Consider the following 134,168-nt stretch of genomic DNA (forward strand, 5'->3'; position numbering starts at 1 on the left):
CAATAATCTGAGTCTTCACAGACTCATAATCTTTTTGCTGTTAGAGGGTCTTGTCTTGATGTTGACGACTGCTGACTGATCAGGGTGGTGGTTGCTGAATGTTACAGTGGCTGTGCCAATTTCCTCAAATAACAGTGAAGTTTGCTGCATTGATCGACTTTTCCTTTCATAAATGATTTCTCTGCAGCATGCAATGCTGTTTAATAGTACTTCACCCACAGTACAACTTCTTTCAAAATTAGAACCAATTCTCTCAAATCCTGCTGCTCCTTTATCAACAAAGTTTATGTTATACTCTAAATTGTTTGTTGTTATTTCAACAATGTTCATAGCATCTCCACCAGCAGTAGTTTTCATTTCAAGAAACCACTCTCTTTGCTCAGCCATAAGAAGCAACTTCTGATCTGCTCAAGTTTGATCACGAGATAGCAGCAATTCAGCTCCATCTTCAGGCTCCACTTCTAATTCTAGTTCTCTTGCTATTTCCGTCCATCTGCAGTGACATGTTCCATTCAAGTCTTTGAACCTCTTGGTCATCCATGAGGGTTGGAATCAAATTCTTCCAAACTCCTGTTCATGTTGATATTTTGACCTCCCATGAATTATGAATGTTCTTAACAGCATCTAGAATGGTAAATTCTTTCCAGAAGCTTTTCAATGTACTTTGCCCAGATCCATCTGAGGAATCACTGTCTATGGCAACTATAGCCTTAAGAAATGTGTTTCTTTAATAAAACTTGGGAGTCAAAATGACTCCTTGATCCATGGGCTGGATCAAGAATGGATGTTGTATTAGCAGGTGTGAAAGCAACATTAATTTTCTTGTATGTGTCCATCAGAGCTCTTGGGTGACCAGGTGCATTGTCAATGAGCAGTAATATTTTCAAAGGAAACTTTTTTTCTGAGTCTCAACAGTGGCCTTACAATATTCAGTCAATCACACTGTAAACAGATGTGCTGTCAACCAGGCTTTGTTGTTCCATTTATAGAACACAGGCAAAGTAGATTTAGCACAATTCTTAAGGGCCCTAGGATTTTCAGAATGGTAAATAAGCATTGGTTTCAACCTAAAGTCACCAGCAGCATTAGCCCCTAATGAGAGAGTCGGCCTGTCCTTCGAAGCTTGGAAGCCAGGTACTGACTTCTCTCTAACTAGGAAAGTCGCAGATGGCATCTTCTTTCACTACAAGGCTGTTTCATCTACATTGAATATCTGTTGTTTAGTGTAGCCACCTTCATCAATGATCTTAGCTAGATCTTCTGGATAACTTGCTGCAGCTTCTACATCAGCACTAGCTGCTTTGCCTTATGCTTTAAGGTTATGGAGATGGCATCTTTCCTTAAACCTCATGAACCCACCTCTGCTAGCTTTCAGCTTTTCTTATTTTATTTTATTTTTTTGAGATGGAGTCTCGCTCTGTCGCCCAGGCTGGAGTGCAGTGGCACGATCTCAGCTCACTGCAAGCTCCACCTCCTGGGTTCACACCATTCTCCTGGCTCAGCCTCCCACGTAGCTGGGACTATAGGCGCCTGCCTCCACGCCTGGCTAATTTTTTGTATTTTTAGTGGAGATGGGGTTTCACCATGTTAGCCAGGATGTTCTCGATCTCCTGACTTCGTGATCTACCCACCTTGGCCTCCCAAAGTGCTGGGATTACAGGCATGAGCCTCCGCGCCTGGCCTTACTTCCAACTTTTCTTTGGCAGCTTTCTCACCTCGCTCAGCCTTCACAGAATTGAAGAGAATTAGGACTTTGCTCTGACTAGGCTTTGGCTTATGCAAATGTTGTGACTGGTTTGATCTTCTATCCAGACCACTCAAACTTTCTCCGTATCAGCAATAAGGCTGTTTTGCTTTCTTATCATTTACGTGTTCACTGGAGTAGCATTTACTTCCTTCAAGAACTTTTCCTTTGCATTCACAACTTGGTTAACAGACACAAGAGGTCTGGCTTGTGGCCTAGCTCAGCTTTTGACGTGTCTTCCTCTCAAAGCTCAATCATTTCTAGCTTTTGATTTAAAGTGAGAGACGTACTACTCTTTCTTTCACTTGAACAGTTAGAGGCCAATGTAGGGTTATTAATTGTCCTAATTTCAATATTGCTGAGTCTCAGGGACTAGGGAGGCCCAAGGAGAGGGAGAGAGATGTGGGAACAGCCAGTTGGTAGAGCTATCAGAACACACAGAACATGTAGCGATTGAATTTGCTGCCTTCTGTGGGTGCAGTTCTTGGTGCTCCAAAGCAATTATAATAGCAACATCGAAGATCCCTGAACACAGATCACCATAACTACATCATAATGTTGAAATTTTGAATTGTTGCCAGAATTACCAAAATGTGACACAGAAACAGGCAGTGAGAGCACATGTTCTCGCAGGGTTGCTACCAACTTTCAATTTGTAAAAACTGCAGTATCTGCGATGCACAGTGAAGTGAGATGCAGTAAAAGGAGGTATTTCTGTGCTATAATCAGTCATGAATTAGACGGGGTTCTCTGGATTCACTTGGGAATCTAGCGTTGGGTGATATGTGTATAAGGAAATATAGTCTCAGTTTTAAACAACCACTTTACAAATGCGTATGTGGAGCACAACCCGTTTATCATTTGAGGATTATGCAGGTGAGACCGTCCTTACCAAAGTCATCTTTTGACTCCTCTGGGAATGATTCTTTCAGGTACATGTCCTTCAGGACCCTAAGTCTACTTGCTGCTTGTCTATTGACCATGTTTTCTTATTGAATGCCTACAAAAGTTAAGTGATGAATAAAAAGAGAAGGATGCATTTAAACCAGTTCTGCTATTTGGAAATTCTGAGTAAATCCTTAGTTTGGTGAAGAGTGATATATCTCAAAAAGGCAGTTTTGGTTTAAACGGTGCATTTTCTTTCTCCATTTTTCCCTCTGATCCCCAATGCCATGACTAGTTAAGTTATGAAAAGCCCTTCAGTTGCTTGAAGAGAAGGGTGCTTATGGGATCTGCACAGATTTTTGAAATAAATGGCGAGGCAAATTGCATCAACTTTCCTTCTTTCCTTGGTTCATTTTTTGCAGGTTTCTGAGCTTCCTTTGGGGGCTTCATGAATGCTGCATGTCTAACGAATGTAGCACAAAATAGTAGGGTCTAATAAAGCCAATGTTGTAAAAGCCAGTGTGTGTGCTTATTTCTATTTTCTGGGCACATACTGCACGTGTAACCAGGGCAGTACCTTCCTCACGGATTCCAGCACTACAGTTTTGTGCCATCTGCATCTCTTCAGACTTTTACAGGTAAGTTCTATGATCAAATCATGGTAATGAAATGATTCTTCTCAACCTTGGTTGCTCATCGGAATCACCTGGGAAGCTTTAAAAACTACTGATGCCTGTGTCACAACCCCAGGGCTATTGATTCAGTTGATTTGAGAAATGGCCTGGGTGCTGAGATTTTTAAAAAATCTCCCCAGGAGATTTTAATGTGCAGGAAAGGTTAATAATCATTGCTTAGACTGAATACACTTTATATAGAAATAAACTTACTTATATATGATTTAAAATTCCATTTAGGTCGATAAATATTTATTGAGTGACTACTCTATATAAGGCATGAAGACAAACACCTGATACAGTCCGTACCAACAAGTAGCCAAAAGCTAATGCAAACTAGAGTGGGCTAGTGCAAGAGGGAGGGCAGGCAGGTACACAGAGGCTGTGTTCTGTACAAAACACTGTAGAGGCCAGGTGCAGTGGCTCATACCTGTAGTCCCAGCACTTTGGGAGACTAAGGCTGGTGGATTGCTTGAGGTCAGGAGTTCGAGAGCAGCTTGGCTAACATGGTGAAACCCCATCTTTACTAAAATTACAAAAATTAGCCAGGCATGGTGGGGGGTGCCTGCAATCCCAGCTATCTCGGGAGGCTGAGGCATGAGAATTGCTTGAACCCTAGGAGGCAGATGTTGCAATGAGTGAGATCACACCCCTGCACCTCAGCCTGGGCGACAGAGTGAGACTCTGTCTCAAAAACAAACAAAAAAACACTGTAGAAAGTAATCTTTTCTTCCTCCAGACTCAAGGAGTTTTGTATAAGTCTTCAAAGAAAGTAGAATTCTATTTGGTTGGAGATGTATTTGGTTCTATTTTAGGAGATCCTAAAATATATCAGAGGTAATGGCATTTGAGATGGACTTGAAGGAACTGATAAGGCTTCCATAGGTGGAGACTGAGGAGAACCTTCCAGGCAGAAGCAGAAGAAAGGCATGTGGCTGGAAAGCGGGGTCTTGTGTGTGGTTTGCTGCTGTGTTGGGTACGTTTTCTGAGTAATGGATGAAAAGCTTTGGGATCATATTAGGGTAGCACAGGGCAGGTCAGCTGCTACCTGAGTTGGCTCCAGGTAGCCATTAGGGGTTTGAACACTTGAAATAATATTAATATAACTGGAGCAGTTATTGAGTAGGGAGAAACAGCAGGACTAGAGGCAGGAAGACCAGAAGGAGTACGTTATGGCTGAAGTCAGAAGTATTGAGGTCAAGTGGCCGGACCTGGTGGCTCATGCCTGTAATCCCAGCACTTTGGGAGGCCAAGGCAGGCATATCACTTGAGGTCAGGAGTTCAAGACCAGCTTGGCCAATATGGTGAAACCCCGTCTCTACTAAAAATACAAAAATTAGTTGTGTGTGATGGCTCACGTCTGTATTCCCAGCTTCTTGGGAGGTTGAGGCAGGAGAATTGCTTGAACCCAGGAGGCAGAGGTTGCAGTGAGCCAAGACTGTACCACTGCACTCCAGGTTGGGTGACAGAGCAAGACTCCATCTCAAAAACAAACAAACAAACAAACAAACAAACAAAAAACATGACTATTATTGAGTGCAAGTGAAGGAAGTAATGGAAGTCTGAACTGGAGCACTGCAGGGGAAAGGAAGAAACTCCTGACTATAAGAAGAATGATAGAAGTAGAATTAGCAGGACTTGTCCATTGATAGGGTAGAGGAAGCAAAAACTGACTTGGATGTTTCTTATTAGAATTATGAAGAATGTTGATGGTGCCATTAACAGAAATCATTAAACTGATTAAGGAATGATTTATAAAGGGAAGATGAATCTGATTTTGGATATGTTGAAAACAAACATCCAATGGAACTAAAATTTTTATTCAAATATTCCTCATTGTAATTGAATTCTAGTTGGATTCTTTTTTTAAAGTTAATATTTTGTAGAGATAGAGTCTTGCTATTTGCTTAGGCTGGCCTCGAACTCTTGGGCTCAAGCGATCCTCCTGCCTGGGCCTCCCAAAGTGTCGGAATTACAGGCATGAGTCATCGTGCTGGGTTGAATTCTAGTGGAATTCTTAAAGCAGGGCCCTGATTTGTTTGACACCGTGGTTCTCAACAAAGGGGTATTCTGCCTTTCAGGGAACATATGGCCATGTCTGGAGACATTTTGGGCTGCCACAACTTGGGGAAGAACAACTAGTGGGTAGAGGCCAGGGATGCTGCTAAACATTCTACAATGCACAGGACAGTCCGCCATAACAAAGAATTATCCTGTCCAAAGTGTCAGTACCCTTGAGGTTGGGAAACCCTGCTTTAATATAATCTAATAGCTCAAATTTCAGGAATTGTTAGGCCTGTTAATATTTGGGAGTGAGACAGTGCCACCTAGTGGTCAAATGTAATATTTATCCTAGTTCTCGAACACTAAAGGCGAGAGAAAAAATTCAGAAAGCTAAGACACAGAGATGAAGAACATCCTTTCATGGGAGAACTATCTAGGGTTTACAGAAGTAGGTGTGATGGGGAGGTCTAGTGTACAATCTAGAAGCAGTCCTGGAGTTAGAAAGTGCTCTTTAAGCTGGACACGGTGGCTTACGCCTGTAATCCCAGCACTTTGGGAGGCTGAGGTGGGTGGATCACTTGAGGTCAGGAGTTTGAGACCAGCCTGGCCAACACAGCGAAACCCCATCTCTACAAAAAATACAAAAATTAGCCGGGCGTGGTGTTGCGTGCCTGTAATCCCAGCTACTTGGGAGGCTGAGGCAGGAGAATCGCTGGAACCTGGGAGGCGGAGATTGCAGTAGGCCAAGATCGTGGCATTGCACTGAAGCCTGGGTGACAGCAAGACTCCATTAAAAAAAAAAGAAAGAAAGAAAGAAAGAAAGTGCTCTTTGTTTATAAGAGATCTCATAATAGAAGTCAATATGGAAACAATATTTTACTGGATTCCATATGAAATGCATTCTATTCCATTAAGGGTGCCTGTATTGCATTACTGTTACTGAATACATTAAAAAACAGAATCTAATAATCCTGCTGAATAATTGAAATAGTTATTGCTTGGGGATGTAACCTATGGCATTTTGTTTTATTAAGAAATAAAGATTGAAAAGATTTTTAAAGTTATGAAAAAATAGAACGAAGAGCACTAGAAACTTCTACTTTGCTTCAAGAGACAGCATTCTGCATGCCTCAAATATTACCTTCTCTAGTAGGTTGTGAGCTCTCTGAGGGCAGGGACTGTGACTTATTCATATCTTTATATCTGCCTCAGTATCTAGCACAGCATCTCATACAGAGTAGACATACAAATGATTTCTCAAGTGAATGAATTTATTTTTATGCTGGAAATCCTTGCCTTGAAGTGAAGAAAGTTTCAAGCCTTTCTAAGCAGTTACTATCTGTTCACACAAATACAATGCCAGCCGGGGGTGCTTGGCACAGACAGCATCAGAGATTCGAGCACAGGGAATTGATAACAGACACCTGCCATTCATTTCCCTGGACAGCCTAGAGCAAACTGTTCTATCCTGAGCGTACCCAGGGCAGTGTTTGGACTGGTGTGTGGGTGGTAGACTCCTGCAGAATATAAGATTAGGCTCTCTTATAATAGGCATAATAATAGAAGATTCATTCATCCAGCAAATATTTATTGAATGTCTACTTTGTGCTAGGTACTCTTCTAGGCACTAGGGATATCACAGTGAACCTAAGTCTAAAAATTCCTTAAGAGGCAGGGTTTGAATTGGTGATTAGAATAAAGACGCATATTCCCCTTTCCCCCAACTTTTCCACTTAGCAGAATATTTTCTACATAGAAAATGCAATTTGACTAAAGATCTCAAAGCATTTCAAAGCGATTAAAGACCTCTCCTTCCAAAACCACTGCTCTGCTGGGGCAAGTGACAAAAACAACACTCTCCCATCATTTCCTCTCCTTGTTTGTATCTCTTCCTTCCTCCTGCACTTTCAGACTTTTGGGGAGAGGGGTAGGAGCGCGTGAGGTGTATTTTATGGGTAAATGATGACTCTTGCACATTTTGTAAGTGGCAGTTGAAGCTAGTAGTTTTTAAAGTGACCCCGCAGAGGATTTCTTTCTGATTGGCTTATTAACAATCCTTTAGTTCTAGTGTCTAGGGATATGCAAAGTCAGAAAAAACCAGTCACCACCCAAAAGAAAATGGTGCAGACAAGCTGGTAAGGCCATGTTTTGGCCACACAATAAATGCATTGTGCAATATCAAGTGTTTCAGTGAGTTTTGGACTCTCAAGCGCATTTTGACACCTTATTATGTGGCTCAGTACACCCAGGATATGCAAATCAAAAGTGTCTGTCTGCATACGTGAGCTGTATGGCATGACCTCCTAATGCTAAGTGGAAGCTGATTTAGTGAATTCACCAAAACTACTGCTATACATGTAATCGATGAAAGGCGATAGTGACCTCCCCACCTTTCTCCTTGGCATTGTTTGGTGAGTTAGTTACATCCTAAGGTCACTACTGCCTAACTCCTCTCAGCCCAGGCATATTGCTCCTAATTGCTCCTAGTACAACCTAAACATCCCTAACACAACAGGGGGCAGGGGAACATGCTAGTTTTTTCCCAAAGCAGTGGATGGCAACTGTGTGACATCTTTGGTTCATCTGTACTATCTTCTCACATCTCTGTTGGAATCTTTAGAAGGCACGGCCCTACCTTTCTCCCCCAGCTGAGACTGCAAGAATCTCTAGCTGACTTGTTCAAAGCACTCCTTGCCACAGGTCCAGCAGCGTGGGAACTTACTCAACTTCCATTGTTTGGAAACCACCAAGTCTGGCTTGTTCTCATTCCCCCTCCACAGTCCGCTCTGTTACACAGCAGGCACCCAGACATTCTTAAAGTTCATCACTCTCCACCACGCTCCGAGAAGAGCATGAATACACAATTGTGCTTTCCACGGAGGAAAAGGCAGAAAATATGTCAAGTCCTTTACTGGTGAGAGATCCGTAGCGACTGCCGCTGGGCCGGACAGACATGGGCGGTGGGATCTGATGGTGCCACTGAGCTGGAAAATGGACCAAATAATGTGTTATGATCAAAGGAATGCAGTCCAGCAGGTACACTGCAGAGGCGCATTTGGTCCTCACCCTGATGCTCCCTGCAGATTCTTGGTAAAGCATGTAACTATATCTGGGTCTGAATTGCCTCATCTGTAGAAAAGAACAATAAAGTCTTCCCTGCCAGGAATAAGGAAACTGTGCTGGCGATGTCTTAAGCCCCTAATTCCAAAATCTGTGATTCTAATTCAGTAAGATAATAGAATCCTACAAGTGAGAGATTAGAATTCCTCTAAGATGGGGCCAGGCACAGTGGCTCATGCCTGTAATCCCAGCACTTTGGGAGGCTGAGGCGGGCACATCACTTGAGCTCAGGAGTTCAAGACCAGGCTGGTCAACATGGTGAAACCCAGTTTCTACTAAATACAAATATGAGCTGGACATGGTGGCGTACACCTCTAATCCCAGCTACTCAGGAAGTTGAGGCATGAGAATCACTTGAACCCAGGAGGTGGCGGTTGCAGTGAGCCAAGATCACGCCAAGGCATGCCACTTCACCTAAGTGACAGAGCGAAACTCCATCTCAAAAAAAAAAAAAAAAAAAAAAAAAGAATTCTATAAGATGGAAGAGTGAGTGACTAGGGCGATTTCTCAAGCTTATCCCCTTCCACCAGCCTACCATGAAGGCCTGTTAGGGGCAGTGTACAGAGGGTTGTAGGCTCTCAAAGAGGGTACCTCAAAAGATAGAGATAAGAAAGCTGCAGAAATGAAAGCCAAACAATGGGTTTGACCTGAGCAGTGCCTACCTCACACCCTAATCACCCTCATCAGCCATTACTTATCTACCCATCTCCCCAATCAGGTTCTATTGTTACAGCAAGAAGACTGAAAAGTAATTTAGGTACAATCAACCATGGTTCAGGGACAAAAGACAATTTATTAGAGTTTCTATGTTCACCAAGTGCTGCTGTTTTTAGCAGACATGACTTTAAGGTTTGAACGTGGCCTGAGTGAGATACCCATCCAAACTTCACAGTCTCTGCCGTGGTTCCTGATTCAGAAATTACCAGGCAATCTTCTGATTAGGTTTCTGGGTACTTTGATGTGGAGAAGCGCGTTCCCTACGTGGGGAACTCTCATGCTGTGGGTCCTGGAAAGCTGTGCCCCTTTCTAGCATTCCGATTTAGAAATTGGTCCTTTGTTGATTTCATCGTCTTGATTCAGTTTTTCAGTCTACATACCTCTGAGTGAATTCGAAAAAATAAAAATCTGGGGGACCAAACCTAGAGCAGTTTCACCAAAGAGCAGACACTCACTAAGGCCCGCTCTTGCACAGTCTCTCGTCCCAGGCCCTCCATCTCTTAGCCCTTCCCTGCTCTCTCTGACATCGTAACTGGACTACTGCAGTTCCTAGGATTAGGAAGTGAGAGAAGAGAGAGGGGATCCCTATGTGTCCCCATTCCTCAGAAAGGCAGGAAGTGTGGTGGCGGGGAAGGGAACTGATTCCAGCCCAAGTCCTCCACGCCTTTTCCATCCTAGGTCCCAGCTGAGGAAACAGCACTGCCTATCGTTGGTGCTATGGAAGCAGGACAGGAACGAAAGGGAGAGGAGAGCCAGGACAAAGTGACCTGGAAACTCAGCCACTGGAGGGCAGGATTGGCACAAGAGTCATCTGTTTCAGGGCTTATTGGTAGGGAGTTTCTCAGTTGGAGACCTACTGCCTTCTGACTTGGTGAAGACTGGGAAATGGCTAAGGACTTAGCCTTGATTAAGGAACCTATCACTATTGGCCTCTTTCTCCCCCGATTTTTCCAGGGAAAAGCACATTAGTGTCTGCTTCCTTCACAGTTTAATTTCTTCTCAAGTCCTAGGAGAAGGGAAAATAACCAGAAAATTACATATTTTCTCCAAAAACTAGACCTAGGGAAAATGGCAGGCTGAAGCCCCTCCTGCATGGTACTAAACAAAGGGAATACCTGCTGTGTACCCATAAATAGCAGAGATGTCTATCAGGCAATAGACAGAGCTACTCTTATTTATTATGTTGGTTAATCAGGTTAAGCCAGTTTTGAATGTAAGACTTTCTAATCAATTATGTTTTTTAAAAAAAGGATTAAAAAAAAAGAAACAATCTTTTGGGTTAAGAAATATGTCTTCAAAAATACCAGTTAATGTCAAAAAGTGTAGGATTGACTACACAAATACATAAATAAAAATTAATTTCTTGGATCCTTTTGAAAATTGGAAATGTGGTTCAAAGAAACAATGCAAAGGCCTAGATTTGCTTCCTAGCTGTAGTCACTAACCTCTCTGAGCCTTCCACTAAATATCTAACACAGCCAATTCAAGTGTGGGGGAGCTTCCCAGAAGACATGCTCCAGCTCAGTCTAAAAGGTTGAGTGGAAACTCACAGGGAGGGTGGGGCGGGCTGTTCCAGGTGGTGGGACAGCCTGTACAATGTTGTTACTCTCATGTAATCTTCAGCCTTAGATGAAGGTAACTACAATTATAATAATCTCATGGGTCTGGGAGATTTAAGGGTATCACTTTGGATCCCGCCTTTGGAAGAGAGAGGGGATCCTATGTGTCATTCTACAAATGTCACTTAATATTATTATTATTAGGATAGCTATTATTAGAGAAGTCTGGTTGGGGGATTGGAGCAATACACATTTGTTAAATGAATAAATGAAAGGAGTATCAAAAATTCTGCCAGGGGATCACAGGTAGTGGGAAGTTCCAGTGGGTAGCCCGCAGCAGCAAGGAGATGGCAAGAAATCATTGGATGTTCAGAAGCACAAGCACTTGGAAACTCTGGAATAGCTGTAATTCCTGGTATTAGAGGCCCTTTTTTGGAAGAAGGTTAAGCTCATAGTAAAATGTAAAAGTAATGCCCTGAGGTAACCAGGATGAGATGACTTTTAAAATCTATCTCTTAAGCCCTAAAATATAGTATAGCCTACCCAATTCATTTATGGAAGCGTACTCCATCTATCTTTAATTAATTAATTAATTAATTAATTTAGAGGCAGAGTCTTGCTCTGTTACCCAGGCTGGAGTGCAGTGGTGCAATCTCGGGTCACTGCAACCTCTGCCTCCTGGGTTCAAGCGATTCTCCTGCCTCAGCCACCTGAGTAGCTGGGATTACAGGCATGTGCCACCATGCCTGGCTAATTTTTGTATTTTTAGTGAAGGTGGGGTTTCACCATGTTGACCAGGCTGGTCTTGAACTCCTGACCTCAGGTGATCTGCCTGCCTTGGCCTCCCGAAGTGCTGGGATTACAGGCGTGAGCCATCTTGCCCGGCCCACTTATCTTTAAAGAAAGATTTGTAAGCTATCAGTTGCATACAGATGTTCAACTGACAGCATTACACTTACCGTATATATCCAGCCTGGCAGTGCACGACACGATGCCAGCTTCGTTCTTGGCTGACAACGTGTACCATCCAGCATCTGATTTCTTGGCTGGCTGAATGAGAAGGCAGGCATACCCTGTCGTGTCCTGGTGCATACTGGAGAAAAAGAGAGAATATACCTATATTTTATCTGGGGGCGGAAGTGCCTTTGTCAAATTTAAGGTTACAGGAAGAAGGGGGAACTCAGCTTAAGGCAAACATCAAGACAAATTTGAAGGTGGAAGACGTCACAGAAGAGCAGCAGTGAGCTTAATCATACTAGGAGGAGGGGGAAGCTGGGGCTGAGACCTGCTCTTGCCCTCCCCACTGTTGCAAGTCCACTGAAGTTGCGCTCCCCACCAGCAGAACCCCCACTTTTCACAACCAAAGTACAGAAAGATCTCTTTTCCAAACAAGGTTGGACATTGCATCGATGACTTTGTTAGGACGCTCTGGGAAAGCAGGACGAAACAGAGCCAGGGGGTGGATGGACTGGCAGCATAGACGGCATTTCCTAATGTAAGCAGCCGGGTCATGCAGCATCCAGCTTCATGAGGTTTAGGAGGAAACCAGCCTGCTGTTTCCTTCTGTTTTTCTCCACATCAATAGTTTTTCACCTTGACTGCATGTTGGAATCCCAGGCCACATGCTAGGTAATTCTATCAGAGTCAAAGGCTGGGATCCAAGCATTAGGATTTTTGGAAACACCCCAGAGATTCCAATATGCAGCCATGGATCAAAAAACATTGGGCCACATGTTCCCTACACCCCTTGTTGGCCTGGCCCTCTTATCACTCATAGTTCCAAGCTCTCGTATGGGGCTGCCACAGCTCATTTGCATGGTAGGGGCAATAGCAACAGCTTCCTGAGCTCAAAGGATGAATAAGTGTTTGCCTTTCATTGAAAGTTATTATATCTAAGAATTTATAAAGTAATAAGAATAAACAAGAATAAATCAATTAATAACAAGTACAACAAGAATAAAGTAATGAAATATCCACCACAATTTCACTAGATTAACACACTGGCTACCTTCACCTTCTGATTAGTTAATTAGTTAATCCATTCATTCTTCCATATATTTCTTTAGTAAACACTTACTGGATACTATGTTGGGGAAAATGCTGGGTGCTATCGCCTTGGGTGCTAAGGGTGTAAAGATGAACAGGACAAAAATTCCTTCTCTTTTTTTTGAGACAGAGTCTTGCTCTGTTGCCCAGGCTGGAATGCAGTGGCATAATCTTGGCTCACTGCACCCTCCACCTCCCGGGTTCAAGAGACTCTTGTTCCTCAACTTTCCAAGTAGCTGGGATTACAGATGCCCACCACCATGCCTGCCTAATTTTTTGTTGTTTTTAGTAGAAATGGAGTTTCACCGTGTTAGCCAGGCTGGTCTCGAACTCCTGACCTCAGGTGGTCCACCCGCCTTGGCCTCCCAAAGTGCTGGGATTATGGGTGTGAGCCACCACACCTAGCCAAAGAAATTCCTTCTCTAGAAGGATCCCTAAGTTTAATGGAAAATAAATAAATAAAAGATAAATAAGTATAAATAAAGATAAATAGAATGCAAATGCTAGAGTAATGCTGTGGGAAAGATGCCTGGGGAAGACAGAGGGGAAAAGGTTATTCTGGGAAGCCGCAGTCATCAAGGAGGAAGCATGAAGATACTGGATGTTCAGAAGCACAAGCATATGTGAAGTTAGGCTCACAGAAAAATGTAACACTGTATAAAGACCTGAGATGACTAAAATGAGATTACTTTAACAATCTATTTCTCAAGCACTGAAATATAATGCAGCCAATTCAAGGGCGAGAAAACTTCCCAGAAGATGTGCTCCGGCTCAGTCTCAAAAGTCGAGTGGAAACTCACAGGGAGGGTGGGATGTGGCTGTTCCAGGTGGTGGAACAGCCTGCACAAAGACATGGTGGTGTGGGAGGGAGCGTGGCATGTTCCTTACAGCTGGGGTTGGAGGGCACACCGGGTACTGGCAAGTGGGGGGACTGGGAAGAAGGCAGGGGAGAGGGTCACGTGCACCATGGTAAAAGGTTGGGACCCTTCCTCTCAGATTATGGGAAACTAATGATGTATTTTAAGCAGGAGCTGATATGATCCGTTTGTATTTTTTATTTTTTATTTTTTTCTGAGATGGAGTCTCACTCTGTAGCCCAGGCTGGAGTGCAGTGGTGTGATCTCAGCTCAGTGCAACCTCTGCCTCACAGGTTCAAGTAATTCTCCTGCCTCAGCCTCCCAAGTAGCTGGGATTACAGGCACGTGTCACCATGCCTTGCTAATTTTTGTATTTTTAGCAGAGACAGGGTTTTGCCATGTTAGCCAGGCTGCTCTCCAACTCCTGACCTCAGGTGATCTACCTGCCTTGGCCTCCCAAAGTGCTGGGATTACAGGCGTAAGCCACTGCACCCCGTCAGTTTGCATTCTTAAAAGATCATCTTCACAGTGGTGAGGAGGTGTATTGAATAGGGCTTGAGCCTGGCCGCAGAGAGACACATTAGGATGCTATTGCTGTAGTTTGATGAGGTGAGGCAATAGCAGTGGAAATTCATGCATTTGTTCATAATTCCTTCATCTTACATAATATACTACTAGGTGAAAGGCATTGGGTGTTGTGATGAGTCAGGACATATGAAAACAAAGGAGACGCGGTCTCTTCCCTCAAGATGCTCACAGTCTAGTTGTGGGAGAGAGAATGAAAGCATCAATACTAACAATTGTGACTATGTGCAAGAGTTGCTGGTAGAAGAACATCAACTCAGTCCTGGACTAAGTAGGGGAGGAAGCAAGGGCACTGCTTTTCCTTAGACAGATGATGTTTGAGGTGAGTGTTAAGGGATAACAGACATTAGAGAGGTGGGCTGCAGCATGTGGGTAGGGGAGAAGGCGAAGAGAGTTCCCAAAGAAGGAATGTCCTGAGCAGAGGCATATAGGTGAGAGAAGTCAGGGACATGAAAACCGTAAATACTTACAGCACAGTTATAATCATGGTGATATACAGGCAGTTCCTGACTTAGGATGCTTGCATCCCGTATGCTCCTCAATTTATGATGGGGTTACATCCAGATAAGTCCATAGTAAGTTGAGGAGCAACTCTCTCTCTCTCTCTCTCTTTCTCTCTCTCCCTCTTTCTCTCTCTCTCTGTGTGTGTGTGTGTGTATGCGTGCATTTATTTAGGACCATTCAGATGTTCCTAGGTGTGTAGGTGTGTGGTTTTCAGAAGCTAATCACTACGACTTTAAAGTACCAAAATATCCTATTCTTTTTTTCTTTTGAGACTGAGTTTTGCTTATCCCCAGGTTGGAGTACAATGGCATGATCATGGCTCACTGCAGCCTTCAAATCCTGAGCTCAAGCAATCCTCCCTTCTCAGCCTCCTGAGTAGCTGGGGCTACAGGTGTGTGTCACCATGCCTAGCCAATTAATTGTTTTTTAGAGATGGGGTCTTGCTATGTTGCCCAGGCTGGTCTTGAACTCCTGGTCTCAAGCAATCCTCCTGCCTTGGCCTCCCAAATTGTTGAGATTACAGGCATGAGCCACTGTGCCCAGCCAGAATGTCGTATGCTTACATTAAAATGACAGGCATCTTTTCACTAAAGGCAGGGGGAAGATGAATGGGCAGTGAATGGGCAGCAGTCTCTGAGTCTTAGGCTTTCCCCACCGCAGCATTTCAGTCACTCCTCCTCCCTCCCCTGCCACTGCCTTCCCCAGGAAGTGGTGACCAAACCGAGCTGGTCCTCAGAGTCCAGGGCTGAGCAATTACCCAGCCCCAGCAGTCAGCCTCGACTAGGAATGAGCTTTCCAGACATTGATTTTGTTTTTGCCCAATAAAACCATATTTAAAATTGTAGACCCTCAGTTTACTTAGTGTATATAGTTTAATCTAGTTTAACATGTTGCATTGTTAGATTGGAGCGTTAACCCAAGACTATTCTCTGTTCTTGCTTAAGTTTTACTGGAGAAAAATACACACCCCCACACCGCCAACACACACAATACACACACATATTTTAGATGACAAAATTCTTTAAACCCAACAGCTACAACATCCTCTGGGGCAATTTCAGTTTACTGTGGAGAAATAATTTTCAGTAGAAAGTTTTGTACGGAAGCTACCTTTACTTACTTGTCCCCTTGTAGGATAAAACCAAAATGGCAAATAAATTGCCATTTCCCTAAGTTGGTTAGGGAAGATTTTTTTTGAGACAAGAGTCTCGCTGTGTCGCCCAGTCTGGAGTGCAGTGGCGTGATCTCGGCTCACTGCGAGCTCCGCCTCCCGGGTTCACGCCATTCTCCCGCCTCAGCTTCCCGAGTAGCTGGGACTACAGGCGCCCACCACCGCACCTGGCTAATTTTTTGTATTTTTAGTAGAGACGGGGTTTCACTGTGTTAGCCAGGATGGTCTTGATCTGACCTCGTGATCCACCCGCCTCCGCCTCCCAAAGTGCTGGGATTACAGGCGTGAGCCACCGCGCCCGGCCTGGTTAGGGAAGATTAAGCAAGGTACCCAGTTTAAGAAACTGGATCCTTAAGTTTACCTTAAAAACAATCATTTAGTGATGGATGGAAAATGAGTGTAACTGCCTTGATGCTTTATTTTGTTTTAGTTTTTTTACTTCAAAGAGCTTTTCTGGGTCCTAATATAAATGAAGACATGGGACAAAAAATGTGCAAAGTCTGTACCTGATCCTCTCTCTGGTGAAAGGGATAGTCTCATTGTCTTTCTTCCAGTAGAACACAGGTGGGGGCATGCCTATCACGCGGCACTCCAGTCTCACAGGGTGGCCTTCGGGAACACCACAGTTCTGTAGTTTCTCCAGGATCACTGGTGCTTTCTTCACCTCTTTGGCTGAGCAAGAGAAGGGTCATTCTTTTTCTCTTTGGTTTTTTTTTTTTTTTTTTTGGAGACTTGCTCTGTCACCCAGGCTGGAGTGCAGTGGTGCAACCTCAGCTCACTGCAACCTCTGCCCGAATCCCTTCCCCACCGGGTTCGGGTGATTCTCCAACCTCAGCCTCCCGAGTAGCTGGGACTACAGGTGTGCACCACCAGGCCTGGCTATTTTTTGTCATTTTAAGAGAGATGGGGTTTCACCATGTTAGCCAGGCTGATCTCGATCTCCTGACCTCAGGTGATCCACCTGCCTTGGCCTCGCAAAGTGCTGGGATTACAGGCGTGAGTCACTGCGCCTGGTGGAGAAGGGTCATTCTTATTTGAATAGTAAGTACTTTGAGGTTCATGCCTCACACTCACCACAGTTCTAGAATTTAGCCCAGCGGGCATGCACCCACCTTACCTCCTGGTCAGAACACTCCTCATGACTCTTAGTGAGGATCACTGCCTTGATAAAAGCTTCATAAATGGTTTAAAAAACCAAAAGAAATGGGGCAACCATCTCTGCACATCCCACGAGAGGCAATACTTGAGGATCTGGGTCATACGCACAGGATGCAAATGCCAGGAATGGTGGAATTAAAGGAATTTATTTTATACCTCAACAGTAGATTTTGAGAAACCATATATTCTATTTACTGAAACAGATTTTGGGGGGAGGAGTTTTATTTTGTAGAAGTCATAATAGTTTTTCCACAAAAATCTGATACCTACAGAATAATACTATCTCAAACACACACACAAGACTGTGCTTCCCAAGGGGGCTTTTAGAGATTTGGCCAGGACAAATTTAGGTAAAGGTCCCTCATGTCTTAGGGTTCCAAAGCCAATATTTTTTAGCAAAATAGTGGAATAAAGGTAAAAGCCTGAAATCAATGTATTCTTGCAGAATGAGTTTTTCCTATTTTATTGGTGAGAAGAAATTAAAAGTGAGGAAAGGAAAAAGATATACAGGGGAAACTGCCACTAGCCTAGAGTGAGGATTATCATGCTGAAGGCACCCTGATTTTCTTCTTCTTTTTTTTTTTTCTTCTTCTTCTTTTTTTTTTTTTTTTTTTTTTTTTTTTTTGAGATGGAGTCTTGCTCTGTCACCCAGGCTGGAGTGCAGTGGTGCAGTCTTGGCTGACTGCAACCTCCCCCTCCCGGGTTCAAGTGATTTCTCCCACCTCAGCCTCCCTATTAGCTGGGATTACATGTGTGCGCCACCACACTCAGCTAATTTTTGTATTTGTAGTAGAGATGGGGTTTCGCCATGTTGGCCAGGCTGGTCTTGAACTCCTAACCTCAGGTGATCTGCCTGCCTCGGCCTCCCAAAATGCTGGGATTACAGGCGTGAGCCACCGTGCCCCACACCCTGATTTTCTTAAAAGGTCACACCAAGAGCAGGAGGAAGCCCAGCACCAGAATTCCTGCATTCTGAAATTTACTTCTGGTTGGACTACTGCTCTGCAAGGCTGGCACCTCCCAGATGACAATGTCTTGTTATCCTTATGGATAGGCATTACAGTGTTTTGTTCACATCATCTAAGAATATAAAATTTCATTTGTTTAGATATTGATTCAATATTTCTTGGGCACCTTCCACGTTCCAGGCACTGAGATACGCAGAAGAGAGACAGAGGCACTGGAGATGCGCAAGACGAGCCACAGTCTCTGACCTCAGGAGCTCAGCATCTCTTCAGGGAGGCAAAGAATTAACAGTTACACAGAAGGCCCTACGTACTCTGTGAATCTCTCCTTTTCTGAGTGCTATAGAAACACTTTATTGTTGTTAGGCTGGGAAGGGGTAGTTGTGCCTGGTGGATTCACTGTACCTGGCGGTGACATTTCAGTTAGACCTTACAGAATGAGTAGGAGGTTGCCAGGCAGAAAAGGATATTCTGGTAGAGGGATCATTGGTGCAAAGGCATGAAAACTTAGACGGGGGACAAAGAGGCTGGTATGTTCCAGGAATGATGGACTGCAGGGCACATAACTGGAATTTAGTGACGGCTAATGGATGGATGGATTGATGATTACAATGGCTCTCATTTATTTAATGGGTATTATGCACATGGTATCAGGTTATGATTTTAGATTACTGGCAGGGTTTTGAAAGTGATGTGAGAAATACTGTCCCACCACAGTGAAGGGGAAATTGAGATTGGAGTTAGCCAGGCAAAGGATGAAGGAATTCTGGCAGAGGCTCTGCCTATTTGGGCAATGACTTTGGAGGAAGTTTTGTTTAGGGGTCCCAGCAGCAAACCTTACCTACTACAGAGAGCTCCAGGCTAAAAGAATTCTGCCCGGTTTTGTTGGTAGCGATGCACGTATAGGTCCCTGCGTCGCGCTGAGTGAGCGGGTCAATGAGCAGAGAGTGGACTCCGGTCTCCCTGACCAGCATCTTGTGGGAGGCATCTGGTAGCACAGGTTGGCCATTGAGTAGCCACGTCAGCTCCGGGGGCGGTAAACCACTCACCTAATAAACAACAGGACAGCTGAGGCAAATGACTGACAACAGGCACAGTTATTTGATGGCTGAATTCTTTATCCTTGCTTGGCACCAAACAAACAGTGAGAGAAAACATGGAGTGATGAAAAAGCTCTCTGTAGGGGCATCGAGAGAAAAGAAGGGTCTGAATAAACGGCTGCATGAATTTGAACTGTATGGTACTTTGATCACAGTTGAGGTCATGGTTAACCTATGTGATTATACTCTAGATTAGAATAAATAAGAATTAAAAAGCGAAATAGATAGATACAATAGGCCTGCAGCATCAATTTCAGAGACGATATACTGTTTACATACCTAATAGCCAAGAGAAAAGCCAGATTTTTTTTTTTCTAAAACCAAAAAACAAAAACAAAAACACAGGATACATGTGCAGAACGTGCAGGTTTGTTACATAGGTATGCATGTGCCACGGTGGTTTGCTGCACCTATTGAACTGTCCTCTAAGTTCCCTCCCCTCACCCCTCCCACCCCCCCAACAGGGCACGGTATGCCTCCTCCCTGTGTCCATGTGTTCTCAGTGTTCAACTCCCACTTATGAGTGAGAACATGTGGTGTTTGGTTTGCTGTTCCTGTGTTAGTTTGCTGAGGATAATGAAAAGCCAGATAGTAAACCAGAGTTCTTGAACCTTGCTGTATATTAATTACAATCATGTGGGAGGTGTTTAAAAATCCTGGTGCCCATTTACCATAAATCAGAATCTCTGGGGATGGGACCCGGGCATGGGAATCTTTCAGAGTTTAGGGAGGGGGATGTAACAATCAATCTGAATATTATTTAGGCAGCCACAAAGAGAAGAAGAACCATAGATAGCATAGATAGAAGTGGACCCTTTACGGATGCTTAACCTCAAGCTTTGACTAATTTGCATCTAAGTCTTCCATAGCATTCTGCACCTATGGGGCAGAAGGGTGATGTAAGCTTCTCTTCACACTGAGAGATATCCACGCTGCTCAACTAAAGCCTGGTCAAAAAATGAGAACGTAGAATAGCTAAAGGTAAAGGAGGTTGATTAGTATGAGAAACCAGCTTTTGTTCTCATACACTACCTTGGGGCCATATTTTCACGTCTGTACATTTTCAAAGGCCACAAGTCCAACAATTCACTTCAAGGATGTGAAAATCACACCATATAGCTTTATAGTTTTTATTACTTTCCAGACACCAAATGAAAAGACTTGTATCTAAATCTTCCGTGGCATTCTAGAATTCTTAAAAGGCTTAGATGCAAATGTCTGAATTATAGTAGTCCTCCTTTTATCTAAAGTTTCAGTTACCTGAGGTCAACCACAGTCTGACAATATTAAATGAAAAATTTCAGAAATAAAGTTTCTAAGTTTTCAGTTGTGTTTCGTTCTGAGTGGCATGATGAAATCTCATGCTGTCTTACTCCATCCTATCCAGGGTATGAATCACCCGTTTGTCCACCGTGTTCACACTGTCTATGCTACCTGCCCCTTAGATGGTAGCTGTCTTGGTTATCAAATTTAAAAAATACTATATATAGGGCTCAGTACTACCTAAAGTTTCAGGCATTCACTGCGGGGCTTGAAACGCGTGCCCCTCAGATAAGGGACAACTACTGTGTATCACCTCTTTGGTTGTCTTCTAAAAATGCAATTAACTTGATATAACACCAATGTAATTTTTATTAATATCTAAAGATTCAAAAATTTCATAAAATAATTTTGTCTGACATTAAATACTCCAAACAAGCTTTATGATAAAAAAAAGTGATCTCTCTCCCTTCCCCATCTCATCTTTCCTGAAAAAAGAAACCCACAAAACAAATACAAACAAAAATGAATGCAAACAAATACAAAACATGAACAGATCTGGAACCAAGGATGGGTGCCGGAGTGTACCTTACAGTCGAGCCGACAGAGGCGCCCCTCGTGAGCTACCATATCCCCAGGAGCCTGCAGGAAATGTGGTCGGAAAAAGCGTTCCTGTAGGGGCTCTTTGTCTCTTTCTTGCACTCGGGATCTTCCCCTATAAGAACAAGCGTGTTCAGATATTAAACAGAGAAATAAATTTACAAATTTATGATGATAGGCATTTAGGCATGGCTACAGGACCTAGAGAACAGATTTTTTTTTTTTTTGAAGGGAGAAAGGGGAGGCTGGAGCATAAACAATAAATAATGGTGTGGAGCTGACGTAAAACACAAAGTGGTAAGTATCTCACACACTGTGGGACTGTCTTGTGAGATCTGGAATCAAATAAACAGGCTTAGCTTCTTTCTGTCATTCTGGGTTAAGTGGGCTCAGCTCACCTTGCTATGAGTTCAACCAGTTGTTCAAAAGTCATCAAAATAAACAAATAGATCAGTATTCAATCCGAACCTCAAACAAGAGCCAAAAGAGAAGTCCTGTTTATTACCCAGAGCAAGGCAGCTGCAATCCCTGTGTCTTTGAGTAATAAAATTTAACCTGGCTATAAATCATGGCAGACCATTAAAGATGAGTATGAACTTAAACTGGATAAGACTGAACAAAAGTAACAGCTGTTCTTAAAAAAGAAAGGAGGAGGAGGAAAAGAATGAGGAGGAGAAGGCAAAGGGAGAGGGGGCCAGGTTTGGTGGCTCAAGCCTGTAATCCTAGCACTTTGAGAGGCTGAAGCAGGTTGATTGCTTGAAGAGTTTGAGACCAGCCTGGGCAACATGGTGAAACCCCATCTCTACAAAAAATACAAAAATTAGCCGGGCATGGTGGCGCACATCTGTGGTCCCAATTACAGGAAGGCTGAGGTGGGAGGATAACTTGAGCCCGGGAGGTGGAGGTTGCAGTGAACTGAGATCGCACCACTGCATTCCGGCCTGGATAACAGAGTGAGACCCCATCTCAAAGAAAAAAAAAAAAAGAAAAAGAAAAAAAAGAAGAAGAAGAAGGTATAGTTGCAATGCTGGTAAAATACTGTATCTGAAACATGGGTCACTATTTTTGTTCCTTTGGTAAGTCACATTTAATTCTTCTGTGTCAGCAGCTATGGAATGCTTTGCTAAGACTTTGTGGCACCATAAGATTCAAGTGGAGAGCCAGGCTCTTTCTTCTTAGTGGTTAGTAAAATCAGAGAGGAAGAAAACCAGTTGTTACATTGGAGACAACAAAAACATTCCATCAATATACATTCAATCATGAAAGGTTTCTGTTTTATTAAACAAAAGATGGTAACTTACTTCAATGGGTCTGATTTACATATTATGTGTGCAGGTACTACTGATGGTTACAAATTTTGAACCATTAAAAGCATGCCAGGTTGGGAGTGGTGGCTCATGCCTGTAATCCCAGCACTTTGGGAGGCCAAGGCGGGAGGATTGCTTGAGGCCAGGAGTGTGAGACAAACCTAGGCAACATAGCGAGACACCTGTCTCTACACACACATAGAAAAATTTAGCCGGCATGGTGGCATGCGTCTGTAGTCTCAGCTACTTGGGAGGCTGAGATGGGAAGATGGCTTGAGCCCATGAGTTTGAGGTTGCAGTGAGCTATGATCACACGACTGCACTCCAGCCTGGGCAACAAAGTGAGACTTTGTCTCTAAAAAATAAAAATCAAACTTAAAAAAAAATCCCAGAGACTAGTGCTTGTTAAACTTTACTATGCTTGTGAATCACCTGGGAATTCTGTTAAAATGCAGATTCTGAGTCAGTAGATCCGGAGTGGGGCCTGGGATTCTGCATTTCCAGCCAACTCCCAGGTGATGCTGATGCTGAAAGTGAAGGACTACCTTTAATTAAGAATTCATGGATCCAGTAGTTTGGTGCTCATGATAGTGGGGAGGTGCTTGGGAAGGACCTAGAGAAGGGGAATTCTTATTGTTTTTACCTGTGAGACTGACCAGCAGAGGTTAGTCGACTGCGAATGGGCAAACTTTGTACCATCAAGTGGCCAGAACAGCTGATTCTCCCCTGACAAACAGAAAATGAACAAGATTAAAATAAGAAGAATCTCACACTTTTTCAATGTACATAAAATTTTCTGGACCAGAACACTGTGAAATTTTGACTATTATGAGTTTTTCTTTGGGGGAGAGGAATAAAAACAATAAAATCAATAAAATATGATTTCTTAAATCACTGTTAACATTCCAGGGGAGAGATTTTTAAGAGTATGGTAATGACTTTCATTTTAAACTGAGATATAAACAGCACAAAGGTAAAAAGAAATTTGAATTCTTATGTACTTAACGTTATTTGCAGTCATAACTTAAAAGCATGGCCAAATATTTTCATACGTTCCTCAACAGAGACTCTTTAAAACTAACATTTCAGTAGGAATGGATGTTATAGTTCTGTACTTCCTACTCAAATAGTAATTGAAGATGTCTGCCACATCTTTTAGGGGAGTTTTAATATTTGCCTTCATTCAGAAAAGGAAAGTGGATGATTATGGCTTTCCAAGTTTAAAAAACAAAACAATCCAAAAATGTGGACATTATGAGTTTGAGGGACATTCACAAACCTTTGCAAAGTAATTTACCTATTCGCTAAAGAACAAAAACGACAGATCATTCCTGATAGAATGATTGGTCAATTGATTTATTGACTCTTCAAGAGAATCAATGTGTTGAGAAACACAAGACTGAGTTCAATAAGTCTGCAAGGTATACACAGTGAAAAAATAGTACTAGTGTCCCTTGACAAAGGCTGAAGCATTGAGTGACCTGTTAGTGGCTAACTAGTCTTTTAAGTTGTGATGCTGTGCCCTAGTTACACACAATCACAATGCTTCTCATTCATTTTCCTCAGCAATCCTTAGTAACTCGCACTTCTCAAGGTCTCATTCACAATGACATCAACTGCTCCTTCCTCAGAGTGCAGCACAGCGCAGAACCCTGCGTCTCCACCTGGGGGTTGGCTGCCATGATGGTGTAGTTGCCATCGTCATCACTGGTGGTGGATTCAATGTGCAGAGAACATGTCCCATCTTCTTCTCGCCTCATTTTGCAGTGCTCATTTCTCTTAGAAATCTGCTTACCATCTTTGAACCAGTAAACCTGAAATGAAAAATTATCAAGATATACACTGTTTTGTTTATCTTTAGAGGTTAATAAACTAGGGTCTGGGGTGAGGCAAGGGACAACTGCCATCTTTTAAGTGACCCATACTTTATGAAGCACTTGGAAAAAAAAGTTATAAAACATATTAAAAATGACTGTATAATCTGCCCCTCGACTTGTACCTACATAATACTATTTAACATTAAATGTTATTATTTAAGTCAAGAATTCAATATAATTTAGGACTAAGATGAAGTTTTTGACGATTTTTCTTGTACTTCATATTTAGTTTTAAAAACTACCCTAAGGAATGGACATGTCTTCAGAAGCAAAATAATGAAAACCAGGAGACGGGATATTTTTTCATTACCTTATTTACAAGTTCAAGTCTCCTGCAGTTGCAGATCTCAGCACTTAGAACAAGTCACCTTGCTTGAAAGGTTAGTATGGTTTGTTGCACTAAATGGAATGAGGCTAGGATTAACTTGCTAAATTTCTCATCCAGCCAAAATGTAAATATCTATGTGTGTGTGTGTGTGTATACGTGTGTGTGTGTGCACGCACATACACATCTATCTGTATATCTCATGTTTAGTTTTGCATGTGTGAAGGAGATCTCTCAAAGACAGAGGAGATAAATACTGGTTGCAGCTGTCCTCCTCTACTTTTCCTGGTTACCTAACCATACATGATAACACTATGCTAATATTTATGAAAGAAGAGCAGAGAGATTCTCTGCCACAAACCATGCTGGGTGTAAATCCTTCTCTCAGCTGACTGCCAAAAAATCTGCTGATTTATGTGATTTTTCAGCATCCAGTGATAATGATGTGACATTCTTAGCATTTACCAACCTAATAGTAATGCTACAAATATAGCTCACTTTGTACAAGAACAGGTACCCTGTGGATATTAAATAGATATTAAGTAGACAGAAAAATATCAGTTTGGTGAGCTTGATGGCTATGAAAATCGATAGCCCAAAATATAGTATCATGACTAGGACACTTATTTTAAACTTTTATTAAAATTTGAACTTACCCATAAGTCTGATTTCTTTTTAGCCTGACTATTTAATGATCTCATTCCTGATGGGTTTTTTTTAAGTGAAATTATCTGGGCTTTGCTAATTTTCTGGTATGGGTTTTCATTCTCTTTGTAGATACTTCACTAGAGTCTGATAAGACTTTCTTACTAAAAGGGAAGTTTATAGCAATAAATTCCTACATAAAAAAACCCAGAAAGACTCCAAATAAATTAGCTAAAGAGGCATCTCAAGGAACAAAGAACAAACCAAATCCAAAATTAGTAGAAGGAAAGAAATAATAAATACAGAGCAGAAATCAATGAAATTGAGACTAAAAAAATACAAAAGACCAAAAATACAAGAGATGAAAAGTTGGTTTTTTAAAAAGATAAACAAAATTCACAAACATTTAGCTAGACTAAGAATCAGAGAAGAGAGAAGACTCAAAAAAATAAAATAAGAGATGAAAAAGGAGACAATACAACTGATACCACAGAAATACAAATGATCACTAGAGACTGTTGTGAACAACTATATGCCAGCAAATTGCAAACCCTGGAAGAAATTGGCAAATTCCTGGACACATATAACCTACAAAGACTAAACTACGAAGAAATAGAAAACCTAAATAGACCAGACCAATAATGAGTGATGAGACTGAAGCAGAGAACATGTGCACATGAAAAAGTCTCCCATCCAAGAGAAGCCCAGGGCCTAATGGATTCACTGTTGAATTCTACCAAATATTTAAAGAACTAATATCAATTCTACTCAAACTATTTCAAAAAATTAAAGAGGAGGTAATATTCCAAACTCATTCTACAAGACCAGCATTATCCTGATACTCAAACCAAAGACCCAATAACAACAACAGCAACAACAAAAAGATGACAGGTAAACATTCCTGATAAACATAGGTGCAAAAATCCTCAACAAAATACTACCAAACTGAATTCAACAACACATTGAAAAGATTATTCATCATGATCAAGTGTGATTCATCTCAGCTCTGCAAGGATGATTCAACATAGGCAAGTCAATAAACACGACACATCACATCAATAGAATCAAAGACAAAAACCATATGATCATCTCAACAGACAATGAAAAAGCACTCAATAAAATTCAGCACCTCTTTATGATAAAAAAAAACCCTCAACAAATTGAGTGCAGAAGGAACACAACACAATGAAAGTCATATATGACAAACCCACAGCTAATACCGTACGGAACAGGGAAAAATGGAAAGTCTTTACACTAAGATCAGGAACAAGACAAAGATGCCCACTTTCACCACTTTTATCCAACATAGGCCTAAAAGTCCTGGCCAGAGTAATTAGGCAAGAGAAAGAAATAAAGGGTACCCAAACTGGAAAGGAAGAAGTCAAATTATCCTTGCTTGCAGATGACATGATCTTATGTTTTAGAAAAATGTAGGCTCTATCAAAAACCTCTTAGGGTAAACAAATTTAGTAAAGTTGCATGATACAAAATCAACATACAAAAATCAGTAGCACTTCTATACACTAACAGCAATCAATCTGAAAAAGAAATCAAGAAAGCAATACAATACCTACAAAAATAAATAAATAAAATGCCTAGGAACACATTTAACCAAAGAAGTGAAAGATCTCTACAAGGAAAACTATAAAACACTGAAAGAAATAGAAGAGGGCACACACACAAATGGAAAGATATCCCATGTTCACGAATTGGAAGAATTAACATTGTTAAAATGTCTATACTGCTCAACGTGATCTTCAGATTCAACGCAATCCCTATCAAAATACCAATGACATCCTTTGCAGAAATAGAAAAAACAGGCTGGGAGTGGTGGCTCACGCCTGTATTCCTAGCATTTTGGAAGCCCGAGGTGGGTGAATCACTTGAGGCCAGGAGTTCAAGACCAGCCCGGCCAACATGGCGAAATCCCATCTTTATTAAAGGTACAAAAATTAGCCAGGCGTAGTGGCACACAGCTGTCATCCCAGCTACTCGGGAGTCTGAGGCAGGAGAATCGCTTGAACCTAGGAGGTGGAGGTTGCAGTGAGCAGAGATCTCACCACTGCACTCCAGCCTGGGCAACAGAGCAAGACCCTGTCTCAAAAAAGGAAAAAAAAAAATAGAAAAAGCAATTCTAAAATTCATATGGAATCATGAAAGACCACAAATAGCCAAAGCAATCCTGAGCAAAAAGAACAAAGCTGGAGGCATTATGCTACTAGATTTCAAATTATACTATAAAGCTATAGTATCCAAAACACCATGGTACTGGCATACAAATAGACACATAGACCAATGGAACAGAATAGAGAACCCAGAAATAAATCCATGTATTTATAGCCAACTCATTTTTGACAAGGGCACCAAGAACATACATCGAGAGAAAGGAAAGCCTCTTCAATAAATGGTGCTAGGAAAACTGAATACTCATATGGAGAAGAATGAAACTAGATCCTCACCTGTCACCAGATAAAAAAATCCACTCTAAATACATTAAAGACTTAAATGCCAGGCCTGAAACTATGAAACTACTAGAAGAAAACAATGGGGAAACACTATAGGATATTGGTCTAGGCAAATTTTTTGGGGGGTAAGACCTTAAAAGCACAGGCAACAAAGGCAAAAATAGATAAATGGGATTACTGCAAGTAAAAAGCTTCTGCACAGCAAAGGAAACAATTAACAAAGTGAAGAGACAACCTACAGAATGGGAGAAAATACTTGCAAAGTATTCATCTGACAAGGGATTACTAGCTAGAATATATAAGGAACCCAAACAACTCAATAGCAAAAAACAAAAACAAAAACCAAGACTGTTAAAACTGGGCAACAGGCCTGAATAGGCTGGGCGTGGTGGCTCACGCCTGTAATCCCAGCACTTTGGGAGGCTAGGGTCTCCAGGGTGGATCACCTGAGGTCAGGAGTTTCAGACCAGCTTGGCTAACATGGTGAAACCCCATTTCTACTAAAAATACAAAAATTAGCTGGGCATAGTGGCGGGCGCCTGTAATCCCAGCTACTCAGGAGGTTGAGGCACGAGAATCGCTTGAACCTGGGAGGCAGAGGTTGCAGTGAGCTGAGACTGTGCCACTGCACTCCAGCCTGGGCGACAGAGTGAGACTTTGTCTCACACACACACACAAAAGACCTAAATAGACATTTCTCAAAAGAACACATACAAATGGCCAACAGGTATATGAAAAAATGTTCAACATTACTAATCAACAGGAAAATGCAAATCAAACCCCAAGAAATATCATCTCACCAGAGTTAGAATGGCTATTACCAAAAAGACAAAAAAATAACAAGTGCTGGTGAGGATGTGGAGAAAGGGGAACCCTCATACACCATTGGTGGAAATGTAAAGTAGTGCAGCTGTTATGGAAAACAGTATGGAGACTGTTTTCTCCAAAAAACTAAAAATAGAACTACCATATGATCCAGCAATCCCACTGCTGGATATATGTCCAAAAGAAAGGAAATCAGTATGTTGAAGAGATATCTGCACTCCTGTATTTATTGCAGCACTATTCACAATAGCCAAGTTACAAAATCAACCTATGTGTCCATCAGTGGATGAATACATAAAGAAAATGGGGTATCTATACACAATGGAATATTATCCTGCTATAAAAAGAATGAATGAAATCCCATCATTTGCAGCAAAATGGATGGAACTGGAAGTCATTATGTTAAGTGAAGTAAGCTGGGCACAGAAAGACATGTATTGCATGTTCTGACTTATATGTGGGAGCTAAAGGAAATGATCTCATGGAGGTAGTGAGTAAAATGGTGGTTACCACAGTCTGGGAGGGGTAGACGGGAGAAGGGAATGAAGAGAGGTTGGTTAATGGGTGAAAACGTACAGTTAGATAGAAGAAATAAGTTCTAGTACTTGATAGTACAGTGGAAAAATTATAGCTAATAATAACTTGTTGTATATTTCAAAATAGCTAGAAGAGAAAAACTGTAATGTTCCTAATACACAAAAAAGATAAATGTTTGAGTGATGGATATCCCAGTTATCCTGATTTGATCATTACACACCGTATACAAGTATAAAATATCACATATACCCTAAAACATGTACAACTATATCAATAACAAATACAAAAAAGAAGAAAAAACATTGTGTATATTTTTTAAAGACCTTCTTGAAGGCACTGTCTATAGTTCCATGCTGTTAGGTAGCCAACTGGCTTGTCATCTTCCCCTACCTTTGGAACAGGTATCCCAACAATTTTGCAAGTGAATGTGACTGGAGAGCCTTCTGTGACCCGGAAGTGCTTGAGTCTCTTGTCAAAGATGGGAGCAATACACTTGCCCGTGGGGATCTCATCGTGTTGAATTTCATCATCTGATTCATCAACAGGAGTACGTTCCAAGCGAAACTCTATTTCATTCATCAGCCTCTGCTCAAAGCTTGAAATTTTGTACTCCTGTCAAAATGACAAACATGTTTCAATTTCCATATGGCAAGGAAGAACATGTCCATCAGGACAATTGAGGAAGCCACTTTTTAAGATTCAGACATTAGATTTATATCATGAAATCCAAATAAACCAGATATGTTCCAGATCCAGTTTCTCACCGTAGAGCACTAAAGGAAATGTCAGTGTCTCTCCTAAAATCCCACATGGCCTTAGTGCATCCTGACATTCCACCTGAGCATGCAGTCCCAGTAGAATTCTGTAGGAAATGGAATGTAGATGGAATATAATTTTCAGAGCTATATTAGTGTTCCTTTCAATATGGATAACTTCCTATAGAGTTATTTTGGCAAAGCCATTCTGAACTGCATTCTGATATATGCCTGCAACGCCTGCATCACCAGCTTCTTGTCTCTACTGGATTTTCCCATCTTCACACTTGAGGAAAAGCTGTCTTGAAAAATATATCGCTACTGTAACAATACAAGATGGTGGGAAAAAAAAAAAAAAGAGGCCAGGCACAGTGACTCACACCTGTAATCTCAGCACTTTGAGAGGCTGAGGTAGGTGGATCACCTGAGGCCAGGAGTTCGAGACCAGCCTGGCCAACACGGCAAAACTCTGTATCTACTAAAAATACAAAAATTAGCTGGGTGTGGCGGTGCACACCTATAATCCCAGCTACTAGGGTGGCTGAGTTATGAGAATTGCTTGAACCCAGGAGGCAAAGGTTGCAGTGAGCTGAGATCATGCCACCACAATTTAGCCTGGGCAACAGAGCAAAACTCTGTGTCAAAGAAAAAAAAAAATAAGAAAGAAAGAAAGAAAAAGAAAAGAAAAAGGAAAAAATCTCTCTTAACCCCATATCTACTTTCACTGCATCTCTCTGCCCCCCTCACAACAAAACCATTTGAAATAATCCTCTGCTGTTATGAGATCATTTCATTGTCACCTATTGTCTTGCTAACCTACTTCAATTAGTCTTGTGTTCTTTTTGTTCCTCTGAGATTGCGACTGTCAGGGTCTTCAAATATGCCACATCTAATTGTCATTTATCTATTCTTACCTTACTTGATCTAAGCAGCATTAGACACAGATGACTACTTTTTCCTTTTGAAACATTTTCTTCCGTGACACACCATACTGGTCTTTCCTTCTCTTTCTCTTGCCGCACCAGTCTCCTGTGCTGGCTCCATCTCTGCTCTAGGTGAGCTCATCCAATGTCCAAGCTTCACATACTTTCTGCTCATGACTCCCAAATCCATATCTCCAAGCCTGGTTTCTTTCCCAGAATTCCAGAGTCATATACTACTATTCTACATTATGATGTCTAATGGGCATGTCAAACAGGATGGCTCAAACAGAACACGCTTGATTTCTGTCCCCCAGAGATACTCCTAACCTCCTTTTCCTCATTTCAGGAAATGGCACCACTATTCATCCACTTGGTTAAGTGATTAAACCAATGTTTCTCACACTCTCTACCATGAAAATCAGATTTTAAAAATTTCCAGCCTGCACTTTTGTAAAGTAAAATAAAAACAAATTACTAGCAAAATGAAAGAAATGCAAAATTATTGTATAGTATATAAAACTTCCTTGTCAAATTTCTATAAAATTTTCTGAATTGTTACCCTTTTTTTTTTTTTTTGAGACAGAATCCCCTCTGTTTTGTTGCCCAGGCTGGCGTGCATCCTCTGCCATGCCCAGCTAACTTTTGTATTTCTAGTAGAGACGGGGTTTCACCATGTTGGCCAGGCTGATCTTGAACTCCTGATCTCAAGTGATCTACCCACCTCAGCTTCCCAAAGTGCTGGGATTACAGGCATGAGCCACCATGCCTGGCCCTGAATGATTACTCTTAATTTCTGTGCTAATCTCAAGGCAGAGAGGTGACATCTTGCAGGCTGGCACAGGTCCTCGGACCACACTTTGACAGCACTAAGTAAACCCTAAAACTAGGACTCATTTTGGATTCCTCTTACTCCCTCTCCTTGCCATAGCCTGCCCATCAAAAATGTCACCTCCCCAAAGCAGCCTGCCTAGATCCCTTCATTTAATGTAACTCCCCATTCTAATTCTCTACATAGCACTGGTTACTATCTAGTATTTTTCTTGTTTGTTTATTGATTGAATGATTGAATCTCCAAGTGTTAGAATGTTAGCTCCACAAGAGCAGGGATCTTGTTTGTCTTCCTTCCCCCTATACTGACAGCACCTAGAAGAGTACCGGCACCATGGCAGGTGAGCACTTAATAAGTATCTGAAGAACGAGTGAATACATGAATGAAATAGAAGCAATCATTTGTTCTGACATTACCACATCTTTGAGGAATCTGGAGCCATGTGCTTGGGGTGAGAGTGAGACCTTTGGTTAAACTTATGACTCTAGTTAACCCTAATTTTATAATTTAGGGGAACTCTATGGAGATGGTACTGGCATGCTCCTGAAGTGGAATTTGGAAGCACATGGCTGATATGCACCTGCCCCTAGTCAGTGGGAGAGTGACTGAGTTCAGCACTCGTGCATTCTCAAGCTAAATCACGTTAGTGATGTCCTCTAATTACGGTCTTATACATTCAGTATAATCATCTGAATTTGGATAGAATTTTAACTTCAGAACTACAGAAACTAAGTGTTTCTTGGTTTTAATTTGTTGGAATCAATTTTAAATCTGCTCCTCTCTGCCACATCTCAAACTGGGTAAAAAAAAGTAAGTACCCAGTTCTTATAGGGTGGAAAAAGTGATTAATTTCCCATAAAGTTTATTAATTTTTAATGAGATCATTCAAATCAGTTAAAGTAAAAGATCATTACTGGATTCTGAAACCAGATTTAGTTGAAATATATTAAGATTATTTTCTACATTATAGGAATATTTTTGGGAAAAGTTAATAATTAAAGCTTCCACTATCCACCTATTAGGTGAAACTATGTGAAACTGACATTTTTGTAGGTCAACAATGGTAGACTATCAGAAGTTTCATATGATTCAACCTAATTCTTCACAATGACCGTATTTTCCATAAATATATTATATAGTCTCACAAGTTTGAAGTATTTTCTAGACTTGCCAGTTTAAAATCACACCAGGAATTTTTTTTTCTTTGTTGGACTGTATTCATGATTCTAAATTGATATTACTTTTCTTTTTAACAAATTTGGGTTTATTTTCCAGGATGTTTAGAAGTAAACCAATAAGTCGTTTTATTCCGTTACCATGTGAGATAGGTGCTACATTTCATTGTTTATGATTTTCAAATTACATTCAAAAAGAATAATTCACATAGTTCTCACTCCACATGCAGATCCTAGACCCCAAACTTTTGATGAGGGTGACTTCTCCATTTATTTCAGGCTCTGTGATCATTGGTGGAGAGGGGTGTGGACTGGGTGCCTGTGTTCACAGGGAGAAGTGCCTAGAGGTGCTGACTGAGCCTGTATCTGGCAGGGGGTGTTGGGGAGGGTACATGGATGGCACCTACCCTAGAGGCCCACTAGGGAATTAGCTGGGGACTCTTGCTATGGGTAAATCATAAAGAAAAAGTTATTGTTTCCTAAAAGCTAATCTGTGCTTTTCAGAGTTTTCTGTTTATATTTCAGAAACAAAGACTAAAGCAAGCAGAAGTCCCAGTTTCTTTCTTTTTTTCCTCTTTTCTTTTTTCTTGTCCTTTCCTTTCTTTTCTTTTCGCTCCCCGCTTCCTCCCCTCTTTCATTCCCTCCCTCCCTCCCTCCTCCTTTCTGACGTGATTTCGTTATGTTGCCCAGGCTGGTCTTGAACTCCTGAGCTCAAGCAATCCACCCGCCTCAGCCTCCCAAAGTGTTGGAATTATAGACTTGAGCACGCCCAGCTGGAAGTCCCAGTTTCCATCATCATCAAGTTACAGTCATCCACCCTTAAACCGTTAACAGGAATGGGGAGGCTGTATGGCTTCAGATGTTTCCTTTTCACCCACCAGAGATTTTCTTCTCTCGATGCTACAGATCCTGGTCCTCCACCTCCCATTTCCAGCCCCCACTTCTCAGCATACTCCCGGGACTGGAGTAGTGCTGACCAGCCAAGGACAGGGCACAGGCACTGAAAGCCAGAAGGGAAAGCTCCAAGGCTTCGTCTCCCAACCTGTCCCTTCCCTGACACTGGGGCTGCAGCTCTTTCCCCAGATGTAGCCCTGGTGTTGTCCATTGCCCGCCCTCATTCCATTCCTGTTTCCTCTGCTCCTATCTCACTTCTATATCCTGCCACGGTTCCTTAAAGAAATGCCTCAAAAAATACAAAAATTAGCCGGGCGTGGTGGTGTGTGCCTGTAATCCCAGCTACTCAGGAGTCTGAGACAGGAGAATCGCTCGAACCCGGGAGGCAGAGGTTGCAGTGAGCCAAGATCATGCCATTGCACTCCAGCCTGGGGGACAAGAGTGAAACTCCATCTAAAAAAAAAAAAAAAAAAAAAAAAAAATGCCTCCAACAGTTAACACTGGATCTGGGTTTACTCTGGTAAATCTTATTTGGGTCATTCATGCATCCGATCCTTTTATCAGTTCTCTATGAAAGGCCCTTGTTCCTATGGGACTCTGTGAAGAAAAGGGCATATCAAGGTGGATATGACTCTTTTTACTCTCACATAGTCTGTTTCCAGTTATTCCTGAAAACCCTTACAAAGGCTTTTCTTGCTTCATATCAGGATATTACATATCTGAATCCTAATTAACAGGAACAAAAGAAGAACTTGAAGGATTAAGAGAAACAAGAAGACCAGTCCCTGAGGTCTACAGAATAAAATAAAAGGAGTAACCAAGGAGGCAGCCCAAAATGGAGAAGTATTCTGGGGGGTTTTCTTTTTTTTCTTCTTGAGACAGGTTCTCACTGTGTCACCCAGGCTGGAGTGCAATGGCGTCATCACAGGTCACTGCAGCCTTGACTCCTTGGGTTCAAGCAGTCCTCCCATCTCAGCCTCCCAAGCAGCAGAGACCACAGGTATGCACCATCATGCCCAGCTAATTTTTAATTTTTTTTCTAGAGATGGAGTCTCCCTATGTTGCCCAGGCTTATCTTGAACTGGGCTCAAGCAATCCTCCCACTTTGGCTTCCCAAAGTGTTGGGATTACAGGCACAAGCCACTGTACCTGGCCTCTGGGGGTTTTCAATAGGCAAGAGGTCTTAACCTTCTATGGCTTCTTATCTTGTTTTATTATGTCCTCAAATTTCCAATCCATCCATACCACCTCTAGCCCCTATTCTAATAGACTTCTTGCTACAAGCTAAAGAACCTTCTCTACAGTTTCTATGGCCTGACTAGGGAGAGCTGGTAAGTTCTTAGCTAACAACACTGTTAGAATTATTACAGGGAAAGATGAATTCCTGAAATTCTATATTCTGAACTATTTTTTTTCCAAAGAAATTTTTTTTTTTTTTTTTGGAGACAAGGTCTGGCTCTATTGCCCAGGCTGGAGTGCAGTGGTGTAATCTCAGCTCCTTGCAAACTTTGCCTCCTGGGCGCAAGCCATCTTCCCATCAGCCTTCTGAATAGCTGGGACAACAGGCACACAGCACCCCCACAGCTAGCTAATTTTTGTATTTTTGGTAGACGGCATTTCGCCATGTTGCCCAGGCTGGTCTTGAACTCCTAAGCTCAAGCAATCTGCCCGCCTCAGCCTCCCAAAGTACTGGGTTTAAAGGCGTGAGTCACCATGCCTGGCCCCAGAGAAATATTATTATACATGGTGGTAAGTTATGACTATACTTATACTTCAGAAACACAATCCGTTATAGATATACAGCCTTTAAGCACCTGCCTGAGAATATAAATACCACATTGTCTCTATGTATTCCAAACAACAAATTTTAGGAAGTTGATTTTAAGTTGGGGCCTGATTTTACAGAATTTAAATGCTTGAATTGATTTAGCCAAAGGAACTACAGAAGCAATATGATGAAAATATGTGCTTTTTGTTTGACCATAAATGTGTATAATAAATACACACTTGGCTATATATTTATTATCTTAACCAGTACTCCAAGTTGAGAGGTGATGAAAACAGAGAGCCCAATGAGTTGTTTAAAATATACTATTAGAGGCTGGGTGTGGTGGCTCATGCCTGTCATCCCAGCACTTTGGGTGGCTGAGGCAGGCGGATCACCTGAGGTCAGGAGTTTGGGACCAGCCAGGCCAACGGGGTGAAACCTCGTCTCTACTAAAAATACAAAAAAGTAGCCAGGTGTGGTGGTGAGTGCCTGTAGTCCCAGCTACTTGGGAGGCTGAGGCATGAGAATCACTTGAACCCAGGAGGCACATGTTGCAGTGAGCCGAGATTGTGCCACTGCACTCCAGCCCGGGTGACAAAGTGAAACTCCATCTCAAACAAACAAACAAACAAAAAAACAAACAAAAAAACCAAAAAAGGCTATATATATATATTACACATTATTAGTAACCAGGCAGTGAGGATATACTTGTAACTAGATTGTAATCAGAAGTTCCTACTGAGGCACCAAGATGGGCTAGATATCAGAAAACAAGTGACTTTTGAGACATACTATTCTTCAGAAATTCCAAAGCAGGTGCTTAAGAACAGCTTAGATAATTTCAACCTTTTACCTCCATCACAGACACAAGAGTCAGGAGGGAGAAGACTCAGCAAGAGGACTTTGAAGAGAGCTATTAATGCCTGTGAGATGCCTACCTCCATCCCTAACCCTGGGGTACTTGTTTCACCTCAAGTTTAGCGAGGGAGACTAAATGGACCCCCGTGGAGAGGGTCCATTGGAGAGCTTGGAGAGCTTGCTATGCCTCCTACAGTTAGGGGGACACAAGGGTTTGCCATCTGCCCCCTGCCTGAGAAATCTGAAGAGTGAGGAGCAAGCTGGCTGTTTGGGGATGGGCAAGCAGAAGGCTGTCTTGAGTGGCCTGCAGGCCTACAGTGTGTCAGGGCAGAGGGCGTGCTGTGATTCCCATCATGCATCCGTAGGCCACAGACAAAACAAAGTCAATGTGGGATCAGCTTAGGTCCTTTCAGGATCAGGAAAGGAAGGAATCAGGAGCAGAAGTTAGGCCGGGCGTGGTGGCTCACGTCTGTAATCCCAGCATTTTGGGAGGCTGACGTAGGTGGATCACCTGAGGTCAAGAGTTCGAGACCAGCCTGGCCAACATGGTGAAACCTCGTCTCTACTACAAATACAAAAGTTAGCCAGGCATGGTGGCAAGCACCTATAAGCCCAGCTATTCAGGAGGCTGAGGCAGAAGAATCTTGAACCCAGGAGGCGGAGATTGCAGTGAGCCGAGATCATGCCACTGCAATTCAGCCTGGGCAACAGAGCAAGACACCGTCTCAAAAAAAAAAAAAAAATTAAAATTAAATGTAAAGGTATTTTCTGCACTGTTCTGCACAAATGTTTCACTATCAATCCACGGTCCATAAATGTGCATTTTAAATGTCCAGTACGGGGTTTATGCTGTGTTCTCCATGTTCCTTTGCCTCATCTCCTTTGTGAGTAAAAACAGGAGTTTTTGTGTTAGCTGCTCATAGATGATGTCTACACTCAAAGAAAAGAATATTTTTTTCTATGTAAATCTGGGTGTTACAGAAATTAAATCAATGAGAAATGACCCATCCTCTCTAGGCTCATGAATTGCATAGAATTAGAGTTGCTCTACGACAGGAAATGAAAAGCTAAAAATATTTACTTCAGAAGAATATGCCACTTGAAAATATAACCATTTTTTTTTTTTTTTAAACAGACAATCCTCTTAAGGCTGATAAATTGACAATTTGAAACATTTGATTTCTGGGACACATCTGCAAAAAGTTTCTTCAAATTGGCAGTTCCTTCAAATTGGTGGAGACAGTTTTTCTGTTGCCAACCATAGTGTAATGACGCATCCCAGTTGGACATGGCATTGCTGAGATATGGGCCATGATCCAACAGTCACTGCCTGAGCTCACCCCTGGCTTTCTCTACTCTGTGTCCTGAGCCTGGAATTCAGGGGCAAATAATCAAACAGGATCAAGCCAGCTAAGAAACCTGCTCAAAGTGTTCCCAATAGATTCTGGGTATGATGTGCACTAAAAGAAAGCATTGCGTGTTAGAGAAAGTGTTATCCTTTTCTTTCCAGAGACAGCCAGAGTTTAGAGACAGAAGAAAAGATTCCTAGATAAACTTGGAGGTAGGCTGGGCACAGTGGCCCACGCCTGTAATCCCAGCACATTGTGAGGCCAAGGCAGTGGATCGCTTGAGCTCAGGAGTTCAAGACCAGCCTGGGCAAAATGGTGAAACTCCGTCTGTACAAATAACACAAAAATTAGCCAGGAGTAGTGGCACGTGCCTGTAGTCCCACCTACTTGGAAGTCTCAGGTAGGAGAATTGCTTGAGCCTGGCAAGTGAAGGTTGAAGTGAGCAGAGAATGCACCATTGCACTCTGCACTCCAATCTGGGTGACAGAAACTTGGAGGTTCACATGCCTAGAAGATAATTTCTTTTGCTATTTATCTAGCAATCACTTGTTGCCTTCAATAGAAATAACTAGTTGTCATAGCCTACCCTGTCTCTGCTGCCAAATTCTTAGTAAGTACCTATTATGTGCTAAACACTGTGATAGACAATGGGGATACAACATTCTGCACCTTCTCTACAACATTCTCTCCAACGTTCTCTACCTTCAAGGAGCTTACATAAAAATACTTTTAATCCAATTTTGTACTTAAGAATAAAGACTTCTTAAAAGATGCACAGATTTACTTTATACTTAAATGTTTGGTTAACACAAGAGTTTTGTTTAATTTCTGTGTGCTTTTAAAAGTTTTCATCTTGGCGAAACCTCATCTCTATAAATAAACTACAAATAAGCAGGTGGCTTGCACCTGTAGACCCAGCCACTGGGGATGGGGCTGAGGTGGGAGGATCACTTGAGCCCGGGAGGTCAAGACTGCAATGAGTGGAGATCGCACCACCACACTCCAGCCTGGGTGACAGTGATACCCTGTCTCAAAAAAATAAAAAAGTTTTCATCTTTTAAAATCAGCTGATTAAGTTGGATTATTACCATAATGGGTAGTATCCATCATGAGGTATAATCAGAATCTATATAGTCAAGTGAACTATTTTCCATAGTTTTGCAACAAATCCAAACTTTTCTACTTGGTTAACAGTTGTATTACCTTATCTGAAACTAATGTAAATCCCATAGCTGGGATTGATCCAGCAATGTTCACTGAGCACCTACTCTGCACCATGCACGACAGGGATGCAGCAATGAACAAGACACCTCCCAATCTGAGCCCCCAGGGAGCTTCTGACAGCTGCATTCTATGTGGGTCCATGGCAGAGGATACAGAGACACTTCACTATCCCAGCAGCCAGGGTCCTGCAATGCCCAAAGTGGGCAGCATAAAGCCAGTGGTCTTACAAAGTAGAATGTAAGGCCAATGTGAAATTCTTGTTAGAAAGGGAATGAATGGCATGACTATTCATGGCTCACAAAAGAGGATTGTCATAAAGAATTCATGGTAAGAGATGAAAGAGGAAAGACTTAAATAGAAGATCTGACAGAACAGCTTAGAAGGAGATTAGAGGAACAAAAGGCAGAACAAAAATTAGGTACTTATTTTTTTTCCTCTGTCACATAGGGCAGTATCTGGAAACTGCAGATAGTTTAAAAGAAATAATAATAATAATAATAATAATAATAATAATAATAATAATAAAAAGCAGGGGGTGTGAGAGGACCAAATAAAGAGATGGGAAAGTTTCCAGAGAAATGAGGTCAAGGAGGAAGGCTGGAATAAGACATTAGCTGGGGGTAGAGGGGTGGGAAATGGAGATTAGAAATTAACAATCAATCAACATAGCTAGTCAACAAATACTTATTGGGTGCAGAACTTCATGCTAAGTCATGTATGAATTAAAATCATTTGTCATGAAAGCTGCATTATGCTTTGCGATCCTGGATTCCTTTTTTTAAATTTTTTTATTTTTGAGGAACAGCCTTGCTCTGCCACCCAGACTGGAGCTCAGTGGCACGATCTTGGCTCACTGCAACCCCCACCTCCTGGGTTCAAGTGATTTTCCTGCCTCAGCCTCCCAGGTAGTTGGAACTACAGGCACCCACCACCACACCCATCTAATTTTTGTATGTTTAGTAGAGACAGGGTTTCACTGTTGGCCAGGCTGGTCTTGAATTCCTGATCTCAAGTGATCCGCCTGTCTCGGCCTTCCAAAGTGCTAGGATTACAGGCTTGAGCCACCATGCCCGGCTGTGATCCTGGATTCCTTTGACTTTTTAGATTCACCACTCTAACCTAAACCATTTAGGTTTTATCGATGTCCAGTCAAGATCCACTGGTGATGAATGGTACTCTTCAAAATAGGAAACGATGCAGCCTAAAATCTAGAAATAAGGAAACCTTTCTCTTGGCTTATCCCCAACTCAAAGACACTTGGTTGTAAGTTTAGAAAGCTAAAAATTTTAATAAATATGAGCCTCTGAAAGGATGGCACCTTCTCATTTCACAAGGTTCTAAGAATCAACAAATGTTACTTACTAATTGTAAATATATAAGATGAGTTAAAGGGCAAAGACTGAACTATCACAACAGAGAAACACAAAGCAGTAGATACATCAAAGGAAAACCATTTTAAAACATAATTTATAAATCTGAGTTCTGGGGAGAAAATTGGTTATAGTCAGTAGTATTCATTGTTCAAGGACTTCTGATTTATTTTCATGCTCTGCACAATGTGTTAATGCTAGATCATGCAAATGTTCTAGGACAGTTTATTCTTTATTTACTTACAACTAAAATAGGGCAAGAGAACCCAGCTTTCTGGACCTAAAAATTTTCAAAGCAAAACAAATGCATACTCTTCCGAAGGAATCATTTGCACCCCCTTCCCATGTGTGTAGGCTGATATGGGAGTAAGAACACAGATTGCTTTCATGCCTGTGACCCCGGACGCAGGCCTAGATCAATACACAGGTGTCTCTTCATAGTTTTTCTCTGCTTGTCTAATGTTTTTACACTTTCCTAAGCTGACTTTCTTAACTTCACTAGCGTGGGTCACAGTATATTTTAGACAGTTCTTCACGACGTTTTTATTATCATTTCTCAAGGCAGCAATGGATAAAACAATATAATATGATCATCATTTTATTTCCCAAAACTTCCTCAGAGTCAACGTCTGCCATCCAAATGCAAGCACTCCATTTCAGACAGCTCCTAGTTTCCCAAATTTCATTTATGCAGCTTGGATTTCATTATCCATGGCATGGAACGTAGTCTAAGATCAATTCTGTAATTAACCAACTGTAATAATTCTCAGAATAATAATTCTCAGAAGAATGACACATGTCACAAATATTCAGATGAGTGTGTTGAGATGCTTTTAGAGACTTTTCTAGTTCCTGCGATTAGTCCAGAAGTTAATTCATGATGGAGGTTTAAGAGAGATTTCCACTGGATTTATGGCACTCAACTTGTGGAATTTCATGTTTACTTGTACACACATGTCAGGTAACTAAGAGAAAAACCCTTCTTTCCCCTGAGTTGGGCAATGGGGTATCCTGGATCTACCTACAGAGTAACTATAAAAGTAAAATCAAACAGCGTATGTACTGAGCTAGCATTGTTTTTACAAGGCTCTAATTGCTCGCTCTCCCAGTTGTAAAAGACATAGGCTGAATACAGCTATGATTACAATGATTTAGAAGGATTAACAACCACAAGTGTGGTGACAGTATTATAGGAAAACAAATCTGCATTAGATAGAGCAACATTTATAGGGCTTGAAGGTAACTGTTCTCATAAAACTGAAAACGCTGCAGCATTTCAGGGAAAATGTGAGAGTATCCTGGAAACCACAGCTCTAGTTCCAGTTGCACTATTGAGCCTGTGCCTTAGTTTCTCTGTCTAGAAGATGGAAGAGAAGAATAGGTGGCGTTGGTATTTGCCTCCCAGAAATAGATGAAATTTGGTGAAATAATCCATGAAAAGTATACTCAGTTATGGCAAGTTTAAATATTCCCCTTAATAATTTTAAGTGAATTTTTTAAAGGTTTTAAGCACCACATTTTCAAAAGAATCCACTCAGTATAAGTTGCTTAATATATAACACAATTGCAAATTACTGTATATCCATGGCTCCACTGGAAGTAAGAGACAGAAACACTAAGGAAAACAGCATGTGCTCCGGGAAATCGGGAACTTTGTTTCTAGGAGTTCACAAATTCCACAATATTTGGCATATTGTATTGACTGAAATTTTGTTATATTTTTGTCAGTTCCCATCTTGGGAAATAAACCAAGAGTTAGATTATTAAATGTAAACCTGCATTAAAAATAACCATTTGATTCTCAAAAGCAAAAATAAATGCCTCAAATCAGAACATGTTCAGTCTATCTCTCTTTTGTTTGAATGATGCTCGCAGGTGGCTTTCCTCTCTTTCCTTTGGTGGAAGCATTTACTAGAAAGCAAAAGTTGTACAGGTTGAACCACAGGAAATTGTCTAATGGCTATTTCACATGATTCAACCTAATATAAGGATTGAGAAGTACTGGTGACCAAACTTTTAAGCACATTAGATTGAAGATTAGACAACTTAGAACCCCAGAGTTCCTTAAAGTCTAGGTCATAGGCTGGGTGTGGTGTCTTACGCCTGTAATCCCAGCACTTTGGAAGGCTGAGGCAGGATTGCTTGAGCCCAGGAGTTTGAGACAAGGCTGGGCAACATGGCAAGACCCCTATCTCTTCAAAAAATTAGAAAATTAGCTGGGCCTGCAGTCTCAGCTACAGTGGGGTAAGGTAGTCTCAGTGTGGGCTAAGGCAAGAGGATCGCTTGAGCCCGGGAGGTCAAGGTTGCAGTGAGTCATGATCGTACCACTGCACCCCAGCCTGGGTGACAGAGTGAGACTTGTCTCAAAAAACTTTAGATTGTAAACTGAGCTGAGGATTGCTGGGATGCACAATAGATTGTTTACTCTCTTCTTTAATATATCCTATTCTAGGTAAATACATGTAAACAAGTAAACTGAGTTAACTACTGGGAGAATTAAGAACTGCAGATCCACACAGGCAGATTTCTTTGGTTAGTCTGTGCTCTACCATCTGAGCTGCAACATCCGGCTCACTGAGGTTACCTGAGTATCCGAGGACTGAATTAAGCAAAATTATATTCCTTACAATAAAATTTCAATAAACCTTCTGAATCCAACAATCTTACCTGCTGGTTTGGTCTGACATCACTGAAATTTATTTTTTTCCCCAAGTCTCGAATCACCGCGTTCTTAGTTTCACGAATGTCATCATCATTCACTGGTTGAGGAGACTTTGTATTTTTCTTCACTAATCCCTGGGACGGCCTGTAAGATAAATCCACACCCAACACACCCATGAAAAGCACTGGCCAGGGTGAAAAGGCCTAGAAATCAGAGTGGTTGAAGTGACAACCAGAAACCAGCAGTCATTAGGCACTTAGGGAATTAAGCCCTGTGCAGAGAATCAGTATTTGTAAACGTCTTTTTGGTATTTTAATTAAAACAAAATTTTTTTTGAAACAGAGTCTCACTCTGCTACCCAGGCTGGAGTGCAGTGGTACGATCTCGGCTCACCACAACCTCTGCCTCTTGGGTTCAATGATTCTTCTGCCTCAGCCTCCTGAGTAGCGGGGATTACAGGCATGCACCAACACGCCCAGCTAATTTTTTGTGTTTCTCCTGGAGACGGGGGTTTCACCTTGTTGCCTAGGCTGCTGTCAAACACCAGACCTCAAGTGATGCACGTTCCTCGGCCTCCCAAAGTGCTGGGATTACAGGCATGAGCTACCACACCTAGCCTGATATTTTAATTATTAATAATCATTCAAAGTAATCATCTCCTTTGTCCTGAAGTGTTCCACATCCATTCTGTGTCTAAGAGAATAAGATTATCTAGGAATCCACAAAATGAGAGCCCTGTCCCAGATCAAGCTATTCAACGTACATATCGCCTCTTAACTAGCATCTTACATCAAGAAACCTCAATGACACTTACATGGATGGTGCACTTCTAGGCAGCCCCATGGCATTTGTGGGTGGGATGGAAGGGAGAGAAGGCAGAACAGAGCTGAGAAAAGCCACAGGGTTCTGAATCCGGCTGGTAGGAGAGACAGGAGTTGGGGACACACAGCGGGGCTGAAACTGGTTTCCGCTGGGGATGGAAAATGTGAGTGGTGGTGGTGTTGGCTCTGTTGGGCCTGGTGGGGGTGGCTCATTTTGGATGGAAAGCCCTCCTGGAGATTTGGTTTGCATGGAGGGGTGAGACACTAAGAGGCTTTCTTTGCTCACTGTCCTCTGAATAGTTTGAGGAGTGCTGCTCAAAGTGAACACCGGAGAGCTGGAAGGGGCCACAGTTGCTGCGGTGGTGTTCGTGGAGGGGAAGAAATGCTTCGGCCGGGCCAAGCTGAACGTCTGTGATGAAGGAGCCTTCACCTGCTTACTGGATGTTGTCACCGCTGGGGGAGCAGTGGAGTTCAAAACACTCATGTTGAAAGGAAACTCCTTAGGAGATGAAGGAGATGGGTTTTGCAACTGGTGTTGTTCCAGTAAGACTTGGTTATGAAGCTGTTGTAACTGAGTGGAATCACTGTACACAAAACAAGGGTGGAGAGAGAGAAGGAAATGTGTTATTATTGGCCTCACCTTTCAAACAATGTACAGACAGACTGTTTATAACTTGATGATAGGCGGGGCACGGTGGCTCATGCCTGTAATCCCGGCACTTTGGGAGGCGGAGACAGGGGGATCACTTGAGTCCAGGAGTTTGAGACCAACCTGGGCAACGTGGTGAAACTCTGTCTCTACAAAAAAAAATTATATATATATACATGAGGCCGAGGTGGAAGGATTGCTTCAGCGATCCCAGGAGGATCCCAGGAAGATCACTTGAGATCCCAGGCTTGAGCCTGGAGGCGGAGATTGCAGCGAGTCCTGATCGTGCCACCGCACTCCAGCCTTGGTGACAGAGTGAGACCTGTCTTAATAAATAAATAAAATAAAATAAAATAAAATAACTTGATCCTAATAAAGAACACACAACCAGAGTGGCAAGAATCAGCTGACCAATAATTGGTGAGTTTGTCTTTCCTTCTTTCCAAGGGCATCATTGACACTGTATTCTTTGTATTGTGACCTTTGAGTTGTGCAACAAAGAGTTTATAAATTGGAAAAGAGAAACAGAGACAATGTTTCTCTTGTAGGCAGTGCTCAAAGTTCTGATGACCAGCGGAAAGTATCCCAGCTGGAGAACAGAAGGCACTGAGCTACACACCAGTGTGAGTTACTGAAAAGGGCAGAATTCTCCATAAGAACATGCTGTATTCTCCACTCTGCCTTGTTTTAGAGCAGACCTTAAGAAGCCAGATGTGTTTCAGAGGGGTTTCTCATTCTCTTGTGGTAACAAACCTTTATAGATAAGGTGACCATATGTCCCGATACATTCAGGAAGGTCCTGGTTTAACATCTTTTCCTGGCATCATTATTTTTGTTTTTGTTTTTGGTTTTGGTTTTGAGACAGAGTCTTACTCTGTTGCCCAGGTTGGAGTGCAGTGGTGCGATCTTGGCTCACTGCAACCTCTGCCTCCTGGGTTCAAGCGATTCTTGTGCTTCAGCCTCCCAAGTAGCTGGGACCACAGGTGTCTGCCACCATGCCCGGCTAAATTTTGTATTTTTAGTAGAGACAGGGTTTCACCATTTTAGCTAGACTGGTCTTGAACTCCTGACCTCAAATGATCTGCCTGTCTTGGACTCCCAAACTGGTAGGATCACAGGCGCGAGCCACCATGCCCGGCCCTGACATCATTATTAATAGAACTCACTTTCACTCTCAGAAATGTCCTAATTTGAATGATGATTATATGCTCACCCTGATTATAAACCTTGCCTTAGACTTTTATGGTTCCTAAAAGGAGAAAGATCAAACTGGAAACAGTTTCTCCATTTACAGAACCTGAGTCACAGAGGCATCACATGATTTGCCTTAATGGTCCGTTGAATTCAATGGTCTGTTGAATTCAGTGGTCTATTAAATTTCTATTCACAAAAGAGTTCTTTTTTAACAAAGTGTAATGAAAATGTCTTAAAATCATATATGCATAAAGTCATTAAGGCTGCCACACTTTGATGTTTAGGAGAATCTACTCTTGAATGAGTAACCACAGGAAGACCCATATGTGGGATCACAGTGCTTCAGGACCACTAATTATATGATCTTCATTTTATTTTTATTTATTTAATTATTTTAGGCAGTCTTACTCTGTCACCTAGACTGGAGCGCAGTGGCACAATCACGGCTCACTGTAGCCCTGACCTCCTGAGTTCAAGTGATCCTCCTGCCTTAGCGTCCCAAGTAGCTGGGACCACAGGTGCGCACCTCCTGGCCCCGCCAATTTTTGTATTTTTTGTAGAGTTGGGGGTCTCGTCATGTTGCCCAGGCTGGTCTCAAACACCTGAGCTCAAGCAATTTGCCCACCTTGGCCTCCCAAATTACTAGAATTACAGGCATGCGCCACTGCGCCTGGCCGGTCTTATGTTCTTTGGAAATATGTGTTGCTTTTGGGACACAGAGACTCTGCATTCTAAGGAATACAAAAGAAATTATTAAGGATTTTGAATTCTTAAGATAAAATGCCAGACAACAAACTCGTTTTGGCAACGACAATTTCTGGCAGTGTGTGCTGGAGCCAGTTCACTGGCTTTGAAGAACAGATAGTGCACATCTCATTTCAACCACCCATTCGATGACTTTCCCTTAGTAGCTTCAAATTGGCGCAAATGCTAAAAATCAGGGCTTTCTCTCCCCTGTCAGTCATTAAACATTTGCCAGTGCATCACTGACTTGGAAAACTAGTTCTGAGTAAATCTGCTATGGTTTTAGCAGCAGTCACTGTGCTGGTTGCACATTTGAATCACCTGGAGACTGTAAAAGACAAATGAACCTTGCTGATTTAGGCACCTGCTCAGTTAATTTACCTGCAGTGGACTTCAGACAGTTATTAGTATCTTTTCAAATGTAGGTCAGTCAGTCTCAAACTTTACTGGGCCTCAGAATCCTCTGGAGGGCCCGTTAAAACACAGGTTTCTGGCCCCCATCCCTAGAGTTTCTGATTCGGCAGGTGTGGGGTGGGGCCTGGGAGTCTGCATTCCAACCAAGCTTCCAGGTGACGCTGATGTGGCGGGCCTGCCTACCACAAGGCCCCAGGTGATTCTCACAGGCATCCAGGACTGAGAACCGCTGCCCTAAAGAAACACTTGGCCCCAAAGCATAGGCTTTCCTAGTACATTCTGACTTTTGTCTGACATTTATCTCACTTTTAAATGTTAATTATTGTGTTTTCCTGGGTGTAGCCGGTGGGTGGTAGGGAGTGGGGAAGAGTTGCAACTCAGGGTTATTTCTTTCTTTTTCTTTTTTATCTCTTTTTGAGACAGAATCTTGCTCTGTCACCCAGGCTGGAGTGCAGTGGCATAATCTCAGTTCACTGCAACCTCTGCCTCCTACGTTCAAATGATTCTTCTGCCTCAGCCACCTGAGTAGCTGGGATGACAGGCATGCGCCACTACGCCTGGCTAATTTTTGCATTTTTAGTAGAGATGGGGTTTCACCATGTTGGCCAGGGTAGTCTAGAACTCCTGACCTCAAGTTATCCACCTGCCTTAGCCTCCTAAAGTGCTGGGGTTACAGACGTGAGCCACTGTGCCCAGCCGGGGTTATTTCTCTAACTCTAGACCAGTGGTTTCCAAACTGGCTGCACATTAAAATAATCTGATTCAATTGAGATGGAAGGCATAAATATTTTTTAAAAGCTCCAAATTTTATTCTAGAGTGTGGCCAGGATAAGGAATCACTGCTCTAGACAGCTTAATATTCAATCTGAAATTTCAAAGTCAGGCTTTGATGACACAAGGTTTAAAAATGACAGCTTCCCTTTCTGTTGCAATTTTAAGATCTACTTTATCTCTATTTTCCAAATGAATAGCAAATTGAAGGAACAAGCAGAAAATTGTATCCTTGAGAAGACTGAGTCAATATATTTTAATGCAAAATGTGTGAGGTTAAACCAATGAGGTTAAAACTGGTAAGAAAAGGTTGTAGGCATGTAGATTTACAAAGGGTGTGTGTATGTGTGAGTGCGGTGAATATATATATTCATATCTATACTAATGTAAACATATATATACACAAGAGAAAACTTAAGGAAGGCAAAGAATATTAAAGAATTACATAGTGCCGAGAACTATGTTTCTAGAGGGTGTCACTATATGATTTATTAGAGAGATGTCTTATGTTAATTGGAAGTCTCATGTGGCAGACACTGCTGTCTACTTAATTCCCCCCTTATAAAAGAACCCGATTTTGTTTATGGTGGCAATATGTGCAGCTAAAGACTGTACTTCCAGCCTCCTTTGCAACTAGTGTCCCATCTGCCTATATTCTGGCCAAAGAGGCAGAAGCAGAAGATTTTGGTTGAAACCTCTAAGAAGTCTCCTTAGAAGAGATTCTAACATCAAGAGTGATGTCTAGGTGGAGTGGCTCACACCTGTAATCCCAGCACTTTGTAGATGTGATGACTTGACCACCATCAGCTGTCTTGGACCATGAGGGGACCTGGAGAAAAAGCCAGTGTTTGGGATGGCAGAGCAGAAAGACAGAAGGAGACTGGATTCTTAATGACCATGGAACAAACATTCATAGCCCCAGACTCCCTGTCTACTTTCTTTATATGAGAGAAAATAAACCCTCAACTATTTAAACCCTGTTAGTTTGGGTTGTCTGCAACATGAAGCTCAACTTAATCCTAACTGACATACCTGAGGACTGAACTCTGACCTTTTTCCATGCTCAAATCCTATTCTAAGGGACCTAGGGAAAGTCACTTCCAAAACAAGCCGTAGCCAATCTCATGAAACAGGTCTTTTTTTTTTTTTTTTTTTTTTTTAAAGAAAGAATCTCATTCTGTCACCCAGGCTGGAGTGCAATGGCGCAATCTCGGTTCACTGCAACCTCTGCCTCCTGCGTTCAAGCAATTCTCTCACCTCAGCCTCCTGAGTAGCTGGGATTAAAGGCACATGCCACCACACCTGGCTAATTTGAAATACGCCTTTTTGACCCAGTGTATGGTGGTTTTCTTTTCATCCCGACTCTGGCATGGCATCACATGACATTAACAGCAGACTCCCTTATTTTAACTTAAACATTCCTTTCTACTGACTCCAAGTTTTCAGACAAAACTTAACTCTTTCAATTGCCAACCACAGAATCCCCAGCCCTACCTATGACTGGTAAGTCCCTGCTTTGAGATGTCCTGCCTTTTGGGGCCAAACCAATGTTTATCTTCTTGTATTGATTTATGATTTTACCTGTAATTCTTGTCTTCCTGAAATGCATAAAACCAAACTGCAACCTGACTGCCTTGAGTGCACTTTCTCCGGACCTCTGGAGACTGTGTTTCCCTGGGTCGTAGTCACTCATATTGACTTAGAATAAACCTCTTTAAATATGTTGGCAGAATTTTATTTTTCCATCGTACTATATAACAGCCCCTAAAACTGTTACTGGGGAAGAGACAGTCCTACAAAGGAGGCAATTCCCCAGGAGGTTGTTTGGGGTTACCTGTTCCCTGTAACTCCCTTCTCTGAGAACTTCTCCCACCTACAGTTTCTTCCAAACATAAATCCTCTAACAGTTGAGTGTACTGGGGGAGGGGGCAGGAGGTCACCTGACCAGCCTGGACCAACTAGAATTGGGAGTTGAACTGCTGAGACTGATTTAGTTAACAGTGGTACTTGACACAGATTATGATGTGGAATGGGGACATGGCCATGATGGGACACTTATGAACTGATGGGTCTTCAAAGAGAGAAGAATGGACCAGATAAGTAAAGAGGAAACAAGGAGATGCTCAAGTAGATGGAGGGCGAACCAGCCGCACAAGCTCCAGCAGACAGAGGCTGGACTGACCTGTGATCCTGAGATGACAGGTGAAGAGGCCCAGCTCCCACCTCTCTAGTTCTTCTCCTGCAGGGCTTGGTTGTGTTTGGCTTACCAATTTCTGCCTATATCCCTGCAGTAACCTCTTCTCCTCTTTTTACTTTAAGTGGATTCCTGTTTCCTGTGACTGACAGGACTTTGAGGGGACTGAGGCATTTCTGGATGTGACTTGCTTAGAGGCATGTTTCACAGCATTGAATCTTATGTCCAGAATTTTGCCGTATACAGTGATGAGAAGAATATAAACTAGACACGAATGGCTTCCAGTGAACATCTCATGGTGATGAGCAACCCACAGTGGGTGCACTGGTGCTGTAGATTTTGATGTTGATATTTAAAGGTTTTTGTAATTAGAAACAATTTTTTATGAATTTGATGTGTGGATGAAACAGGAAATAATAGTAATATCATGCCCTATATTTGCTATGTTGTGGATGGACATTTTAAACATTGCAACACGGCTTTCTTTTTCTTTTTTTTTTTGAGACCGAGTCTCGCTCTGTCACCCAGGCTGGAATGCAGTGGTGCGATCTCGGCTCACTGCATGCTCCACCTCTTGGGTTCACGCCATTCTCCTGCCTCAGCCTCCCGAGTAGCTGGGACTACAGGCGCCCGCCACCATGCCGGGCTAATTTTTTGTATTTTTAGTAGAGACGGGGTTTCACCATGTTAGGCAGGATGATCTCGATCTCCTGATCTTATGATCTGCCCGCCTCGGCCTCCCAAAGTGCTGGGATTACAGGCGTGAGCCACCACGCCCGGCGGTGATTGCAACATGGCTTTCTAGAGAGTCAGGGCAACAACCACAGTAGGCTCCTGAGTTGAGTCAGAAAATCATGACCACTTCTTTATCCTACTATATTTATCCAGCAGCAGCTAGGAACTATCTAACAAATACTAAATAGCTTTTCTATAATGACTACAGAAGCTTAAATTGAAGCAGAAATGAGAAATATAAGGATGAAATTACAGACTGTAAAGACGATTAGACACAAAAAACATCTTTATAAGAGAAGCACAGAAGTGCTTTACCTGGGGCCTCTAATGTCAGAATGTCAGACAAATGTTTCTGAATTAGTTTAAGTGCAACATTGCTTGGAGGTAGAATATTAATTAAGGATAATAGTGATAGTGTGCTTCTACTGATGTAAGGATGTACATTTGGCAAAACATTTAATGTGTATTTTCTCATTTGGGAATTCCCCTTTTTGTTTTTTTTTTTTCCTGGACAAGTCTTGCTCTGTCACCCAGGCTGGGGTACAGTGGCATAATCACAGCTCACTGTAGCCTGAAACTCCTAGACTCAAGTGATCTTCCTGCCTCTGTCTCCCAAGTAGCTAGAACTATAAGTATGTACCACCATGCCTGCTAATTTTTTTACTTTAAATTTTTTCTTTTAGAGACAGGGGTCTCACTATTTTTCCCAGGCTGGTCTCAAATTCCTGGGCTCAAGCGATCCTCCTGCCTCGGTCTCCCAAAGTGCTAGGATTACAGGTGTGAGCAACTGTGCCTAGCTGAGTTCCATTATTTTTAAGATCAGACTCAAGAAAAGATCACAGAAGCTCCTGGTTATTCATCCTACTTTTTACTTACAGTTTGGGTTTGGCCAGAACTGGAGGGGGCTCTTTGACGGGGGAAGAAGGCTCTGGGATTTTTGTTGCCTGTGCGTTGAACCTCTCCTGGAAAGAATCGGGCCTGGTCTGTCTGGTGGTCACCACGCCAGCCTCGGAGGATGCTTCACTTCCTTTGTCATCTTCAGGCAGGTTGAAGTGCACACGAAGCCCAATCCTGGAGCTGGACCGGGGCTCATTGTGGTTCACCAGAACTCCCTCGAGTTTGGGTTTGGGGGGTTGTTCCACAGACGGAGGCTCTGAGTGGGGTGGGGAGGGCTGTGGCTCAATAGCAGCCAGGTTGGTGGTGGAGTTGGCTGAGTGAAGAGACCCGTTGTTGCTGAGGTCATCATTTCCTGAAAGGACAATAACAGGACCTGAGTTGTCAGTCACTGTAAGCCTGAACTGGGGCATGTGCACAAATGGGAAAGTGTTCACACCAGACGAATGTATGAATGGGAAATGCTTGTCAAAAACAGATCATCATCAGGGCATTAAAGAATGGTAAGGATACAGGAAAAAAATTAAATTAAAAATAAAATACTAAATTTAAAGTATAAATACCCCTTTGGAAAGAAATTTAGAAATTTATTGAGGAGATGTTCTCTTAGGAAATATAATGACGACAGCAGGGTAACTGGGGTGGTGGCTGTAAGTGCAATAAGAAATTGAAAATTGGACACTGTTCAAGAACACTTTCCTCAATAATTCAAATATTTTTGGGAGAGCCAAGCCAGCTTCGTATGAAAAACAGTAAGGAATGGTAACACAAAGTCTGCATATTCACATTCAAAGTCACAGGCTAAACTGTTCTGGCATTAAAGGGTCCTTACCTCTCACATGCAGCTGTGCAATGCTTGACACTGTGCCGTATTTGTTGCTTGCAGTACATGTGAAGCACCCAGAATCTTCTGCAAACACCTCAGCAATGACCAAGGTGCAAATCTCCTCTATATGCCAGTGAAACAGAATGGTTACTGACTTAATTATGAAAATAGAATTATAGAATTTACTGATATCAGATGATGATTCTACAAAGTCAATATAAGATGGTTATATTAATTCTTTGAAAACAATTGGTTAAAACAATTATTTGATTGAATTGACTGATTAGTAGGCAAAATAAGTCAAAGAATGTAGAAACAATAACTCCATGCAGACAGGCCAAGTATTGACAGGGGGATTTTTTTTTTTTTTTTTAATAGACGGAGTCTCGCTCTGTCACCCAGGCTGGAGTGCAGTGGCAAGATCTCGGCTCACTGCATCCTCCACCTCCCAGGTTCAAGCGATTCTCCTGCCTCAGCCTCCTGAGTAGCTGGGACTACAGACATGTGCCACCCGCAAATTTTTGTCTTTTTAGTAGAGATGGGGTTTCACCATGTTGACAGGCTGGTCTTGAACTCCTGACTTCAAGTGATCTGCCCGCCTCGGCCTCCCAAAGTGCTGGGATTACAGGCATGAGCCACCATGCCCGACCTGACAAGGGGATTTTGTAAAAATCGTTACATATTATGGATTCTCAGATAATCTTCTATTCTTATGTCATCAGTACAGATGGCAAAAATAGAAATGAATGACAATAAACTTTTTAAAAATCACAAAAACAAACTAGGAGTCAAAGGAAAAGGAAATTTCTGTGAAATTAAAGAACTAATAAAATATTTTCTAAACCTAGGTCTCTCACTATTTCCCTGGGGAACTTTTGCAGTAAGATTATTTTAAACAAGGACCACAATTTAAAATTGGACAGCAAATATTTTGCTTTACTAGTAGTAATGAACTGATAGAGTAACTTGAAATTCTGGGTGAAAGAAGAGTGAAAGGCATTTCTACTTTTGTATTACTATGGTAAATCTTATGGATTACTCTGATACACTGTGAACAATGATCCTCTGTGAATAACTACAGAGGTGATTCCCAGGTAGAACCACATGACTACCGTCCAAAATTATTAAAGTTAGATATTCCTTGACAGCTAATAAAGAGGAGGTATAAGACAGTAGCATAAATCTCCAGTTATCACTCTATAGAAATGACATTAAAAACAAAATTATTAAAAAATAGTTGCATTAGGAGAAACTTGGCAGGCATCTCAGTGCTTCATGATAATTGAATTGAATTAACTAGACCATTTCTAGGAAATCTGGCCAGGCGGGCATGGCAGGCAGTATTGAGTATTGCTGTTTGAACGTGTCCCCCAATATTCATGCTGGAAACAATTCCCACTGTTTCACTGTTGGGATGTGGAGCCTAAAGGGAGCTGTTTATGTCATGATGCCTCTGCCCTAATAAATGGATAAATGTTGTTATCATGGGAGTGGATTCGTCATGAAAGTAAGAGTGGCCCCCTCTCTCCCTCCCTTCTCTTGTGCACTTGCTTTCTTGCCCTTCTGCCTTCTGCCATGGAATGACACAGCATGAAGGCCCTCACCAGATGCAGGCCCCTTGATCTTGGGCTTTCCAGCCTCCAGAACTGTAAGAAATAAATCCCTGTTCCTTATTAAAAATCACCCAGTTTCAGGTATTCTGTTACAGCAGCACACAGTGGACCAAGGCAAGTACCTACTCAGTAACTCTTCCTCCTCCTACCTCCTTGTTGATAGAACTTTGGCTTTGTCTACTCTACTTGGAGTGGTCATATGTTTCGAAGAAAGCTGGCCCCTCTCAGCCTCAGGTGGTAAATCATGACTGGTCTAAGCCAGTCAAGCTAACTCCATTCTTGTTAAGTGGTAGTTGAGACACACAATTCCAGTCAGTGTGATATTGAAACCATCACCACAGGGTTGACAAGAATTGCATGCTCAGTTCAGGACAGAAATATAGTTAAGCATTAATCAGGCTGCACTTTGACCCACTTAAAGTCATACAGCACTAGATCCTGACCATCTGCATCCGCTTGTTCCTATAGATAGGATTTCTGACATTAGGATCATAAGACTATTTAAGAATTGATTTGCATCCCCGTTGTTCCTATAAACAGGATTTTATTTATTTATTTATTTATTTATTTATTTATTTATTCATTTATTTATTGAGATGGAGTCTCAGTCTGTCGCCCAGGCTGCAGTGCAGTGGCATGATCTCGGCTCACTGCACGCTCTGCTGTCCAGGTTCACACCATTCTCTCACCTCAGCCTCCCGAGTAGCCGGGACTACAGGCACCTGCCACCACGCCCGGCTAATTTTTTGGATTTTTAAAAGTAGAGATGGGGTTTCACCATGTTGGCCAGGATGGTCTCAATCTCTTGACCTCATGATCCGCCTGCCTCGGCCTCCCAAAGTGCTGGGATTACAGGCGTGAGCCACTGTGCCCAGCCTCTGTAGACAGGATTTCTAACATTAGAATCATAAGGCTTCTATTTTTTTTGAGACAAGGTCTTGCTCTGTTGCCCAGGCTGGAGTGTAGAGGCATAATTTCGGCTCACTGCAGCCTCTACCTCCCAGGTTTGAGTGATCCTCCCACCTGAGCCTCATGAGTAGCTGGGACCACAGACGTACACCACCATGCCTGGCTAATTTTTAAGTTTTTGTAGAGGTGGGAGTCTCACTATATTGCCCAGGCTGGTCTTTAACTCGTGTGCTCAAGCGATCCTCCCACCAAAGTGTTGGGATCACAGGTGTGAGCCACTGTGCCCAGCCTCATAAGGCTTTTGTTTAGGATCTTTTAAGACATTTTTTCAGACCATGAATTCCAGCAACTAGTTTGAAGACCCCCACAGAGGATGGAGATCAGCAATGAGAACATGGCTTCTTCATCTCCCCCTCCCATGACTTCACCCTGCACTTTTCAACCAACCAGTGATCTCTGCTCTTCCATCCACTCCAAAACCCTTAAAAATCCTAGCCCGGCTAATTTTTGTAAATTTGGTAGAGATGGGGTTGTATGTATGTTGGCCAGGCTGGTCTCGAACTCCCAACCTCAGGTGATCCACCCGTCTCAGCCTCCCAAAGTGCTAGAATTACAGGCATGGGCCACCATGCCCAGCCTGAAGAGAGAATTACAGTAATGAGATCACAAACCAGCTTTCTCTAACAGGGTTGCAAATACAGTCTGATTTCTGGGTGGCACAGAGAGGGCATTCGGATGTTTTTGCCCTGTTTTGTGAGTGACTTGAACTTTCTAAGTTCGCCTACTGTCACTTGTATTTCATCTTAGTATCCTCCCAACTAAGTCAAATCACATCACAGATATTTTACTGAATCTCTGCAAGCTGCAAAATCTGATGATGCGTAAGTTTTGAGATAGCTAGGCTATGGAACTGAAATTCACCTAGCATTATAAAAATTGCTTTGCCTAGTTTTGAAGGGGCTCAAATGGTGGCCATTTATGGAGGAAAAGAAACACTTCTCAATAACCAAGAAACACTTCTCAATGATCAAGAACCAACTGCATTCATATGAGGTATTAAATATATATTCCAGATTTGCACATGCTCCCCTCCTCTCCTCCTACAATAATAGCTATAATTCATTTGGAAGGCTTTTTTTTTTTTTTTTTTTAGAACAGATGCTTGTTCTGTCACCTGGGCTGGATTGTAGTGTCACGATCTTGGCTCACTGCAACCTCCACCTCCCAAGCTCAAGCGATTCTCCTGCCTCAGCCTCCCAAGTAGCTGGGATTACAGACGTCCACCACGCCTGGCTAATTTTTGTACTTTTCCTAAAACTTTATTTTTCACTTTTTATTCATCTCAGTGTAACTTCATTATGCATTCTTATATATATAAAATCACTCATATACTAATGAATTAAAGTTGAAATCATCTTTACCTGGCTCTGCCATGGATCGAGGTTCTAAAAGAAAAAGAAAAGTAAAAGATTCTGAGCATTTATTTTACTGAGAAACTACATGTTCATCAGAATCTTCCTATAGAATTTCACAGTCTCTTGCACACTCAGGAGTGATACAATAAGGTTATGTAACAATATTGAGTAAGATGACCTTAACGGGGTAGAATGGATATTACAGAAAGGCAGCAAAAGAGCAAAAACTGGTTTTTTTGGGTTTTTTTTGAGACTGAGTTTCGCTCTTGTTGCCCAGGCTCAAGCGCAATGGCACGATCTTGTCTCACTGCAACCTCTGCCTCCTGGGTTCAAGCAATTCTCCTGCTTTAGCCTCCCAAGTAGCTGGAATTACAGGCATGTGCCACGACGACAGGCTCATTTTTGTATTTTTAGTAGAGACGGGATTTCATTGTGTTGACCAGGCTAGTCTTGACCTCCTGACCTCAGGTGATCTGCCCGCCTCAGCCTCCCAAAGTGCCGGGATTACAGGCATGAGCCACCGCACCTTGCCCAAGAGCAACAATTAAATGATATTGCTTCCTCTTGAAATAAATCTGGGCTTCACTTGGGGTACATAAACCTTAGCCAAGGAAGTTTCCGAGTTAGCTCTATTTCAGAAATGACTTGCTTTTATTGGCACTCATTCAGCCTTACCTGAAAAAGGTTTGTGAAGATTGAGAGATCGTTCTTGGCTTTGGGCTCTGATATTCTAATAAAATGTACACTATACCTCTTGCTCTGAGGTTTCTAAGATTAAGAACCTCAGGATAGATCATAGTTTTTTCAAGAGTAGGTTTTTGTTTGTTTGTTTGTTTGGTTGGTTGGTTTTTTTTGAGATAAAGTCTCTCTTTGTTGCCCAGGCTGGAGTACAGTGGCAAGATCTTGGCTCACTGCAACCTCCGCCTCCTGGATTCAAGTGATTCTCCTGCCTCAGGCTCCTGAGTAACTAGGACTACAGGCACCTGTCACCACACTTGGCTCATTTTTGTATTTTCAGTAGAGGTGGGGTTTCACCATATTGGCCAGGCTGGTCTCAAACTTCTGGCCTCACATGATCCGCCTGGCTCGGCCTCCCAAAGTGCTGGGATTAAAAGGTGTGAGCCACCATGCCCAGCCAGGAGTAGGTTCTAACTTTAAAATTCTTTGGGCTTCATGAAAATGCCCACGGTGGTACTGAATGTAGGTGTTTGATTGATATTGAATTGCCAACACTCAAAAAGTAGTTGTTGAACTTAGTTTTAATCTTCTTCACTGGTAAACCCATTGAAGATTTTTTCTCTCTCTGTTTTTTTTTTCTGTTTGCTTTTTGTTTGTTTGTTTTGTTTTGTTTTGAGATAAGGTCTCACTCTGTTGCTTAGGCTGGAATGCAGTGGCGCGATCTCAGCTCACTGCAACTCTGTCTCCTGGGTTCAAGTGATTCTCCTGCCTCAACCTTCAGAGTAGCTGGGACTACAGGTGCATGTCACCACACCTGGCTGAGTTTTTGGGTTTTTTGGTTTGTTTGGTTTGGTTTTTTTTTTTTTTTTTTTTGGTAGAAACAGGGTTTCACCATGTAGGCCAGGCTGGTCTCAAACTACCGACCTCAAATGATGCGTCTACCTTGGCCTCCCAAAGTCCTGGGATTACGGGTGTAAGCCACTGTGCCTGGCATCTCTCAGTTTAAATGGCATTCAGAATATATTGTCGTTGCTGCTACTGCCAATAAAACCTGACAGTAGCTCTGATTCCTATGTCACACTGATCTAAGGACTACTATTTTGTGATAGGCAGAAAAAGATTAAGAAAAAAGAAAGTAACTCACCACAAAAAATGATGTGTGTAAGGTAATACATATGTTCATTAGCTCAATTTAGCCATTCCACAATGTATATATATTTCAAAACATCATGTTGTACATGGTAAATTGTAAAATTTTTATTAATCAATGTAAAAAATAAAAAATAAATAAACAAAAGTTATACATGTTCATTGTGGAGAAACTAAAAAAATACAGAAATGCAAAAGGAAGTACAACAATCCACCCTAGACTCACTGACCAGAGAAAGACTGCCAACATTTTAGCAAATTTCTTTCCCAAGTTTTTCTATAATAGATTGTTCTACATAGTTAATAAAACATATTTTTTTAAAAGCAAGTATGTTGCAATGTAGTTTATGGCTGAAATGGGTCAAGGAGAAAGCACTGCATGACAAGGTGAAAGCATGGTGCGATAAGAAAAGAAGAACTAACCATGTAAATTTCTAATAATTCTTACAATAAAAAAGAGCAAGAATTCAATGTGAAATAAAGAAATACAAAGACCCAAGTAAACACTAAAAAGAAAAGTTTCATCCCAGATTTAATTAGTGAAGTGCAGATTACAACAAGTGTTCCCATTTTTGGCCTGTAAAGTTAGTGAAGATTTTTAATAAAATGGTTAACACTCATTGTTGGTGAAGGTGTGAGATGAAAGGCATTCCCATGTATTGTTGGTTGTAGTAGGATATAGCTAGGGCGACGTGTGTCCCAGTTCAACTGGGACAGACCTATTTTATGCCTGGGATCCCTGTATAATTATTAATAGCATCCTCTGTCACTCCCCCAAAGGGTCTCAGTTTGGCTGATTAATTGTGTAATCATCCTAAATTTAGTTCAACCCTTTGGGGTGGCATTTTGGCAACATATTTTAAAAGCCTTAAAAAGGTAAATTTACAGCAGCAATTCTCGTACTAGAAATTTATTCCAGGGCAGTAACTGTAGATATTCACAGCTACTGGGGACGCTGAGGCGGGAGAATCGCTTGAACCGAGGAGGTGGAGGTTGCAGTGAGCCGAGATCGCGCCACCGCACTCCAGCCTGGGTGACAGAGTGAGATTCCATCTAAAAAAAAAAAAAAAAGTAAGGAGGCTCTGTGTTTATTGACATTGAAAGGCGTTCATTAAATGTTGAGTAAATAATCAATTTACAAAAAAAGAATATGATGATTTTCTTTAAAAACTATGCATGGAAAACTTCTTGGAGAACATATACTGAAATATTAACAGGAGTATGACTACAGGTGTTTTTTATTTTATTCTTTTGACTGTATTTTTAGTTGTTAAAAAGTTATAAAAATAAGTGTGTACAATAATTTCATAAAAACAAAATATCAGAAAATAATTTAAAGCATTAACTTACTTTTCTGTAAAATCCTAAAATCTGGAGAATCTTCTATTAAAGTCCCTTCTCTATACCACTCAACCTTAGGAGATGGAGCTCCTTTTACTCTGCATTCAAAGACAACCAGCTGACCCTCAGAAGCTGACAAATTTTGTAGCATCTATAATGATAAGAAGAATGTAGTTAGAACCAAAAAGTACACATTTTTGTAATTTAGTCCCAGTGTTGAATTTTAGAAAAAGATGCTATCTCCAAATTTGGATTTTTCTCCAAAGCATCTACATCTCTAGCAGCTTCAGTTCTGTGGATGTGCATTCAAAAGTAGTTTTAAGAGCTTGTTGGGAGGTTCTAGCAGGGGAGCGCGGCTACTCCTATGCCCCTGACTGAAGACCGGTCCTCCTATATCAGGTATGGTCATCTTCTTCCATTGAGTGCACAGCTTCAGGAGGGACGCACATGGAGCAGAGAGGGAGGAAGAGGACACCCGCATAGCCAGCCGGATAAGCTGAATTAATTCTGACTGTCAATGGGGTGATAGATGTCGCAGCCAGATTGCCCTCACATCCCAAAAGTAGGTTTGAAGACAGAATCATCTGAGCCCATATAAAGCTTTCCCCTCACTATCGTTTTCCTCTCTCTCTCTACCAATGCTAAGTAAATTTAGTAAATATTAGGCAAGACATTTTGAGTAATGTAGCTACTTTTAATACAGTATCTTTGGGGTGGTTTTTTGTTGTTGTTTTGGTTTTGGTTTTTTTTTTTTTTTTTTTTTGGCGGGGGGTTTTTGTTTGTCTGTTTGTTTTCTTTTTTTTTCTTTTTTTTTTTTTTTTTGAGGCGGAGTCTCGCTTTGTCGCCTAGGCTGTAGTGCAGTGGCCGATCTCGGCTCACTGCAAGCTCCGCCTCCGGGGTTCACGCCATTCTCCTGCCTCAGTCTCCTGAGTAGCTGGACTACAGGTGCCCGCCACCACGCCCGGCTAATTTTTTGTATTTTTAGTAGAGACGGAGTTTCACCATGTTAGCCAGGATGGCCTCGATCTGCTGACCTTGGGATCCACCCGCCTCGGCCTCCCAAAGTGCTGGGATTACAAGCGTGAGCCACCGCGCCCGGCCTGTTTGTTTGTTTTCTGAGACAGGGTCTCACTCTCTTTCCCAGGCTGTTGTGCAGTGTTGTGATCATTGCTAACTGCAGCTTCAATCTCCCAGGCTCAAGCGATCCTCTCACCTCAGCCTCCTGAATAGCTGGGACTAAAGGCACAGGTCACCACGCCCGGAATTTTTTTTTTTTTTTTTGATAGAGACAAGGTTTTGCCATGTTGCCCAGTCTGGTGTCAAACTCCTGGGCTCAAGCGATCCACCCGCCTTGGCCTCCCAAAATGCTGGGATTACAGGCTTGAGCTGCCGCACCCGGCCTCAGTACCTCTGTTCTTAAATGCCCAAGTTGTGTTTGATTTCTAGAAATAATAATAATCTTTAAATCTGCAGTGAGTATCTACTAGATGTGTTCAACATAGGAGTGATGTATTGGTCCACAAAAGAATGTGGCTGCTCATAATGTGGAAGGGTTATATGGTCCAAGTAACTGGTTCTGTCATCCTAGTTTTGCCTTGTTTACATTCTGCAGTCCTGGAAATTGATTTTCACTTTGCTGTTTTGATTTCCTTATGTGGTCTTTACAGGATAGCCTCACTAATACGTTGCGGAATAAAAACAATCACAGTCTTTATAAAATCCTAGTCACACATACAGTCATATGTCATTGTAAAATATGTTGTAAATTTGCGAAGGAATCATTAAATTGCTTCACACTCCCACAACAAAAGGTTTACAGAGACCACTTTGAATTATAAGATATCGGTATATACTATACTAGACTCTAGAAGATAATAAAATGCACATTTTTTCACAACTAGTTTCTTATTCATCATGATTTGTGAGCTGAAAACCATACATTCTTTTCTGCAATTGGCAATTCATGTGATTATGAAATGCTTCTTTGGCACATGTATTGGCATATTTTTGTTTTTCATTTGGCCCAAAGACTGTAAGCATAAAAAGGTTATAATTAAACTTCCTGCAAAAACTCTGTAAGCAACAAATGCTGCATGGCTTTCTATTATTACAATTTTTGGACCTGCATTTAGGAAATACTGGCTCTTGCTTCAGAGAAGGGGATAGTCGATCGTTTTTTATCTTTTGTCATTCGCTGTTAAGAATATTTCGTTATTTGTTACAGTTCTTGTCTGAACAACTTATGATATTCTGTACTTGGTCCTATCGTACTTAATAGCATTTGTCTAAGGAGAATATGGGGCTGGGGAAAACCACATAGCATTAGCTGTGTAAGAGACTTTCACCGCAGGGGTGTTATGCATTGATAATTGTGACGGCCAGGGGGCGCTGTAGTTCAATGCTAGTGTTTTGTTCTTTCTGAGGTCCCAAATTTGTTTGCTGAAGTAATTCAGGATGGGATTAGCACCGAGTGGTTTCTGAATTAATAAAGAACTATTTGACCGAAAAATAGAATTATTCTTTGTCTTCCCAAAACATCTACTAATGACAAGAACAGAAAACAGGAAGCATCAGTGAATTTTGGGTGCTCCCAGCAAACTGGTGAGTATGTCCTCCACCCTGACCTCTGAGCAAATTGTGTGCTCAAATGGGAGCTTTGGGACCCATTGAAAACTTTAATGGCACTTAGACACCTTCCTGGAGCTTATACATAATAAAGTTTTCATTCCTTTACTGAGTATTGATGATGTGCCACACTGGAATGAGCTTCCATCACAGACATTAGGAGGCCCACTCCATACACTGTAGTATCTCACATAACTAGGCTGGGCTCGTGAATAGAACACAAGTCTTGGCCTTTGATGTCAAATGAATAACAACCAACTGATGGTTTAAATTGTGAACACCATATTTTCTCAAAGAGATCCTTTTGCAAGCAGGGCTTTCGTGTAACCTCTGCAGATTGAGAACTGGCTCATACATCTGAGTTGAACTTTAGGCCATGTCAGAGCATATTAGATTGACCTCATTCTGCTGTGAATGTACTGTTTCATTTACTCAACCCCTTCTGCCACCACCACCTTTTTTGATGTTTGGTTTGGTTTTCTAACTGGTTTGCCTCAAGAAGGAATGAAAACTATGACCCTTAACAGAGGGTCATCTCACAAACCACTTAGAAAACTGTTAAGAGTCATAGTTATAAGGATGATGATGGTTGCTATTGCTGAAAGCTGCTTTTCTACAAAGTTTCATGAGAAAGAGTTGGCTCATATTGCCACAGATCAGGATCCAAACCAGTTACACTGTTAGAACATAGTGTAGCTGACATCACGTTCATCACGGCAGTAGGTCTTAGGCTGTTTGTTACTAATGGTATGGGGTGTACAGACTTGATCATATTCATTTCAGCTTCACTGACAACAAATGAGACAAACAGTCTCCAACTAGCAAAAATTAAGTTAGTCTTTTCTAGGAATTATGAATCTGGGCTACAGTCATTATAACCAAAGATCTACAACTTCCTCAGGTATGCAGTATTCAAAGTGCAAATCTATCTTGTGTGTCATCACTAAACTGGTCATCTGGGAGGACATTCTTTGTAGGGTGACTTGACAACATAGAGACTTGGGAAGCATGTCTTCTTCCATGGCCATTTGACATTTTACTTTTTTTCTCTATTCTTCCTAAAGACACTCTGAAGTCACAAAGTAATGAAAATAATAATTTCTTCTTAGCTGAAATGGAAGGGTTTTTTTGTTTTGTTTTGTTTTTTGAGATGGTGTCTCGCTCTGCCACCCAGGCTGGAGTGCAGTGGTATCATCTCAGGTCACTGCAGCCTCCACTTCCTGGGTTCAAGTGATTCTCCTGCCTCAGCCTCCCAAGTAGCTGGACCATAGGCGAGTGCGACCACGCCTGGCTAATTTTTGTGTTTTTAGTTAGAGACAGGGTTCCGTCATCTTGGTCAGGTTGGTCTCAAACTCTTGGCCTCAAGTGATCCTCCTGCCTCAACCTCCCAGAGTGCTGGAATTACAGTTGTGAGCCACCGTGCCTGGCCTGAAGTGGAAGTTATTTGTCACAGAATCAATGTGTGCCTGCTTTGTGCCGAGCACCATGCCCACTGCTATAAATGTGAGTTGAAAGGATATAGTTCTTGCTTAGTAGATCTATAACCACAAACATAATGCTGGGACATCCTTGAGAAAGAGCATCTGCCTTATTGGTTAAAAGATGTCAGCTACAAGGTTGATTTTGCCATTTTATTTGTTTTTAAATTAGTTGATAATTTTGCACCTTGGAAGATGCTGCAAGTGCACAGTGCTTTAGGATGGAGTTAGATCAAAGTGGTTTGTGCTGATAAAGAACTGTTCGATTGAAAGCTCTTTTGCCTCTTGACTGTCACAAGTGCCCCATGCAATCATTGAGTAAGAAAAGTCTCCAGAATTGATTGACTGGGGAGAGGGGCCCATGAACTCCAGAAATCTGGATTCCACTACTGGCCCAGTTATTTCAGGGTTTCCTGCCTTTGCTGTTATATAATGAAGTGCTCTTTTTCAAATTCTCACTTCCCCTGCCCCCTTGCACTCTTCAAATTACTGCTGAAGCAGCTGGGGCCAGGGCTGCTGCAGCCTTGAAAGCCTGCCAGAGCAGCTGCTGCTGGGGTGGGAGCAGTGATAGGAGTAAGATTCTAATTTGATCATCGACCTCCCTTCACACTCAAGAAGTGTGAGTGCTGTTTTCCCCGCATAAACAGAGCGAAAGTATTTTTGATACTGCGTAGAGGATGGAGGATAACCTATCTCTATCCACAGTTAAAGAGCATTTAAAAACATAGGTATGTTTAAAAACATCACCTATGAGTAGAGTAGTGAACTAGTTTTGGAATCTCGTAGTCCACTCTCAAATTCTACTACTGTTTTGCTGGGCAACCCTCCTTTTCATTTTAACTTTTTTAAAAAGAAGATAAGTACTTCGCTGTCACCAGTGGAGGAAGGAGTTAAATAAAACTCTGCTCTCTAAGGGTTTCTCTAAAAAAAAAAAAAAAAAAAAAGTGGCTTCTTGCCACGACTGGCAAAGAAATGCTTTGTTGGGCAGTATAGAAAGTGAGTCATAGGGACTGGAATGCCAGAAGTCCCTAAACAAATAAATAGAGCAGGAGTAAGCCAAACAAACATATGCAAATCATCTGTTATCATGGCTCATAGCCACATGATACCATCCATCACTGGTGGCTCTGACTCAGAAATTTGCTAATGACACTGGCAGTGACTATGACCTCAATCCTGCCCTCACTGACGGAAACTAACGCAAGCACATCATTGCTGATAAGTCTTTCTGGAATCTGAGCCACTGCCTATCCTAGTGTCCAATGCCTGAACAATCCTTATCCCATTTATGGAGGCAAAAGCACATATCCTGATGAGGCTGAGAAAACCTCGTCAGGGTTTGGGTCTGTGTACTAAGGACCATTTTCCCACCATGAAGCTATTTCTTTTAGAGATTTTATCTCACAAACAAAATATGTTAATGATTAATTCATTTTCCTATTTTCATTTATCAAAAGTATATGTATCTGCCAATCAGAGCATCTAATTAGTAATAGAAGGAGCTAATCAGAGTCGCCATACAAAGGCAGCTCAATCTGTGGCTCTAATCAGCTCATGAAAATTAAATGTAAAGAACAAATGTGGCTGGGTACCGTGGCTCACGGTTGTAATCCCAACACTTTGGGAGGCTGAGCGGGCAGATCACCTGAGGTCGGAGTTCCAGACCAGCCAAGGCAACATGGTGAAACCCTGTCTCTACTAAAAATACAAAAATTAGCCAGGTGTGGTGGCACACACCTATAGTCCCAGCTATTCGGGAAGCTGAGACATGAGAATCGCTTGAACTCAGGAGGTATAGGTTGCACTGAGCCAAGATCATGCCACTGCATTCCAGCCTGGGTGACAGAGGGAGACTCTGTCTAAAATAAAATAAAATAAAATAAATGTTAGTCGGGTGCAGTGGCTCATGCTTGTAATCCCAGCACTTTGGGAGGCTGAGGCGAGTGGATCTGAGGTCAGGAGTTTGAGACCAGCCTGATCAACATGGTGAAACCTAATGTCTACTAAAAATACAAAAGATCAGCCGGGCATGGTGGTGGAGGCCTGTAATTCCAGCTACTTGGGAGGCTGAGGCAGGAGAATTGTTTAAACCCGGGAGGCGGAGGTTGCAGTGAGCCGAGATCACGCCATTGCACTTCAGCCTGGGCAACAAGAGTGAAACTCCATCTCAAAAAACAAACAAACAAGCAAACAAATAAATAAATAAATGTTAAAGTCCTATTGGACTTTTCCAAATAATAACAACTTTTTACCTATTACTGCCTCTATGGACTCCTGTCTAGATATTAGAGACAGTCTTCAAGGTGAACAGGAGAGATTGAAAGGTAAACAGCTTTACTGTCATGATAAACGTGCCAGAGGTATGCTCCGGGTGATATGGGTAAACCAAAAATGAAATTCTTAGCGCACACCCGCTCCGCACCCTCCCCTGCCTGCCCCCTACCATCTGAATGGACCCCTCCTCTCAGCAAGGGCATTCTGAAGCTAACCTGAAAACTAGTTCAGGTCATGATGGGAAGGGGACATGCCTCATTATACCTCCTGGAATTACTGATAGAACAGACTCTGTAAGTCTGATAAGATCTGATAAAAAAAAATTTACAATCTATTCTCTGAAGCCTGCTCCTGGAGGCTTCAGTTGCATGATAAAACCTAGGTTTCTACAACCCCTTATCCTAATCCAGACATTCCTTTCTATTGTTAATAACTCTTTCCACCAATTGCCAATCAAAAAAATATTTGAATCTGCCTCTGACTTGGAAGGCCCCACTTCCAGTTGTCCTGCCTTTCCAGACCAAATCAATGTACATTTTACATGTACAGATTGATGTCTCATGTCTCCCTAAAGATATAAAACCAAGCTGTACCCCGACCACCTTTGGCATATGTTCTCAGAATCTCCTGAGGGCTCTGTCACAGGCCATGGTCACTCATATTTGACTGAGAATAAATCTCTTCTAACTATTTTACAGAGTTGGACCCTTTTCATGGACATAGATGTAGGGAAGACATCAGTACCTAGGAAGATTTGAAATTGAGTGGCTGTATCACCTGATATTCCTCTGATGTCACCTGTCTGTCTGGGCAGACGGAGTTGAGGAAGGGAAGAGAGGGGGAGACTAGCTGAGCCTGAGTATAAACTATCTTGTGGTTTAGCTGCCTTTGAAGAGTCAGCATTGTCTCTAAGGTGTGACAAACTGGCATGATAAATTAAAGTGTCTGTGGCACTTAATCCCTGTTTTAAAGTTAGATGACTTAGCAATGACGATAAGAGACAATAAGAAGTAGCTCTCTTAGCTGTGTTACAAACACACATACACCCCCCACATAAAGGTCCACCTAGAACTCCTCATCAAAGTCTTGCATCCGCCAAATCACAACATATTGCTCTCCTACTTCAAGACTTTGAAAATAGTAAAGCTAAAATCTCAAACGTAGGTTATGAAATGAACCTGAAAAATTGAGAGGCATCTTGTTTCACATAAGAATGTTTGCCTAACTGATATGGATATTGGTAAACATAGTTTATTCGCTCTAGACTCCACTCTGGGTTTTGGAAAACCATCTTGAATGATCTGATACAGCAGAACTCCCATGAAACGGAAGCTTCTGTAGAAGTTGTGGATTTAGCTCTTCCTTTAAGGATCAGTACTCACTAGAAAAATAGCCCATTTTTCCCATTTTGCTCATACCAGGATTTCTCAGTTTCAACACCGTTGACATTTTGAGCTAGACTATTTTTGTTGTGGGGAGCTGTCATCCTATGTGTTATAGGATGTTTAGCACCATTCCTGGATGCCAGGAACCGCAACCCCCGAATTGTGACAACAAAAGTGTCTCCAGACATTGCCAATGACTCTGGAGGACAAAATTAACCATGATTGAGAACCACTGCTCAAACCAAAGTATACTTCAAAGAGGATAAAATCTATTTGGGCCTAAGTTTGGTGTTCATACAAACAATAAACTGTAAATCCAGGCATAGATTCGGCCTATTTGGTCTTCATAATACCATAAAATCCAATGTGACTCAATTTTTTCACCTTCACATTCACTGGATTGGGTAACATATAAACACAGTCTGACAGTCTGAGAATTGGGAGAACTTGTTTGTAGTCCTGATTTTGCCACTAACTGGATCTATGACATTGGCTACACGGCTTCACCTCTCTGGCCCTCCCTTGGTTTTTCATTTGTAAATGAATGTGCTTGACTAAATTTTCTAGTGCTAAGTACAAAGAATATGAGACTCAGAATTTGATGCCACCTCAATAGTTGATACTATGGAACAGAAAAAGAAAGCTCTTTGTCCTAGAGGGAGGGAGGCTTTATGTTAAACTCCCTAAGAGCATTTAACTCCATCTCCTTGAGCACCTAAGCCAAGTACCTGTAATTGAATTTTTCTAAAAATTCAGAGAAACCTTTGGAGTAATATGTGACTAGAAATTTATCACTTGACCTCTAGGGGCGGCTCCTATGTTGAACAGCTGTGTAATGGCCACAGACATCAGTGTGGTAAGAGGGAAAGACATTTCTCTCATTACTAAAACTGTTATTAGAAATCTGGGACTTGAAGAGATACTGTAGTAACTACCAAAACAACCCCAAACCCTATACTGTACATATATAAGACCAAATCCTGAGATAAAAATGAATAAATCTTGTATCCTATAACTTTGGGTGCTGTGGTATCTTTAAAACCATGACAGAAATAAGTAATATTTTTATTACCTTTGTAAACACAGGAGCTGCAATGATAGGTTTTCCATCCAATCCTTGCAAGTAATTGGTGGGGCTCTGACACTGGTAGAAGGGAACCAACAGTAGATTCATTGTTACTAAGATCATTAGATGGACAGTGAGACATAACAAACCTATATAATTTGGTATATGAAATGCATCCCAAACCAAAAAACTGATGCAGAATCACCGATGTCAAATTTTAGACTGAACTGACTCTATTTCTCTTTAGGTCATAGTGGCTATAAAATATGTGCTGCCTATCCCCATGGCACCCCTTCACATATAGATCTATGGATCTATGTCATTAACCCTAAACCTCCAAAGAGGCTCCATAGGACCCCTGGGGCTACAAAGATCACAGTTTGAAGACCAGTGGATTAGAACTAAAACTTGACTCCTCTGCACTACTAACTGGGTTGGATAATTTTTAAAAAGAGGTTGAAGATAGATATATTTAAATATATTGATGATCAATAAAGAACTATATCAGGCTGGGTATGGTGGCTCACAGCTGTAATTCTAGCACTTTGAAAGGCTGAGGTGAGAGGATGGCTTGAGGCCAGGAGTTCAAGATCAGCCTGGGCAACACAGTGAGACCTTATCTCTACAAATAATTTTTTCAAAAATAGAAAAGAATATATATATATAAAAGAAATACATCAATAACATGTTATAAGTATAGATAGTATGACTTCATATGTTTTAAAGTCTACGCATACATATATGTATTCTTCTATATGCATAGACAATGCCTGGAACTACCCACTAGAAACTACTAACGTGAGGTACCTCTGAGGAGTGAAGGCACTGGAATAGAACCTTGACTAAGCTTTTTACTTAATACATTTTTTGCGGGGGTGGGAGGACAGGGTCTTACTCTGTTGCCCAGGCTGGAGTGCAGCTATGCTATCACAGGTCACTGTCGCCTTGACGTCTCAGGCTCAAGTGATCCTCCCATGTCAGCCTCCCAAGTAGCTGGGACCACAGGTGCATGCCACTAGGTCTGGCTAATTTTTTTTTCTTTTTTTTAGAGATAGGGTCTCGCTATGTTGCCCAGACTGGTCTCAAACTCCTGGACTCAAGCAATCCTCCCACCTTGGTCTCCCAGAGTGCTGAGATCACAGGTGTGAGCCACCACACCTGGCATACTTCTGTATTTTTAAATTGTTTTTACAATAAGCATGTATCACTATTATTAACTTGAAGGATGAGAGCCTTTGCTGTTTTCCAAAAAATAACTACATGCTTGCTTCATCTTAGAAAGTGGAATTCTCTGCAGCTCCATGAAACGAATCAGGTTTTATGATATAGGGTGTTTGTTCTAGGCCAGTCTGAGAGCTGGCAGCTCACTGCATATGTAATCAGTACCCTTTAGGAAGCTGAGAAGCCAGGGACTAATTTGTAAAGCATTTCTTTTCCTCAGAAATTTGCCTAGGAAGCCCGAGAATATGTTCCCAAAGCAACAGGAACCACTGCTCTCAAACACCAGAAATACAAGGTGATTATCCTGATGATGGAGTTGCACCTGAGAAGAACACGGATCATGCCATGCAAGATGGTCACGGTCACCATGCCTGTCTGTCACAGTGGACGGCACTTGTGTTTCACTTAGATTCTTGTACCTGCTGGATGGTTGCCACACCAGGTTGGGCCACCAAATGCTGGGCTTGGGGTACTGCTGGAGGAATGGCTGCAGAGGTAGTGGGAGGAGATGACACCTCATTTGGCTTCTGGATTCTGAGAAATTATTAAAATACAGATTATAAAACAGACCTATCACTCTTCGTGAAAATTATTTTAGGAAAACTAGTAATGGCATCACTGCTTACAGGTGAGTGTAATAAAAATCTTGGTTTGATGATATTTTACAAACATTGAGCAAGGGCATTTTTGCCACACACTTTGTTAGGCAATGCAAACATGAAAATGAGTAAGACACTATTCCTGTCCTTGGGCCGTTGTTCTCAGTGTAGCCAGGGAGTCAAACATATTAACAGTTAACTGAGATCCAAGACAAATGCGGTGACGGAACCACGTGCAGAAGGTAATTTTTTGAGATTCGTTTTGTTGTTACCCTCGGTAGTTTCCCTCCCCCTCCCATTTCAAGTAAGAGGCCAGGCTTTGTAAATCTATACCTCTTATCCAAGACAGGGTCTCATATATATAAAACTTAACCTCTGAGAATTTGGCATGACAAAAAGCAGAAATGGCATAAAGTCAACAAGCTCTTCAAGTTTATACAAATTAAAGAGAGTATTTGAAGGGCAAGAGAGCCAGCAAGTATTCTTGAGAAGGCTGCAGAGGGGAGATTATTTTAGTTTTGCTATGGAAGAGACAGAGGTCTGTGGATCTTGCCAGAGAACCTGACCCCAGGGAGAACCTGCGTCCAGAGGGGAAGGCCATCTCTCTCAGTAAAGGACTCTCAGTCTTGTTAAAGATATCAGTAATTACACATGTCAGAAAGCAACAAGCTCTGGGCTTGAAGGGAACTTGGAATTTGGGACATGGGTCTCTCACCTGTAACCCATGGATAGATGACTGAAGACAGAAGGCTTTCCTTTGGTCTAGGGGTTATATCTTTTTGCCTCAACTTCCTCATCTCTAAAATGGGGAAATAATAATTCCTGTGGGGGGCACGGTGGCTCACACCTATAATATTAGCACTCTGGGAGGTTGAAGTGGGTGGATCACTTGAGGCCAAGAGTTTGAGACCAGCCTGGCCAATATGGCGAAACCCCATCTCTACTAAAAATACAAAAAAATTAACCAGGCATGGTGGCGTGTGCCTGTAATTCCAGCTTCTTGGGAGGCTGAGGTGGGAGAATCGTTTGAACCTGGGTGGCAGAGGTTGCAGTGAACTGACCTCGCACCACAGCACTCTAGCCTGGGCAACAGACAACACTCTGTCTCAAAACAAACAAATAAGTAATACAAAATTTTTATCTCATAGGGTTTTGTGAGGATTAAATGAGATAATTCAGGTAATGTGTTTAGAATGGCACTTGCTTCAAAACTGCTCTCTCTCTCTATGGCTCATTGTAAAACTGTGAGGGGGAAAGTGACACTCAATACCAGACTGAATGTTTTCCCCAACCAGGCATCATCTGGTCTCAAACAGAGTGATGTGCTGATGCAGAGCCAATCAGTGTGTCCAAAGCATCTGTTTTCTTCTTCTACAATAATAGAATACCTGATTTATTTACGACGTTACTCCAAATAAAGACTACATATCCCACATTCACTGCAGCTAGGTGTTGCCACACGAGTACTTTCTGGTTATGGGATATGAGGGATAGTGGTATATGTATTTTAAGAGAGATGACCTTAAAAGGCTGACAAGCCTTTATTTCTTTCTATTTTAGCCTAAGAAGATGAGGGCAACATCTCAGCGTGAGATAAAGCAGAAAACAGGAAGCAGACAGGAGCCTAGTGGAATGTGGAGTCGTTTTACCCACCAAATTTAGATTTGTATGTAAATATGAAATAAATATCTGTTTCATTTAAGTCACAGTTAATTTGAGTCTCTATGATACACACCTGAGGCTAAATCCCAACAACTACAAGTAGATTTAGAGCAAAGAAACAAATGGAATATTTCTTGATTATTTAAGTTTATAGATCAAAATTCATACCCCTTAGGTTTGTAACACATTATGGAAGTCACAAGGAAGGAGTGATGCTTGTGCAATAGGGGAGAAGTTTATTACAGAGTTCGAAGAGAAAGAACATTTAAACTGGGTTTTGTAGGATAAATAAGAGTTTGCTAGACAGAGAAGATAGGGCAATCCTAGCAAAGTGAATAGCTTGAACGAAGGAGTGAAGAGGAACTATACATGACTTGGGTGAGATGTCAACAATGTAGACAGCCTGAGGTGGAGAAGGGAGGAGGGGACAGAAAAACTTGGTTGATGCTCTACTGAATAAGGCTTTGTATGTATGCCACGTTAAGATTTTTTTTAAATGTTGCTGCTTGTTTCGTGTTTGATTTTCGTTTTCTCATAGATAATAATCTTTTTCTGAGTCAGAAAAACAATAGGATCAGAATCTTGATCTCTTTTAGAGAATAACTGGTTGTAGTTTGGACACTGTAAAACAGAGAAAAAGGCAGAAGCAGACAGAAAGCCCTCTAAGGAGGCGGTTGGCATAAAAGGCAGGAGAGAAGGAGGAGTTAACTCAAGGCCACGAGAATGATAAAGGAAGGGGGTCAAAGAGGGATCATTTACTCTGGTTATGAATGTTCATATCTGCACAAAAGCTAGAAGCAACTTATCATTTCAAGGTAGGCATACACAAAGGATTTCTGCACCTAAGGAGCTCATCCTCTGTAGGGAGTAAATTGGAAAGATTCAAATTAATCTGCTAGGCAAGACTTAAGCAAAAGTAGGGTCTTCTTCAAATCCACTCAGTTTGTTTAATTGTTTAATTCATTTAATTTTGTGGTCAAACCCTGGAGCCGCCCTCCTTAAGTTCTAGTAACCAATTAATAGCGCTTTTTAAGCTATTAATTGATCTGAGGATGCTAAAGCTATAAGACAGAAAATCAGAATTACCGATTCATCTCTTCCTTGTTAGGGTCCCCTTCTGAGTCAGAAGAAGAAACCCCTGGAAAAATAAAAACAAGACACAAGATTGTTAAGATGATAATTTCTTAAATTGGTTCCTAAACACGACATAAGATTTTTAAGATGATAATTTGTTTACCTGATTCCTAGATATCTGAATACCTACAGAATCTTAGAAATGAACTCAGTGATTCCCTACACTAACACCCAACTTAACAAACGAGGAAATAGGCCTTAAGAAGTTGAAGGAATTGCTCAAGGTCACATGTCTAGTTAGTGCTAGTGTTCAAATTAACTGACTCAACTTCTTTTTTTTTTTTTTCTTTTTTTTCTTTTTTGAGAGAGTCTCACTCTGTCACCCAGGCTGGGGTGCAGTGGCGCCATCTCGGCTCACTGCAAGCTCCGCCTCCCGGGTTCACGCCATTCTCCTGCCTCAGCCTCCGGAGTAGCTGTGACCACAGGTGCCCGCCACCACGCCCGGCTAATTTTTTTTTGTATTTTCAGTAGAGACGGGGTTTCACCATGTTAGCCAGGATGATCTCGATTTCCTGATCTCGTGATCTGCCCGCTTCGGCCTCCCAAAGTGCTGGGATTATAGATGTGAGTCACCGCGCTCGGCCACTGACCCAACTTCTAAGTGTTCTTGTATGTAAAGCACCTGCTGATGCCTTTGGCCTAACAAAGCAGTATTTGCAGACATTCTCTGGTGTTCATAAGTCCTCTTGCTCTTGGCCTACACAGATTGAATATAAGAAGGGATTACACTGGATTCCAAACACTGTAGGTGTAGGTGGATCCTCTTCCGTTCAGTCTAATATTAACGAGTCATACTTCATCGTGAGAGAGGGGGTGTTTAAAGTCTTTTTGCCACAAAGAAAAAACAAAAACAAAAACCCAGCAATTGAATCTCAGCACTGTTAGCAGAGCTTTGATCCTGGATTTACTTCTCAAGATAGTGCATTCCACGAAGATATAACACAGCTAAATCTGGAGGTATTTATTGGACTCCAAAAATGTGAGGATAAAAACACATACACATACAACACATTTCTATTCATGTATTTATTCAAAAAATGTTTACCAAATACTCACTATGTACTTGGTACTATGTAAGTACGTTGTACAAATACATATTGGAGATGTAAATAAGTCCTGGCCTTACAATCTAGTTGATAAATGGGCATCTATACCATAATAATATGTTTAAATGCTAAAACCAAGGCATACATAAAGTATTATTGGTTAAAAACAACAAAAAAAAAGGTGCTAAAGAATGATCTGCAGACAAAATTCAGAGGATAAGATAAAATAGGAGCACAAATTTAGGTAGATACAAAGGAGCATAAGTTGATTTTTTTCGCCCCAAATTAATCATATAAACTTGATGCCAATGTAAATGCCTTTCCAGTGTTCCCAAATGGTATCCATGCATCTACCCTTGACTCCCTGCAGTATATTCTCAAACAGCAGCCAGAGTGACTGTTAAGTCAGATCGTCCAGGTGCAGTGACTCACACCTATAATCCCAGCACTTTGGGAGGCTGAGGTGGGCGGATCACTTGAGGTGAGGAGTTTGAGACCAGCCTGGCCAGTATGTTGAAACACCATCTCTACTAAAAATACAAAAATTAGCCAGGTGTGGTGGCACACGCTTGTAATCCCAGCTACTTGGGAGGCTGAGGCACGAGAATCATTTGAACCCAGGAGGCGGAAGTTGCAGTGGGCCGAGATCGTGTCACTGCACTCCAGCCTGGGCAATAGAGTGAGACTCCGTCTAAAAAACAAAACAAAACAAAAAAACTAAGATCATGTTATGTCTTTGCTCAGAATGCTCCAGAACTTCTCATCTACCTCAGGGTCAAAACCAAAGTTCCTGTAACGACCTACAAGGACTTTTGTGGTCTGCTTACCTCCCTCCTTCCACTTCCACCCCGTCTTACCTTTCGACCTCATCTTCTGTTACTTTCTTGCTCACTCCACCCTGGCCACATTGGTTCATCTCTGTACCTTAAGACAAGCACACTCCTACCCTCAGGGCCACTGTACTTGCTGATTTTTCTGCCTAGAGTAAATTTCTCTCAAAGGACCTTGTGGCTCATTCCCCACCCCTCCACCTCCCACATTCACACATGTGCTATTCCCATCTCTTTTTCTTGCTTTTTATTTCTTTCACAGTGTTTATATAAACCTATCATATCATATATTTTATTTGTTTATCTTGTTTATTTTCTGTCTTTCCCATCATGTAATGTAAATCATCAGTAAATGAGCCTAAGCATTTTTGTCTACTTGGTTCACTGCTGTATCCTCATTGCCTAGAATAGCGTGTGGTAGAGGAGGCCCTCAATAAATATTTATTTAGTATAACTAAATGTCTTACTATTAAGTGTCATATACCTTCTATATAAATCTCAGCAGAAGTTGAATCTGTCCCATAGATGTTAGAAGCAAAGCAGGAATAGCGTCCTGTGTCCTCTTCAAAGGCTTCCGCAATGGTCAGTGAGTGCAGATTTCCTGCCTGGACGATGTGAATGTCTGGGGAATTTTCAAGCTCCTTGCCTTCACAGTACCACCTGCAGGGAAAAGAATATGGTCATTGGACATGACCCAAATGCGAGACAGTAACATTGACAGCTCCAGATATTCTCTTAAATGAGCTTCATTTAAAGTCAGAATCAACAACAAAAAACCCCCATCATTATAACATTATTTTTTTATAACAGTGAGAAGAGTTGGCAGTATTCAAACCGCATTGACACCACACTCAGGAAATTAGAAAGTAGCTCCAGTTAAGAATGGTACAACTGAGAAAACTGGTGAGAAAGCAGGAACAGCCAAGTACAAAGATCGGGGTCTTTGATGCGGAACTTGGCTTCTCCTAAAATGACTTTCTGATTCCTATCATATGCATTAAGTGCTACATTAGCTTATGTAGAGAGAATGTAAAAGATAATACAAGTTCGTAAAGTTGAGGACACTCATTTCTTTCTATTAAGTTTCATCTGACCTAACTAAATGAAAATTAATTTGTTCTGTTACTTGAACCATCAGAGTAAGGAGGAGGGGTCATATTCTCCCAGGAGTGGCCCAACTCTGGCAAATAACCCACGGTAAATATGTTTCTATAGGTTACTATATTTTCTTTCAATTCTATATCCTTGAAGTTAGAAATTTATATTACAGCCTAGTTTTCTGGCCAAAGTTTACCAAAAATACTATATAAAATAATGTTTAAAATGTAGAGGTGCATAATAAGAGAAATGGACATTAAAATTAAATGGAAATTCCATTCTTCACCTAGAAGATTGGCAAAAGTCTAAATGTTTGACCACTCTTATGCGTTGCTAGTGTGAATGGCATAAACCCTATGAAAGAAGTCTGCCAATACTGCCAGAATTACAGATGCAAATATCCTTGGACCCAACAATCCCACTTGTGGGAATCTTGTACAGATCCACTTGCATACGTACAAAATGACGAATGTATAGGCTACTCATTCAAGCAGCAAAACATTGTAAACTATTCAGGCATTCATCCTCAGGGGACTGATGCAGCCACACAATGGAATACTATGCTGCTCTAAAAAGAAGATGAGAATGATCACTGTGTACTAACATGGAAAGAATCCCAAGATATATAATTGAATTTTAACAGTAAGGTGCAAAAGAGTGCATATAGGGTGCTAGCCTTGTGTGAGAAATGGGGTTTACGGGTTGCATTATGTCGTCCTGCCATAGATATGTGGAAGTTCTACCCCACCCCCATACTTGTGAATATGACCTTATGGGGGACAAGAAATAAGATACGTTCATGTTGTTTGCATTTGCAGAAAGAAAATTGGAAAGAATAAAATGCAAATCATAAGCGGCTATTAGGGGCAAAGGGAAACAAGATGGATAAGGACAGATAGGAGTGAGATGGCTCAATGTACCCTTTTTTTTTTTTGAGATGGAGTCTCACTCTGTCACCCAGGCTGGAGTGCAATGGCGCGATCTCGGCTCACTGCAACCTCTGCCTCTTGGGTTCAAGCGATTCTCCTGCCTCAGCCTCCCAAGTAGCTGGGATTACAGGCGCCTGCAACCATGCCCAGCTAATTTTTGTATTTTTAATAGAGATGGGGTTTCGCCATTTAGACCAGGCTGGTCTCGAACTCCTGACCTCCTGATCCGCCCACTTTGGCCTCCCGAAGTGCTGGGATTACAGGTGTGAGCCACCACGCCTGGCCTGGCTCAATGTACCCTTTTACATTTTTTCATTTTTTGAAATAATAACTGTTAATCAATTTAATAAAAAGTAATTAACTGGGAGGTATAATAACTACTAAGTGTCAAAAATTAAGTAGCCCTGGCAGTTGCTAATCTTTCCTGTAATTTAGATCTAATCACTCAGTGCTGAAATCCGTCTTCTCCCTCCTACCATTTATACAGCAAGATTCTTTTTTTTTTTTTTTTTTTTTTTTTGAGACCGAGTCTCGCTCTGTCACCAGGTTAGAGTGTAGTGGTCCGAACTCTGCTCACTGCAACCTCCGCCTCCTGGGTTCAAGTGATTCTCCTGCCTCAGCCTCCTGAGCAGGGACAACAGGTGCACACTGCACACCACCACACCCAGCTAATTTTTGTATTTTTAGTAGAGACAGGGTTTCACCATGTTGACCAGAATGGTCTTGATCTCTTGACCTTGTGATCTACCCGCCTCAGACTCCCAAAGTGCTGGGATTACAGGCATGAGCCACCACGCCCGGCCTCCTTTTTTTTGGGGGAGGGATGGGTCTCACTCTGTTGCCCTGAAGTGCAGTGGCATGATCATGGCTCACTCCAGCCTCAACCTCCCCGGACTCAGGTGATCCTCCCACCTCAGCCTTCCAAGTAGCTGGGAGCACAGGCACGTGCTGCCACACCTGGCTAATTTTTGTATTTTTAGTAGATATGGGTTTTGCTATGCTGCCCAGGCTGGTCTTGAACTCCTGGGCTCAAGCAATTCATCTGCCTTGGCCTTCCAAAGTGCTGGGATTATAGGAATGAGTCACCACACACATATTGCCTTTAGGTGAAGGCAAGATTCTAAAGCACACTGAAGAAAACTCACCTGTTCAACTACTTCCCAACAGTCAAGCTATTCTTTATTATTCCATGAATATGTCATGGTCACGCCCCAACATTCAAGTCTGCCCATGTTTTTTCTCTCTGAGATTCTCTTTTTCTGCCTTTCAGCTACTACAAATATTCTGCTCAGATATCACCTCCTCCACAAAGCTATATTTTACTATCAATTCTGAATAATTGTTATGTTTTCTAACTTCACCTAAAAAAAAAAAACCCATATATTATGTCATGCAAATACTTGATTACACACTCTTTTATTATTTTCATCAAACTTCTGCTCAGATATCACCTCCTCCACAAAGCTATATTTTACTATCAATTGTGAATAATTGTTACATTTTCTAACTTCACCTAAAAAAAAAAATACTATGTCATGCAAATACTTGATTACGCACTCTTTTATTATTTTCTATTTTGAAAATGTGTCCAGTTTCCTAGGTTGTAAATTCTTTGAAGGTAAAGACAGTGTCTTAGATGCTCTTGTAAGCATCCACAGTGCCTACCATAGTTTTCTATATACTCTCTCCTTTGGCCTTCTTATCTCATCCTATAATTTCAATTATTACCTCTATTTGGGACAACATCCAAATTTGCCTTTCCAGCTCTGATTTCTGGACCACATCTCCCATCACTCTTCCCTTCACTACGTTCCAACCACATTGGTCTTTTGATTCTGTGAACACATAAGCTTTTCCCCACTTTGGAATTTTGGTACTTCCTGAAACCCTCCTCCCCCAGATCTTTACAAAGATAGGTCCTTCTCATGAGTCAGATCTCAGCTGAAATGTTGCCTTCTCAGAGAGGCCTTCCCTGACCCTCTTCCCAATATAGCCCCCTTATCCTCAGTCACTCTAGCACATTACCCTCTTTTGTTATCTTCATAACATTTATTACTATCTGAAATTGTCTTATATACTTGTTTATTTTGTTGTGGTTTGCTCCCTTCACTAGACTGCAAAGTGCACGAGAGGACCGTATTGGTCTTATTCACCACTACAATGCCAGCACCTACAATAGCGCCCTGGAACATGGTAGGAACTCAGAAAACTAAGTGTTTGATAGGTTTGTTGAAAGATTGAATGATGGGAAAAAATTCATAGTTAATATTTTCTAAGTATTTGTTATTTACTTCATCAAGTTCTATGGCAACCTTTGATTTCTGCTGTGGCAGCAGCAGTACATAGAGCTGCTGAAATGGGTTCATAAATCTCCCAAAGCATAAAACTACCAAGACCACAAGGAGCTTGTACAAACAAATCCTCAGAGCATGTGCAGCTCCAAATTCAAATACTGGATGTCCGATTAAACATGACATATGGATCACATATATTTATCTTTACTATCCTCCTGAAATGCCCCAAAAATGAGAATAAAATAATTTTTTAAAGGTACAAAACCATAAGGACAAAAAGAATGGAAGGGGAGACAATAGCAGACCTAAGACTTCAAAACGCTTGGAAGGTGGAAAGAAGGTTGAGGAGCCAGGAGATCTGAGAAATGTGGAAACCAAGTGCCCACTTGGGGATATTAGTGAAAGAAGAAGCCAATTTGTGCAGCAGAACCCCAGAAAGTTTTGGGATTTGGAGACACAAGGTTGCTGACAATGGGGGAAGAGATACAGAGCTTACAACAGGGAGGTTGGTTACAAATTTGGAAAATGAGCTTTTAGATCTCCCCACTAGGTCACCTCTCCTTTTCTGAGCCATTAGTGAATGTCCCAAAATGAAAGCTGAGTTGCAGGCTGAACCAGCAGCTGCTCCATGTTGGAGCAGGAGGAAGGGCTTCTAAACGGATTTCTCTAGGGAAAAACATGGTCCTTATGGATCACCAAAGCTGCATGGAAGAGAATATTTAGGAGAAGTTACACAAATCTGTTGGCGAATTAAGACAAATTTGCAATAGAAAAATAGAACTAAGCATTTAAAAAAAAATAGTGTCATCCACTTTAAGGTCAAAATAAAGAGTTGTATGAGCAAAGAAACATTCACTTTACCCTACCAGGCTTGGTAGTGAACAATACTTAGGTAGTAACAGGATGGTAAGCAGTTTTCTAAACCACAGTGTGATGATTATAATGAAGTGATAAAGAAAAGAGCAAGGGGAATGCTAGTGTAAGGGGTGCTAACCCTTCATCTTGCAGAATAGGAAGTCAGCAGAAATAGCTAACATCAGCAAACCAAGCAAGCAATAGTGGTAGAAGCATATCACAGTGGTTCTGAAGGTGTAGCTCACTTTCTGTGAAGACAGAACCAGTTTTATATAATGCAAAGGTATTATTTGCCTTTTCATTGTGTTAACATTTACACTGATGATGCAAAAGCCACTGTAGGTCTAACTGCTGGTGCTTTAGCAACACAAATTAAAGCACTGTTGCAAAACTGATTAGTGGTTATTGCATTTACCACCACACTTGCTGTTTAAAAAAAGAAAGAAGAAAGAAAAAGAGGCCAGGTGTGGTGGGTGGCTCACGCCTGTAATCCTAGCATTTTGGGAGGCTGAGGCGGGTGGATCACCTGAGGTCAGGAGTTCGAGACCAGCCTGACCAACATGGAAAAAAACCAACTCTACTAAAAGTACAAAAATTAGCTAGGTGTGGTGGCACACACCTGTAATCCCAGCTACTCAGGAGACTGAGGAAGGAGAATCGCTTGAACCCAGGAGGCACGGAGGTTGCAATGAGCCAAAATCGCGGCACTGCACTCCAGCCTGCACTATGTGAGAGAGACTCTATCACAAAAAAAAAAAAAAAAAGAAAGAAAAAGAAAAATTCCGTTTCACCAAAAAATGTCCTTGATGAAGCAGTAAAAATCATTACTTTTATTAATCTCCACCTTGAGACCATGTGTTCTTAATATTTGGGTGGTAAAATGAGAAGTATTAATAGCATAAGTATTAATAGCATAAAAATCTGTTGCATATGGAAGAACACTTGTGTGATGTTGACATTAAGGGTTGAACTAACTGCTTAATGCATGAAACAATATTTTAACTTGAAAGAACAAATGATAGACAAATTGTGGTTATTCAAACTTGGGTATTCAGCAGACATTTTCTCAAAAATGAAGGAAGTAAACCTGACATTTCAAGTAAAAAAAAACCTGACTATATTTGTTGGAATGAAAAAATCTGAGGTTTCAAGGGAAAATTAGAAGTTTGGAAAACTTTTATCCTCCACGGTAAGTTTATGGTTTTCCAATACTTAAATAATTTTTTATGAAATCAGTGATGATATTAACAAATGTGATTTTAAAATATTATATAACAAAATGTATCACCTTTTGGAAGATCTGCATTACTCATTTTCCTGATGACCAATGCGTGATATTATCCATTCAAAGTTCAAGACAGACCAGTAGGTTTCAGTACAGCAGAGTATAAAAGTTTATTGGTGTGGTTTCAGATTTCACATTGCAACGAATCTTTCAAAAACAACTGCTAGTTAATTTTAATATAGTATCAAATAAGAATAGCCACAATTTCCTGAAAAGACTATTAAAATACTCCTCCTGTTTCTGACTACAAAACAGTGTAAGGTTGAATTTTTAAAAATTTACTTCAACCCAAACAACATAACACAACAAACTGGATGCAGAAACCAATGTGAGGATCCAGCTGTCTTCCATTAAACCAGATATTAAAGAGATAGGCAAACATTGAAAAACAATGCTACTCTTCTCACTAAATGGTTTTTTGTTTGTTTTGGAAAATGCAGTTATTTTTTATAACATTTTTTGTTAACATGTTTATTATTACTATTTAAAAATGAATAAAAAAATATTTAAAATATTTTTTCAGTTTTAAATTCTAATATGATAAATAAATAAAATATTACAATTCACATAAAACCTCCTTTGGGCCTCATTGATTTTTAAGATTGTAAAGGGATCCTGAGAACAAAAAATTTGAACCACTGTCATGTTATTTAGAAGCTAGCGGTAAATAAACAGAAAATTGCAAAAAAGTGTTGAAAATGGTCTGTTCTTTAATAGCATTTGGCTTTTAAAGCAATGTAACTCTATTAATTTGATAAAACAAATATCAATAGCTATTTCAAAACTAATACTTTCCATTATACAAACATTATAGGATTATTTAAATTCTTTAGAGAACATTTCTCATCCTTACCAAAATGAGAGTGGAAACATCTATGAGCAATTGGATAGCCAGAGGGAGATAAATGGAATGATTCAAACACCCAAACTCTCTGTCAGAAGTGTTTTTGTCCTTACTCAGATGGCCAGGATGGCCTCAGCAGGCCTAAAAAAACAATCCGTAACCGTCACTCTGACTTTAACAGCATGACCCACTCAGAAATTAGGCACGGATCAGGCTGGCTTCTGAAAAGGTATTAAATTTACCCAGCTATGCTGAAGACTTTTGAGGGTCAGGGGGAACCATACTCTTAAACCTCCATCCATGTTAGGGAATGCTTTCATAGAAATGGCCTGACTGGCAGCATGTTTTTAGAACACCAAATCCTCATGACACTTACAGAATGGCAGTAGATGCCAGGTATGATTCATGGCTCAATAGAAATGAGTCAATGATCGGGATAAATAGGGCAGGTCCAGATGGTTAAAGAAAAGGACCCACCTTTCATGCACAAAGATGGCTTGCCAGATCTGCTCATTTGGCTAGCTAGCAAGCCTAGGAAGAAAGAAGGAAGACACTGAAGAGACACATTTTTCAGATTTAACTGGACTTTTGACTGCGTGTCACCATTCTGCTGTGAGGTTACTATTTCTTCTAAAACATGGCTTGGATAAATATTATGACTCATTGTTTTAGCACATTAACAACTTCTAAACGTAATTTGAATGTGTTATTCTGACTCACCAGTAATAACGCTTGTTAAAAGAATGATTACTCAGAGTCTTTCTTTAACCATGCCCCAGCCCTTCCAAAGTCTCTATCCCAACTTCTGTTATTCCCTCTCCTAACACCCTGTTCTTTTCCTTTCTGGAACCTTTATATATTTTATAATTATATATTTATTTGTAGTTTTATTTGTTTTAATGTTTCTCTTCCTTACTGGACAATAAACACAAGGGCAGAAATTATCTCGTTTGTTTTGTTTACCTCTGTCTATCTCACACCTAGCACAGTGTATGGTACGTTTCAGCTGCTCAAAACATATTTGTTGTATGAATGTTAACTGAATGAACTCAGTTAGGGTCATTATAGCCTCAAGTTTTTTTCGTTTTCATTTTTTCAAGAAGGCCTGGGCACTAGAAAAGGACTTTCCTTTAATTGTCTTTGCCCAGCTTCATTTAACAATGCTTGACCTCTTAAGTGAAGAACGTGGGGCCTAAAACACAGCCAAGAAATAGTACATTTACTTACTCATGTTTCCAGCTCTTTCCAAGCATCAAAGCAACTCTTCTTCATATACAGAGTGCAACTGGAGTATATTGGACAATAAGATAATAATAGACGTCTAAAAAAGTTATGTTGAATTTTGTGACACAATTTGTATGTCCTGTTTGACTGCTACTGAGTTAGTAAACTTAAGTCTTCATGTCCATGTTCCACTCATGGGAGGGTATGGTGTAAGCGGGAGGATATGTCTATGTTTTAAGTGTTCTTAAAATTTATTGAGTTCTGGCCGGTCATGGTGGCTCACGCCTGTAATCCCAGCACTTTGGGAGGCTGAGGCAGGCAGATCACTTGAGGTCAGGAGTTCGAGACCAGCCTGGCCAACATGGCGAAATCCCCATCTCTACTAAAAATACAAAAATTAGCCAGGCGTGGTAGTGCATGCCTGTAATCCCAGCTACTCGGGAGGCTGAGGTGCGAGAATCACTTGAACCCAGGAGACAAAGGTTGCCGTGAGCCAAGATGGCGCCACTGGACTCCAGCCTAAGTGAAGGAGTGAGACTCTGTCTCAGAAAATAAATAAATAAAACAAAGTAAAATAAAACAATTTATTGAGTTATTCCAGGCAGAAACTTCTTGGTAACTTAAGAAAAGCATAAATAGGTAGTGGCTAACACCAAGACATCAATACCACCCCTTACCACATATCCTGTTTTAGATATAACAAAACAGAGGATGAATAAATGTGAAGATGAAAACAGTTCCTAAAATAGTTTTTTTAAACATTAAATTACTTTGAGGAGGGGTGACTAGAAAATTTTTATTGTCTCCTTCTAGAAATCCTTCTTTTTCTTTGTCTCAGTACTTATTACTAAATTGCTATGTAATTTACTTATTTATTAAATATAATATTTATCTGTTCTCCTTCACCTCATCTAGAATGTAATATGGCAGGAAACTTTGCTTTATTTACTGATGAATCCCAAGTATCTGGAATAGTCCCTGATAGTAGTGAGACTAGTAGGGAGTGCTGAATGAATTGTTATTGAATGAATGAACAAATGAACATCTTGAATTTTTTAGTTTTGTTGTTATTGTTAATTCAATGTACTTGAATTTTTGCATGTTACATAGTTTGAAGAATGGTTTCTTCCCTTCCTCTGTTCACTATGTTAGCTCTTTCTTTTAGAGTAAATTATTCTATTTGTTCAATTTAGAGCCTCTCATGGTGTTGACTTCTTAGCTTTTTGAAAATCTTGCTTTTTTGTGGAGGTTGGCTCTGATTACAGGGGGATATTTTTAGTGATTGCTGGGGAGGAGCACTATAATTTCAGGTAGGCATGTACTGTGTACCAGTAGCTCCTCAGTCCTCCCGGCTATCTGGGACGCTGCCCTGCTTGTCCAGCACACATTTGCTGCTCTGGCTTCTGTGTAAATTGGCAGTGCTTGTGGCTCAAGCAGGGGAAGCAGGAGGCACTGACCTACACAGCTGCTCTGAATGTAGCTCCCAGATTAATCACCCTGACCGCCCTGGGCCCCCTCTCACTTATTGTATCTTTTGCCCCTGAGCCTGGAGCATGTCCAGAGAGTTCCTTACTCTGCAACAGTCTTCTCTAGGATATAATTTGGGCTTTGGGTTCTCTTGTCAATCAGGTTCCATCTGCTTAGAGGCAGATTTACCATGAAGCCAATGAAGCTTCAGGGTTCCTCACCTACCCTTCCAAAGCCCTATACCTAATTGCATATTTACAATTTGTATTATTTATCTTAAAGGGGACTTCCCAAACTGTGTACACTTCTGGGCCCACAAAACTTGACTCTCTTCCATCTATATGCTTTCTACCTTTGAGAAATTTGTTAAAATTTCAGGTCTATAGGCTGGGCACGGTGACTCATGCCTGTAATCCCAGCACTTTAGGAGGCTGAGGCAAGTGGATCACGTGAGGTCAGGAGTTCGAGACCAGCCTGGCCAAGATGGCAGAACCCTGTCTCTACTAAAAATACAAAAATTAGCCAGGTATGATGGCAGGCGCTTATAATCCCAGCTACTACAGAGGCTGAGGCAGGAGAATCGCTTGAACCAAGAAGGTGGAGGCTACAGTGAGCTGAGATCATGCCACTGCACTCCAGCCTGGGCGACAGAGCAAGACTCCATCTCAAAAAGAAAAAAAAAAAAAATCAGGTCTGCACATGGCATTCTATATGATTTTCCAGTTAGGTTTTGGGGTGTTGGAAGAGAAGATAGGCCCATATGCTCAGTCTACCATTTTGGGAAGATGATGCCCTTTTCACTGCTAAACTACTTCTAATTTACCTTCAGTGCCCATCACTCTCTCAAACTGACCTTACTGAGGTCATTATGGCCTCCATGTTATTAAATCAAATGATACTTTTCAATTTTCATCTTACTTGATCTCTAATTAGTATTCACTGTAGTCAACTATTTAATCCTTCTTGCAGCAACTCTTCTTTTTTATGACTGCCCTATATCCCCCTTCCTCTTGCAGCAACTCTTCTTTTTTATGACTGCCCTATATCCCCCCTACCATTTGGGATGTTCCTTGCCAATTTCATTTAGGGGATTTTTGTCATCTACCCAAACTTTAAATCTTGGCATTCCTTTGCAGTGTGGTCTGGACAGGAGTGATACTTGAAGTAATTAACTGCTGATTCAGAATGGATGCCACTACCAATCAGAAAGATGTAAACTATAACCAGCCTCATGGGCTATACCAGTTGTACTAACTAAATATCACACTTAGAGCTTGGGGCCAATTATCTTCTGACAAAAATATGAGAAAGAAAATTGAGGCAAATTTTGTACTTGAACAAAAATGCAAAATCCTTTTTAAAATTAGTAAATAAAATCTTGAAATATATAAAAAGATAGTGGATTATGACAAAATTGTGTTCATCCAAAGAATTCAAGGTTGACTTACCATTATAAAATCAATATTCTTTACCATACTAACAGAGTAAAGGGGAAAAACACATGATAATCTCAATAAATGCAGAAAAAGTGCTTGAAAAGACTCGACATCCATTCATGATTTTTAAAAATCTTAGTATTTTTAGACATCAGAACTTACAACAAAATCCTACAGAATATGTTATTATAGAACTAGAAAGCATTCTCTTCAAGATCAGAAATAAGACTAGAGCATGTATTGAAGAGAACAAGACACTTCTGTTCAACATTGTACCAAAGGATTCAGTCAGCTCAAAACAGCAAAAGTAATGAAATATGAAATAGAGGATTATAAAGGAAGAACACACCCAAAAATCTATACATAGATCTCCATAAATTTAGTGGTTGTTGAATGAGGAAAAGTCCTCCAAAGGAGAATTGTTTAATGAATTTAACAAGGTTATAGAAGTTGATTATATTTCTATTATATAACAAACATAGAAAGTAATTTTTAACAAAGATACCATTAATAATAGCATTAAAAAAAATAATAATAATAATAGCATTAACAATGAGATGCCTATGAATAAAGCTAACCAAGGATTTATAAGATCCCAAGAAAAGATTACAAATCTTTTTTGAAAGAAATTAAAGAATACTGTCTATGAAGGCTGGCATAGTGGCTCACACCTGTAGTCCCTGCTACTCAGGACAACCAGGCGGGAGGATCACCTGAATCTGGGAGTTCAAGGTTACAGTAAGCTATCACTGTGCCACTGCACTCCATCCTGGGTGACAGAAATTAAAGAATACCTTTGAAAACTGAGAAACATACTATGTCCTTAACTATGAAAGCTCAGTATTTTAAAGATGTCAACTTCCCCTAAATCGATCTACAGATTCAATGCAATTCCAAAAATCTTATTAGTGTATTTTTTTTTTTTTTTTTTTTTTTGATGCAGTCTCGATCTGTTGCCCAGGCTGGAGTGCACTGACACGATCTCGGCTCACTGCAGCCCCCACCTCCTGAGTTCAAGCAATTCTCTTGCCTCAGCCTCCCAAGTAGCTGAGACTACAGGCGCCTGCCACCACGCCTGGCTAATTATTGTATTTTTAGTAGAGATGGGTTTTCACCATGTTGGCCAGGCTAGTCTCGAACTCCTGACCTCAAGTGATCCACCTGCCTCAGCCTCCCAAAGTGCTGGGACTACAAGCGTGAGCCACTGTGCCCGGACTAGATTTTAAAACTTGATAAAAGGATTCCAAAATTTATATTAGAGGGCAAAAGAGCAAGAAGAGCCGAACATCCTTAAAATGAAAAAGTTGGAAACCAAGAGCTGTGAAAAGCCTATTATAATGAGATAAATAAACCACAGGAAAATAAGAGAAAGTCCATACGTTTAAGAATTTCAATTTATGATGAATTGACACTATAGATCAGTGGGGAAAAGATGTACTTTTCCATTAACTGGTGCTAGAATAATTAGCTATTCAATCTTAAAAAATGAAAATGGGTTCCTGCTTTACATCATATACAAAAATCAACTTTAAGTGAATTAAAAACTTAAATGTGAAAGACAAAATTATAAAATTTTTGGAAGACAAAATACAAGAATATCTTTATGACTTTGAGGTTAGGAAGAATTTCTTAAACTAGATGCAAACTACAAAAACCAAAATCATAAAGGAAAAAATTAATTAATTTGGAGCTAAAGTTAAGAATATCTAATTATCTAAAGATAAATTAAAATAAAATAAAAATAAAAAGAGAAAATAGAAAGATAAATGAAACCAGAAGAGGATATTTTCATAACATGTTATATGACTAGTATCCAGCAGTATCCAGGACATTGTCCCTTTTTTTTTCTTTTTTTGAGAGGGAGTTTCACTCTTTTTCCCCAGGTTGGAGTGCAATGGCACAATTTCGGCTCACTGTAACCTCCACCTCCTGGGTTCAAGCGATTCTCCTGCCTCAGCCTCCCGAGTAGCTGGGATTACAGGTGCCTGCCACCACGTCTGGCTAATTATTGTATTTTTAGTAGAGACGAGGTTTCACCATGTTGGCCAGGCTAGTCTCGAACTCCTGACCTCAGGTGATCCACCTGCCTCGGCCTCCCAAAGTGCTGGGATTACAGGCTATCCAGCCCAGTCTATCCAGGATATTTTAAAAGTTTTGTAAACCAATAAGAAAAGAACAAACAATCCAATAGAAAAATGAGTGAAAGATGTAAACAGGCCCTTCATAAAATATGAGCCCTGAAAGGTCAATAAACAAAAAAATTTCAGCCTCATTTGTAACTGTGGAAATGAAAATCAAAACCACTTGAGTGGTACTTCATACCCATCAGACTGGCAAAAATTTAAAAGTCTGGTATAGGTTGAGTGTCCCAAATCCAAAAATATGTAATCCAAAATGCTACAAAAATTTAAAATTTTCTGAGTGCTGACAACACTCAAAGGAAATGTTTATTAGAGCCATTCAGATTTGAAATTCTCAGATTTGGGATGCTCAACCAGTAAGTATAATGCAAATATTCCGAAATTCAATAAAAATTGAAATTTGAAACACTTCTGGTCTCAAACAATAATATCAATATTGGCAATGATGTAGAACAACCAAAACTCTTACACAATGTCGGTGGGAATGTAAATCAAAACAATTCCTTTGCAAAACAATTTGGTATTATCATAAAGTTTAAGTTATACATAGTCTGCCAGCAATTTTATGCCCAACAGACTCATTCACCAGGAAGAACTTGTGTACCAGTCAAGTATATTAGAATGTTTGTAATGACATTGTGCATATTAGGAAAAATCCTGTAAACAACCCAAATGTACATCAATAATATAGTATTCTAGCCGTACAGTAAAAGACTACATAGCAATGAAAACAAGTGATTTAGAGTTGCATGTAACATGGATATACTTTTTAAAGAAAAAAATTCAAGTAGTAGAAGAAAATAGACATTCTGATTTCACTTGTATCAAAGTTTTAAAACATGTTAAAGTTACTAATATTATTTTAAAATATCTTTTCATTATGAAAACCTTCAAACATACATAGAGAGACTAGAACAATGTACCCCTTTGCACACATTGCTTAGCTTCAACAAATTATCAGCAGTTTGTTAGAACACAGACGGCTGAGCCTCTTCTCTAGACATCCTGATTCAGTGGGTCCGAGATGTGGCCTGTGAATTTACCTGTCCATCAATGTCGCAGGTGAAGCTGACACTGCTGGTCCACGGACCCACTTTGAGTAGTCTGCTCTAGGAGGCTTTTAGAATCTGACTGCTTGGAACTAGTTTAAGGCACATTTTAAAAAGAGAGAGAGAGAGAGAATCTGGCCTCTAGCCTCTCTCTATACTTATCTCAAACCATTTCCTCCTCACTCTTTAAGATTTAGTGACATCAAGACATAATTTGTTTCTTCAATTTCTTAAACTCACCAATTACCTTGCTGCCTCAAGGGCTTCACATTTTCTATTCCCTAAGCCTGCACCACTTTTCCCCACAGCCTACCTTGCCAGGCTAACTCTTAGTTGTCCTTTATGTCTCAGCCTTAATATCGCTTTTCAAGAAAACCTTCACAACCCACAAGGTTTGGTCCCTTTGCTATATGCTCCCTCCTTTATAACATTTATCACAATTGTAATCATATAGACAGTTATGGAATTTGTGTTTATTATCTGTGTTCCTTACTATATTCTATGCTGCATGAAGGCAGGGAATTTGTCTTGTTTGCTGCTTTAACCTTAGTGTCTACAACAGTATATGGCACATAAATAGGCACTTAATATTTGTTGGATGAATGAATGAATGAAGGTATCTAGATTTTTCCAAAAAGTAGAAAGAAAAAGCCTGTAAATAGTGTAATATGAAATTAAGATATGCTTTTTATTTATAACTGTTTTGTTTCCTACACTACTTATAAACAAATGACTGGAAGCAGCAATAACAAAACTTAACAGCCATAGCAGGCATCAACATCTATAAAAGGTCAATTTGTGCTGCCTCGAAAGGTTGTGTACAAGCAAACATAGAGTTACCCAGCGGTACATTCCTGGGGAAAGAATTTGGAGCTGGGATACAAGAAGGGATCATGGCCATTTGCCGTGAATTCTCACAGACTCTTTCATCTCTGGGTAATACATGAATGTATTTCATTTTCTAAGACAACTCCTCCAATGAAGCTATGTCCAAGAAAGATTAACAGGCTTGCAAAACACACTAGCTTCAGTGATACAGGATTCCATCCTTCTTATACAACAATTTCTACCCAGTTAACTTGGAAATCAACAATATAAGCAAAATAATTTTTCAACCTGTTAAACTAGGGTTACAAGAACTTGGGCAAAATACTGATTATATAATACACAGGAGCACATAGGTTAGGCTTCAGTTGCCCAGTATACTTATTATATTTTCTTGCTAAGATAGCAAAAAAGAATACTATCCTTATTGACTGTGGTGTTCCTCTTCAGCAAACCAAAATGTCTCATTACTTTGTTATTTTAATATATTTTTTAAGGAAATCCTCTGAATCAAAATCTGTTTTCCTGGGTCCTGTGGAGATGCCTCAAGAGTTTCAGTGGCGAACAAACAGGTAGGGCTCTAGGCGTCTCTATTCCACCCCTCTTCAAAACCCAATAGCACTACTTTATCTTAAAAAATGTATGTGTCCCAGGCTGGGCACGGTGGCTCACACCTGTAATCCCAGCACTTTGGGAGGCTGAAGCAGGCAGATCACGAGGTCAGGAGTTCAAGACCAGTCTGACCAACATGGTGAAACCCCGTCTCTACTAAAAATACAAAACTTAGCCGGGCATGGTGGCATGCACCTATAATCCCAGCTACTCAGGAAGCTGAGGCAGGAGAATTACTTGAACCCAGGAGGTGGAGGTTGCAGTGAGCCAAGATCATGCCACTGCATTCCAGCCTGGGTGACAAAGTGAGACTCCATCTCAAAAAAAAAAAAAGAGAGAGAGAGAGACAAAAAAAAGATATATGTGTCCCAGGCCGGGGCGTGGTAGCTCACACCTGCAATCCCAGCACTTTGGGAGGGCAAGGCAGGTGGATCACCTGAGGTCAGGAGTTCGAGATCAGCCTGGCCAACATGGTGAAACCCCATCTCTACTGAAAATACAAAAAAATTAGCTGGGTGTGGTGGCGGGCACCTGTAATTCCAGTTACTTGGGAGGCTGAGGCAGGGGAATTGCTTGAACGCAGGAGGCAGAGGTTGCAGTGAGCCAAGATCTGGCCATTGCGCTCCAGCCTGAGTGACAGAGAGAGATTCTGTGTCAAAAACACTACTCCACTCTAGCACTGGACTGAACCAACTAGAAGTTGGTTCCAAGTGTTACTTGTGTTTACAGTTCCTTTGTAAGTACAGAGATATTGTGTCAAGCTTTTCTCAGTGTCCAGGGTATTCCTTGGAATGTTTCTAGTTCCACTACTCTCTCATCGGACTTTCAGTCCTGCATTTCTGCCTGCCTATTGGAAATGGTCCATCTGTCCCCTCAGACTCAAATTCCCATCGACCTCCTCCACAAACCAGCCACTTATTCCCTTGCCTCCATCCTTGCTGGAGACCCCATCTTTCTCTCAAGTGTCCAGGTCCACAAACTTGTGGAGTAAATTTTGTATACCTGTCCTTCCTCTGTGGTGTGTCACCAAGTTCAGCTTGATTTCTTTTCTTCTAAACATTGCTCGCTGACATCTTTCCTCCTCATTCCTACCACACCCACCCGAGTCCCACCAGAGCATCAGATGCCTGGGATACCTTCTGCAGCTTCCTAAGTGGCTTCATGGCTTCATTTTTTCCAGATGTGACTTATTCTTCCAGATTAATTCTTCTTAAATCCTCCCTTTCATCTTGTTACTTCCCCATACACAACATTAAATAGTTTCCAGTTTGTTTTGAAACCAAGCCTGAACTACTCTGCTTTGCTTTCAAGCTTCTTCAAAGTCATCTGACTCTACTGTCCTTTCCAGTTTGGTCAGTGTCCTCCCTGCCATATAAAAAATCTTATTATAATTAAGAGTGCCTGTGCCCTTCCATAAACATGTTGAAGTGACCTGGCCTGAAAGGACCCATTCCTTCCACCTACCTCTTCAACCTTATCTCTAATCTTTCTTACCTTTACTCTGTGTTCTTGACATAGATGAGTACTTACGGTTCCCTGATAACACTTGCCTCGGGAGCTTTGCACTTGCTTTCCCCTCTACCCTTGGCATTCTCTACCTCCTGAGTTAACGCTTCCTTTATCATGTGCTCCAGGCTAAGCAACTCATATACTCCTTTAAACCACCACTGCCTCCTCTACAGACTCCTGTCGTAGCCCTTATTACGTAATACTGCAGTGATTGATTTGTTTGCTGTCTGCCTGATTCCTAGCTATTAGACTGTGAGCCACCCTCTCAGAAGACTTTAGATTTGGTTTCAAAACAAGATTCCTGACCTCCACTAGCTCACAATTGTTTTGTACTCCCAGTGAATCACTTTAGTAACTCAATTAGTATTTGTTGAATGAGTAAATAAGAAACTTTCTACCTAAATTTTCACGATTCAAAGTTCAAGTAAAATCCTCCTACATCTCTGAAGACTTCTTTGACTTTTCTAGTCCTTTGCTCCTTCTGTGACACCTGACACTACTTAAAGTTTGTACTATAAAAATTAGGATTATTTCTTTAACTGTATCGCAAGTTCATTGAAGGCAGGGATGCATATTTATATTGTGTCTGTCATCTGATCACAGTGCTGAGCACACAGTAAAAACTAAATAAATACATATTTGCTTTCTGATTGGAGTTATATAAATTCTGTGCTTAAGAAAATGACAGCTACTAGTCTACTTGGAAAATTCTAATTCTGTTCTTAATCTAATTGCAGTCATAAAATTAAGTACTAATTCATTCAGAAAATATTTAGCATATACCTACTAATTTCCTAGCATCGAACCAGTGGTTAGGATACAGGTATGAATGCTGTCAGTAAAGAAATTCTTCCCAGGAAAAATTAGCATTGCTACATGGAAACTGTGTACATTTCTTTCACTTTTAAATTTGAAGATTTGTAAATTTTTAGTTGGCTGATTAAATGGTTTCTGAGTGGCCACCACATTACTTTGCTTTGTGGTGAATGTCTTCCTAATTGATATTTATTAGTAGTGAATTGAATTCATTCTTGTATCTGAGATTGTCATGGTTGAAAAATGGGTAGGATGAGACCTGAATGATCTGGTCTAATTTTTTTTTAATAATCAATCTATATTCAGAAACTAATGGATTGGACAGGACTAATCTAAGTTTTGTGTGTATCACAACTGGAGTTCTCACCAGCTTACTTAGACTGGCCAGATGCCACTGAGTGGTAGCTGTCATGGGGGCTGTGATGACATCTCACTAGCATTACCGACCAGAGTCTCCGGGAGTATCATCAGGCACGTTCAGAGCAGAAGGGCAGACACCGCCCTGTGGTTTTCAGTTCCAACCCTTTGCTACGTCTTAGGCCAAAGGTCTCACTTCTGATTTAAATCTAAGTTGAGTTTCTTGTTTTCCTGTTTCCTTATCCACTAGCTTATTCAACATTTCTGAGTGGCTACTATGAGCCCAAAGCTGTGCTTGGTGCTCAAGACATGAAGGTAAAAACAACAGAATCCCTGCCCTCAAGGAGGTCAGCGGGATAACCTAATAGTCAAATGTATCTGCCATTGTAGAGATAATATTTTACATTGCCTTATGTTGCCTTTGAAAAGCAAAAATCAATATATGAATATGTCTTTGGGCCAGAATCCCTTGAATTAATATGCATGTATAAATAAAAATGCTATTATTAATACTACTATTGTCCTATAATATGAATATTATGAAATAAAAAGATGATGCCCAGATGCCCTATTTACATACAGAGAATAAATGCTAAATAGTAATGAAATCATTTTCTAGTAATATTCAGGTAGTTACAAACACAAAGTAACTCTTATAGGACTCTAAATTCCAGGAATTCTCTACAAAAGTAATCCACTTCAACCATATTGTTCACATGTTATTCCATTATAAAATCAAAGGTAGGACATGTTACTCTGGGGGCTAAGGCTGGTTGCAGGTTTTGTGGGACCTGAAGCTCATAAATGTGGAAGGGCTCCTTTAAAAAGTAAAATAAAATTAGAATATGCAAAATCAGGCATAGCCTAGGCAAGCAAGAACTCCTGAAACTTATACTGCATTTGCTTCACAGAAAAGCTGACTATGGTAGGCAAATAAAAGATGAATATCCTCTCTATCCATCAGTCATAGTGTTCATGAAGCTGACATTGAAAGTTTATAATACATTTAATACATGTATAATGAATCTTTAAATTGACTTTACCCTCAGCCCAGTTCTGTCGGTTTTTATGCTATTATTTGGGTTTCTTTAAAGTTTAAAAAAATATTGCAGGTATTCATTGCATAGAGACAATTTTTAGGCTATAAACTATAGCCCTGCACTGTCCAATACTGTAGTCATTAGACACATGCAGTTATTGGGCGCTTGAAATGTGGTTCGTGCAACTAAATAACTGAATTTTTAATTATATTTATTTATTTATTTATTTATTTATTTATTTATTTATTTACTGAAGGAGTCTCGCTCTGTTGCCCAGGCTGGAGTGCAGTGGCGCGATCTCGGCTCACTGCAAGCTCCGCCTCCCAGGTTCACGCCATTCTCCTGCCTCCGCCTCCCGAGTAGCTGGGACTACAGGCGCCCGCCACCATGCCAGGCTAATTTTTTTTTGTATTTTCGGTAGAGACGGGGTTTCACCATGTTAGCCAGGATGGTCTCGATCTCCTGACTTTGTGATCTGCCCGCCTCGGCCTCCCAAAGTGCTGGGATCACAGGCCTGAGCCACCGCTCCTGGCCTGATTTATTTATTTTGAGATGGAGCCTCGATCTATAGCCCAGGCTGGAATACGGTGGTGTGATCTTGGCTCACTACAACCTCTACCTCCCAGGTTTAAGAAATTCTCTCTGCCTCAGCCTCCTGAGTAGCTGGTATTACAGATGCCTGTTACCACACCCGGCTAATTTTTTTGTATTTTTAGTAGAGATGGGGTTTCGCCCTGTTGGCCAGGCTGGTCTCAAACTTCTGACCTCAAGTGATCTGCCCACCTCGGCCTTCCCAAGAGCTGGGATTATAGGCGTGAGCCACTGCGCCCAGGCAAAATGAAGGTTGTATTCCCTAGGAAAATTTAACATCCAAATTGAAATATGCTGTCAGTGTAGAATTCACGCTGGATTTCAAATCCCTGGTATAATAAAAATAATGTAAAATATCTTATTAATAATTCTTACACTGGTTACATGTTGAATGATAATGTTTTTATTTTTATTTTATTTATTTATTTATTTATTTTTGAGACAGAGTTTCGCTCTTGTTGCCCAGGCTGGAGTGCAGTGGTGCGATCTCTGCTCACCACAACCTCCGTCTCCTGAGTCCAAGCTATTCTCCTGCCTTAGCCTCTGGAGTAGCTGGGATTACAGGTACCCGCCACCATGCCCAGATAATTTTTGTATTTTTAGTAGACATGGGGTTTCTCCATGTTGGTCAGGCTGGTCTCGAGCTCCCAACCTCAGGTGATCGGCTGGCCTCGGCCTCCCAAAGTGCTGAGATTACAGGCGTGAGCCACTGCGCCCAGCCTACGATAATGTTTTTAATATGTTAGTTAAATAATGTATGTTATTAACTTAATTTCACTTGCTTCTTTTTAGTTTTTAAAAATGTAGCTACGGGTGCTGACGAGTTGATGGGTGCAGCACAGCAACATGGCACAAGTATACCTATGTAACAAACCTGCACGTTATGCACATGTACCCTAGAACTCAAAGTATAATTTAAAAAAAAAAGATATAAAATAAATAATGAAAAAAAATGTAGCTACTAGAGAAATTAAAACTACATACGTGACTAGGTTTACATTTCTATTGGACCAAGCTGCTTTTAGACACCGACTACTTTTCTCAAAGACAGTATATAATTTTGGAAACCACGTACTTAAAGGATAATACTTAGGAGGGTCATGGTAGATGGAAAACAACATTACTCAACATTACCAGTGGGGCATTTTTACCTTACTTGAGGTGGTGGAATTCCTACCACTATGCAATCCAACTGTACTCGAGTTCCTTCTGGAACTTCTCTGCTCCGTAACTTTTGAGTGAACCGGGGAGGTTGCCCCAGAGGTTCTTCATAGTACAGAGATGAAGGGGAAGACCCTGGGGTGGTGTCTCCACCAGCCGCCTCACTGGCAGCCTGCTCCGCTTCACGCCTCTTGGCTTCCTGCTCTTCGAGGGCGTGATTCACTTCATTATCCCTGGTATCCGCAGGGATAGGGATGGGAACAGAAGATCTTTCTCGTCTTTCTGACAGATCTGAGAAACTGGAGCTGTTTTCCTGCATAACTTTGTTTTGAGATTCCAGTTTACTCTTGTGGTTTTTGCAGGCACGAGGTCTAATCCTTTTGGAGCTGTGGGATTTGAAAAGGGAGGATAGCTCTTCAATGAAGTCGGCAGCCTTATTTAAGAATACTTTTTTGGACTGGGTTTCAGAACAATACTGTGGCTTTTTTGCCTCCTGGAGGCTTTCTTTGGAGCTGGTGGGACTTCGAGGGTTATCCTGGCAGAAGTTAGGCTCAAAACTTGAATTAGGTGTGTGTTTCATCTGATCAGAAGAAAGTCGTTTTCTAGCTTGAGTTTCATCTGCCTTCTCCAAAGGGTCGTGATTGATGGCCAGTCTTGCCAGAGTGACACTTTCATCTAATTCTTCTTGGCTCAGAAAGGCTGAAAGATCTGGAAGGTCATCTTGGCCTCCGCCTCCTTCAGCGGCCCCAGAAGGACTGCCAAAATGGAAAGGGTTGGAGGAAGGCTCCGCTCGACTCCTCTCATTGTTTCCCCGATGTCTGGTTTCAGCTAAATAGCTCTCTCTTAGAAGCTGAGATATGGAAGTAGAAGCTTCTACGCTGTCGTCTTGCATGCTATCACAAAATAATAATAACAAAAAGTTTGGATCATTTCTAGGGAATAACAAGTCTGCGTCTATTATAGCATGGCAGATTCGTTAGAAATTAAAGCTCAAAATAAAGAATTGCCTAATTTTAATACTTTTACAAACTTACTATTTATTTATTTATTTTTGAGACAGTCTCACTTTGTCATCCAGGCTGGAGTACAGTGATGCAATCTCAGCTCACTGCAACCTCCACCTCATGGGCTCAAATGATTCTCCCACCTCACACTTGCACGTAGCTTGGACTACAGGCATGTGCCATCACGCCTGGCTAATTTTTGTATTTTTTGCAAGACAAGGTTTTGCCATGTTGCCCAGGCTGGTCTCGAGCTCCTGGACTCAGGTGATCTGCTCACCTCAGCCTCCTAAAGTGCTGGGATTATAGGGGTGAGCCACCGTGCCCTCCCCCTTTTATAAACTTTAAAGACTTAAATATTACTCTCAAACTATGAAATAAATAAGAATGGAATGAAATTTCACTGCAAATAAAGACCTGGATGATTACCACTTTATTAAACTCTTTAAATGCAAGTTCAGTTATGAAAGCCATGACATAACTATAATAATACTAAATAACATTTCTAAGCCTGATATTGATAATGTCGATAATGATCTTTTAGTTATAAAGTGCTTTCATACACAGAGATTTGCTCTCCACCCTCTCCTCTTTACCTTGAATGTAATAGAATTACAGAAATTGATCAAAAAATAAATACTTTTTAAAGTCTTAAGAAAATAATATAATGATGCAAGCCAATTTTGTATTTTTAATATTATATCCATTTATTCATTCAAACATTTACTAAAGGATGGCAAATTTGTGACTTAGGCTGTCACTACTCTCTCTCGTCCTTAAAAGTTGCAGCTCAGTGATTACTGTACTTTCTCCCTTTACCTTGACTTTCTTAACACTCCACTCCTTCAGCCATCACCAATCAGAGATGGCAATGGAGATGAAGACTATTTGCCATTCTTGGCTACTGTGTGGGAAAGTAGAGAAAAAAGTAATCTTCTAAATATTTTCTGGCTTTAACATCCTATAACAGAACTTACTTCAGTTAATTTCTTTCCTTTCTCTTATATGACAGCGTCACTTATATCACACGTAAGGCTTCCTAGGAACAGTCCCTGTTCCCAAACTTCTAGAATGCTATCCCAAACTAACCTCTGAATTGGCAAAGTAGGCAGCCACCTTGAGAGGCAATTAGAGATGACTGAAAGGACCATCCACAGTAAAATATTTTTCCCACCTACTTGGACAGACTGAGATTGCCCCAACTAGAGCCACTTATTTGGATGAAGTGTATTATGCCTTTTAAAAAAGGTTAATCTAAAATGCAAAGGTGACAGGCAGTGGCGCACACCTGTGATCCCAGCACTTTGGGAGGCCAAAGCGGGTGGACCACCTGAGGTCAGGAGTTTGAGACCAGCCTGGGCAGCATGGTGAAACCCTGTTTCTATCAAAAACACAAAAAAATTAGCTGGGCTTGGTGGTGGGCACCTGTAATTCCAGCTACTTGGGGGACTGAGACAGGATAATTACTTGAACCCGGGAGGCAGAGGTTGCAGTGAGCCAAGATTGCACCACCGTACTCCAGCCTGGGCAACAAGAGCGAAACTCTGTCGCAATAAATAAATAAAATAAAACGCAAAAGTGTTAGAGAGCAAAGATTTGTCTACAAAGGTGTTTATCACATGATAATATTTAAAAATTGGAACCATGTTCAGTAATAAGAAATTAGTTAATTAAATTATGACATACTCATTAAATAGAACTATATGTCTATTTGTTAAATTTTGTGGAACAGTGAATAATATACAAAATAGTATATGAAAGTATAATTGATACCCCAGCTGAAAAGCTTTCTCATTTGTGCACAAACTACATGGAGGAACGGTTAAAGATATACGAAACAAGGTGCAAAATGTTATTTGAAAATGTAACTAATACACCGAAAATCCTCATTTGTAACTCAACTACTTCTTTAGCCTCGTTTAAGTTTCTGTTTATGTTTAGATGGGGGAAAAATTAAGTGCCTTATAAATCAGGATGGCTTTCTCTCTATTCATTGGACATTACTGTTTGTTGTGTTTTTTTATTTCCTTCCTTCCTTCCTTCCTTCCTTCCTTCCTTCCTTCCTTCCTTCCTTCCTTCCTTCCTTCCTTCTTCCTTTCCTTCCTTCCTTCCTTCCTCCTCTCTCTCTCTTTCTTTCTTTCCTTCTTTCTTTCTTTCTTTTTTTTTTTTTGAGACGGAGTCTCGCTCTGTCGCCCAGGCTGGAGTGCAGTGGCCGGATCTCAGCTCACTGCAAGCTCCGCCTCCTGGGTTTACGCCATTCTCCTGCCTCAGCCTCCCGAGTAGCTGGGACTACAGGCGCCCACCACCTCGCCCGGCTAGTTTTTTGTATTTTTTAGTAGAGACGGGGTTTCACCGTGTTAGCCAGGATGGTCTCGATCTCCTGACCTTGTGATCCGCCCGTCTCGGCCTCCCAAAGTGCTGGGATTACAGGCTTGAGCCACCGCGCTCGGCCCTCCTTCTTTCTTTTTTTCCAGGGTCTCACTCTCTCACCCAGGATGGAGCATAGTGGCATGATCATAGCTCACTGCACCCTTAAACTCCTGGATTCAAGCAATTCTCCCTCCTCAACCTCCCAAGTAACTGGGACTACAGCCACACACTACCACACCTGGCTAATATTTAAATTTTCTGTAGGAACGAGGTCTCTCTATGTTGCCCAGGCTGGTCTCCAACTAAAAGAACCTCAAGTGATCCTCCCACCTCCACCTCCCAAAGCTCTGGGATTATAGGCGTGAGGCATTGTGCCTACCCTGTATATTGTGTTTTAATGTGACTTTGTCTTTTACCCTTTATTTTGAGATAGCTTTTACATTGAGGCAACATGGAATGAGCATTAGCCTTGGTACCAGATAGATCTAATTCCAAATTCTGCTTCATGTCTTAACAATTATGTAACTTTGAGAAGTTTACTTAACTTCTTTGAGCTTTGGTTTCTTCGTCTGTAAAACATGAAAAAATCTGTTTCCCAGGGGAGTGAGGATTAATAACATCAAAGGCAAAGTCCTTAAAATAGGGCCTGCCACTATAATGGGTATTCGACTGATGTTCATAAAGAACAATACTTTGGTGAAGGTGATGTTAAAGTTGAAGAACTTTAAAAAAGTTTATATTTGTGGTGGAAATAGAAAAGAAAATTCTTAGATGAGTTTTTTTTTTTAAAAGAAGCCAATTGAGGTGTTAATGTACCTGTTCTTATGTTTATGGTTATGATAAATTATTATAACAAAACTTTCAGGTATTCAAAACAAAGATTTCTTTAATGTTTTAATGTAGTACTTATGACCTAGTACATTGGTGTTAGATAGAACTGGGTTCAAATCCTAGTTCTGGCACTTCCTAATATCCTAGTATAAACTTGGGAAAGTTTAAACACTATACGCCTCAGTTTATTCATCTGTAAAACAGATATAGTAGCAGTAGCCATATCATAGGTAGAAGTGATGATTAATGTGCTTGGGATTTAGTAAACATTCAATAAATAGAAGTTACTATTACTATAATAATTATTATTATTTAACAACCATGGCCATGTATCATGGCCTCCATTTTATAGATAAGAAATGGAGGCAGAACCAGTGAAGTGACCTGATCCGAGGAAAAATTTGAAGAGAAACCAAAGTGTATGTTCATAGTTAATCCAGTGTATCTGTATTCTATTGAAATACAGTCTCATGAATTAACTGTGTTGACTTCAGATCTTTGTATTCTCTTTGCTTGGACTGCTTCCTGTGCCCACCTCTTTTCACTATCTTATCAGGCCTAATTTTACATGGTTTTTGGTTCCTAGCTAAGACATCACTGCCCTGGGATTTCTTCTCTTCCCTGAGTTGGGTACCTCTCCAATGTGCTCCCAAAGCTCGCTGTCCTTGACACAGTCTCCAAACACAGTACTTATCACAATACATTAAGTGTGTGTATTTTCTTCTCTGTCTCCCTATGTTTTGTACACCATCATCTCTACACCCACATAGCACATAGAAGGTGGTTAATAAATATTTGTTGAATTAATGTGTTCATTAGAATTTTCTGCTAACTCTATTATTAGCTTTCACTTTTTTTTTTTTAAAGACAGAGTTTCACTCTTGTTGCCCAGGCTGGAGTGCAATGGTGCGATCTTGGCTCACTGCAACCTCCACCTCCCACGTTCAAGCGATTCTCTTGCCTTAGCCTCTCAAGTAGCTGGGATTACAGACATGCACCACCATGCCTGGTTAATTTTTGTATTTTTAGTTGAGACAGGATTTCACCATGTTGATCAGTCTGGATGGTCTTGAATTCCTGACCTCGAGTGATCCACCCGCCTCGGCCTCCCGAAGTGTTGGGATTACAGGTGTGAGCCACCGTTCCTGGCCTATCTTTCACTTTTAATTGTAGGATAAAATAGGACAGATAAAGGAGGACAAAGAAAACTTATAGACACAAAGAAAAACTATAAACTGGTAAAGGCAATCATAACTTTAAGATGACTTTCAAGTGAAAACTTATTTATGGTGGATAAAATAACTGAAATCATGCTTTGTTTTCTTCTTTCTTTTTCTTTCTTTCTTTCTCTCTCGCTCCCTCTTTCTTTCTTTCTCTTTCTCTCTCTCTTTCTTTCTTTCTTTCTTTCTTTCTTTCTTTCTTTCTTTCTTTCTTTCTTTCTTTCTTTCTTTCTTTTCTTTCTTTCTTTTCTTTCTTTCTTTTTGAGATAGACTCTCGCTCTTATAAATGGCACGATCTCGGCTCACTGCAACCTCTGCCTCCTGGGTTCAGGCGATTCTCCTGCTTCAGCATCCTGAGTGGCTGGGATTATAGGCACCCGCCACCATGCCTGGCTAATTTTTGTATTTTTAGTAGAGATGGGTTTTCACCATGTTGGCCAGGCTGGAATGCTTTGCTTTTATACCAGAAGTATCAGAGAACATCTGATTATAATCAGAAACCTGGGTTTGAATCCCAGCTCCAACACTAAATAACTTTGTTTTCTTGAGAAAGTAACTTAGTGCATCTGAATCTCAGTTATCCTCATCTGTCAGATAGGATAACAATTCTATCTTTGAGGATTCTCAGATGAAAATGCATATATAAATTGTTAAACTGATAAAATATTAGCCAAAATAAAAAATATGAAAATTATTTTCTTTTTTAAGCATTAATTTAAAAACTTTGTCTTTTAAGCATTAATTTTATAACTGTTATAAAATTTGTACTTAAAAAATCACAAGTGCTATTGTAGGTACCCTATAATTCATTTATTCATCCAATAAATATTTACTGAGCATCTACTATGTGCCAGGCACTGTTCTAGGCACTGTGGATTCACTGGTGAACAAAAGACAAAGTCTCTGTCCTAATGGAACTGACATTCTAGTAGGTAAAATCTCAATGTTAGGAAGAAAAATAAAATAGAAAATGGGGATCGAGAATAATGGAGGAGAGAAGAAGGTGTGTTATTTTAGCTAGCAAAGTCAAGCAAAGTTTATAATGCAGTGGAGAAGTTACTCATGTGACCATCTGGTTAAAAAAAAGAATGTTCCTGACTAAGGTAGAAGTAAGCGTCAAAGCCTAAAGAGGTGAGTGTTTTGTATGTTTAAGTCAAGCCCAGTGAGCGAAGAAGTGTGTGAAAAAGAAGAGCGAAAGAAAATGAGGTCAGAAAGGTACAAGGCCAGATCATTTAAGGTCTTGCAGACCATGGAAAGGACTTCAAATTTTATTAAACCTGTGAAGGGAAAACCACTTAAAGGTTTTGAGAAGCAGATGACATGGTTTTGAAAAAGTTCAATCATGGCTGCTATGCAAAGAATCAAACTGAAGGACGTAAGAGTGGAAGTGAGCAGATCAGTTAGGAGACAATTGCAACATGCTACGCAAGAGATGATGGTGGCTTGGCTCAATGAGTGGTAGCCATGGGAGAGGGCCAGAAATGCTCATATTTGAGATATCTTTAAAAGTAGAGCCAATGCGGTTTGCTGATGGATTAAAATGGGATGTGAAAGAAAGGGCAGTCAAGAATGACTCCAATATTTATGCGCTGAACAACTAGGTCATTGGCAGAATCATTTGCTGGGACGAGGTAGGAGCAGGTTTCAGGAAATAAAATCATAAGTTCTCTTAAACATTTCAGCTGCAGTATTCAGAGTGTCATTTGACATTTTTTTTTTTTTTTTTTGAGATGGAGTTCCACTTTGTTGCCCAGACTAGAATGTCGTGGTGCGATCTTGGCTCAATGCAACCTCCACCTCCCGAGTTCAAGTGATTCACCTGCCTCAGCCTCCTGAGTAGCTGGGATTCCAGGCACACGCCACCACCCCTAGCTAATTTTTGTGTTTTTAGTAGAGATGAGGTTTCACCAAGTTGTCCAGGCTGGTTTCAAACTCCTGACCTCAAGGCTGCCTGCCTCAGCCTCCCAAAGTGCTGGGATTACAGGCGTGAACCACCACGTCTGGCCACAGTGACATTTGAGTTTGTTTCCTCTTTTCTGTTTCTCACAAAATGGAAAATTAGATTTTTTCCCACTTTCAAAATAAGAATGAGTAATTGCCCTTGAAAACAGATCATAGCATTGGTGAAATGGTACCAGATTGGAAATGAAACAATTAATGTGGCATCCACCATCAAGACAGACTTTAGCAAATCACATAAAATAATTTGGCAACATAGACAGCTTACTATACTTCCTTTACTTTCCTAAATATCTCTTTTTTTTTCCCTAGGACCTTTCCAGAAAAGAGGATCTGCCCTAAGAACTTTCCAAAAATGTTAAGAGTCAGGTTTATGGTGCGGCACAGTGGCTCATGCCTGTAATCTCAGAACTTTGGGAGGCCAAGGCGGGCAGATCACTTGAGGTCAGGTGTTCGAGACCAGCCTGGTCAACATGATGAAACCCTGTCTCCACTAAAAGTACAAAAATTAGCTGGGCATGGTGGCAGGCGCCTGTAATCCCAGTGACTTGGGAGGCTGAGGCAGGAGAATTGCTTGAACCTGGGAGGCAAAGGTTGCAGTGAGCCGATCATCATGCCACTGTACTCCACACTCCAGTCTGGGCAAAAGAGCGAGACTCTGTCTCAAAAAAAAAAAAAAAAAAGAAAGAAAGCAGGTTCATAAAAACAGAAGTTTGAGGCTGATACCTTTGGACATGTTTTTCAACTCATGTTAACTCGGTGCTATCCTTCTTCGGGCTCTAAGAAGACCCTGTTGTTGGAAATACATGGAATAAACTCATTTTTTAGTTATAATATGAAAATTTAAGCTGGGGAATTGATCAGAGAATTAGCAAAACCTAGTATGAAGTAACTTGAATTCAGACATAAGTACTGAAGTATTCTGACTGTGAAGTATTAGATATTTAAATGAGAAAACAAATCTGGGTGGGAGGAATGCTGAGATGTTGGTCAAAGGGTACAAAGTTCCAGTTACATGGGAGAAGAAATGAGTTATGGAGGCCTACTGTACAGCATGGGAACTATAGTTAGTAATAATGTAATGTATTCTTGAATATTTCTAAAAGAGTAGAGCTTCAATTTTCTTACCACACAAAAAAGGGGTAAGTATGTGAGGCTATGGACATATTAATTAGCTTGATTTAATCATTGCAAAATGTATACATATAACAAAACATTACATTGTACACCACAAATATATACAATTTTTAATTTGTCAATTAAACCTTCATAAAGGTGAAAAAAAGGAATCTATTTTTTTAATGTGTCTTTTTTTTTTTCTTTTTATGAGACAAGATCTCACTCTTTCACCCAGGCGGAGTATAGTGGTGTGGTCATGGCTCACTGCAGCCTTGACCTTTGGGGCTCAAGCAATCCTCCCACCTCAGCCTCCCAAGTAGCTAGGACTACAGGTGCTTTCTACCATGCCCAGATAACTTTTAAAATTTGTTGTAGAGGTGGAGTCTTCCTATGTTGCTCAGGCTGGTCTCCAACTCCTGGGCTCAAGCGATCCGCCCACTTTGGCCTCCCAAAGTGCTGGGATTACAGGCATGAGCCACTTGCACCTAGTTACATGTGTCTTTAAACACTGTTCTGCATTCATTATAGTGCGGGAAGTACATTCATGAAAAAAACAAAGAATGCCCAAGTAATCTAAATCTGGTTTAGAGGCAGGCCCAAAATTAGCTTAACAGTTAATAATTATTTCTAAAGAGAGCCAGAATAGGAAAAGATAAATATGTTTAAGTAACTCATCTAAAACAAGAATGAGCAGAGCTACCCTACTCACTTTGTAGGTCTGTTTGTGAAAGCACTTTAAAACTGTAGAGCACTATGCAAATTTGAGGTGACCTTTTGCTGGTGATGCGTAATTAATATGCCCAGCATGCTTTTTAGGGAAAGAAAAAAATAGACTTTGCTCCCTCTCTTTCATGCCAGTATTGACCTGTTGGTTTTGCCTTCTATATCCGATGATATCACCCTAGAGAAGTATCTAAGTCAGTTCTTTTGGAGAAGTTCTTGCTGGGTCAAAAACGAAATCCCAGTGAATAGGAACCAGTCCTGGAGAGTTATGTACAGATCACCTTTTTAAAATCTGGGTGCAGATGGAGTGTACTTGGTACACTATTACAATATCCATCCCTTCACTATTAGAGCGATTATCCCATCTTAGTTTTATTTCTAGTCTATTTTTGGTGTGAACGGCATTAGTAATTTAATAAATTAGTATATACTGCATTACCAGAGTAAGAACTTGAGGAATATGGAAATGATATGTCAATAATAATATGGAAATCTTATAAGACTCATTATCTCAAAGATTTTTTAGTTTGAAAGAAGAAAAGATAAATACAGACAAATGTATACATCAGAAAAGAATGTTGAGATCAAGAGGCCGAGCAGAGATATCTATCAGAGAATCAGTGCGAATCTGTTTAACTAGGGACATTCCTTTAAGGGCAGAGGTTAAGTAATGAAGACTTTTAGGTAATAGGCCAAAGGTGAGTAAGCCATTTTCTTCTTATTATTTTAATCGAATTGGTAAAAGTAAGAATGTAGGGTAAAAAGTAAAGATTTCGTTGGAGTGGGAGAAAAAGAGACTGGCTCCTACGAAGCGTATTATGTATGTTTTTGTATCCAGAGGATGATAAACATGTAGGGAAGCGCTAGTGAAAGACACTGCAGCCAGAGCTCAAAGGTACTATTTAATCTGAAAGAGAGAAAAGAAATAGTGTAAAAAATAAATCCTATGGCCCATAGAAAGTCTAATGGAAGGCAATCAAGAAGACTTCAAGAATCTAGGATCAAAAAAGAAAAAGGGTTTGGTGGTTGTCACAAAAGTGATAGGTGTAAGAGGTTTTATGTCACCTCTTTATCTCAAGATCTCACCATTCACAGTGAACCAAGCTGTTATATAGGAAATCCCAAATGAGAAACCTTTGCCAATCCCTATTAATTCAAATATTTATTTTTTAAATGCAAAAATTTAACACTTTCATTCTTCTTCTGCTTCTTACTATTTGTGTCATTTTTAAGGTAATTAAGGATTTGAAAAAAGCTAACTTCCCTAATTAAATTGACCTAATACATTTGGTAGATTGAGAGAGCAGTAGGTGTCCCAAGGGATCTCAAGATCAAGTTCTAGTTCAAGCACTTTGTCAGGAGGCTCTGTTGGGCCCCTCCCTGAGAGTGGAGTGCGCTGTGACTCCGAGTGGAAGTCCATGTAGCAGGAAGCCTGCACAGAGCTTGTCAAGGTGACTCTGGTTATACATGAACTCTGAGAACTCTATAGCTACTGCAGATAAATAGTCCCACCAACTTTTGTTCCCATCAAAAATAAATCTGCTGAAAATGTTCTTAAATTTCTAAACGGACCATTCAGTCTCTACTTGAGTTGTTCCCTTTAAGCAAATGGGTAATGTTCTAGTAGTTTTAAAAGCATTTGGTCAACCACGAAGCACTACAGAAATTTTTAAAAATATCTCTGTGTTGCTTGAGTCTTTTTCATCCCCTAGGAGAGGGGAAAACCTGTTAAGAAAACCCTTTCATTTTTCTATCTTGTTACCTAACACCATGAGACCAGCAGCATCTTTGTCAAATCTCAATGTGAATGAAAAAAAAAATCAATTATTCCAGAGTTGGCAGGAGGATTTGACTTACATTTTCAGGTTAGTGAACTGAGTCTACTAATGCTATTATGAGTAGGAATTAACTGTTGAAAAATTGAACTCTCACTTTTTCACATACCAACATTAGTTCGTTAAAACTCCTTCAAAATGGAACATGATTTACCTGTTGTCTCATATCTTCAAAACCAAATTTGCAAAAACTACCACTAGTTCCAAAACCAGCTTGGATAAAAACTCATTCAACTTCTTGTGTCCATAAATTGTGGTTCTGTGTCTGTTCTACTCAAAGTGACTTTGTAAGCATATTGTAGTAGTGTCTATATTATAAATTGTAGACATATGGAAGACTGGGGTTTTAACACATTATTATGAGTTCCAGTAGCATTAGCCATATACTATAAGTGGGGATAGAGACACACTTCCAGAATTTGGATAGTGTTCAACTGTTTGTTTCATAGTCCATTATTATAAGATTCTGTAATGCCTATAATTTTGTCTCTTGACACCTCTGTAAGTATATTATTCATATATTTCAGATTTCTTCGGATGGCCTTGATTTTAAATATTTTGCTTGTAGTCAAATCGTGTGTCAGACAGTATATCTTATTTTCTGTTTTAAAAAATATGTTTATGATAGCTATAAGTATAGACATTCTCAATTTCCTAGAAAAGGACTATGAATTTTATGTGAACTCAAGAGCTGTTATTATTGAGAGACTATAAAGTTATGACAGATTTTTAATTTAGAGTTTGTAGGATTCATTTAATTATTACTAAAGTAATTGAATCATAGTTTTTTGATAAAGAAAACTGGATGACTATTTTGTTTCTTTCAAGCTGATGTTATTATCTTTAATAAGAATATAAAAATCTGTTGATAAGGTAATAAAATTCCTTAACACCATTACTGTAATGTTCATTTTTGAGGACTGGAAATGCTTAATAATCTATCTTTTATTTTTCTTTGCTTATACAGTTTTTAAAATATAACTCAAGATGTGCATCTAATTACTGCTAATAGTGCAATGTACCAGGCCAAACATTTGCCACTGACTGTCAAGTGTCTTTCTGATGCAGTTGAAAAGAGAGAGAGAGAGAGAGAGAAAGAGACAGGGAGAGAGAGAGAGAGAAAGGAGAAAGAAAGAGCAATGTCCCTTGAGCAAGACTTTCTGCAGCTGTTGTGTACATTAATCCAGGGAGCAGATCTTCCAACACTAAATATAGCAAGCGTATCCTTTTACATGATAAAAAAATTTTTAAATGAAAGTCTTTATGCAGGCATATTATTTTAGATTCAACTTCCTTTAAAAAGGAAATAGGCATTGCATACATATTCTCTATATAAACAACATTCTTTTAATAAACGAATGTGTGGAAAATGCCAATGAGATATGCAACATGTCACAACTTCCTCTGTCGAGATATTTTTCCTTAGGAACTCAAGTAGGCTGTGATCTCTGTGAGTCTCATCAATCCCCTCCAAAATCTTTACATGTGGAAAGCTTTATTTTTCACTTAATTTCATGTCCCATCGTATGTAATTAGACAGTTATCCTAGGTTTCATTTCAAGTAACAGTAATGAGTTCTTTGAAATATTCGCTTTTTCACTGTCAGTGCCCTGTTATCAAAACACACTTGTGAACTTAAATCTGGATATTACCTTTCTTTTCTTAGTTGACCCAGATGAGGATGTCCAATCCAGGCACTCCACTGCAATGATAATTATCCAGGGAGAACTTTTAGATGAAAGCACAGGAGAAGAGGGAAATTCTTCACGCCCTTGGAAATAGAGAGTAGCCGTCCATAGAGAGTGAGGAGTTAACCTTAGTTTCAGTGAAGATGGCTGTAAGAAGCTGGACAACCTGTCACCACCAGAGCCAGAGCATTTGTCAGCTCACAGGTCCCAAGTTATTTTGAGCTGTATAAACCATGTGCCTGTGAAACATTCCACCTGATTGGACAGGAGAAAACTGAGCAAAGGGATTCCATAGCAGGACAGCACCTATAGGGGGTGGGGGTCAATCAGTTCTTTTACCTATAGAATTTCCCTTATAGCCAGAGGCCCAAGTTATTTATTGATTGATGTTTGGAATGAACACTAAATGCATTATACCATAGTTCCTCAGTCAAAACAATGACATTATTTTTAAATGTATGAAAACTCTTAATTTTCAAGATCTTTAATTTTAATCAATAGGAAATTTACTCTTATTAAATCACTGATACATTTTAGGAAATTTGACTGTGAAAAGTCAACAGAAGCTAAGGTCTAACGTTTTAAAGCTGAGAGCTTTTTTGAATTGTTTGTCCAAAGGCTAAGCAAAAGCCGAGAAGGTAATTAATATTAAAAATTCCGTGGCCGGGCACAGTGGCTCACGCCTATAATTCCAGCACTCTGGGAGGCTGATGTGGGCAGATCACCTGAGGTCAGGAGTTCAAGACCAAGCTGGCCAATGTGGTGAAACCCCATCTGCACTAAAAATACAAAAATTAGCCAGGTGTGGTGGCGCATGCCTGTAATCCCAGCTACTCAGGAAGCTGAGGCAGGAGAATTACTTGAACTGGGGAGGCAGAGGTTGCAGTGAGCCGAGATAGTACCACTGCATTCCAACATGGGGGACAGAGTGCAACTCTGTCTCAAAAAAATAATAAAATTTAAAATAAATAAATAAACTTGAAAAAAGTTAACCTGATTGCTTAGCATAGATTAAATGATGCTATAACATTATCAGTCATGGTAGAAGCCAGGACTTTGAAAATTCAGACTTAAATGCTAGTTATCATTCTTTAAAAGGGTTATTCTTAGATTCTGATAGCATGAAATACATTGGTTTAAATCTAGCTTTCTTAACTAAGTCACACAACTGCTTATACGGTTTCTTCCTAGTCATTCATTCATTTGATAATTATTTACTTAATGCCTACTGTGTACCAGGTACTGAGTATAAAGTAGTGCACAAAATACACAAAAATTTCTGACCTCATGGAATTTACGAAGAGATCTTTATCCTCTTCAGTCATTGTGAGACTATTTATAGTACACTGAACAGGTATAAAATTTCTTTGTTTATTGTGATAGCACTGGAGGTTTACACCTTTTTTATGTGGTTTTAGGCTTACACAGGCAAAAAAACAATGAGGAACACTTTTAAATAATTCAGATGGAAATAACTGGTATTGAGGAGAGAAGAGGATACAGGAGGAAATGAATTATCTGGATAGGTTATTCTCATTAGCACTGTAATCCAGAGCTTCAATGTACAGATTCATTTGCTCTCTTACCTAATCTTGTGCTGATACTAATGTCAAGACCACTTAATTGTCTTTCTGCATACTCTATTTATGTGGATATGCCAACAATTTATTTTTATTTAAACAGAGGATCTTCCTCCACTATCCCACTCAGATCTTAAGTCATAATCAATGTAAGTGCTGCTGGGTCTTGGGTAGTTCTCCCCCACAGAAGAGTAGAACCTCTATTTCAGGTGGCTAGTAAAGGCAATGTTGAAACACAGTAAAAGTAAACACATTTTTACTTTCCTGCAAACTGCCATGATAAGTCTGGTATTCCACCTTTCACTCAGGTATAGAATACTAAGGTTGAAGGAGACTCATACTAAAAAGTAGAATAAAGCTGGTTGGGCAGTGAAATTAGGAATCTATATAAAGAACTAAAGTAGGTGTAAAATGCAAAAGAAGAGTTACAGAAAAAAAGAAGCCGGCCGGGCGCAGTGGCTCACGCCTGTAATCCTAGCACTTTGGGAGGTCGAGGCGGGCGGATCGCTTGAGCTCAGGAGTTCGAGACCAGCCTGGGCAATGTGTCAAAACCCCGTCTCTACTAAAAATACAAAAAAATTAGCTGGGCGTGGAGGTGTGTGCCTATAGTCCCAACTATTCGGGAGGCTGAGGCAGGAGAATCTCTTGAACCCAGGAGGCAGAGGTTGCAGTGAGCCAAGATTGTGCCACTGCACTCCAGACTGGGTGACAGAGCAAGACTCTGTCTTAAATAAATAAATAAATAAATAAGAAACCAAAGAAATTCTGAATGGCAGTCATCTTTCTCTTTTCATTTTTACTGCAGCATTTTCAAATACAGATACCATACACAATTTTCGAGCTCTTTGAAAAAAAACTGAATATAAATGTTTTAAATAAATAATATTTAGCAATTGTGAACACTTTGGTTATAATACATCAAACATATTTTAGATTTTAGTTTTTAAAAACTAATTTCTGTTCCCAAATAAGCCAGCTACCACCTTGCTTATCTTCAGTCGTAATTGTATAAACATTATACCACAAACCTACTAGTTCAAGATTTCATCAGAGTTTATTGATACAAAAAATAATCTTTAAAACTTTTTAATGCCCAACATAGTTAAAAACAAACTTTGTTAAGTGGCAAGCAAACACAAGGTTGGTTACAAGCCTTCCTATAAAGTTGAGTGGCTCATCCAACACATGTGTTTCTTGTGGTTTGAACACGATCCTGGGCTTGCCTTCAGCTGTTTTCTTAATTCAGTTAGTCAGCCACAGAAACAATTTACTCACATTGGGATGATCCACAGGAATGCCAAGGAATCTGGAAGATCTATGACAGAGGAAGTCTTCATTTGGATGAAAAGCATGGGAGAATTTCCATGCTATTAGATTCATATAAAATGTTTGCATTTGCTATTTTTTTATATTGCTATAGGCTCCAGTTCTCTAAAACAAATTACTCACATATACCAAAGCTTCAGTAAGTTTTGCTTGAAGTTCATAGATTCATCTTGACGTATCCAGTATCAGATGAAAAAATTAAACAAAACCTCTATGCCATATTTTTGAAAAACAGAGACTGTACGTATTTTTTAGCCATTTTTAATGAGAAAAATTTTCACAGCAAAGACAAGTTCTTGACCATCCAAAACAATAGATGGGTAGCAGATTATAAAAGATCTTATACAAAAGGCATGACAACAATGTAATTGAAAAAGACAATGAAACCGTTAAGAAATTTCTTTTTCATCTAAACTACTGAAAATGCTTGCCTGGGAAAACTAAAAACATTTTTAAAAACTACTTAAAAGTTCAAAACCCACTTAGTTTTAAAAACTAAAAACATTTTAAAAAACTAAACAGAACACCTGCTTTAAAACATTATCCTGAGAAGTAAATTTGTGGTTACCTGTCTCAGGAGAAGCACCATTCCTATATCAATCAACCAGGATGATCTAAAGTCCAAATCTCACTGCCTAACTTGTGTCAGACACAAAAGTGGCATGAAGGAAATGTGATACTGCCCCGCCAGAGTAATGAAGGGTATTTACAGGGTTCCGTTGCAGATCCAGGGACAGTCATTTAGAACAGATTGCTCTTTCAGATCAACTTTAATAACTCAGTCTGCACAATGTTCTTAGCCTGGATGGCTGGTGGGGGTGGATAATGACTAAGATGACTAAGGAAATAGGCTTTCTTGATTTCTCCTTAGACTAAATGAAAATAAGCGTGAAGAAATTCTCAATAATAAAGCAAGTGGAATACAGAAGATATCTATACACAGGATGCATATTACATGTATAAATATCTTTATTTGGTACCAAACTGGGACTATGGTCAAGGCATTTAATAAGGTAAATATGGAAAAACAATCAATTATTACAACACTTCCTGTCTGTTCCCCTAATTTTAAGGTGATTAAATTAAAGCTTTACTATGTGGTTTGCATTAAAATACAACAAAGCTTCCTTTACTTGTGCTTTTGGGATGTAGTACATATCAAAGTTTACACTTTTCAAAAAGTATTATTTCCAAGAAGAAAATCTATTCAGAACTTTTTAAAAGAGCACTCTGAGACTAAATTACTGAAGCAATCTGGAACAATTGTTATCATGTATGTACTCCTCAAGGTATACAATTAAATCCTACTTCTCACCACATTAATATAATGATCATATTAACACACATAAATATGCTATAGTCTTGGTAGAAATAAGTTAATATTCCTTAGCTATGTGCTAAGCACTATGCTAGGCTCTTTGTGTATGTGTTTTATTTAATGAATTCCCTTAACATCTTTGAAGTAGGTATTGTTATAATTCTCATTTTACAGATGAAAACTTGAGGCTTAGAAAGAAGTTTAAAACTTGCCCAAGATCACACAACAAGTAAGCGACTGAGCCAAAATTGAACCTGAGTCTGTGTTCATAACCACTGCAAATATTCAAATGATTATATTTCCAACATATTTGTGAAAAATTAAAAGTAAAAATGAATAGAAAACATATCAGGCCGGGTGCAGTGGCTCATGCCTGTAATCCCAGCACTTTGGGAGGCTGAGGTGGGTGACTCACCTTAGGTCAGGAGTTCAAGATCAGCCTGGCCAACATGGTGAAACCCCGTCTCTACTAAAAATGCAAAAACTAGCCGGGCGTGGTGGTGTGTGCCTGTAATCCCAGCTACTTGGGAGGTTGAGGTAGCAAAATCGCTTGAACCCAGGAGGCATATGTTACAGTGAGCCAAGATTGCGCCACTGTACTCCAGCCTGGGTGACAGAATGAGACTCTGTCTCAAAATAAATAAATAAATAAATAAATAAAGAATAGAAAATATATATTTCTTTTAATAAATATTCTAAGGAAACACTATATAGGGTTTAAGTTTATAATTTTTCTGACTGAAACTAACCTTGAAATTATTTTGTATGACTAAGCAAACAAAAAGAAGTGATAATTTAGAAAGAAAAAAGCAAACGCTTGCAATAAACTCTATATGCAATGTTTTATCCGGGAATATGAATTGATAGGCAGACTGGAGCATTAGGCATTAGTGCTGAAAAGTGGGGCACTGGAAGCAGTCAGAATGCTGTGACAGACCTATTTTTTTTGTTTCTATTTGTTATTGTGCTGAAACAATATAAGAGGTTTGTTCTTTTAAAACTAAATTTAAACGCTTTGGTGTAATTTCTGAGTACAGCAACATGGGTCAATAAAGTTTTTACAAGTTAGGGGTAGGAAAATAGCAGCTTGAATATTCTCTCTTTGTAAGGTTAGCTCAAAATATGCCAATATGCCAGGCTCTGAGTGATTCCACACAGATTCTATTTTTGGTCTGCTTGGACATCTCCAAAAACTGAAAACAAATTTCAGCGTTCTTACTCATGACCCAGGTAATCACACTAATTCTAATGATGTGCGGGAAAGGAAATAGGAACTAACATTTCTTACAAGTGTATTCTAGGCTGAGGAGTAACCTAAGTTACTCTCATTTAATTCTCATAGCAACCCTGCAAAGTGTTGTTATCTGCATGTTACTGGGAGGAAATTAAACCTTAAAGAAGCATAGTTTTCCCACAGTTACCCAACCAGTGAGTTACACAGTTGAGTGGATTCTAACTAAGCCTTTTAGAGCCTTGTTGTTGTTTGAGACAGAGTTTCACTCTTGTTGCTTAGGCTGGAGTGCAATGGTGAGCTCTCAGCTCACTGCAACCTCCAGCTCCCACGTTCAAGCGATTCTCCTGCCTCAGCCTGCAAAGCAGCTGGGATTACAGGCGCCTGCCACCACGCCTGGCTAATTTTTGCTTTTCGAGTAGAGACAGGGTTTCACCATGTTGGTCAGGCTGGTCATGAGTCCTGACCTCAGGTGATCCGCCTGCCTCAGCCTCCCAAAGTGCTGGAATTACAGGCATGAGCCACCACACCTGGCCTAACCTAAGCCTTTTAGTTTAGAACTTGCTCTCTTTTCAATGGCCCCCACTGCCTTCTCATGAAGGTTAGTTAAGATTAGTTCAAAAATCAGAACTCACTCAAAGGAGGAAATTCATCATGATTTTCATATGTATTCATGGGCAATGGGATTGTTAAAGATATCACTTTAGTTTTATTGACTTTGTGTTTATTTAATAGAAACATGAAGGGAACAGAAAAATAGCATATGACTAAGCTCTAGGGCTATTTTCACAAGGAAGACTCAATAAAATTGGTTGACTGAAATAGCAACAGCTAATACACACTTCTGGGAAGTTACCATCTTATTACATATAATTTGTCTGGAAAATAGTAAGTGCCAAATGGAATTAAACCATTGTCAAGAAGGGAAGAGTACAGAGGAAGAGTTTGGAGAACACAGACCATGGAAAATTCAAAAGAAATTTGTATCTTATGTCCTTATCCAAGTTCACATTTTTATTTGCATATGAGTCTATATGTTTGGCATTTTCCTGAGTCAGCAAACTTCCAAGTGAATAAAGGTACTAGGAAGACCTGCAAAATCTTTTTGTTTTGCTTTTTTATCTGTTTTGTTCACCTCCAAATTGCTCTTCATTCCAAACTAAGAATGAATTAATCAAAACAGCCCAAACAAAGATTCATGGCTCAATGTAATTATCACATGTATTAAACATCTTAGACCTCCTTTCCCTTCATCTTTTAGGCTAAACAGTGAGCTTTAGTTTGAAATGCAGGTGATAATGTCATTAAAAGGGATAAGTAAGAAGATAATGTTACAGAGAAGTTAAACACAAAAGTTTATCACAATGGGGATAAATTTAGCTGGGGATAAATCTTTTGTAGATAAGTCCACTGGTCTGACAATATTGTGCAAATTTTCTTTTTTTTAATTGTAGTTAATTTAATAAAATCAAACACAAAGAAAATATTCCAAGAGCTTCTATAAGTAAAGAGCAGTTCAGCTGCAAAGGAACAAGACTCAGACTGCCATTCGATTTCCCAACAGCAACACTGAATGCAAAACAATAGAGCTATATTTTTAAATAATGGAAGGAAAAGAAATTTGAACTTAGAATATTATTTTTAGACAAACTGTCATTCAAATTTGAAGGTATAATAAAAGTACTGTCTCACATAGGTCTCAAACTGTTTGCCATACAAGGACTCATTTTTTGTGAGAAAACATTTTGGCGGAAAGTAATAATAATAAGAGAAGCACAGCAGGTGAAGTGGCTCACAGCCGTAATCCCAGCACTTTGGGAAGCTGAGGTGGGTGGATCACTTGAGCCTAGGAGTTTGAGACCAGCCTGGGCAACATGATGAAACACCATCTCTATAAAAAATAAAAAAATAATTAGCTGGGCGTTGTGGTCTGTGCTTGTAGTACCAGCTACCTGGGAGGATGAGGCAGGAGGATTGAGCCTGGGAGGTGGAAGCTACAATGAGCTTTGATTGTGCCACTACACTCCAGCCTGGGCTGCAGTAAAATGAGACCCTGTCTCAAAAAAAACCAACCAAACAAACAAACAAACAAAAAACAGGAGAGCGAAATAGAGAAATAGATCCCTGAAAATTGCTGTTTAAGAGATAGAGAATTAATGAAAACCAAATATTTTGGTAATATTCATTATTCACGAGAACCCAGAATTTAAATTCTGGGCAGTATCAAAAGATTAAAGGCAGATGACAATGTGATAAAGTACTTTTTCTGTTAGGAGAAAAATGCAAATATTAATAAGTTAAAGAAGTCAATAGTGATAAACATGAGACTGTATCTTAAGGATAACAAGTATAAAAACAAAATGTACAGCTTCTAAACCAGCAGAAGAAAACTTGACCTATACAATTGAAATCAGGAGCAAAAACAAAAAGGAAGAAATGAGAAGTTCAGTAAATTAAAAATACAATAAGCTATCAGAAGTAAGTTTTAAAAATTTGAGTAAATATAAGTACAAATAGGTTAAATCCACCAACTAAAAGACAGATACTGTCAACCTGGAGTTAAGAACAAGAATATTAAATAAACACATTGAAGACAAAATGAAAAACATGTTAAAAATAAAAGGAATGAAAGCTTAAATTAAGCCACTATGAACCTAAAAAAAGTTGGCATAGTAATCTTAATATCCGAAAAAAGAGAATATAAGGCTAAAAAATACCATCGGGCCAAAGGATGACATTACATACTGATGAAGGCAGCTACAGCAAATTTTCATCAAGAATAAGAAAAGCTTTGGTATAATCAGAAATGTGGGCATCCCAATCTTATGAAATACAAACCACCGTTCTGGTCTTACCTGCCACTCTTCTACACAATTACTTATCTCCAACCAAAATGTTCCACCAATATTTCCTTGCCTTCTCTTTACCCTGTGCCTTTGTTCACTGTCACTTCCACTTATGTAATTAAACAACTACTTGTTGCAGTGTTTCTTATATTGTTGAATTAAACCATATCTTTATTTACGTATTTATGTATTATTTACTCAACTAGATCAACTTTTTGAGAATTGAAGCTATACAAAATTTTTCTTTTTGGGTCATGCAGTTCTAATCTCAAGGCATGACACACAGTAGGCACATAATAAATATTTATCTGTGGCATGCCATAAAAATGATGTATAAACTGTCCTAAATTATTCAGTCAATCAACACATATTTACTGAACACTTATTATGTGCCAGGAAAGATCAAATGGCCCAGACTCTCAGCAACATTAACTGATTTAATTGTCATTAATGGGTACGATATTTGTTTAACACAAAAATACTATTAAGAATTAAATCAAATGAAGAAAGGAGCTGAAAATGACTGTGTGTTCACCATGCACCAGTCACAAACTGAGGAACTATCTGTGCATTTGGCTCAATGGATGCTTATAATTCTTGAGATAATTGGTATAGGGGAACTCTTGCTTTTGAAAAAGATTTGGTGCTGTTTTCAGTGACCACCTTGCCCAAGGGTTCTTCCATATGTGCTCATAAGAGGTGTTTTCGTACTTTTACATCCTTCTAAACTGGCTTACTACTATTTTTTTCTGACTACCTTTGCCCAACCTTTGTTTTACATAATGTTTTTACATAAGGTCCTTTCCACCCTGTAAAGATCAGGCTCTTTCTTGCTTCCATATGCTACTTCTAATGAGTTTTGTGCTTCATGACCCTAATCCTCATCGCGGATGGGCAGTTCCGTTCATTCTCATGTGCCGGTTTTGGGGATCCCAGCTCAAGCCACAGACTGTTTCCTGTTTGCCCAGAAATAAACAGTACCCTTAAAACACACATAATATTCTCTAATTTCAATTGAGATTTCAACTATTTGTGACTGACTCCAAACTGGACTTATTTCTGGAAAGGCAGATAAGCCAGAATGAATTATTTAGCTCCCTGAGTGACCCTAGCTCACCCCAACCCAGCATCCACATCAACCAAGCTTTGTTGTTCATATTTAATTCATAATTTAATTTACTACAACAACCCAGGAAGTATAGGTCATTGTCCCTATTTTGTGAAGGATGAAACTGAAAAAATTATATGCTACTGTGGTTTTTGCAAATTCAAGGATCTGAAAAAGACTCAGGAAGCATACTTTAAGATTGTCCCAAGTATACTATATCATTATCCTCTTTTTATAGAGAAGGAAACTGAAGATCAGAGAAGAAATTGCACAAAGCCACTCAGAGCTGTGATTCACATCTAAGGTCCACACAACGCTGAAGCCCAGCTCTTGTCTGCTACACCACGCCACATTTGAGAGGCCTGCACACTCATTAGTAATGCATTCAGAAATCTATTTGGAAAAAAACACAGAAGATGCAGAGTAACAAGATGGAGACATCCAGTGATATTGGGATTACCTTGATTTCAAGACTTCCTCCAAAGTGTTTCCAAGTCCTTGGAAATGCAGGTGATTTACTATCTCTCACTAGTCAAAGAAACAGCTTAAAGGAATTGAAGCAACAATACATAATAAGCAATTCTCTCTGTGCATTTCTACCTGCAAATTATTAGGTTTTTTTTTTTTTTTTTTTGAGACAAAGTCTTGCTCAGTCACCCAGGCTACAGTGCAGTGGCACGATCTTGGCTCACTGCAACCTCTGCCTCCCAAGTTCAAGTGATTCTCATGTCTCAGCCTCCTGAGTAGCTGGGATGACAGGCATGTAGCACAATGCCCAGCTAATTTTTGTATTTTTAGTAGAGATGGGGTGTCACCATGTTGGCTAGGCTGTAGTTACTATTTTTTAAGTAGACATCTGAAGTTATCTACAATCACATATTGGTTATTACATGCCAATAAAAACAACAACAACAACAAAACAACACTCCTGCCCTTGAAATTGGTCTTCGTTATGATTATTTTGTATATAGGAAAGTTAAGCACTAGAAAGGCCATGCTGTATGTCCATGTAAGCCAGCAGTAAAACCCAGATTTTCAAGTTGACATTATTAATTTAGTCTAATGAGGGTTATTTTGGGAGGCATCCCAAATTTTATCTCTTAGCAAAACTGGAGCAATAGATGTGTGCCAAGTGAGACTTACAACAGCTTTGAGTAACTGGGTATACAAGGCAACAAAAAGAAACATTAAAAGGTGGTTATAGATTATTTTATGTCTCTAAACAGTAATTACTACCAATATTATTTTACTAAGTCTTAAGAAAACTGTGAGAACCAGATTAATTTTTGTATTCATTGAAACATATCTAATTGCTTCATGAACTTTATTTTAAAGGTCACTTAGTGTATTAAAAACTTCTTCCCTGGATACTACGGGAAATCTCATAAAATAAAGACCTAGATTTTCAAAAAAAAATTTTTTTATTTTGAGATGGAGTCTTGCTCTTGTCTTCCAGGCTGGAGTGCAATGGCATGATCTCAGCTCACTGCAACCTCTGCCTCCTGGGTTCAAGCGATTCTCCTGCCTCAGCCTCCTGAGTAGCTGGGATTACAGGCACCTGCCACCACACCCGGCTAATTTTTGTATTTTTAAAGAGACAGGGTTTTGCCGTGTTGCCCAGGCTGGCCTCAAACTCCTGCCCTCGTGATCCGCCCGCCTCGGCCTCCCAAAGTGCTGGGATTACAGGTGTGAGTCACCATGCCCGGCCAAAAAATTTCTTATATGCTTTCCAATTTTGCATGAATAGTGGTGAAAATAATCTAATTACTACATTAATAAAAAGAAGTAGCTGGACTGCCTGTTTGTCATTCGTTCCCCAATCATGTGAACTATGTATTGGAATGAAGTGTTTGATAGAGATTTATTTTATTTTACCTCTCAAAGTAACTTTAGATTCTAAATCTATTAATTTAGAAAGTGAAGGGCAGAGAACGTTTCCAAGTGCCACGATCAGGTAATGTTTAACTTAAATAATAAAAAAAAAATAGATAAGCATAAAAGCCATAGTAAAATTGAGATCTTTTTTTTTTTGGAGACAGAGTCTCGCTCTGTTGCCCAGGTTGGAGTGTAGAGACACAATCTCAGCTCACTGCAATCTTCGCCTCCCAGGTTCAAGAGATTCTCCCACTTCAGCCTCCCAAGTAGCTGGGATTACAGGTGCATGCCACCACGCCCAGCTAATTTTTGTATTTTTAGTAGAGACAGGGTTTCACCATGTTGCCCTGGCTAGTCTGGAATTCCTGAGCTCAGACAATCCACCCATCTTGGCCTCCCAAAGTGCTAGGATTACAGGCATGAGCCACCACGCCCAGCCTAAAATTGAGATATTTAAGGACCTTAAGTTCAGAATAATGATGCACATGAATTAAGTTTAAGAAAGGGACATTACCTCTTTTGAAAACAAATAATAATTTAAAACCAGTACTGAAAGATGAACAATTTAAAAAATGGGAAATTGATATATGCCCCATTTGGTTTGGACACGGATTTTTTTTTAATCAGTTATATAGTAAGATGATAAAAGAAATAATCAAATAAATGCTATAATTACGAAGAGACTTATTTAGTATTTAGAGCTGTATTCCAACTCCGCCACTTATTATGTGAGAAACATTAGGCAAGTTATTTAATCTCTTTGTGCTTCCTCCGTAAAAGAGGAAAATATTACAGGAATGCTGTGAGACTTAAGTGAGTTAATACTTTTAGAACAATGCCTGGCTCCTAGCAAGTGGTCAATAAATGTTAACCACCACTATTATCATTACTATTATAAAAATATATTTATTTTAAATAAACATCTTTTAGTTCACTTTGTGAAGTCACAAAGAGTGGAGCACACCCAGCTGCACTGAGCTGTAAACTCTAACGAAAGGCCAAAGGCTGAATGGGCCACCTAGACTGATGAGTCAGACACAGCAGTAGTTCAGGTTTCCAGACTGATTCAGTCCTTGGCGTCTCTCCTGAGGCTGACAACAAGAATGCTAATTAGTGCCAAGGGTGATGAGTTTTGTAACATGGGGTGCTCCATTAGAGATGCAAATCAGATCACTTACATCTTGTATAGAGCACTAATAGTAATCAAGTTCAGATTCACACCAGTAACACAGAGGTAAAATGCTTCATATCTAGTTACCATGCTCCTGAACCATATACTTCTGAATTCTATGTTCTCGACTCACCTACTGCCAAGGAGCTAAACATAGCTAAAGGATTTAAATTATAATTTGATCTGACAACCAGGTATCAAACAATCCTTCTTTAGCCAAATAAGTAGAGCGGAGACAAATATCAGAGCCGTATATCCAGTTTATGCTATGTGCTTTGTGATGGGAAAATAATAATTGAGGGTATTGGTATATATCTTATATTATCTGATCTAAAAAGGATGTCAGCATAAGCTTGGTATTCAACATAGACTAACCAAAGTATTGTTAAGGTTAAGTGATTTAGAAGAGAGAAATCTAGGAAAGTGAGGAATATCCTAACCTTTCTATGATCGTGAATTGTCTAATAGACTACCACTGAATGCATATAAATACTCTCATGTAGAATAAGACAAAGCAGACTCAGTTCTTCTAAATAAATGCTCCTAAGGATAATGATGATGAACTGGGACAGATGTCAAATACAAAGGAACAGTGATGTTTTAAATCCTATTATATTAAAATGCCCAAATATTATTAATAACACTGTGCTTGAATAATTTTTTTGCCTTACTCTGTCGCCCAGGCTGGAGGCCAGTGGTGCGATCTTGGCTCACTGCAACCTTCGCCTCTCGGGTTCAAGCGATTTTCCTGCTTCAACCTCCCAAGTAGCTGGGACTACAGGTGGCTGCCACCACACCCGGCTAATTTTTGTATTTTTAGTAGAGACGGGGCTTCACCATATTGGTCAGGCTCGAAGTCCTGACCTTGTGATCTGCCCGCCTCAGCCTCCCAAAGTCAGATCTGCTTTAATACTCATGTTTCACATGTGAGAAAACTGACATACAGAAAGAACAATTGACTTAGAGTTACACGGCAAGTCAATACTGGAGTATTAAGAGTTATCATTTGCCCAGACCAGTGTTTATCTTATATATTTTCAGGTTTTGGTGAATCTTGTCCCCATAAATAGGATGACATGATTTAGGAATTATTAGAAATATCAGTTGATTTGTATATATTATCTTTTACCAATCTCTGAATCAAATTCATACCTAATAATGAACTGTCTTAGCATAATTCTGTTCTATTTCAATTTTGTGAGTAAAAGGCCTAATAAAAAATTTATTTTGAAATCTGATCTCCAGATAACAATTTTTTTTCCATTCTGAATTGTGGTAAAATATGCATAACATACAATTTACCATTTTAACCATTTTGAAGGTTTCAGTTCTGTGACATTGAGTATACTCACACTGTTGTATAGCCATCATCACCACCCATCTCCAGAATCTTTTTCATCTTGCAAAATTAAACCTCCGTATCCATTAAACAATAACTCCCTTTATTCCCCTCTTCCCCCAACTGCTGGTAACCACCATTCTCCTTTCTGTCCCTAGGACTTTGTCTTGCTACCCTTAGTTCCACATAACCTATGCTTATGAACATTCAAAATTGTTTTGTCCTTAAAGAAAACTTAGGGGAAGATTCTTTAAATTATTCACTTCCAATTAGTCTCTGAAGTGAGACTGTAACAGAGTTCTGCTGGGAGGATCCACATTAGGCTGGTTCTAGGTACTCAGTTTGTTGAGTTGTAAATGGCTGGTACTTCAGATGGGAGGCAGGGAGACTCTGGTCTGCAGTGTGATTTGTGAGAGGCTCTCCCACCTTGCCACAGTGCACAGGATGCTTCTGCAAATTACGGCAAAAAAAGAGTTATTCATATGTACTGCCTTTCATGCCTTATACTTTTTTTTTTTTTTTTTTTTTGAGACGGGGACTGACTCTGTCACCCAAGCTGGAGTGTAGTAGAGCGATCTCTTCTCACTACAGCCTCGACCTCCCAGACTCAAGCAATCTTCCCACCTCAGCCTCCCGAGTAGCTGGGACCACAGATGTGTGACGCCACACCCACACCCAGGTACTTTTTGAATTTTTTGTAGAGAAGGGGTTTTACCATGTTGCCAAGGCTGGTCTGGAACTTCTGAGCTCAAGCAATCCACCCACCACAGCTTCCCAAACTGCACCTGACCTCGTGCCTTATATCTTCTTCTTTGGTTTTAAAAAGTCTCCCTCTGTAGCCCAGGCTGGAGTGCAGTAGTGCAATCTTGGCTCACTGCAACTTCCGTCTCCCAGGTTCAAGTGATTCTCAGGCCTCAGCCTCCCTAGTAGCTGGGATTACAGCACCCACCACCATACCCAGCTTCTTATTGTAATTTTAGTAGAGACACGGGTTCACCATGTTGGCTAGGCTGGTCTCGAACTCCTGACCTCGAGTGATCCGCCCACCTCAGCCTCCCAAAGTGCTGGGATTATAGGCCTGAGTCACCGTGTCCAGACCCCATGCCTTATATTTTACATAGTCACAACCACCTATTTTTGGTTTTCTTTGAAAATGCTAAACTTTAAGTATAATACCCAGTAACATTATTTCAGACAAGCCTAATTTACATATCACAAAGGAAATTTTATTTGTGATAAAACACTGCTAACTATGTCAGAGGGGTTTGAACCAGGGTGACTTCCATCTCGAATAGGGGCTGGGTAAAACAAGTCTGAGACCAAGGCCAGACGCGGTGGCTCACGCTTGTAATCCCAGCACTTTGGGAGGCCGAGGTGGATGGATCACCTGAGGTCAGGAGTTGAAGACCAGCCTGGCCAACAGTGAAACCCGTCTCTACTAAAAATACAAAAATTAGTTGGGCGTGGCGGCGGGCCCCGGTAGTACCAGCTACTCAGGAGGCTGAGACAGGAGAATCGCTTGAACCTGGGAGGCGGAGGTTGCAGTGAGCCGAGATAGTGCCATTGCACTCCAGCCTGGGCAACAAGAGCGAAACTCTGTCTCAAAAAAAAAAAAAAAAAAAAAAAAAAACAAATTAAAAAATAAAATAAGGCTGAGACCTACTGGGCCGCATTCCCAGCAGATTAGGCATTCTTAGTCACAGAATGAGATAGAAGGTTGGCAGGATTGGTTTCACAAGCTACAGATCATAAAGACCCTGCTGATAAAACAGGATACGGTCAAGAAGCCAGCCAAAATCCAGCAAATCCAAGATGGCGATGAAAGTGACCTTTGGTGTCCTCACTTCTCATTATACGCTAATTATAGTATATTAGCATGCTAAAAGACACTCCCACTCACCACTACCGTGACAGTTTTCAAATGCCATGGCAATGATAGGAAGTTTCCCTATGTAGTCTAAAAAGTGGAGGGACCCTCAGTTCTCGGAAATATCTACCCCTTTCCCGGAAAACTCATGAATAATCCACCCCTTGTTTAGCATATAATCAAGAAGCAACAATATGTATACTCAGTCTATGTATACTCAGTTCTGCTTACGGAGTAGCCCTTCTTTTATTCTTTTACTTTCCTTTTTTCTTTTTTGAGACGGAGTCTCGCTCTGTCGCCCAGGCTGGAGTGCAGTGGCGCCATCTCGTCTCACTGCAAGCTCCGCTTCCCAGGTTACTGCGATCTCGGATCACTGCAAGCTCCGCCTCTCGGGTTCACGCCATTCTCTTGCCTCAACCTCCAGAGTAGCTGGAACTACAGGCACGCCCACCACCACGCCCGGCTAATGTTTTTTGTTTTTTTTGATAGAGACGGGTTTCACTGTGTTAGCCAGGATGGTCTCGATCTTCTGACCTCGTGATCCGCCTGCCTCGGTCTCCCAAAGTCCTGGGATTACAGGCCTGAGCCACCGCGCCTGGCATATTCTCTTACTTTGTTAATAAACTTGCTTTCGCTTTACTCTATGGACTTGCCCTGAATTCTTTCTTGATCCAAGAACACTCTCTTGGGGTCTGAATCGGGACCCCTTTCTGAAAACAGCTACATTTTTAAAGCCATGGTTTTATCAAGAGTTTTAAGCCATTTTAGAATACTTGAGAGCAAATATAATGAAACTTAGCAAGGTCAAAAGCACTGGTTTCTAACCTTTTCAAGGTTGGGATGAGGCCTCCTTTTTCCAACATGTAAAAATGTTGTAGACCTGGTGGCTCACACCTAAAATTCCACTGCTTTGGGAGGCCAAGGCAGGAGGATCACTTGAGCTCAAGGGTTCATGTGAGACCAGCCTGGGCAATATGGTGAGACTTCATCTCTACTAAAAAAATAAAAATAAAAAATAAAAAAATAAAAAAAATTATCTGTTTTTAGATAATCTTTGATGTACACATGGATTTGTGCGCCCATTACAGTTAATTCACGGCCCTCCAGGGGTCTTGCTCACAAGTTGAAAACCACTGATCCAAGAAAACAAGCAGGTTCTAGCCCCAGCTGTATCTCTCACTAGCTATACAGCCTTGGGTAAATCATTCTACGTGCTTCAGTTACCACACCTTTTCAGTTACAGAAAAGTGAGGAAACTGTTTTGCTTACTTCAGGAAATTTACAATAAGTATAAGAATGAAATAATATATAAAGGATTGAAAGCTTAAACATGACACATAAAATAAAGTGACATAATTATGAAATAATTTGATTTTATAGAAAACACATGGAAGCATCATAGAGCACTCCTACACTCTGAAATTTTAACTAGAAAATCAACATATTTTGAATAATGCATGTAATTTGACGTGTCTTAAGAAAAGAACAACTAGTTTTCCTATATTTATAAGGATGTTCATCAAGAACTGCTTGTAACAGCAAAAAAACTGGAAACAACATACGTTTCTTTTTTTTTGAGACGAAGTCTCACTCTTGTCCCCCAGGCTGGAGTGCAATGGCTCGCTGCAACCTCCACCTCCCGGGTTCAAGCGATTCTCCTGCCTCAGCCTCCTGAGTAGCTGGGATTACAGGCGCCTGCCACCATGCCCGGCTAATTTTTGTATTTTTAGTAGAGACAGGGTTTCACCATGTTGGCCAGGCTGGTCTCAAACTCCTGACCTCAGATGATCCACCCATCTCGGCTGGCCTCCCAAAGTGCTGGGACTACAGATGTGAACCACTGCACTCGGCCAACAAGATACATTTCTTAACATGGAAAGATGACATGTAAAATTTTTTTCACCGGTTATCAAAACAATATTTATAATATGACTCCACTTTATTTTTTTTAATTCTGGAGTAAAATACTCTTTTCTTTTTTTTTTAAGAGACAGAGTTGTGCTCTGTTGCCCAGACTGAAGAGCAGTGACACAATCATAGCTCGCTGCACCCTCAAACTCCTGGGGTCAAGCAAACCAGTCGCCTTGGCCTCCCAAAGCACTGGGATTACAAGTGCTAGCCAAAGAACCCAACCTGGATTACAATATTTTTAAATGTTAGTTATAGCCGGGGAGTAGAATTACGGGTGATTTTTCTCTTGTAATTTTTTTTGGGGGGGCTGCACTTTAAAAAAAAAAAAAACAACTTCTAATAAAAGTGTTTATTTTTATAAAGAGAACAAAATAGTAAAACTCTTCCTCCACATCAAAAAAAGAGAATGCCTCAAGGACATCAAAAGAAGGAAAAAAAACAAACAAACAAAAAACAAGAGCAAATTTGGGCTGTAGTCTAGGCTGGGCGTGGTTGCTCATGCCTATAATCCCAGCACTTTGGGAGGCTAAGCGGGGGCAGGTCACTTGAGCCCCGGAGTTCGAGACCAGCCTGGTTAACATGGTGAAACCCCATCTCTATCTAAAATACAAAAATTAGCCCAGCATAGTGGCAGGCACCTGTAGTCCTAGCTACTCGAGAGGCTGAGGTGGGAGGATCACCTGAGCCTGGGAGGTGGAGGTTGCAGTGAGGTTACACTCCAGCCTGGGCAACAGGGCAAGACCTGTCTAAAAAAAAAATTGGGGGTGGGGGCTGTAGTCTAGTTGATGGTACCTATGTATGTAGGTGCACTTGTATATATGTCTTTAAATGTAAATATGCATATATCTATATCTTAAGAGGTAACAGAATGACAGGTAGGAAAGAAAAATCAGAGAATAAGGAATCAGCACTGTCCACCCAAGAGAGCCCTGTCTGCTCCTGATGGTGAAGCTGGGAGCCCAGGCCAAAGCTCAAAAGATGCCATAATCAATTACCTGCCTTTCTCCAGTCCATGCCTACCCAGCAGCGTTCTAATTTCAATTTAGTTTTTTAAAAAACAAGTTTCCTCATAAAGAAAAGAAAAGCTGACTTATAACATGCTATTTGGTTTGCTTTAAAACCATTTTTCTCATAGTAAATTAACAAATCAGAATTCTGGCTGATATAGTACTCTCTTAGGAATTTGGTTAATGTGAGTACTTTGCTAAGGGATTGGATCACTGTAAGAATTTTGGGAAAAAATAGGTATTAAGTTTCTGAGTTTGAAAAGCTGTACACCAGACAATGAAGCCTGGTAATTTCATCAATATAATTACAAGCTACCAGGTCTTATGACAGTCAACCAACTGGACTTCCCTAAGAAGCAATCCTATAATTCAATGTGTCACCTTTAGCATGAAATAAACACAGGGCAGGTATGTCTTGGAGACATAATGGAGTTTTACAGTATGGACAATGGGTATAACATTTTAGCTATAATCCAGTGTTATCATTCCTAGTCTGGAGATGTAGATAAATTAAAGATCAGAGAAAGTAAGTAGGTTATCTAAGATTATAATTGATAGTTCAAACTTGAAATTATAATTGATGCCTCCTAGTCCGGGATATGAAACTATTTTACCCAGCCCTTATGAAAGAATGTCACAGCTCTATATTGGAGATATTCATGACTATATATCTACCTTTCCTCTTTTAATAAGTGCTCATTGAGGCCGGGCGCGGTGGCTCATGCCTGTTATCCTAGCACTTTGGGAGGCCAAGGTGGGTGGATCACTTGAGGTCAGGAGTTCAAAACCAGCCTGACCAACATGGCGAAACCCCATCTCTACTAAAAATACAAAAAAACTAGCCAGGTATGGTGGCGGGCACCTGTAATCCCAGCTACCTGGGAGGTTGAGGCAGGAGAATTGCTTGAACCCAGAAGGCAGCAGTTGCAGTGAGCCAAGATCACGCCACTGTACTCCAACCTGGGTGACAGAGTGAGACTTTGTCTCAAAAAAAAAAAAAAAAAAGTGTTCATTGAGTATTATGTTCAAAGCGCTCTGCTAGGTTAAGATTTTTTTCAAATCTGCTCTGTAGGTTTTATAACACAAGTAGGCATCTAACACTGAAAGTAGGATGGAGGAAAATATGCCTATTTACTAATAACCTAATACCTGCAAGGCGCTGTTCTAGACACACTACATCATACTTCATTTATTATTTACTAAAACCTTAGGCTGTGTCCCATATAAGTTCTCTAATGATATCCTAAATGGATATACTTCATTCCATCAGATCATATCCGAGATGATCGTTAAGTGAAAATATCATTACTGTAAAGCATTTATTAATCATTTAATTATACATAATACTGAAGTATCACTATAACTGGAAAATCTTAGGGTAATGGGTTATAAATATTCACTGAAAACAGAGACTGGAGACAATTACAGATCCTCTTTAAGGTGAATCAACAGTTGATACTTCAACAACAAAAGAGCCTTCTTTTCTCTCTTCTCACATATTTAAGCATTCTCTTAAAAACAAACAAACGAAAAACAGGCCAGGCTAAGTGGCTCACATCTCTAATCCCAGCACTTTGGGAGGCCAAGGTAGGTGGATCACTTGAGGTCAGGAGTTCAAGACCAACCTGGCCAACATGGCAAAACCCTGTCTCTAATAAAAATACAAAAATTAGCTGGGCATTGTGGCACATGCCTGTAATCCCAGCTACTTGGGAGGCTAAGGCATGAGAATCACTTAAACCCGGGAGGCAGAGTTTGCAGTGAGCTAAGCTAGAACCACTGTACTCCATCCTGGGTAACAGAGTGAGACTCTGGTTCAAAAAAGTAAACAAAAAAACAAACAAACTCACAAAAGACTACACATTGTATGATTTCGTTGATGTGAAATATCCAGAATAGGTAAGTCTATAGAAACAGAAAGTAGATTAATGGTTTCCTGGGGCTGTGAGTGGGAGGATGTTGGAGGAAAAGAGGAGTTACTGCTATTGGATGTGAGGAGGTGATACAAATGTTCTAAAATTGTTTGTGGCAATGGTTGCACAACTCTGTAAATTTTCTAAAATCCATTGACTTACACACTTTAAACAGGTGAATTGTATGATGTATTAATTATATCTCAATAAAATTTTTTTTTTTTTAAGTTCTGAACTTCTGCTATTCACTTGCACAACTCCTTCAGATTAACCCTGTGAGAAACTGTTAATAGCACTGGAAGGTTTTGCCATTAATGAGGAGCTGTAACTTCAAAAAGCAATTGGTAATATATTATTAAAATGAATTCTAGTATGGGAGACAGAAACTTATAGAAATGATGGAGAGTGATAGATCAGTACCCTGACTGGGAGCTATTCATGTGCAATGCAAAAATCAATCACTGAGCCAGTTCTTTATGAAACAATAATACAGAATATTCTGGTCCCCTCCAGGATTCTGTTGACTGTCCTCAATCAGCTCAATTGCTCTGCACTTCATTCATGAAAAAAGCACACTGTTGCCCACTGAGTCCTATTTGTATTATCTCTGATCTTTCCTTTCTGGCTCTGCAGTTTCTTTACATTGATTGGCAATGCCCTTTCATCATTCCTTTTCCCACATGGCTTTAAAGATTTTCTAGGACACCCTCCCCTCTTTACTCTAACACTTGAAAGAAGCAGCAACTACACACCCCAGAGAGCCCCAATTCAGCAAGGTGAGAGTGAGTGGTTCAGATGAATACCCTGAGTAAGGATGAATAGAAGAATGTGCTTAATCTATTTTGCTCTCTTAATCACTAGATTCCTGGAGGCACCTTTTTACTGGACAGTATTAAATATTTCAATTATCTGGACATCCCCTTAAGAAATATCTTGCTTTACCTCCCAAGATGAGTTTTGAGGGAGGACCTTACCTGGCACAAATAGCAGTGGAGCTCCAAAGTCTACATTGGATAGTTCCAGCTGAGACTCCCAGCCCCTCACCTCACTTGTTGACGGCAGGGAAGGCTGCCGTGGCTTTCCCTTCCTGGGTTTGCCCGTCCTGCTAATTTTAGGCTGCTTCCTCATGCGGCTGCCATGGGTATCAGAGCATGTGGCTCCCCTTGGAGGAGCTATTTTCTCCTGTGAGCCTCACTTGTTTGTTTCCAGCTTCTCTCCCTTCTCCCTGCTCCCCACTTCTGTAGGGTAGAGCTGTTTCATAGTACAAAATAAAACATCTTTCAGAATCATGCTCTGATCTGCGTTTATTCCTGAATCTAAGACACCAAGGGAAACTTTATTTTTTCCCCCAACGGAAACTTTTCACATTAGATTTAATTGTACCTGCCAATAGCAAGATTTCCAAATCATGTTTATTTAACGAATATTTGCTAAATTCCTACAATGAATAAGATCTTGCCCTAGGTCACTGGGATAAAATGATGAGCAAAGCAAACTTGTATTTCACTGATGAAATCTTAATAACAGAGATTTATTAAACTTCTGCTATGTTCAGTGTTCTCTGTTAAGATTTTAAAATATAAAAATCAATAGGTAGAACCCCTTTCCCCAAAGAGCTCACAGATATTTCAATATGTAGGGAGAAATTCAAAGACATAGGTCTTATAAATTCCTGTTGAGATTTAGAGATAATTAATGGATTCACTCATTCAGTTAATCAGTAAAACTAGATCTGAGATGATTTTATGGACATAGTATTCTGTTACGCACTGGAAACAATAAATAAAAGTATACCATGAGTCCCTTCCTTAGAAAGATAACGATCTAAACAAAGAAGGATTGCTCAATTTACAAATATTTAATGGATATTTACTATATATATACTAAGTCTTTTCCATTGAGGACTTCTTGATAAGCAGCATGTTTGCTTATGCAAATAACATATAAATATATAATTCCTTTGCTTTTTGGCAGTAATTATTTCTATTTTCATCCTTCCTACCATGGCCTCAGTTCAGGCTATCATCGATTCCAGCCTGGAATGATCCTTTTTCCTTACAGACATTATTTTGAAAGATTTTATGTACTAAATAAAATTTTCTGAGCCAAGGTGGGTGGATTACTTGAGGCCAGGAGTTTGAGACCAGCCTGCCCAGCACGGTGAAACCTCATCTCTACTGAAAATACAAAAATTAGCTAGGCGTGGGGGTGGGGGGCCTGTAATCCCAGCTCGGGAGGCTGAGGCAAGAGAATCGCTTAAACCCTGGAGGCAGAGTTAGCAGTGAGCCATGATCACACCACTGCATTCCAGCCTGGGCAACAGAGTAAGACTCTGTCTCAAAATAAATAAATAAATAAATAAATAAATAAGTCTAACAATTTATTATATTTATTAGTCAAAAATAAATATTTGATAACTACAGCTTCTGAGTATATTAAACAAGTTGTATTCATTCATTCCTGTGGATACAAGGGTAAAAAGATCCAAGTTCCTGACCTTCAGCTAGCAGTCTAGTGAGGGAGAAGACAAAAAATTGATTATGTTGAAGTGTGGCAAGCTCTGTAACAGAGGATGGCACCAGAGAGGAGGGTGTTAACTGTCACAGATAGGGCAAGTCTTCATTAAGAAAGTACTGCCCAAGCTGAGTATTGAAAAATGAGAAACTTGCTAAGTTAGGAGCAACATGAAAATTTAGGAAGATGTGAGAGAGCATATTTCATACCTCATAAAACAAAGATGAGGTGTGATTTGAGGAATGTGACAGGAATGAGGTTGCAGAGGAGGGCAAAGGCTTAATTATGAAGAACTCTGAATGCCTAAATTATAAATGTCTTGAGGAGGTATGATCAAATCTGCATTTGAGAAAGATCACCCAGTGGCTGTGTGTTTGGACCAAAGGGCCAAGACTATAGGTAGTCCACAGACCAGGGGAAAATGTCCAGGCTGGAAGAGATGATAGCCTGAACTGAGGCCATGGTAGGAGGAATAAAGATTGAAATAATTACTGCCAGAAAGCAAAGGAATGATATCTTTAAATGTTATTTGCATAAGCAAACATGCTGCTTATCAACTTAAATGATATAAGTATGAAAGTATAGTCAACAATATGAAAACTCTATGCAGCATCTCAACATCTCCTTTCTATCCCCCTGAGCGTTTTGCTCTTCTTTGGAGTCAGAGGAGTTGAACAACCTGGAGAAGCCATTCTCGGCATTCAAAGCACAGGTGATGATTATTAACACAACAAGCTATGCCAGAATACATTCAACTTAAGATTTGTATTCAACTTGGATAGAATAAGACTGAACATATCCATTATTTATTTCTGTTTGTGGTTAACTGCCCCTGTAGGTTCATGGTCTGGCATGTCTTCCATATGAATATAACTAAGTTCCCCAATACTTGGAAAGAGGTACTTAGTACCTTGATGAGTAAAAATAGTTTACAAAACTCCAACATCCATTGAACAAACTTTCATTGACTTCTACATGTGTACAATATGCTTTGAAGTAAAGAAAAATATCAGGGCTGGGCATAGTGGTTCATGTCTGTAATCCCAGCACTTTGGGAGGCCAAAGCAGGCAGATCACAAGGTCAGGAGTTCGAGACCAGCCTGGCCAACATGGTGAAACCCCGTCTCTACTAAAAATACAAAAATTAGCCAGGGGTAGTGGTAGGCGCCTGTAGTCCCAGTTACTGAGGAGGCTGAGGCAGGAGAATCGCTTGAACTGGGAGGCAGAGGTTGTAGTAAGCTGGGATCGTGCCACTGCACTCCAGCCTGGGTGACAGAGAAAGACTCCTTCTCAAAAAAAAAAAGTCAGAATGGTGTTCAGTATAGTATTAGCAGTATGTATCTTGGGTAATTTTTCTGATAGTTCTTTACTTCTTTACTGAATTATTTTAATTATTAACAATAAGCACTACTATTTTAAATAAAAGCTATTTTAATTTTTTTCTTTTTTTTTTTTTTTGAAACAGGGTCTCACTCTGTCACCCAGGTTGGAGGGCAGTGGTGCAATTTCGGCTCACTACAACCTCTGCCTCCTGGGTTGCAGCAATACTCCTGCCTCAGCCTCCTGAGTTGGAGCAATACTCCTGCCTCAGCCTCCCGATTAGCTGAGATTACAGGCACCCACCACCACAGCTAATTAGCCCAGTTAATTTTTTTGTATTTTTAAAGTAGAGACGAAGTTTCACCATGTAGGCCAGGATGGTCTCAAACTTCTGACCTCAAGCAATCCACCCACCTCAGCCTCCCAAAGTGCTGGAATTACAGGCATGAGCCACTGTGCCCAGCCTAATTTTTTTTTAAATGGGAGTTCCCCATACTAAGCAAATTTAAAACTGAATAGTTTTACACTTTAAAAAAAAAAAAATCTTCTCTAGTCTGTTTGTAACTGACTTAGAGAAGGATGACAAGATATTTCACCCTTATCATAGATTAATTCAATACATAATTATATTCTCTGATTATACAGTCCTTTAAAAATAAACAAAGATGTTTCAACATTAAGTACAATTCTGACATTAACCATTCCTCAGGGTTTCTATTTTATTGTCAACACTACCAGAGCTTGTGAATGGGAGCAGTTTGAAAGCCACTCTTTGGAAGTTAGCTTGCTGGATAATGCTTCCTTTTAAAGATTGAATAGATGAAGTTGTTTGTTGGAAGTGAACAGCACACAACACTTCAATTCACTTCTTAAGATCCTATGTTTACAAAGAGAAATTTTTGTTTGACTTAAAAAAAAAATGAGTAAAACAGCAGCTTGAATTGCATGGCATTTTTCTTGGGCAAATATTTCTGTCATTTCAATATGGTTAAACTCTATTTAGGCAGTGTGGAGGTGGCAACTATAATTTGTCTTCTAGGAACACTCTGTCCTTCCTAGTCACTACTGCTTAACTGTGCTGTCAGGCTATCAGATTTTACATTGAGATTGTAAGAACATTTTTCAAACTCTAATGAAAATCTGTCCATAAAAATTGTGG

The 134,168-nt window shown here is 40.3% G+C and overlaps 1 protein-coding gene across 3 annotated transcripts; it reads right to left on the bottom strand.

Annotated features, from left to right (window-relative positions):
• Positions 1-6,521: 6,521 nt before the first annotated feature.
• MYPN (myopalladin) lies at positions 6,522-112,538 on the bottom strand. Of its 3 annotated transcripts, XM_038009168.2 has the most exons (21): positions 112,158-112,538; positions 108,648-108,766; positions 95,928-96,830; positions 74,889-75,064; positions 72,481-72,532; positions 69,553-69,667; positions 67,919-67,990; positions 59,094-59,235; positions 55,923-55,946; positions 51,986-52,102; positions 51,136-51,508; positions 43,552-44,142; positions 42,743-42,881; positions 29,321-29,542; positions 23,921-24,070; positions 22,900-22,982; positions 20,938-21,064; positions 18,831-19,038; positions 16,373-16,538; positions 11,663-11,796; positions 6,522-8,291 (listed from the first exon to the last, which is right to left on the bottom strand). In XM_038009168.2, exons 3-21 carry the CDS (start codon positions 96,827-96,829, stop codon positions 8,122-8,124), a joined length of 3,963 nt encoding a protein of 1,320 aa, XP_037865096.2. In that variant the 5' UTR covers position 96,830; positions 108,648-108,766; positions 112,158-112,538; the 3' UTR covers positions 6,522-8,121. The 3 variants fall into 3 exon arrangements, with proteins under 3 accessions (XP_037865096.2, XP_037865097.2, XP_037865098.2); XM_038009169.2 differs by lacking the exons at positions 95,928-96,830; positions 108,648-108,766 and adding an exon at positions 111,539-111,800; XM_038009170.2 differs by lacking the exons at positions 95,928-96,830; positions 108,648-108,766; positions 112,158-112,538 and adding an exon at positions 81,719-81,738 and having other exon boundaries at positions 8,122-8,291.
• Between the last annotated feature and the right edge of the window lie 21,630 nt (positions 112,539-134,168).

Source organism: Chlorocebus sabaeus, chromosome 9 (genome assembly GCF_047675955.1).
Source record: "Chlorocebus sabaeus isolate Y175 chromosome 9, mChlSab1.0.hap1, whole genome shotgun sequence".
NCBI classification, from domain to species: Eukaryota; Metazoa; Chordata; class Mammalia; order Primates; family Cercopithecidae; genus Chlorocebus; species Chlorocebus sabaeus.

Bases quoted from the DNA above. Each gene is read 5' to 3' on its own strand.
- MYPN (XM_038009168.2), bottom strand. From the start codon at position 96,829: ATGCAAGACGACAGCGTAGAAGCTTCTACTTCCATATCTCAGCTTCTA. The intron at 22,983-23,920 runs GTGGAGACGCAG...TCTGTTTGTCAG, and splicing joins TCATGGCAGCCAACCCCCAG to GGGAGAATCAGCTGTTCTGG. The intron at 19,039-20,937 runs GTACACTCCGGC...GTTGTTTATTAG, and splicing joins TCTGTCGGCTCGACTGTAAG to GTGAGTGGTTTACCGCCCCC.